General features: G+C 64.8%; 6 protein-coding genes and 2 non-coding genes across 19 annotated transcripts in view; 7 read left to right on the top strand and 1 right to left on the bottom strand.

Annotated features, from left to right (window-relative positions):
• The first annotated feature begins 5,501 nt into the window (after positions 1-5,501).
• On the top strand, positions 5,502-10,239 carry CIRBP (cold inducible RNA binding protein). Of its 6 annotated transcripts, none has more exons than XM_075444255.1 (8): positions 5,502-5,609; positions 6,270-6,378; positions 6,469-6,575; positions 6,964-7,102; positions 7,195-7,279; positions 7,409-7,473; positions 9,802-9,905; positions 10,079-10,239. In XM_075444255.1, the coding sequence occupies exons 2-7, from the start codon at positions 6,276-6,278 to the stop codon at positions 9,804-9,806; spliced, it is 504 nt and encodes a 167-aa protein (XP_075300370.1). In that variant the 5' UTR covers positions 5,502-5,609; positions 6,270-6,275; the 3' UTR covers positions 9,807-9,905; positions 10,079-10,239. The 6 variants fall into 6 exon arrangements, with proteins under 6 accessions (XP_075300370.1, XP_075300369.1, XP_075300368.1 ...); XM_075444254.1 differs by having other exon boundaries at positions 7,406-7,473; XM_075444253.1 differs by lacking the exons at positions 9,802-9,905; positions 10,079-10,239 and adding an exon at positions 7,897-9,127.
• Positions 10,240-14,102: 3,863 nt separating this feature from the next.
• On the top strand, positions 14,103-19,745 carry FAM174C (family with sequence similarity 174 member C). Of its 3 annotated transcripts, none has more exons than XM_075444375.1 (3): positions 14,103-14,373; positions 15,069-15,185; positions 15,773-19,745. In XM_075444375.1, exons 1-3 carry the CDS (start codon positions 14,114-14,116, stop codon positions 15,774-15,776), a joined length of 381 nt encoding a protein of 126 aa, XP_075300490.1. In that variant the 5' UTR covers positions 14,103-14,113; the 3' UTR covers positions 15,777-19,745. The 3 variants fall into 3 exon arrangements, with proteins under 3 accessions (XP_075300490.1, XP_075300488.1, XP_075300489.1); XM_075444373.1 differs by having other exon boundaries at positions 15,024-15,185; XM_075444374.1 differs by lacking the exon at positions 15,773-19,745 and having other exon boundaries at positions 15,024-15,189.
• Positions 19,746-40,892: 21,147 nt separating this feature from the next.
• EFNA2 (ephrin A2) lies at positions 40,893-87,002 on the top strand. The gene is given in 5 exon segments (XM_075444074.1): positions 40,893-40,934; positions 40,937-41,148; positions 82,758-83,047; positions 85,666-85,731; positions 86,853-87,002. Coding segments are annotated over 5 exon segments (732 nt in total). The 3' UTR covers positions 86,975-87,002.
• Positions 87,003-106,059: 19,057 nt separating this feature from the next.
• Positions 106,060-118,293, top strand: LOC104332557 (calcium/calmodulin-dependent protein kinase type IV). Of its 3 annotated transcripts, none has more exons than XM_075444365.1 (12): positions 106,060-106,600; positions 107,075-107,202; positions 110,401-110,479; positions 110,743-110,805; positions 113,171-113,253; positions 113,410-113,482; positions 114,316-114,406; positions 114,508-114,582; positions 114,803-114,878; positions 115,030-115,156; positions 115,284-115,436; positions 116,743-118,293. In XM_075444365.1, the coding sequence occupies exons 2-12, from the start codon at positions 107,105-107,107 to the stop codon at positions 116,875-116,877; spliced, it is 1,053 nt and encodes a 350-aa protein (XP_075300480.1). In that variant the 5' UTR covers positions 106,060-106,600; positions 107,075-107,104; the 3' UTR covers positions 116,878-118,293. The 3 variants fall into 3 exon arrangements, with proteins under 3 accessions (XP_075300480.1, XP_075300479.1, XP_075300478.1); XM_075444364.1 differs by having other exon boundaries at positions 115,865-116,832; XM_075444363.1 differs by lacking the exons at positions 106,060-106,600; positions 107,075-107,202 and having other exon boundaries at positions 110,261-110,479; positions 115,865-116,832.
• A 791-nt stretch (positions 118,294-119,084) lies between these two features.
• Positions 119,085-129,610, top strand: PWWP3A (PWWP domain containing 3A, DNA repair factor). Of its 3 annotated transcripts, none has more exons than XM_075444164.1 (15): positions 119,085-119,175; positions 119,973-120,068; positions 120,328-120,419; positions 120,795-120,865; positions 121,288-122,313; positions 122,918-123,037; positions 123,433-123,503; positions 123,995-124,071; positions 124,567-124,627; positions 125,128-125,203; positions 125,332-125,382; positions 125,829-126,259; positions 127,738-127,826; positions 128,070-128,170; positions 128,264-129,610. In XM_075444164.1, exons 2-14 carry the CDS (start codon positions 120,012-120,014, stop codon positions 128,146-128,148), a joined length of 2,301 nt encoding a protein of 766 aa, XP_075300279.1. In that variant the 5' UTR covers positions 119,085-119,175; positions 119,973-120,011; the 3' UTR covers positions 128,149-128,170; positions 128,264-129,610. The 3 variants fall into 3 exon arrangements, with proteins under 3 accessions (XP_075300279.1, XP_075300277.1, XP_075300278.1); XM_075444163.1 differs by adding an exon at positions 119,450-119,492 and having other exon boundaries at positions 119,102-119,175; positions 128,070-129,610; XM_075444162.1 differs by having other exon boundaries at positions 128,070-129,610.
• Positions 129,611-129,898: 288 nt separating this feature from the next.
• Positions 129,899-129,971, bottom strand: TRNAF-GAA (transfer RNA phenylalanine (anticodon GAA)). Its single transcript has one exon. It is a non-coding gene; the product is annotated as a tRNA-Phe (tRNA).
• A 190-nt stretch (positions 129,972-130,161) lies between these two features.
• On the top strand, positions 130,162-130,235 carry TRNAN-GUU (transfer RNA asparagine (anticodon GUU)). The gene has a single exon. It is a non-coding gene; the product is annotated as a tRNA-Asn (tRNA).
• A 129-nt stretch (positions 130,236-130,364) lies between these two features.
• The window catches only part of NDUFS7 (NADH:ubiquinone oxidoreductase core subunit S7), a 4,045-nt gene continuing 1,134 nt past the window's right edge, over positions 130,365-133,275 (top strand). The window contains exons 1-6 of the mRNA XM_075444283.1: positions 130,365-130,448; positions 130,933-130,969; positions 131,244-131,312; positions 131,700-131,817; positions 132,516-132,695; positions 132,780-132,826. Coding sequence (XP_075300398.1) covers positions 130,433-130,448; positions 130,933-130,969; positions 131,244-131,312; positions 131,700-131,817; positions 132,516-132,695; positions 132,780-132,826 — 467 coding nt within the window. The 5' untranslated portion in view covers positions 130,365-130,432. The remainder of the gene's footprint in view (positions 130,449-130,932; positions 130,970-131,243; positions 131,313-131,699; positions 131,818-132,515; positions 132,696-132,779; positions 132,827-133,275) is intronic.

Genomic DNA, 133,275 nt, shown 5'->3' with positions numbered 1-133,275 from the left:
GCGTCCCCTCCCCGCAGGCAGCAGCACCGTGCCGGGCTCTGTCCCACGGCTGGGTTTTCGTGGTCCAGGGGTGCTGCCTGCTGGGTGCTGGTCCTTGCCTGGGATGGGTCTCCCGGCCCTGCTGCCCCGAGCTGGCCGGGGTCCGGCGTGCGTCCCTCCCTCCTCCCGGGACACCCGGACACCCCAGCGCAGCGGCAACGGGCTCTGCCCGCCGGGAGACCTTTCTGCAGGAGCTGCCCGGGGCTGGGCGCTCCGAGCTGGGCGCGTTCCGCCCTGGCAGCTCGTGCAGGCCTATCCCCGTCGCCCCTCGCCGTGGGCTCTGCCCTCCCCGCCGCCGGCGACCACCGCTCCCCGACCGCGTGCGGGCACCCGCGTGACGCTGCTCCGCGACGGGGCGAGACCGCTCCGCACGCAGCTCCGTGTTCGTTCTCCGCCGGTGTAAGCGACAGCGATGGCGGGCGAGGAGCCGGGGGACAGCGGCCCTTCCCTGCACGGCGGTGGGAAGCCGGCGGGAGGATGCACAAGATGGAGACACAGCCGGGCAGGGCGGAGGCTGAGCTCTCGCCGGGGCGGATGGGGAAGCGAACTCAACTCCTAACGCTCGGCTCTGGGCATCGCCCACGCTGCTGCGACCCTCCCGGCAGGACGTGCCCACCCGGCTGTCGCGCAGATTTCCGCACGCCGCGCTGCGGCGCCGATCCCTCCGCTCGCCGTGGCTTTGTCCTGCAGCTCGGCAGCTCCTGCTCGCAGCAGCTCGCGGAGGAAAACGCGGCGGCCGCGCTTCGTGCCATGGCAACGGCATGATTGCGTCAGGGCCTTTTTTTTTTTTCCGAACTGCAAAGCTGGATAAGCAGCTCCCTCCGGGAGAGCAGTGAGAGAGAAGGGAATATTTTTTTTCCGGTGGGCTTTGGGAACCCAGACCCAGCTCGGTGCTTCACGCCTTGCTCCGGGGCCCGAGGCTGGCGACGAGACCACGCGTGGTCACGCAGGGCGGGCTCGCCAGGGACGGAAAGGGTCGGGAGGGACCCTCCTGTGCCGGAGGCGGCTCTGCGTGCTTTGCCGGCCGTGCCAGGCTGCGCCTTGCAGCGTGGGCTGACCTTGCCGGGAGAGCGGGACGCCGCAGAGCTCTGGCGAGGGACGCGGTGGGCGCCCGCGGGAGCCCGGCTGCAGCCCAGCCTCGTGGTCCCTCTTCCCCCGCAACCCCAGCAAAAGCAAAGCGAGAGGCGGCGGCTCCTCGCCGGCGCGGTTCGTGCCGGGGGGCTCGGCGGGAAGGGTGGTCCCGGGTGCTTCGCTTTGGCTCGGGGGGAGGGACGCGGTGCCGGGGTCCGGAGCGAACGCGGGCTGCGTGGCAGCGTCCGCTCGGTGGATCTGCTGGGGGAGCAGCCCACGAGGTGGCCAGGCCCTGGGGTGCCCGTCCGTCCCTGCCCGCTGCCCCATGATCCGACCCACCCCGCTCTTCCTCCGTCCCTCCCTGGAGCTCCTCTCCCTCGCCCGAGGCGCGGAGCTGCTCTGGGGTTTGGAAGCCTCATCGGAGCGGAGCCCGGGGCGGGTGGCTCTGCCCTGCCCTCGGCTCCCTGCTCGGTCTCCCCAGCAGCGGCCGGGGCTGCCGAGCGGGTCGGGACTGGGCTGCCGCGGGGCTCTGGGCGGACGCCAAGCCGCCATGCGCGGTGCAGAGGGCCGTGAGCGCAGGGGGCTGGAGAAGGGTCCCCACCGACGCGGGCAGCGAGCGCTGCTCAGTGGGGATGCCCCAGAGCCCCGCAGTGCTGCGGGAAGGGCTGCTCGGCGCGGGGTGCACCCGGGGCAAAGCCCCCTCGGCGGTGAGAGCTGGCACAGCTCCGGGAGCCGCGACGGAGGCGCGGGCAGGAGGGCAGGCGTTCAGCGCATCTCGTCGTACCGGTGCTCCCCGAACGTGTTTCGACGTGGCACTGACCGCTGACGTGCTGCTGGAAGGGGGACCCTCTCCGAAATGACGGTTTTCATTTCTGTGACGTTTGGCACCATCCTCTCTATCATGGGGAGTTTTAAAAAACGGGTGAGAGAAGCGTCTGCCAGGCGCGGGGCTGCCTGATCCTGCAGCTCCCTGAGATCCCTCCAGCCTCGTGTGATTTACGATACAACGACGACCGCACACGGCAGCCGACGTACGAAGCCACGGCTCTGCCCTGAGGAGCGTGCGGTTCGCGCCGGCTGTCTGCGGCCCCTGCCAAAGCGCCGCTGCTTTCACCGCATTCGGTCCCCGCAGGCGCGGCCCCTGCTCACCGCCAGCTGCAGGTGACTGAAAATGGGCTTTGGCCAGGGAAAACAGACGCTGGCGCTCGGCTCCGGACCTCACACCGGGGTATGTGGGCGCCCGGCCCACCGAGAGGAACGGGTGACGTTAACTCTGCTCTCTGCTGGGCGCCGCGTGCTTTGGGACCCTCGGGCAGGGGCTCTGGCGGTGCCGGCCGCTGCCGCCGGACGGCTTGCTCTGGGGACATCAATCACACACGTTATGTTCCATGGCTCAATTAACCGCCCTAACAACCAGCGAAATCTGCCGGGCCAGGTACCTGCCGCGCTGCTCCCCAGCACCGGTCAGCCCTGCGGCTCGCGCCGAGATGCCCCGTGCCGAGTCGGTGCCAGAGCCCTCGGGCAGGGCCGGGGGAACGGGGCGGCTGCGGCTGCTGCCTGCAGGCTGAAGAGACGGGCGCTGCGCCCGACGCCCGGGCCCAGGCCGGGACGAACCAGCAGATCTGGAGCACTGAAACCTCCCGGGAGCGGCGGAAGTGGGACGGGAGCGGCGGCAGCCCGGGCGATCTCGATTCGGCCCGGCTCTCGCCTTGTTTCCCAGGGTGACTCCGTCGGTGCGCAGCGAGAGGCATCGACACGCAGCCAGGGGAGACCGAAATCACACTTTTGGGGACAAATCCGGGCACTGGCTGTCACAGGAGCTGCGCTGCTCCCGCAAGCCTTGCATCCCGCCGGGACCGCAACCCCCTCAGGCAGCAGAGCAAGGTCAGCAGTGCTATTTGCGCAACGCCCGCCCTGCGCCGGCTTTGCACGAGGGAAAGGAGGGACTAAGAAAAGCGGAGTTTGTCCCCGAAGGTTTGCAGCAGCGATGCCTCGGGAACGGGCCGGCGGCGCGGGACTGCTCCTCCGCTCCGGCACCGCGGGGCAGCCGGCCGACCTTGCTGCCGCTCGAGCCGCTCGGAAAATGGCTCCGTGCGTCAAGGTCACTTGATCCGCCCTCATCACGGGCCAGAAACGCGCACGTTAACGTGGCTCTAATTTAATCAAAACACCGGGGACGTGAGCTCAGGGCTGCGCTCGGTTTTCCCCCCTCGAAGGGCAGATATCGATCTGCAGTCTGTCACGGCAGCCGAGCCTCCTCCCTCGGCCGGGCCACGACCGGTGCACTGCGGGACCACGCAGCCCCACGCAAAATTAGGTAGAATTAAAAAATAACCCAGGCTTATTCAGTAATTCAAACCCAGAGTTTAGTATTAAAATACCCTCCTCAAATCAGGAATTATTTTTTTCATTTGCATAAAATATTGTACTACTTTATCCTACCGTTCCGTTTTTATTCATCCTGTTTTGAATTATTGCTTGAACGCTGAACCTTTTCTTCTCCTTTTACTGCAAGCATATCGGATACCTTAACTACCAGTAGCTTGTACGCATAATGGATGCTGTTATTATTCTGGTTATTCAGTGTTGTTAATTTGCTCTCGGGACTGGAAAGTTAACTAGCTTTGCTCATAGTTTTGCCAGTAAGAAAATATTAGTGCTAGATGGGTGCCTCCTCGATACGGAGCTTTTTACGTGCTCTGGCAGCGCGAGGCTGCAGCGTGCCGGCCCCGCGGCCCCCAGCGCGCGGCCGAACCGCCGTGCGGTAGCACAGAGCCCGCCGAGCGCGTGCCGCCGGAGAGCCGCGCTGGGGGAACGCGACACCGCTTCCTGCGTGCACAACAGCTGCGGTGCGGGCAGAGGGCAATCCCGAGCCTCCTCTGTGTCTCATAATTACCATACATGCTCGTGTAGAAAACAACCCTTTTCCTGCAGATCCCAAAAGGTGTCACAGCAAATCGGGGAGGAAAAGCCCGATTTCCTCACTCTGCGAGGCAGAGAACCGGCGCTCGCTGCTTTTGCAGAACAATAGCGGGCAGAAGGCTTCCTTGCATGGCACTGCGGTTTCTTTTCACTGCTGCGGCGCTCGGTTTGGAAGCCAGTCGCGTTCTCTGGGAACGAGCAGCCCTGATTGCAGTAACTCCTGTGTCACCATTCCCTGCCCTGCTCGGGGCACGGCGGGCTGCAGGCCGGAGGGACAGAGAGGGAATGACCGCGTCCCTGCACAGCGTGGGCTCCCCTCCGCGGCGGGGGGACCCCCAGGGACCCCTCCTCGCCCTGGCTGCCTCCAGCCCTCGTTGTGCCGCCGTTTGCCTCCTGCGCGTCTCCTCCTCTCGGGCGTTTGGAATCCTGTTCTACAGTTCCTAGACGGAACGGTAGTTGCTGTGGGGGAAACTGGGAAACTTCAAGGCTTTTTAACCAGCGTAGTCCCTCGCAGAGGCACGCGTCCATCTCTGCCAAAGAGTTTTCTCCTTCAGTGAGGACGTTTTTAATGCTGAAGACATTCTCACCTCAGAAAAACCCCACAGCGGGCTTTTAGTTTCAGTGGAAAATGGGCTGAGCAAGCTCCTTTCGTTACTATTTTTCACACAACCCTTCACGCTTTGGCCCCGGGGCCGCTCTCTCCGTGCCTTGGGCCGGGCTCTCCCTCAGGCCTCGGGCCCGGCACCGGGGCCCCAGCGCCGGCGGCTGCCTGAGCCTGGGGCGGCCTCCCCGGGAGGCTCCACCGGCAGCGGGTTCGCGGGGCGCCGGGGGGTGACGCAGACGCGCCCCCGGGCCTGGCAGGGCCGAGGGGACCTACGGCCACATCACGGAGCCGCGCTCCGGTAGCGAGCGCCGGGGCCCGGGCAGGCGCGGGGACAGGCCGCCCCTCACCGTCTCCCTCAGAGCGGAGGCGGTGAGGTCCTGAGGGGCGGGGAGGCGGCACCGGGGGGCGGGGGGGCGCACGGCGGGAGGAACGGGGCGGCCGCGGCCGGCAGCGCTCGCTGCCCAAGATGGCGGCGGCCCCCCCCGGCGGCGCCTTTGTCTGCAGTCGCCGCCGCATTGCCGAGAACGGCGCGAAACTGGGGCAGCGCGGCCACGCCCCCAGGGAGGGCGGGGCGGGGGCGGCCGCCGACCAATCAGCTGCCTCCACTTCGTTTCCTCTCACAGGGGCTCTCCCGGCCAACGGTCTCCGCGCTCCCGGCCAATCCGCGCCGCCCTCGGCGTCCCGCCCCACGCGGGAGGAGCGGGAACGCCGCGGTTTTGTGTTCGCTCCCTCCTCCCCCCGCCCCCCGGCGGGGCTCATGAATATTAATAAAATCCAGCCCAATCAGGCGGGGCGGCGGCGGCAGCGCTTTGGTGGCGTCAGTGGCTCCGCCTCGCAGAGGGATTAATCTGCATATTCATGAGATGGGTGGGACACAGCGCGGGCGTTTATAAGGCGCCGCCCCGCCAGCCTTAGCGTACATCGCGCCGAAGCTTTGAAGTGCTGTGTGGATCCCCGCACCTCCAGGGCACCGGTAAGGCGCCCGCCGCGCTGGGCGGGCTGGGCCGGGGAGGCTCCGAGCGTCAGAGCTCAAGGAAATGTGTCCTAGGAGCCGCGGGGCTTGCTGCCTGCGGGAATCTGGAGCGGGGCGCCTGTGCCGTGGCACGGGTCCCCGCCGTGGCTGCGGGGAGCCCGGCGGAGCTGTCCCGGCCGGCTGCCGTGAGGGGGAAGGGGCTGGGGGACGGCTGAAGTGCGCTCTCGGAAACAAAATGGCGACGGGCCTCGACCGTGCAAAATGGCGGCGCGCGGGAGGCGGCGCGCTGGAGTGCGCCTGCGCCAAGGGGGCGGGCCGTGAGGGAGGGGCGGGGGTGGTGCCCCCGGCGGGGGTCGGGGCGCGCATGCGCGCTATGTCCCTGGAGGGGGGGGGAGGGTTCCGGCGGGCCGACCCCGCTGTGCCCGGCGCGGCTCGCGGCTGCGGCCTCCATCCCGGCGGCGGCTCCGCTTCCCGGGGGAAGGCGCCAGGCCGGAGGCGGCCTGGAGCGCGCTCCGGTGCCACAGAGCGCTGCGTCACGGCGGTTGGCGGGTTCCCGCCGTGTGCGGACGGGGTGGCCGGTGGTGGTGTAGCCGGTGTAATTTCTCGGGCGCCATGGGGGTGTTTTTTGAGGTGCTGACTTGGGGTACGTTGACTCTGCAGGGCAGAATGGCCTCAGATGAGGGAAAGCTCTTTGTCGGTGGCCTGAGTTTTGACACCAACGAGCAGTCGTTGGAACAAGTCTTCTCAAAATACGGACAGATTTCTGAAGGTAAGATCGCAGTGCCGAGCTGCGGTGAGTTCCACGAATGTGTTAGGTTCCCCAGGTACCAATGCTTGTTTTTTTTCCTCCTTTTTATAGTTGTTGTGGTGAAAGACAGAGAGACTCAGAGATCCAGAGGTTTTGGCTTTGTTACTTTTGAAAACATAGATGATGCGAAAGATGCGATGATGGCCATGAATGGAAAGGTAAGGAGGCTTTGGAGTAAGCTTCTTTATTTTCCTAAAATGTAATAAGAGAAGTTTGAAAGATGCGTTTCTGTTCAGCGCCATGTAGAGCAACAGATGAATACTGCTGTGTTAAAGCAATGAAATTATGCAATGAATATAAATTGCTAAAGTTCCATGACTTAATCTGTGTGACTGAGAAGTAGTGATACTTTATAGGAATGTCGGTACATACTGTTTGAACATCAGGTTGCTCGTGCAGTTTGCTTAGCTGCGACAGTAAATAAACTTTGTAAGAGCTAGTAAGTTCTGGTGCTGCTTAGCTGACAGTGAAGGTGTGTAACTCGTTGTGTGTATGCTTTGCCATTTAAAAGTTCACATCTCAAGGTGGTTTATCTTTTTCTGTTAGTCTGTAGACGGACGTCAGATCAGAGTTGATCAGGCTGGAAAATCATCAGAGAACAGATCTCGTGGATACAGAGGGGGGGCTTCAGGGGGCAGAGGCTTTTTCCGTGGCGGCAGAGGTCGGGGCCGTGGCTTCTCGAGAGGTGAGTGTGCATGACTGACCTGCGGTGCCTGAAGCGGCGATGGCGTTTGTCAGAACACTTGAAAAACCCCCACAATCCTGTGTCTGTTCAAGGAGGTGGAGACAGAGGCTACGGCGGAAGCAGATTTGATTCCAGAAGTGGAGGATATAATGGCTCCAGAGACTACTATAATAGCAGGTAAAGTCATCGTGGCCGCTGGCGGGTTGTTGGCGGGCTCGTGAAGCCCACTGCCTGTTGGACAGAAGTGTTAAGAGGCTCCAGGAGCAGTTGAGCAAATACAAAGCTTGTGAATGTTTCTCACAGCAGGAGTCAAGGTGGCTATGGCGACAGGTCTTCAGGAGGATCCTACAGAGACAGCTATGACAGTTACGGTAAGTCCTGGTTCAAACGGGAGTGATGAGTACGTATGCTGTAGGAACTCTCTAAACCTTCTGACCTTGCGCTCGAGTCTGGAAGTACTGTAAGGCTCGGTTGGACCGTACCGCTATTCTGTTCTTGCCCGTAAGAACCAATCTGTCAGGCTTTGGACGTGGTTGTGCCGTTTAAATTTCTAATTTGTAATGCATGTGTAGGAGTTGCTTGGATCTAAGGCAAAGCAAGTTTTTAAAATACGTTCCTCGAGCTTGAGACTAAGACAAAACTCGGATGCCCTAACAAACTTTAATCAAGGGTGGGGGAGTTCTCTTACGGTGTAGCGAACTAGCACTAGCTTCTGAAATAATGCAAGGGAGTAAAATGCTGGAACTTGTCTATGCTTCAGTGCCTTTACAATTGTGCCTGCTTCTTGTCCTCAGCTACACACAACGAGTAAAAATCCTTCCTGACTCAAGATCGTCCTTCCAATGGCTGTATTTATAAAGATTTTTGGAGCTTCGCTGAAATCGTTATTGTGTAGTACATCTACTTGTATTTTCACTTTTGTAGTATTATCAGTTCTAATCTTGTCAAACACAGCCTGACAGCTTCTGATATAAGATGGTCTAATTAGACTTTTCTTTAAGAAAGCTCTGCTTTTGAGTGTTTTTAATCTTTTTTGAAAGCACTTCAGATTTTATTTTGTCCTTCATGATGAGCCAAGGTGTTTTTTTTAAAGTTGGGGCCCCAATTCAGTTTCTTTTGAGATAGAAAGGACCTTGAATTCAATGTTCACTGGAAGCTGAACAAGCTGTGGACTTTTTTTTTTTAAGTGCATTACCTTCGTCTTTTGTAACATTCCTTTAGTGTAGCAAGGTAGGAATGCAGCCTGGGTACAAATTGGAAGGCAAACCACCTTGATATATCTAAAGAGAAACTCGCTTGTATGTTCAACCTGCATAACGGTATTTTTACTGTTGTAATGATGTAAATTACCCAGAAATAGACTTGCAAACTTACCATAAAAGAGGTTCTTGAAAATGTTTATTTATATTGTCCTTTTTTACTGGAAGAAATATGCATATTCCATTGATATTGTATTTGAAGTGGTAAAGGATTCTTGTATACAGTTTTCTTTGGCTTTACGAAGCCTATTAAAAGACCGTCTGAAATGAACTCTGCTCCTGACATTTACATTTCATTGCACAACACAATCCTGGAAGATGAAGAACAGTCTGAGTGATAGAGGATGCCAGAGAAGACCAGTGATAGTGTAAGAGCAAGCCAGATTTACTGACCAGTTGCTAGAATTTAATCTGAATTGGTCTTGGCATGCGAACTCGTCAACATACTTTCACATAAGAATAGTCAGACTTGCCTAGAGGCAGAGGACGGAGAGTGTACACCTTAGGATGTGCTGCTACTCAAAGCCGAAGTCCAGGGAATGCTAGTGGTAGGTAGGATAATTGATGTTTTCTTAAAACACTGAAATAGCCTACACTGAGAAGCTGTAGTGAAGAGTCAGTCCTTTAGTAACTGGACTAGTTAGTAGCTTGACAAGTGTTCAATGGTAGGTAAATTGCCGTAACTAGCTAGCTTTGTCATTGCCTTACAAGTTCTAAGAATTCTTTGCTAGCATATGGAAACTGCAGTGTCCTTGGAGAAAAGAAGTGTTGTGCCTCCAACAGAAACCTCTGAGACGAAAGCTGCTCTCTTGGCTAGTTCATATGTGGAAATAGTCCTGTAATTCGAGGTAACTCCTTTTGCTCATGTCCGCATCCTTCCTCTTGTTGAGAGCTCATTTGAAAGTCTAATGTACCTGTGAAATATTCCTTTGACAATTTTGGTCAACTGATGGAAAAATTTTAACCCATGCCGTATGCAACCTTTGGCTTGTGGCACAACTTGAGTTCCACAGATCAGAGTTGGGCATGCAGTCGTGTCTTGCTAGTAGGTATGGAAGCAAGATGGGAAATGAATTCCCTGACTTGATATGTGTTCATCTATTGAGAATCTTCCTAGACTTCATTAAGTTGCTCACTTTAATTGTAGCTTTCTTTGCCATCCTACTTGTTGCCATTAACTTTTTCCCATAGCCCACACTTCCTAAGCAGCCATGTCAAAGTGGTTAACTCTCTGCTTAGGGATCAAATGATACATTGCCTGGCGTGTCAAAGGCGTCAGCCGGCCCTGGAACAGTTTTCCCAGACTGTGCTTCTGTGGTGTGATGGGTTCAGCGAATGGCTTGTGAAACCCTCGTATATGACGTGACCTGTGTTGGGGAGGTGGGTGGCGATGGAAAGGCTCCCTTTGATATTTGTGTTAATGCATCTCTGCTTTGGCAGGCTGAAGAGGAGATGGGCGCTCGCCAGGGAAGCTGAGCGGGGATTCCGAGGAAGGAGAGCGTTTGTTCGAGGAAGCAGGACCAAGGCATGAGGTTGCCAACCAGGTAAGGGCTCTGTTCGGTCTGCTCCTCACCGCCGGGTTTTCCCGAGCCAGAGGGTTTGGCCATCTGGTTGACGGCGTTGTTCTGTCAGTGCCAAAGTCTGACCAGTGGTTTCTAGGTGAAAATCTACATAGACTTTCTCTGCTTTTAAATTCACTGTCTTATTTTTATTTCAGCAATGAAATGCCTCAGAGAAGACCCAGAAGGACAAACAGCCGCTGACTGGAGTGGTGGAGGTGGAGAGCTCTGGGCAGTGTTGTAACCGATTTTTATATAGGTCAATTGATCAAGGAAACAATTAAGCTAGAATAAAGTACTGGAATGTGGACAATACAAACCTGTGTAGTACTTTTGCGGGGAAAAGTAAGAATACTCAATGGAGGCCAAGGCATGCAACAGAAATGTTACCTGGTGTACAGCCGAGTTAAAAGTAGAAAATGAACTAATGCTGTTCTGGCTGGGGAGGTGGACAGAGAGGGTGACCTGTATTTAAGGGCAAGTTTGAGGAAGAGATTTAATTGTCATTGTAACCTGGAATTAAGTGGCCTCATTACATTAAGTTTGTGTGTCTGCAAAACTTGGGTAGTGAAGCAGCTGCCTCTGAAGGGAGCTGTGGGATGAGCAGTTACAGAAACAAGGAGTCAGTGCTGGCACAGGACGGGAGCTGCTGCTGCCAGGTGAGATGGTGACAAATGCAACAGTCTCGTTTGCATTTAAATGCTAAAGCCTTTCAGCTTAAAAAATTATTTATTTCTGTACACATTAGTGTTGCTAAAACTGTTCTGCTGATGAAGGCTGGGGTGTGATGGTTCTGCTGCTCACAGAAGTGGCTGCAGGCTGCAGAGCTTCACATGCTGCGATCCCCAGCTGGGGCATGGGGCGCCTGGCCTGCAGCCGATGACTTCTGTGGTCAAGTACTTGGCTCAAGGTAGAGTTGCCCCAGGTGTCCCATCTCACTGAGGTGGTTATTTGTAACTCAAAGGCAAAATTTACAGTTTGGGTTCTAGGATCACTTGTGTTAAAAATGACTTTTGTCTAATTTGGGTATTAGGAGATTAACTTTGCTTTTTTTTTTTTTTGTCCTGGAATTTTCTAGTAGAGCAGCTTCCTCAGGTGAAAGCTGTTAGGTGCTGGGGGGTGAGAAGTGGAGCAAGACAGGTGTTGAAGCAGTACTGAGCTGTACTGTGATCAGGCTTCAGCAGGCTTTGGAAAGGCTGGTAAGAGATCTCTGGTAGGGAGTAACTGGTTTCACTGGTCTGATTCAGGCCAGGAAGGTGCCCTGTACAGGTGGGGCAGAGAATGAGCTGCCCAGGTGAGTGAGTAAGAAAGTGCAGTCTGAACAACTGGTCATTCTTCAAAACTTGGAGAACATTGACCAGTGACTGATGGGGAGCTGTGGAGTCGAACCAGCCCTGCTGGGGGGTGTGGGTGGGAAATGCAGCCTGAGGTGATGGGGGAAGGTCTCCAGCTGCAGAGATTCCTTTGTGGAACAGAATGGCTAATAAAAGCCCTAATGAGCAGATGTTGCCTTTTATTTGCAATGTCTGTGGTATTCTGCAGAGACTATTCTGTGCAGGATGGTTAAAACACCTGGGTTGTGGTGCTTAATTAAGGCTCTTGATTGCTGTTCTGTGAAGGGCTGTGATTTTTGTTGCCCTAACTTGCATCCAGGTGGATCCCAAACCTGTGGCTCGTTGGGCCTGACCCCTGGGGCTCGGAGTGCTGGTGCTGTAAAGAGGGGGTGGTGGGGTTTGAATCGCTCTGTGGAGGGGTGGAGAAGGCGTGGAGTGAGTGGATCCAAGTTTCCTTGCAGGAAGTTTGCACTCTGGTACTGGTGAAATATTTAACTTTGGTCCATTAACCCTTACCTGCTCTCCAGTAAACTGTAAAGGTACTGGGAGAATTTTGAGCCTTGTGTTAGCTGGAGTTACACCATAGGGATCAAACTTTGTGACCCTAACTCAGTTGGATTGGGGTTTTCTCCTGCCCACTTTCAAGTCCCATCTTTAAAACGGACCATCAAAAAGTTGAACTGGCCAAACTGCCCTTTTCTTCCTCTTCTGTACATGTGGATAAAAGTTAAGAGTGTTCTACCCAGCCCCTGTCTCATTCGCCTGGAGCGAAGTCAGGTGAGTGCTGGTCTGAGTTCCTCCAGCTGGTCCTTGACCCCAGCTTGTGTGCGCCACGGATCGTAAGAACCTGCGCAGTTCTGCGACACAACGCACTAAAACGGTAAAAGTCTGTGCCATCCAGGCTGTCCCCTTTGATCTGTCACACCTGTGTCCTGCTGCGCTGTGCTGTGGAGTGCCAGCAGCTTTGATGACGTGGGGTGCCGCTGCCCGGACCGACGGCTGGCGTGGGGCTCTGAAACGGGCGCTGCCGTCCCGAGACCCGCTGGGACCGTGTGCCTTGGCTCGGACAGGGTTGATGCATGTGCCCGATGCTGGTGAAAAATGAGCTCTCGTTCTCGCCTCGATCCTCCAAGTGCGGCAGCTCAGTAACGGGGAGGATTGACACTGCCGGAGGGGCTGAGCCCGGGGGATGCATTCCTGGCAGTTCTGACCAGAATGGGGCAGGAGACTGCGGTGTGGTTTGTGAAGGCACCGAGAGGGTTTCTGATGGTCTCCGTGACTCCTGCCCACCCTTTTTGCGTTAAAAGAACACACTAGATTGCTTTATCCTGCTTTTTTTCTTCCTTTAACTGATACTGCTCTGGCTTTTGGTTATGCTGTGCCGCACTTGAAGGGCAGTCTTTTAAAGCAGTGTATTACACAAAACAGTCTGCTCGTGCAGCCCAAGTGCCTTGGAAGAACCGACGTGGGTACTGTGCCCAGTAACGACTGCTCCAGCGTGGCTGAAGGGCAGGGCTGGCTGCGTGCTCCCCAGTCCACGCTGCAGAGCCTGGTCGCTGAGGAAGGCTGCGGTGCTTTGCCAACCTGCCGAGGCGTCGCTGCTGCTCCCGTGCTCTGCTGCAGAGCAGGCTTTCCAGAGCATGGTGGAGGCCTGGTGCTTAGCTGGTAATAACAAGCTAAATTAATGGGTAAAGGCAGCTTTAAAAACTTGTGCTCCTCCTTAGCAGTGTTTCTTGCTGAGGAGTCCCAGGCACAAAAGAATTTGGCAAGGCAGCGAGCAGGGGGCTTGCTCACCAGCCCCGAGGGCTCGCTGTGAGGAGCCAGGGCCGTTTCCCCCAGCGAGGAGCCCAGAAGAGCCCTGGGGGCACTCGTGCCTGCCGAGGGGGAATGGTTACCAAGCTTCCTGCCTGAAAACTACTTGTTCTTTTTTTAACCTTTCTCAAATTATCGAAGTGAACAGGGTTTAAAAAAAGAAACCAGCTGACACACTTCTGGGGGCTGTAGCTGGCAATTCCCCAGGGAGGGCTGTGCATGTTCATGGCGGATGATATTAAATACAAGGGTGGGAGAGAGTGAGAAACCTTTGCTGGTAAAAATGCAGTCGGGTGATGTTTGAATGAATTCAAACTGTAAATACAAAGCGTTATCTGAAAGACCTTCCTAAATAGATGCTTAAATGCAGGCAGAAATAATTAATAGGTGCCAAGATGGAGGCCTTGCTGGAGGTGCTGTTACCCTGGCATTGCTAATGACGGCGCTGCCTTCGTGATACGTTGCTGGGACGAGCCGAGGGCCCCGCTCGCTGCGGGGGCTGGATGCAGAGCCCGCTGCAGCCCGGGGGGAGGCCCCATTTCCCCGAACCCCCTTTTCTGGGTGCCCGGGCAGCTCGGGGCCTGCCTCGGGGGAGAAGCCGGCCCGGGCAGCGGAGCTGTGCTGCGGCCTGGCCGGGGGACGGAGCTCCTGGGGAGAACCCAGCCGGGGGTCAGACACGCTCGGAGTGCTCGGGTGTGGAGCAGCGCTCACCGCTGGCTGGGAGAGCGCCGTCACGGCGGGGGAATGGCGGCCCTGAGGGGAAAATGGCGGCCCTGAGGGAGGGCCTCTTGCTGTGAAGGGGGAGCGGCGGCCCTGAGCGGGGAATGGCGGCCCTGAGGAGGGGATGGCGGCCGCGGGGCGGGAGGGATGGCAGCCCGGAGGGGAAAACCGCGGCCCAGCGGCGGTTCGGGGCGGCCCGGAACGCCGCTGCCCCGGAACCCCGGGTGCGGCTCCGCCGGGCCCGGCCGGTGCCTGCACCGCGAGGCACCGTCCCGCCGCCTTCCTGCGCCCGCCCCGCCGCTCCGCTCCGCGCTGCCCGGCCCGGCCATGCTGCGGCCGCGGCCCCTCTGCCTGCTCCTGCTGCTCCTGCACCTCGGCCGCGCCGCCTCCCCCGCGCCCACCGCCGCCGCCCCGCTCAACGCCACGGAGCCGGGCAACGCGACGAGGCCGGGCCCGTCGGCAGCGGGGCGACCGCCGGGCTCGGGGCTGCTGCCGGGCTCGGGGCTGCCGGTGCTGAGGCGGGCAGTGTACGTGCTCAGCGCCCTCTCCTTGCTGGCCGCGCTCTATTTCCTCCTGCGGGCCTTCCGGTGAGTGCGGGCCGGCCCGGGGCCCCCCGGGGCCCCCCCAGCCCGGGCCTGGGGCTGTGCCCCCACCTGCCCCGGTCCCTCTCCCGCCCCCCCCCGGGCCTGGGGCCGTGCCCCCGCCTGCCCCGGTCCCTCTCCCGCCCCCCCCCCGGGCCTGGGGCCGTGCCCCCGCCTGCCCCGGTCCCTCTCCCGCCCCCCCCCCGGGCCTGGGGCCGTGCCCCCGCCTGCCCCGGTCCCCCCTCCTGCTCCCCCAGGGCCTGGGGCCGTGCCCTCGCCTGCCCCAGTCCCCCCTCCTGCCCCCCCCCGGGCCTGGGGCTGTGCCCTCACCTGCCTGGTCCCCCCTCCTGCCCCCCCCGGGCCTGGGGCCGTGCCCTCGCCTGCCCCGGTCCCCCCCAGGGCCCTGGGGTTGTGCCCCGTTTGCCTTAGACGACCCCCCACCCCCCCTGCCAGTCCGGAGTTGTGCTCCCTGTGCATCCCTCCGGCAGCCTGTGCGAAATGCTGCTGTAAACTCACACCACTGTTAATTAGCGAAGGTAATTAGCAGCACTAAAGCATCCCCCGGTCCCGCTGGTTTTGCCCTTTGGCTCCTGAAGGCCCGGTCTGGGTGCGGACGTGTCGCGTGTCAGCGCGCTCACCCTGCGCCTGTCCCTCAGCCCTAGGTCGGAGGGGCCCCGAAACGAGCGCAGAACTCATTCCAGGGTGAAGAAGCCTCAGCGGAAGAAGTACGGCCTTCTGTCGAGCTACGACGAGCACGTGGAGATGGCCTCGCTCGACAGCGACGAGGACACGGTGTTTGAAACGAGGAACCTGCGGCGGTGAGCGGGCGTGCTGCGTGTGCCTCCTTTCCTTGCGAGGGGCCGAGAGGCTCCTTCTCTAAAGACAGGGGAGCTTGGGCATGGATCCTATGACCAGATCTGCATAAATTAAATTTTCTTATGGTCTCTGCGCTGGCACGCAGACTTGATCTCGCCTTGCTTTATTTTTCTGACCAGGCGCACTGGCGCTGGGACGTACCCCGGTTTGTGTGGAGCCCCGCTTTGAGCCTGGGGTTTGGCAGGCCCGTAGGAGGGGGAGCCGGGCCCTGCGCCCGCTCTGAGCCTCCCTGCGTCAGGCAGGAAAACAACAACTCCTGGTTTTTTCAGTTTAGGGATTGCACCCAAGTCCCGTCGCAGCTAAAACTCGTGGTCCCGCTGGGGCGTCCGTCCCCGCTTGCCCAGCGCCGTGCTTCCACGGCGGGGGTCAGCGAGGGTGGTTCCTGTGGCGGATGTTGCCGTACCGCTGCGGAGGAGCGTTCCCTCGGCGCGGCTGGCCGGCCTCTCGCCTCGCCGGCTGTTGCGAGGCCGGCAGCGATCTCTCGCGTTGTACCTGCTCGCTCTGACGCTGGGTGTCTTTTTTTCTCCAGGTGATTTGGGACCGGTGGCACCAGCTGCACAGACTGACCGAGGGGATGCAAGTCCGGTGGAATCGCCTTACCAGTCCTCAAGTTTTACTTTTTATAATTGCTTATAATGACTATTAATTAACAGTACAAACGCTTCCATAGCTGGGGCAGGGGAAAGGGGACCAAACCTGTTTTCTTCGTGCACATTTGTGGGGAAAGGTGGAGCTGCGAGCTCACTGGTGCTGCGCTGGGCGCTGTTGGCCGCTGAGGGAAGCGCGGCTCCCGGAGGAGCGCTCGGCGTTGGAAACCGCGCTGGCCCCAAGCGCTGCAGCTGTGCCTGCTGGCCCGGCGGCATTTTACAGGTGCCATATCCCTCTCTGCTGGCTGCGGCGGGCAGCCTGAAGTACCAGGCAAGTGGATTCCTTCTGCAGGCTGGTCCTCTTCCTTTCGTGCCGGCTCTGTCATCGGCTCTGGTCTGGTGGGAGCTGGGAGAGCTCTGGGTGTCTGTTACCACTAGCGGTGGGCGTGGGTGCTGTCGTGGTAGCTCAGACAGAGAACAGGTTTGGGAGTGAGTTCGGTGCGTTGCTTTTCTTGTAGTGGCCGGGTTAGCAGGAGTCCTGCTTGGCAATGCAGGTCATGACACGGGTTTACAGAGCAAGGACGTGTTTACAGATGAAAGGTGCCGCTCGGCCCGAGGGAGCGTTGCTCCGGGAGAGCCGTCAGTGGTGTAGGCTGGGGGGCTGCGGGTGCTGCGGCGGTTCTGCCCAGCGCCGGTGGTGTGTTCACCGGAGGAGCCGTGACATCTGCCAAGCTGCTGGGTTTTGAGCCGCTGGCTCTGCCTGAGGTCACCTGAGGAACAGCCAGAGCACTGCGGTTCGAGCCGGAGAACCGTAACCGCTGGTGCGACGAGCGACCTGTCTCTGAGTGTCTGATGGCTGGAAAAAGAGGACCCAAACCCTGTGATTCTTGGACCGAGACCGCCCTGGCTCCGAAAGAATCTCTTTGTGAAGGGTACTGGAGTTTCGCTCCGTTTGCTGGTGGTACTCAAGCCGTGTCCCACTGTCAGCCCAGCGATCTGGGATGTCTCTGTGCAACGCCGTGTGTTGACATTTGGGTTTTGATTGTGTAGGACCAGATGTGAAGGTGTTAGAAGGTCATTGTTGGGTGGATCTGCTGCTAAAATGGTGAAAACTGCTTGCAAAGTGCTCCAGTTCGTGGCGCCTTGAAGCCTTGAAGGGAAGGCCCTGCCTTGAAGACTATGGGCGGTGCAGACCTGCACGCTGAAGTCCCCCTTCCACCCGAAGTTGGTAGTGCCTTCGTTAGGGGAGCCTGGGGGAGCCGCCCTGCAGGCCGGGGAGCTCCCTGCTTGGCCTTACCTGCAAGATGAAGATTGTGAACGTCTTTGGAGGAGCGGCTCCTGTCTGTTGGTTAGCGAATCCTCTGGAGACAGGGGGACAAAACTGACGCTTCACAAAAAGAGCGGGGCAGAAGGATACCCTTATCGAACAGCAAGGGCAAGTGGTTTCGCTGCGTGTCACCCACCTGGGAGCTCGGGGTCTCGCTGCTGCTCCGACTCCCTCGTGGGGCAGCTGGTGTGGTCCTGGTGCTCGCCCATGCCGGGGGCAGCGAATCTCGGTGCAGAGCGGGTGAGGTTTCCTGGAGAAACGTCACCCCAGGTGCTGGCAGCTCTGTCTTGCACACAGGCAAAAGATTTTTAAACATATATATATTTTTAGTAACGCTGTCATGTGAACACAGCACTTGTATGTGCCCTAATTTCGTATCATTTGTATCCTTTCATGCCTCTTTCAGGTGCTTTCTGCTTGTTTAGCTGATGCGGAGATGAAAGCGCTCGCTGCGTTCCTCGGCGAGGATGGCAGCAATGGCTACATCTGGCCGTTGCTGCCCCTTGGGTGAGCAGCGAGCTGGTTCGTTTGATTCCTGGTAGCGTATCTTCCTTGATCCTGCGCAGGCTGGCAGCTCTGTCCACATGCTGGCAGCTTGCTCTGCCTCTGCAGCTCCCTCTGCAAAGTTGTTTCTTGCCTCGTGCCAAAGCCGGGTGAGCCTGGCTGTGTTCCAGTCCGCTGACGTGCGCTGGCTCGGCGCTGTGACCGACACCTTCGCTGGCCTTTCTGTGTCCGAGTGATTAACTTGATCACTCTTTAGGCTCTGCTCTTCGTTGGACAGATGTGGTTCGTGATTTTGAAGCTTCCTTGCCCTGCAGGAGTGGATGATTTTTTTAACGCTGACAATTGAATGATTTTGATCAGAAAGGGGACCTCAAGCTGTAGGTCCTGCCATGAAAATAATTTGGATAGAATTTGATTTTGCTGTAATGGGTATTTAGAATTTGAGGAGGGAGAGATGTGGCAGGGTACAGCCAGAGCACATAACGAGGTCCCTGTCCTGGTACTGTGTAGGGAAACGGTAGTGGAGTCGAAGGCCTAGGAGGTGTAGCTGTGGACCAGTGTCTGTGCACCGCGTGCGTGCTTTCAGGGTCCTTCTGCTGGCTGGGGCGCGTTTCGTCGTGTGGAGAATGAAAACACGATTGTGGGGCTGTGGCGTAGCGTTGTTGTCGCTGTTGTTCCGATCCTGTTTTGGCTCGAGACAGGTCTGAGCTGCAGTCGGTGACCCTGTGTGGCTGTTCCCATTTCCCCGCACCGCGCCGCGTGCCTTGGAAGCAGCCGGCAGCCTGGGTTTGCCCCGTGCGGGCCAAGACGTTCCATTCCGTTCTGAATCGGTGTTCAAGGCGTTTTCGGAGAGGGGCTGATTACAGACCGGGGACTCCTTCCAGGACAGATCTGTCGCTCGGCGCAGCTGTTGCTGATCTCCGCTTCTCCTGGAGAATAAATGGGAGCTCTGGCAGCAGCTTCCCCTCAGCGACCGACGGCACAGAGCACGCGGGGCAGGCAGCGCGAGGCCAGGGCGTCCGCGGGAGGGGAGATCCCGCCGACAGCCGGGGCTGTAGCAGCCTTGCGGTAGGTTTCCGTCAGAAGGGAGCAGTTCGGTGGTTACGTCTGTTCCAGTTTCCGTTCCTTCGTGTGTATTTGATCCCTGTGTTGGCAGCCTGGTAGGTCTCTCTCCAGCGGTTAGAACTCCAAGTAGTTTTTCGGGATAGATTGGAATACACGGATGCAAACAGCCACACCTGCGCTCTGAGCGTGTGCGGCGGCTCCGGCCGGGGAGCTGCACGGCTGCAGCCGTGCCGGGCGGTGCTGGCACGAGTCCGCGCCGCTGCTCAGAGCAGCGTGTGTCTGTCCCTGCGCTGGCCGATGCCTCACCGGCCACCGCTGCACTTTTCTTTCTCCGGAGCGAGTCAGGGTGCTGCTGGGAGGCTCTCCGGGCTCCGGCTGCCCTTCACCGCCAGCCTGTGTGGGGCTCCTGCCGATCTCTGCCGAGAGGCTGTCAGAGCTGGGGCGCGGCGTGAGGAGGAGTGCGCAGCTCCCCACGACGCTGCGTGGTCGCCGGCCTGCGTGTGTCACGAGCGGCTGCTGCGGAGTTCGCCTGGAGCCGTCGCTGTTGGTGAAGCCAAAGCCTAATCGTGAAAGTTTACATAACGGCCTCCCTGACCTGCTTGGAGGGCTGTGTGGAATCCTCTGCGGCTGGCACGGGACCGCGAGGCCGATCTGGGCCGTCTGCTGGGGTGGAGGGGATTGACCGGGAGCAGTACGAGCGTCCGCGCTCCGTTGTTAGCAGCGGGCGTCTGCTCTGTCTCGTGTGTACGCGTGAGCGGGACGGGGACTGCGGAGTGAAGGTGCTGGGAGATGGCCCTGTGCTCTGAGCCGACGGCCAAGAAGTCAATAAAGCAGCACTGGAGTGCACCGTGTCGCCTGCGCTCGCAAGTGCAGGAGCTCGTCTTTCACCCTCCTGCTTGATTTGTTGACTTATTTTTAAATAGCAACCAGTCCTGCATCGATTGATTTGTTTTACTCCCGTTTACAGCGTCCCCCCTCCGTTGTATCGTGAAGCAAATGAAATAAAGCATTCCGTTTCACCCCGTTCCTCCGTGGCAGCGTGCTTGGCGCCGGTGCTCGGGGTTGTTCGGCGGGGCCGGCTGGCTGCCGCGCCGCGGGGACGGGGCCTGCACGGGGCCCTTGTGGGCTCAGCTGCCCCTGCTGAGCGTTGCCTTGCTCCCTGCCCGCGCTGCCAGCCCTTCGGGGTGTCACAGCCACGCCTCGCTGCCTCGCGCTCGCCTGCACTGATCGGCCCAGGGTTGGCTTCAGTTTTCTAAATTTTCCTCCCTTTCCTTTCTCCCTGTTCTTACGTCAATCCCTGGTCTAGGACAGAATCACAGAGTGGTAGGGGTTGGAAGGGACCTCTGTGGGTCATCTAGCCCATCTAGATCCAACTAGGCCATCTAGAAGACCAAGCAAAATCCCTGCGAGGGTGATCCCACCCTGCTGGGGTGCCAGGGAGGAGGGGCTGTCCCCCCCCCCCGGCTGGGGATGTCCTGGCCCCGCAGCGCACAGAATCAAAGCCTGAACAAAACCCAGGGCGTTCCCCGGTCCCGACATCCGCCTCCCGTCCGTGTCGCGAGGGAGGGTGGCTGGGCAGGCTGCGGTGGCGGGGGTCGGTGGCCGGGCCGGCTGCGGTGGCGGGGGTCGGTGGCTCCGCAGAGACGAGACGCCGAGTCCCCCGTGCCCGCTCTGCCGCCCTGCGCCGTGTCCTGCGTGCGGGAGGCTGCGCGCTCGTCCTGCGGCGTGGCCCCGCTCGGAGGCTCTCGCTCGCTCCGTGGTTTAACCCCGGTGCGCGGAGAGGGCAGGCCGGGAGCTGGCAGGGATCCCTGTAGATGGCACTCGCAGACCAGACAAGGGGCTGGTGGGCACGGCTGGCACCCGCTGAGGCTGGAGACGGATCCCGGGCAGAGCATCCCCGCACAGCGTCCCCGCAGCCGCCTGGGAGGAGGTGGACGTGCCCGCGCAGCGCTGCGGGGAGCTGCGGGTTTCGGGGCTGCTCTTGGGGAAGTGCTTTGCCTGGAGAAGGTTCCTCCCAGCTGCGGGTGATGCTCTCGCCCCCGGCTTCGCCTCGGCGGGTTGAACCCGGCCCTGTCAGCACTTGTTTGCAAAGGCTTTTATGGTTTGAAGATACCCTAGTGCGGCTGAATCGAGGGAGGGAAAGGCTTGTCTGTGCAGAGCACAGAGTTGGCTCGGGCCGGGCCAAGGCTTGGCTGAACCCCAGCAGGGCTCGAGCCTGGCCCAGAGTCTGCTCCCTTCCCCTTGAAGTCGCGTTTCCCAGCCCGCGTGCCCCCGGTGAGCGCGGCACGGCGTTGCACAGACACGTGAAAACCCAGCCCTGCCGCAGCAGCACCCGTCGGGCTGCACCTGGCTTTCCCCGGGGAGCGTGCCCCGCAAAATTAACCGCAGTGCTTAACGAGCTGATGGAGAGTGCCCGCCGCGGCAGCAGCACGGGCGGGAGAGCGTCGTGTCGGTGCGCGATGCGGGAGCTGCGAGGGGCTGGAAGCCGAGCGCTCGCTCATTTTCAGGCTCAGGGGGCTGGTAGCCCCAATTAGCACTAACGGCCGTGGCCTGTGCCTGCTGCGTGAGCTGCAGCTGTGTTGCCCTCCACACCCTTTTCCTGGCCCCTGCTCTGTCCCACAAGCTGGAGCTGCCACCTCTGCAGAGCAGAGGCTCTCGCTGAGGTCCCGGCCGGGGAGAAGCTCGGGCTGGCGCTGGCTGGGGTTCCAGTCACAGACGCACACTGGCAGCGTGGATCTGCTCTGAATTTATTTCAACTCAAGTGCTCTCGATGCTTTGGATGCAAATTGCCTTCCTTGAAACGGGACCTGCGGCCGTTTGCCGGGTGCTGGTAAGCTCTTCTGCTTTCACTCGCCGGCGTGCTGCCGCGGCGAGGCACCTCGCTGCCGTGCTCCGTGGGTGCGGCGTGACGGCCGCGGCGGGTTCCGGGCGGGAATCACCTCTCGGCTCTCTGCTGGCGGAGACCAGCGCTTTCCCTGCACTCAGACCTGGTTTTTAAGGAGAGTTCGTATAGAAATTTGGGGGTTTTGGGGTGTGTGTGGACAGCAGTCCGCAAGTTTTCCCGTCGCTGTGTGGGAGAAGGGACGGCCCAAGTTCCTCCGGTCGCCTGGGGAGGGAACGAGAGAGAAGCCGAGCATTTCGCTATGGGTAAAGCACGTTTCGTCTGTGGGTCTCGGAGTTCTACGTCACGGGAGTCGGTTCCTGCAGCACCGCGAAGCCGCTCGGCTGTGGCGGATGACGTTGTCGGCGAGCGCAGGTCCCCATCCCCGGGTGAGGGACCGCCCAGCGCACCCCGTTACAGGCACCGGGCTCTCGGTCCCCTTCCACGCGGCGTTCTGGGCCAGGCGGTGCGTTCTGCTGCTCGCCGTTCACCTGCGTCCCGCCGGCCACCCGCAATTTGATTGTGTAAAATGGGGAGAAATGAGGAATCTGCGTCACAGCGGGCTTGCGAGCAGCGCTTGAACCCAGCGCCGGGGCTGGGGCTGCCCGGCACGGTGCCCAGCAGCGAGAGGCAGCCCTGGATGAGCGAGGAGAAGAGGGTGGTCGCGGTCCGATGGCGCAAGCGTTTTGCTGCGTTGATTGCTCGCGCGCTGGCCGAGTGGCTCCAGGGATTCGGGGCGACCGTGCCTCGGGCGCGCGGCCTCCGTGCGCGCGCGGCTCTGCTGCGGCGTTCCCGAAGGCGCTGGCAGCATCGCTCCGGCCCCGGGGCTCTTTGCAGCCAACCTCCGGGGTCGTCTTCCTCGCCGAACGCTGCAGACAAGATGGCAGGCTCTGTCCTGCCGCGCTCCGGGGTGTGGGAGCGGCTCTGCGCGCGCGTCGCGCTGTTTGGCGAGGAAGGCAGGCGAAACCCTGCCGCAGAGCCTCCTCTGATGTCTCTGCTGTTCCCCTCAACAAAGCCCCTCCACACAACTAGCTGGGTTCTGTATGAAAAATTAGCTTTACTTAGCTGGCTTTTTGTCTAAATCCTTCTTCTGATCTGTGTTTTTTCCCCTGATGTGACGGAAAGGTGAAGGGAAGCGGCACTTCAGCCGCGAGAGCCGTTCCTTCAGAAACGTTGGTTGTTTTTGTTTTAAAAAATTTTCAAGGGGGCTTTGCAGGGGAGAATGGAGAAGAGTTTTCTTTTTAGGTTACGCTGGGGAATAGAAGTATAAAGGAAAGAAATGATCATAACTGTACTGGCAACAGAACAATATTTTTTTTCGAGTACCAGAGCTAATTGGAGAAGGAATTCACACAACAATTTTTGCAATCTAAGGATGAGTAAACATTAAAGGGGAGGCTGCGCTTGCGGCGCATGCTGATGGGCGGCCGCACGCCTGGAAGGGAGAAGATGTCCCTAAAATTAAATTGGAGCTGAACAACTCGGATGTTGCACTTTGGTGTTTGCTGCTTTACGTTGCCCGATCCACGGCGGCAGCTGCCGCCGACGTCCGAGGGCACCTGATGGGAGGAAGGAACCTCCCTGCGCCCACGAGCTGAGCTTGCTGGAGAACGGGGACGTCGTGCCCGCTTCGGTGGCAGCGCTTCCCCGGGCGGTGGGATCGCGGCGGCTCTGTCTGGAGCTTGTTTGCTTCAGCAGGGTTCGGAGAGCCCCGCGCCCAAGCAGAGCTGCTTGCAGCCAATTACCAGCAGTTTTAATTAACATCAGTTTGTGGGATGTAGGCAAACGGGGGCCGACGTGTTGGAGCACGTCACCCGATGGCCGGCGGCTGCGGGGGCTGAGAGGTTCGGGTCGTCGCTCCCAGCGCTGGCGAGCGGAGCTGAGCCGGCACCGACCCTGCGTGTGAGCGCACGCTCGCCTCGCTGGTGCCTCCGCACCCCCTCGCCTGCCGGAACCTTCTCCTGGTTTCGGGGTGTTTCCGGGCTGGCCGTGCTTCCGGAGCTGGGCGCAGCCCGCAGCGGCGGTCGCTGTCGGCGCGCGGGGATCCTCTTGCTCCCCGCAGTCGGAGCAGCGCTCCCGTCTGCCGGTCAATAAGAGCCCGGCCCGGGGAGCGCTGGGAGTCGCGGGTTTTGCGGCTGGCGGAGACCGTGGCGTTCGCTGTGCTCGGCCTCCCGCAGAGCGCCGGTGGTTCGTGCGTTTGTGTGTGCGGGGAGACTGGAAGGGTTCTCGTGGAAGGGACGCCAGCCTTCGTCTGAGACGGCGGGGTGACGGAGCGCGGGCTGCGTCCCTGGTGCGCCGCTGGTGTGGCCTGGTGGCGAATTACTCTCGCTCTTTTAAAGAACAAAAAAAACCCTCACGTACTTCAAATAACGGTTTGGTCGTTCGCCCTGAGCTGGGTGCACGCTCCCCTCTCTCTGATGGGGGGGTGGAAATACGGCGGCTGGCAGTGAAAACCCCGATGGGCACCAACGCCGTGAGCGAGCCGTGGGGGTTTCGGGGCGGGGGGCCCACGGAGCTGCTTTACCCCGAGCCCCGGGCAGGGCTGTGGGGTGGCTTTGTCCCAGCACTGCCTCGCAGCGGGGCTGCTCCGCGGACGTCCCGGCGGAGGGCGGCTCTTCCAGCGAACGCAGCTTCGCACTCAGCCCGGGGCGTTCCTGCCAGTGCCCAGCGTGGTCCTTGGAGCCGGCCGCCCGCCTCGACGCCTTCGAGCTCTCCGCAAAGCTGTCCCCGCCGTCCCCTGCCCGCAGCTGCTGTCGCCCCGCTCCGGAGCACCCGCGCTCCCCGGGAAGGCTGCGCGGTCGTCGTTTGCTCCTTCCGCCTTTGCGTGCGTCACATCCAAACCCTGCTCCTCGCTGCGCAGCGGGTCGGAGCCGGAACCCCGGGGCCAGCCGAGGACATCCCCGGGCGGCAGCTCCCTGGGGGGAGGCTCGGGGGGGACGACAGGGGGTCTGCTGGGGAGCCTCGCCGTGTGACGGGGGTCTCGGAGGAGACGAGCAGAGCTCCGGCGGTGCGGCGGGCGTTGTGTGCGGCCGCAGGCACAGCGGGGCCTGGCCACGCGTTGGTTCCAATTCTCTGCTCCCAGGGCGTATTCTGATCTCTTTTTTGTGCCGCTGTTATTTTAATCTGCTTTTCTCTCACATCTGACTCCCTCTTGCTAAAGAGGGCAGAGACGTGTTAGGTTTCTGCCCTTTGTGATATAAAGCAAAGGCTCGAGATGCTGCTTTTTTCTTTCAGCAGTGGAGGGTTTTATCCGCGCTGTAACTTTAGCTTCTCCACAGTCATCGTTTTGGCTTCTCGACTGGCGTGGGTGAGCGCGCTGAGGAGGTTTCTGTGTTCGTTAGAGGAAGGGAGGCCTGCGTGTCCTTAACGAAGGTTCCCGTTCCTCTCGCACATGCGCGTGCAGGTACGAGCTGGTGGCTCAGGCCAGTTCAGAAAGTGGTGTTTGAACCCAGATAACTTTCTTCCTCCATCTGAAGCCGGCAGGAACGTCCCTGTTGCCCGCTCAGACTTTGGGCCGCGGTGTTCGCTACGCACCGCTCCGGGGGAGGACCTGTTCCCGGGAGCACGCGAGGCCCCCGCCAGCAGCCCGGTTCTGCTGGGACCGTGCAGACGCAGCCGGAGATGGCCCTTTCCCTCCAAAGCGTCTTTTCCACGTAGACAGTAACGTGTGGGGACCCTTTTTTAAACGAAGGAAGGATTCAGGCACAGCGAGGACTGATGTGCCAAAGGGCGTCCAGGGAAGCGCTGGCAGATCAGAACACCGGAGCGAGATCCTCGGGTCTCAGCCCGCGTCTGCCCCGCCACCATTTGTCTTCCCTGCTCTTTGGCTGCCGGCAGCATCGTACGGGGTAACCAGGACTCGGATTTCCATCTCTTAAAAGCAGCAATTTGAGGAGCGATCCCGGGGAGCGCAGCTGCCGGCTGCTCCTCGCCCACCTCCCTTCCCCTCCTGTCCGCAGGTCGCTGCCGCGCAGCTGAAGACGTTTTTCTCCCCCTTTCTCCATCCGCACGCGCTCCTTTTAGAGGCTCTTTGCTCTCCTCGCTTTCCCACAGCTCAGAGCCGTTCTCCCAGCTTCAAAAGGTTTACTAATTACCCTAATGAGGTCAGGAGAGACCAAACGCTTCTGTGACTTAAAGCAGGGGTGGGAGGGGGGAAGCATCTCGGCTGGTGCCTACGCGGAGGCGTCTGCGGGAAGGTAGCGTCCCTACCCCTGCTCCTTCTCCCCCACCTTCCCGTCTCCAGCAGAAAAAAGATGTGGACAGAAGGTCTCCAATGTATCAAACAGCTTTTAAAAAGAAATTCCTTTTGCCTGTCAAAAGAACAAACAGATACACCAAAAACTGTCAGAATTAGTGTTGGAGTAATTGCAGCAGCTCTCCAAGGTTAATGCTCCATTAGCGAACAGCTCTCATGCAGCTAAAAGCCAGGACGAGACAGGTTGTCAAAGGCTTGCTGGAGATTAAAGAGCTGCGCTCCCCGCCGAAACTCTCCGGTGGATGTTGGTGGGAAGGGGAGGGAGGGGGGGGGTCGGGGGGATGGAGGTAGCGCCAGCCGTGGTCGTGCTGCCGGGGCAGGAGCCCGACCCGGAGCGGGAGGAATGGTTTCCAGACCTCGGCGAGGTCCCTGCTCCCTGCTCTCTGGGTTTGCAGCGTCCGCTCTCATTCAGACACAAACCCTGTGGCCTGCTCAGGCCAAGCTTCGAAGCGTGTCCCGAGGGCAGCGCCAGCCCGGACACAGCGCGGGGCGGGAGCCAGCCCGGGTGGTCCCGGCTGGGGACACGCTGGGGGGCAGCGGGGCTGGGGGGGAGCGGGGCTGGGGGGGAGCAGGGCAGTGGGGCTGGGGGGCAGTGGGGCTGGGGGGGAGCAGGGCGGGGGGCTGGGGGGCAGCGGGGCTGGGGGGGAGCAGGGCGGGGGGCTGGGGGGCAGCGGGGCTGGGGGGGAGCTGGGCGGGGGGCTGGGGGGCAGCGGGGCTGAGGGGGAGCAGGACAGGGGGCAGTGGGGCTGGGGGGCAGCAGGGCTGGGGGGGAGCGGGGCTGAGGGGGAGCAGGATGGGGGGCAGCGGAGCTGGGGGGCAGCGGGGCTGGGGAGCAGGGCTGGGGGCAGCGGGGCTCGGGGGGAGCAGGATGGGGGGCAGCGGAGCTGGGGGGCAGCGGGGCGGGGGGCTGGGGTGCTGGGGGGTGCCGGAAGCCCTGGCAGTTCAGGAATTGGCTCAGCCGGGTGTCGCTGGGCTCGGCGGGGTTCGCAGCGAGCGGGGCAGCGCTTTTCAGTGGAACTGGGGCCCGACTGCATCGCCCGGGCCGGTGCGAGGCTCGTTTAAACAGAGCTGACCTTGGTGTTCCGTTTGTGCAAGACGGGCAAACCGCGGGGACGTCGGGCGAGGCAGCCCCCTCCGTGCCCCGCACACCGCGCTGCCCGGGGAGGCGAGGGCGCGACGGCCGCCGCGGCAGCTCCTGCGCCGGGGGACGCGGGGTTCGGCGTCTCCCCGCGAGGCGGTGACCTTTCCCGGTGCCTGTGGAGCCGAGCTCGGGGTTTTCCTGCCCGTGAAGCAGAGCTTTGCCTGGGAGCGGCTCGCGCATGGCGAGGGCGCGTGTGGAGCGCCGAGGGAGGCGGTTCGGCCGGCGCAGCCGCGCTGAGCACCAGCCCCGGCCATTTCCATCGCAGCTGCCCTGCGTGTAAGCAAATTCCCGCTCCCAGCAGCCAGCGGCTCCCGCTGCCGCGCTCGATCTGACCGCGGACGGGGCTGGCGCGGCCGCGCTCTGTGTCACGGCCGTCGCTGCCATGGAGCCGTCATGGCGGTGTTATGATAGCGCCCGAGATCCCTGCCAGGAGCAGCGCTTTGTCACGCTGGATGCTCTGCGCGCAGATGCCGAGCGCCGGTCCCCACGCCGCGCTGCGGCCGCCTGGGCTGGAAAGGCTGAGGAGAGAATGGAAAAGGGGAGGAAAAAAATAAAGGGGCGTGAGGCTGAGCCTCGCCGAAGGGGCTGGCGGGGGAGCTGGGTGGTCCGGCAGCACCCGGGCCCGGCCGGGGCGATGGCTTTCTCCTGCCGGAGCCTCGGCCGTGGAGGAGACGCAGCCCCGAGCAGCCCCATGTCCCCTTGTCTGCACCCCCCAACGCGGGAGCGGGGTCCCCAGCCCGGGGGGCAGCTGCGCCGCGGCCGGCCCCGCGTGGCCACGGGCCGCTTGCCGACAGGGAGCAGCGGGAGGCGAGTTCTGAGCGGCTTGCGAGGGGCCGGCGTGAGAGGCCTCTTGGAAAGAGCAGCCGTGAGCGGGGGAGACGAGCAATGCCCTAATTGCAGAATTAAACCTTTCCTGTTCTGTTCTTTTCCCATCCTGATACAATTTGTAATGATTAGACCCGGGGTGCGGCGCAACCAGACGACGCAAGTCATCTGTACAAGAGCAAAACAGGGCTCCTGCACAGACCCTGTCTCTTTATTAAGTTGATTTGCATTCATAATCTTCATTTGCCGTTATTATTTTTCCCCCTTGTGCTTAGTGAGCTGTATTAGCATAAAGTCCCTTTTTTCTTGTTTTCTGTTCATGCTCAAGGTCAGAGACTTAGCGAGACACCGACGAAAACAATCTCTTCCTCACCCTCTTTTAATTCTTTGCAGAAACATGTCCTGGGGATTTTAACATAACAATTGCTGGAAGAGGAGGGGGGAGCCCTGCCCAGAGCCCCTCTGTGCGGGGAAGGGGGGCTGCCCAGAGCAGAGCCGCAGGTCCCGGAGCAGCGGGCACGGGGGAAGCCCAGCACCCGTCCCGCCGCCTTTCTCTTCCGCGGGAGAGCTGGCCGGGTGACGGCCGGACCGCGATGCGGGGGCTGCCGGGGGCTGCGGGGACAGCCCAGCCCCCAGCACCCCGGCTGCACCCCGCTCTGGGGGGGGGAGCAGGGCTCCAGGGTCCGTCTCAGAGCTTGGGAGCGGACAGAGGTTCTTGGGAGGGGACGGACGTTACCAGTGGGAGACCCAGGTCCTCTTGGTTCTGCCATGTCAGTTCGCCCCGTGAAGCCAGACCCCCCGCTTCCTCGCCCCCCACTTCCTCGCCCCCCTCTTCCTCGCCCCCCGCTTCCTCACCCTCGGAGCCAGGAGCATCGGTCCCAGGCTGAGTTCTTGGGACAAGGAGGACAGCGGAGGCAAAGGCTCTGGTTTCACCATGGTTGGAAGGTTAAATGAGGAGGGGAAAAAATCTTCCGCCGCTCACCTGGGGCAGCCGCTCTCGCTGGCCCTGGGGCAGCCGGGCACCGGCCGCTTTTCGGGCTGGTTTCCAGCTCCTGCGCTGGTCTGATGCTGTGTTCGGAGCCTGGCCCGTGGGACGGGACGGAGGGGGACCCGTGCTCTGCCCCGCACGAGCCGGGTCCTTCTGCACCCTTCATCAGACGCCGAAGCGTCGGTGGAACCGGGCATGGAGGGACCAAGGGGTTGGCGGTTGCTGTCGATGCCGGTGGGGACGGAGAGCGAGGCGCAGCTCGAGCTGTGCTGATTTTAACCTGGATAAACCCGTGTGAATCCCGGGTCTCGGGCGAGCCCGGGGAGGGAGGCCGCTTCCCGGGAAGGCTGGCGCGGGGCTGGGTCGTGGCAGACGGCGGCTGCTGCTGCTCCTGGCCCAGCGCTCGGCCGGGAGCGGGGAGGGATCGGCTCCGGAGCCGCGAAGCACCCGACGGCCGGGCTGGGAAGGCTGGCGAGAGCTGAGCTATGGCTGTTGTCTGGCGCTGCGAGCGGGTTTGCTGTGCGCAGAAAGATGTCTGACTTTACAGAATTGGTGGCTTGCTTTTTTTCCCGAGGATGCTTCAGGGCTTTCAGCGCTCGGAAGCAACGTGAGTGTTTTCGTGCCCCTTTAATGCTTCACTAAACAGCTGGAGATGCTGCTGCTTAATGCCCCGGTAACGCACAGGATGCTCTAGAGCGGAAAGAGCAGACGAGGGAAAGGAGGGCGATGGAAAAGGAGAAGAAAAGAGCCTGCGAGGAGAGACAGACCCAGGGAGAAGTCATCTTCTCCCTTTCTCTCTCCGCACACGCCCAGTCCTCGCTGCTGCGAAGGCATCTGGGTGCTGAGGGTCCCCGCCGGCTCCTGCTGCTCCTCCGGCCCTTGCCGGGCTCTGTCCCGCAGCCGGGCGCAGGTTGCAGGGGGGGAAGGTGGTCCCAGGGCTGCTGGAGCGCGGCACGGGCCCTGGCTCTGCTTTGGGCCCTGGGAGGGGACGCTGGGGGGGTCGCCAGCCTTCTCTGACCTCCGTCTCGGTCTCTGGTGCGCGCGGTGGGGCCGGCACCCGTCTGGTGGGAGCCTCACCGCCCGCGCTCTGCGTCCCGGCTCACTGTCCCCGCCGTGCGTGGGTTCCCCGAACAGACGCTAAACCAAGGCAGAGGACAAGGGCAGGGGGAAAGAGAGAGACTGAAAGTTTCAACCCGACAAGGCAAAGTTTGGGTCTCCTGCCGCCCGGCGCTGAGGGGAGTCGCGGGCTCGCCGGTTGTTAATTCAAGTCATTAAATTTCCTGCACTCTGTGTATCGCTCCCCGGCACCGCTTGCCCTGCCCGTTTGATCTGTAAGTACCAAAAGTACCGCCTCGGGCTGCGACATCGGCATCCTCGGTCGCCATAGGAACGGGAGTCGGGGCTCCCCCGCGCCCCGCTCCCCCGGGGCCCAGCTCCGGGGGCTGCGCTCTAATGAGCCTCTGAAGTCGGGTTTATCAAGGCCGGGCGACACGGCCCCCAAGGCCGGCGCGCGGCGCGGCGGGCTGCTGCCAGCCTGAAAGGGAGAGTTTCTGTCTGAGCCAGGAAGCACAAAGGCAGAGGTTATTGGTGTCAAAGAACTTGCAGATTGGGAGGCTAAACTGCTATTACATTTTTCCTAGCGGAGGGGAGTTCAAAACAGGGAGGAGGGAAGGGGAGAGCTGCGGCGGGGAAGGCGCAGGCTTGGAGCCGGGGCCGGTTATTGCCAGGATGGGAGGAAGAGGAGGAAGATGATGGAGACGTCTGCAGTGGGGAGGGCGGGGGGCTGAGGCGCAGGGCGTGACTCCGTGCTCTGCCCCTGAGGTGTGGTAGGACCCCGGCTGCTGGCAGGGACGGGCTGCAGCCCTCGGCTTCCCACCTGTAAAACGGGGACGTCAGTCGGTGCGGCCCCCCAGAACCCCCCTTCGGCGCTGCCTCGGCTGAAAACTCCCCGTGGGGAACTGACCCATCTGTCTCTGGGGGGGTTTCCCAGGGATACCCCACGCAAGGGCCCGTATCCAAACAAGTCTTTATCCAACTCCCATCGAGCGCCTTCCCCAGCTGGCTCTGGTCGGAGGGGACTTTCAGGGGACCCAGCAAACCCCACGACAGCTTTCCTGGGCCCGCAGAGCGGGAAGGGAGATGCCAAGGTGAGGAGTGACTGAGCCGGGAGCAGGGCCGTGTCCCTACTCTGCCGCCCCGGCTCTGTGGGGCAGAACGTGGGGGTCTGGTCCCGCTGGACCCCCCAGACCAGAGCCCCGGGGCTGTGCGTGCGGTGCGGCTCACCGTGGGTCTGGTCGCTCGAGCCCCGGGGTGTGAGGGCGTGCGGCCGGCACCCGACGGGTGCTTTTGGAGAGCGATGCGGTGGGCAGCGTGCAGGCGGCTGGCTGGGCTGCGGGACGTCCCGGTGCAGCCCGGGGTCTCCTCTGGAGATGCCTCTTGTGCTCAGGACGCGGGCGATGTCGGTGCCCGTGTGGGAGGGGATCGCCCGCACCGGAGCAGCTCGGAGCTGCGTGAGGGCAGAACAGCCCGGCTCTGGCTGCCGTGTGCCGGCGTCGTCCCCGCTCGGGGCTGGGGAGAGCAGTGGGGGACAATGACCTTCCCTGAAAACTGGGTATTTGAGGCACAGCCTCTGGGCACAGCTCCCTGCACGGACCTCCACGGCCCTGCCCGTGGTGGCCCCGGGCATGGCTGCGGCAGCCACGCTACCCGGTGTCCGCAGCGGCGGGTGGCACGTCCCTCCGGGGCATCGAGCCGCCCCGGCGACTCTGGAGCCGCCACAGCAGCTCTGTCCCGGGGCACGCCGCGTCCGAAGGCAGCTCCGTCCCGGGGCACGCCGCGTCCGAAGGCAGCTCCGTCCCGGGGCACGCCGCGTCCGAAGGCAGCTCCGTCCCGGGGCACGCCGCGTCCGAAGGCAGCTCCGTCCCGGGGACATGGCCCCAGGGCCACCGCTCGGCCCCGCTCCCGGGCGGGATGTGCCGGAGCTGCCTGCCTCCCCGCCGCAGCACCCGCTCCTGCTAATTGCTGACAGTTATTTACTGTAAAGACAGGAGCACACGCACCACCAGCTCTGACAACTCGTGTCAAAACCCCGCAAGAAACTGTATCTTCACGTCTTTATTTATTTCCCTGCTTTTTCCTAAACAGATCTATTTCCTCTCCCCGTCCGGCTGCGGCGTTCCCGCCGGCGGGCGCGCGGTGCCGTGGGGGTCCCCTGCCCCGAACCCGTCGCGGCTGCTGCGGGGGGAGCTGCCCCCTGCCCCCCCGCCGCGGTCCATGCCTGGCTGGGCGCTGACGGACGGGCGCAGACCCGCGCACGGCGCATCCCGCCGCCCGCCTGCCTGTTTATCCGCTGCCTCGCAGCCCCTCGATGTTCGAACATAATTGGTTCTGCTCGGAGCGGCGAACACCGATGTGCGACGCATCGCTGAGCCCTAAACGGCACCTACACGCAATTAAAGTAATTGGGCGCCTACCTAGCTCTGATTTCAACCCCCTCTGTCGCTTTTCTCTCTTCATCTGCTTTCTCTTCGTCTTTTGTTCCGTCTCGGCAGCCCCTGGCGTGCCTGCCCGCCCGGCTCCTCCCGAGCCCGGTCTCCGGCTGGCGCGGCGATGCCCCATGGCCGCACCGCTCGCCTCGGCCTCGGCACCGGTGCGGACGGGGTTCTCCAGCGCGGGAGAGAGATGAGATTCCAGCCCAGGCCCATGAATATAATGAAGGCCCCAGGGACAGTACCAGCTCCTTGGTTAAAAATGATGCTGTTATATTTAGACAAGGTAACTAGAGGCCCCTCCGGACAGCGAGGAGCACAATTTTTTGTTTAATGATTCCATAATCTGATATAATATCGGGCCTGTAAGACATAATGAAGACCTGGGGGAGTTTACATCTTTGCAGCATTAAAGGGCCTCTGCTCGGGGACACAGGCAGGTGGAGGTTTGAACTTTGATGCAGTCAAACATGTTTTTCTCTGGATTTGTTTGACATGATGGAGAGGGAACCCAGCCGCCGCGGGGAGACGGGAAAATGGCTGCGAACGCAGGAGCGCTTCGACCCAGCCCAGGCAGCTGGGTCGCCTGCACCGAGGGTGGGTGCTGGGAGAGCCTGGGGTCCCGTCCGGGCTCTGCGGACGTGGTCGCGGTGGGCGTCGGGCGGCAGCGATGGCTCCGGAGCCGGACGGCCGAGCCCCGCTGCAGGGCAGAGCGAGGGGAAAGGTGCAGCCTCGTCGGGAGAGTGAGGATGCTCCTACCGCGGGGCAGCGCGGGTTTTGGCAGACACCTGAGGTGGAGTTTGAAGTGGTTTGGGAACTTGCAGCCCTGCCCGGGCGTTGCCGTGCCTGCGCTGCTGCTGGCGGATCGCCCTGGGAGCGGCGTCGCCGGTGCCGGAGGTGCCGCGGCTGGGCAGAGCCGCGCTGACCTCCTGAAGGCTCGGCACGGCGGGGCGACGGTTCGCCCGGCTACAGCCCACCGCTGCCCCGGGGGAAGCCCGGGCCGACCCCTCGCAGCCCTCCGGTGAGCGGTGATCTCGCACCGAGCCCGGGAGCGCACGCCGGGGGCTGATGGGACCCCCGGGAGCGCACGCTGGGGCTGATGGGACCCCCGGGAGCGCACACCGGGGCTGATGGGACCCCCGGGATAGCACGTTGGGGCTGATGGGACCTCTGGGATAGCACGCTGGGGCTGACGGGACCGAAACTGCGGGGAACGTGCCTGCAGCAGAGCCTGCACCCTGCTGTCTGAGCTGGGCGATGGCGGGGCGAGGGGGGCTTGGTGGCTGCCAGCCCACGGGGGTGACGTTTGCCCTAAAGGCACAGCGACGCTGAGCATCTCCGGGACTGGCACCCCCAGTAAATCCCTCCTGCGTCCATCCTGGAGCAGATCCTCATCCGGAGGGCTCGTCCCCCATCCCAAGGGACCGGAGGCGATGCCTGGGCGGGTGCCGTTGTGTCTGGGTGAGGAGGAAGGCGCCGGTGCGGGGCTGGGTGCGCTGGGGCCTTCCCCGGTGTGTGCACGTCTGGGTTCCAGCGCCGGGAGATAACCTCATCCCAGTTAGGCTTGGCGAGCGCTGGCGGAGTCCTCCCCTGGGAGCCGGCGCGCGGCGGGGGGTGGTCTGCAATGAATTCCGATCATTCCAGCACAAAGGGAGCTTCCAGGAGCGCTCGCCACAGAAAATATGAGGGTCGCTGCCCTATCGTCCCTCGGAGACGTCCGTCGCAGCTCAGTGATTCCCGGGTGCCAACAGGCAGGCAGCCCCGCGCGGGCAGAGCCGGCCTCGCCTTCCCCGGCGCGGTTCTTCCCGGAAAATGCCTTTTCAGCCAATGCGCGGGGTTTGACGCCCTGCTCGGGGCGGCGTTCGCCCGCGTTACCCGCACGAAGCGGGGTGCAGCCCGGCACGGGGCGTTGCTCTGCGGCGCCGGGTCCCGTTGCGCCCCGGTTTGTGATTCACCCGCGGCGCAGCCGCTCCTCGGGGGTCCCGGCGGGGACGTGGGGACCCTGCAGCGACGCTGCCGCGAGCGGGGGACGCCACGGCCTCGCACCGCGCCGGAGGGCAGCTCGGCCGGGAGCCGGGGGACGAGGCTGCCGTCGTGCCGGGCTCCGGCTGCGTGGTGGGAGCGTGGCGGCACGGGGCAGCCCTGCAAACCCAGGGTGCTGGTTTGGGGGGGGGGAAGGAGAGCCTGGGGACTCACCCGGGGGTCCCTGTGACGGGGGGACCCTAGGAGCTGTGTCCCCCGCCGGGGCCCCGTCCTGCTCCCTGCTCTCCCTCCCCTCTCACCTTTATTTATTTAATTCGTTTTTCCTCTGTGGAAGAACGCGGCGATGAAACCTGCGGGCGTTCGCACGGCTCCGTGGCTCGGCCGCGGTGCTGCGCCTCGGGAGCTGCCAATCCGTCTCCGTCAAGCTGTCAGCGCCGGCGCGGGCGGCTGGGCTGGGGCCACGCTGCAATTCAAAGTGGATTAACTCTTCGGGCTGCCCCCCCCCCCATTCCACTTGGGTGGGTTCAGGCCGAACAGAAAACGCTTTTCCCCTGCGCCTTCCATATTCAGCAGCTCCCGAAGTGCAGTCGGGCACCCGTGGGGCGGCTCTGCCCGCCGGGACGGCAGCGGGGGCTGCGTGGTGGGCTGGGTGCCACGGGGCCGCGGTGCTGGGGGGGCTCGGGACGTGCTGCGGGGTGATGGTTGCCCACCGCACTGCACTGGCAGCCTCGTGAACGCGGGGCCGTCCCTCGCCGTGGGGGACCCCGAGGGCTGGGCCCCTCCGTGCTGAGCCCGTGCCCACCCTGGGGAGCGGCCAGGTGCCCGGAGCCATCGTCCTGTGCCCCAACCGGGGCAGCTCGACCCGACGGGACGGGCGTCTCCGGGCACGGCCGAGCGTCGCCCACTCCGGAGCAGCTCCGGCGCGGCTCCCACCGCCTGTCGGGATCGCTCCTGGGCTGGGGGGCTCGAGGGAGGCTGCCCCACCGCAGGCAGCCCGACGGGCGGGGGTGAAGCAGGCAGCGAGCTTTGGCATTGCCGACCCAGCTCCCTCCAACCCGGGGCCACAGCAGAGCCCAGCGTCGCGGCGCTCGGCTCCGTCCGCCCCGGGAGACGGAGCCGCCATCGCGGGCAGCTCGCCGCAGCAGCCGTCGCCCTCTCCGCGCGGCCGCCCGCCCGCTGCCAGCCGTCGCCCGCTGGTGCCCGCGGCCGGAGCTCGGCCGTTGGCACGGGCACGGCTCGGGGCAGCGGAGAGGCCCAAGCAGTAACGCGCTCGTGGCTCTTCGTCACTTTGGGGTTTCTGAGCTTTGGGCCGGTTTATGGGGTTGTTTCGTCACCCCCTGCCGCGTCCTCCCCGTCCCCTGCGCCGCCTGCCCAGGACCAGCTGTAAATTCGCCCCTAATTTCTCACGTGTCGTTACTTAAACAGCAACCGGGCTGCCCAGCCCCCCACCCGCCCCCGCCCTGACCTCGCAGGTTTGGTGGTCGGTGATGGCGGACGCCGAGGGGGCATCGGCACGACCCTGCTGCCACCGTGCCATGCCATGCCATGCTGCGCCGTGCCATGCTGCGCCGTGCTTGCCATGCTGTGCCATGCCATGCTGTGCTGTGCCATGCCATGCTGCGCCGTGCCATGCTGTACCATGCTGCGCCGTGCTGTGCCATGCCATGCTGCGCTGTACTGTGCCATGCCGTGCCATGCCATGCTGTGCTATGCCGTGCCATGCTGTACCATGCTGTGCCATGCCGTGCCGTGCCATGCTGTGCCGTGCTGCGCTGTACCATTCTGCGCCGTGCTGTGCCGTGCCATGCCGCGCCGTGCTGTGCCATGCCGTGCCGTGCCGTGCAGCCGGGCCCCACTGCCAGCCGGGATCCCCCCGCGCTCGGGCCCTGCGTCCGCGCCAGGGCTGTGCTGGGGCTGGGGGAGCTGCCAGGACGCGCCTGGGCCCCTTTTTTTCCTGCTGCAGCGAAAACACAGCCAGGCCTGGGGAGGAGGCGGCCGGCTCCCCGCGCCCGCTCCTCCCGGGCGGTTCTGCTGCCGCTCTCCACCTTCTAAGTGGGAAGTTTTTTCCTTCGGTAGCAAATATTTTCCATAATTTCTAGGCTGATACAATTAAAATTAAAGAAGACGGGTGTGAATTATACCTCCCTGCAGCCAGCCTCGCCCCCCTCGAGTAGCTGGGGGCTGGAAATAGGAGGATTTGCAGTAATTAAGGCAAATAGTTGTTTTTGTTTGGTAAGAAAAGCAACCCGGTGCTGTTCGAAAGAAGGCAAGAAAACCCACAGAAAACGCTTTCCTTCCAATTCCCAAGAAGGGGGAGGAAAAAGTCGTTACACACGAAGCTGGCGCTGGGCTCCGCGCCGGGCAGACGCGCAGGAACCGAACCGGGAGCGGGGTGGGAAGTGACCGCCCGGGGGGAGCGGGGCGGCGGGGGGCGGCCGGGCCCCTTCCTCCGGCTCTCCCCGTTTCCCAGGGAGTTGGATCTGTGACCTCCCGCAGCTCCGGTGGGGCATGGACTGGGCTCAACTGGGCTGAACTGGGCTGGGTTGAGCTGGGCTGGGCTGCACTGGGGTGAGCTGGGCTGCACTGGGGTGAGCTGGGCTGCACTGGGTTGAGCTGGGCTGCGCTGGGTTGAGCTGGGCTGCGCTGGGTTGAGCTGGGCTGCGCTGGGTTGAGCTGGGCTGCGCTGGGTTGAGCTGGGCTGCGCTGGGTTGAGCTGGGCTGTGCTGGGTTGAGCTGGGCTGTGCTGGGGTGAGCTGGGCTGTGCTGGGTTGAGCTGGGCTGCACTGGGTTGAGCTGGGCTGCACTGGGTTGAGCTGGGCTGCACTGGGTTGAGCTGGGCTGCACTGGGGGTGAGCTGGGCTGCGCTGGGTTGAGCTGGGCTGCACTGGGGTGAGCTGGGCTGCACTGGGGGTGGGCTGGGCTGTACTGGGAGGGGCTGGGCTGCACTGGGTTGAGCTGTACTGGGCTGGGCTACGCTGGGCTGAGCTGGGCTGCGCTGGGAGGGGCTGGGCTGTACTGGGGTGAGCTGTACTGGGCTGGGCTGTACTGGGCTGGGCTGGGCTTGCTGCCCGCATGCGAAGCAGCAGCCTCCCGCACGACGCCCGCGCGGGCAGCGAAAAGCCGTGCTCGGCGCTGTTCTCCGGAGCAGGGACCTGGAACCGTCTCACGTGCCCGGCAGCTCCGGCGCGATCAGCCGGGCCGGGGAAGGGCAGCGGCTCCCCCCGCGAGCCCGCCTGGGGGGCTCGGGCAGGGCGGGGGGCAGCGGGGGGCAGCGGGGGCTTTAGCCGCTTGTGACTTCACTGTTTGGGCTGAATTTCTTGGTCAAGGCTTCTTTTCATGGAATTGCACCCGGATTTGTTTTGCTGTTTCCATGTACGAGGCTTGGGAAAAGGACTTTTTAAAAAAATTGTGTTAAAATATTCCGGCGACCTCTCTTGGAACAGCCCCGGTGCCTGGGAGCGGGGCCGCGGAGCCTGGCACGGAGCGGCGGCAGCGCCCGCCGAGAGCCCGCACCCCACCAGGGCTGGGCAGTCTGGGGGGGCTCAGCGAGGAGCCGAGAGGCTGCGGGGTGCCCCGGCCGCGGGGTGCCCGGGGGGCTGCGGGGTGCCCGGGGGGCTGCAGGGTGCCTGGGGGGCTGCAGGGTGCCTGGGGGGCTGCGGGGTGCCTGGGGGGGTGTGGGGTGCCTGGAGGGCTGCGGGATGATGCCCCAGCCGGGGGCTGCGGGGTGCCTGGGGGGCTGCGGGATGATGCCCTGGCCGGGGGCTGCAGGGTGCCCGGGGGGCTGCAGGGTGCCCGGGGGGCCGCGCCTGGGGAGCCGGCGTCCCCGGCATCCCCGGCATCCCTGCTGCTGGCGCTCCGGGGGTTCGGCAGCCGCAGTCAGGCTGGAGAGCCGAGCCCTGGGGCCTGGGAGCGCCGGGAGAGCCCCGCGCCGAGCGTCCCTCGCGCTCCCGGCGCGGGGAGGGCATCGCCCGTCCCCACTCCAGAGCTGGGAGCTGTCGAGGCTGGAGGGGACGGAAATCCGGCTCCGCTCCTTGATGCCACCGCCTGAGCACCCGGGGGGACTCCCGGACCTTTGGATCTTCCCTGGCATTTGGGGGTCTCCTGCCCCAGCCCCCGCCCCGCAGCGCAGGGTTCGGTGTTCGGGACTGGGCACCGGTTCCCCAGCAGCTCCCGCCCTGGTCTGCCCGGGGGCGGTGGGTGCTTTGCCCCCGCTGGTGGTCCCGCCCGTGGTGGGCGCCTCGCCGGTACCCCCAGGAGCACCGTCCCCCGGGTCGGAGCTGCGGAGCGCGCGGGGGTCCGGCAGGGCGGTCGGGGAGCTGAGCCGGGGGGCTCCTGCGCGGCTGCCTCTGGTTTCTGGGGGCGGCTGAAGCCCCCCGGGCTCGCCGTGAGGGGACCAAACGCGGCCGCGGCCTGGGCGAAGCCCACCGTGGGTGCCCACCGCTGCCCGCCAGAGCCGCCCCGGAAAGCTGCTTCCAGCGTGCGTGAGCCGCGTTCGCCATCGCCGCGGGGTGCTCCGGCCTCGGGGGCTCCAGACCCCGAAACGTCCCCGGTGCGGGGGGCTCCGCTCCGGTTTGTGCCCCGGGGAGGTCCCCGGAGGGGCTCAGTCAGGGGTCCCCGCGCCGCCCGCAGCCGCGTGCTGGGGAGCGATGGCCGCCGGCCCCGTCGGCGCGCGCGGAGGCTTTCGGTGGCGCGGCGTGAGAAATGCCACCGCGTGCAGGTGCCGGGCGGGGGGGCAGCTTGGCGAGCGCGGTGCCCTGACCGGGGGGGGGGGATCGGCCGTCGGCGGCCTGGCGGAGAGACGTGGCGACGGGACCTGGCGGCGGAGCCCGTGACCTTGGTGGCCGAGGATGAGGAGCCGGCTGAGCGGGGGACGCGCTGGCAGCGTCATCCGAGCGCGGTTCTGCCGCGATTTGCTTTGCTGCTTGGCGGGGGGGGGGGGGGTGTGGACCCCCACGGCTCGTGGAGATTTTCGAAACAGATTTGCTAAATAATTCAGGCCGATGATCCATATTTGATTTACAGGGGGGGGGGGTCGGGCCCGCTCCCCCCTGCGAGGGCCGACGGGCTCAGCCGGGGAGCGCGACCGCGGGCGGCGCGCGCGGGGTCTGCGGAAGCGCCTCGGCTGCTCGCTGCCGTTGGTTCCGACGGGCGCCTTGTCGGCACCGGGAGCGCGGGGGGCTGCGTCGGGGCTCCGAGGGGCTCGGGGGACCCCCTGGGACCCCTCCGTGGCCTGGACATGGGGAGGGACACGTCCCCGCCCCGGAGGGTGCAGCGCCCGCGCGCCCTGCTGCAGCAACTGCGGTTCCTGCGTCGCGCTGGGGGGGTCCGGGAGCGGAGCAGGCCCTGCCCGGCGACCCCCAGCCCCTGGGATGGGGGTCCTCGCCCCGGGACGTGGCCTCCCACCGGGAATCGCTCCCGGGAAGCCCCGGCAGATGGCGGCGCGAGGGCGCGGGGGGCTCTGCCGCCGGTGCCGTGTTCCGAGAGCGCGGAGGAAAGCGACGCCTCAATGCGACCGATTTGTTTTATCGCTGGATCGGGGGCGAAAAATGTCTGTGCTGGGGGGGGGTGGTGTCCGTCGGTCCGTCTGCTCTGGCCCTGCCCTCGGCCCAAGCCCCGGCTGCCCCTCCCCAACGCCCCCCCCCTTCTGCGCCCCCCCAAAGCAGCCCCCTCCCTGAGCCGTGCGCTCCCTCGAGCACCCCCAAACCTCCCGCGCTGGACCCTGCAATGCAGAACCCCCCCCCCCCCACAAAAGCCCCCCTGGTCCTGCCGGTGTGACCCCCCCTTCCCAAAGCCCCCCCCCCGTTCCTGCTGCTGTGAACCCCCCCACGCCTTTGCAACGGGACCCCCGGCCCTGCCGGAGTGACCCCCACCCCCCCAAAGGCCCCACCCCCTTCCAAATCCCCCCCGGTCCTGCCGGTGTGACCCCCCCTCCCTTCCCGAGGCCCCCCCGGTCCTATCGGTGTGACCCCCCCGCCGGTGTCCCACCCTCTGCAGGCCCCCCCCGTACCCCCCCGCAGAGGCGGGGCCGCGGAGCGAAGCGGCGCGCGCGGGGGCCCCGCCCCGGGCCCGGGCCCGGCGCGCGCGGAGGCCGCCGGTGGCAACAATGTGGCAGCGGCGGCGGCGCGGGGCGGGGCGTGGCCGCGCGGGGCGGGGAGGGGCGTGGCCGCGTGGGGCGGGGCGGGGCGTCGCGGGGCGGGGCGCCGCGGGGCGGGGCGGGGCGCGCGGCGGCGGGCGCAGCATGGCGCGGCGGCACTGAGGGAGCGGCGGCCTCCCCGGCCCGGCCTTTGTCTCTCCGCTGTCCCCGGAGCGGAGGAGCCCGCTGCGGCGGGCCCGGGGCCGAGCCCGCACCCGTCCCGGTCCCGCGGGTTTGCGGGGACAGCGCCGGGAGCTCGGTTACCGGGCGGCGGCGGCGGCGGAGGAGGCGGCTGCGCCGCGGGGTTCGGAGGAACTTGGCCGAAGTTCGGCGGCGGGAGGTTCCCGGTGCCGGGGGGTCGCGGGAGCCGGGCCGGTCCCCGCCGCCCGGGCGCGGGATGCGGCTGCCCCGGCTCCGCCGCGCCGCGGCCGCCCCCGGTTTCCCCCGCTGACGGCGCCCGGGGCCGCGGGCGATGGTGAGGGCTGGCCGCCCGCCCGCCGCCCCCCGCCGCCCGCCCGCCGCCCCCGGCCGGCCCCAGGGCCCCGCCGCCCGCCCCCCCGCCGCCCCGTGAAGCGGCCGGAGCCGCGGCCGCGCCCGCCCGGGACGATGCCGCGCTGGGAGGCGGCCGCGCTGCTCGCCGCGCTCCTCGGCGTCTGCGTCTGGACCGACGAGAGCGGGAAGGTGATCTCGGACCGCTACGCCGTGTACTGGAACTGGAGCAACCCCAGGTGAGCGGCGGGGGGGGGCGGCGACCCCCGGGACCTCCCCCGCAGCCCCCCGCCGCGCCCGGTGACAGCCGCCCGGCCGCCGCTCCAGCCCCGCTTGGCTGCGGTGGACGGCGCGGGCGGTCCCGGGGATCGGCGCGGTGCGGGCGGGGCCTCCCCGCCGCGGTTGCCCCCTCCGTGTCGTGTCCCCCCCCCCCCCGGTAAAGTTCTCCCGGGGCGCCGGGCGAGCCGTCCCGGGGGGCTGCGGCGGTCCCGGGGGGGGGGGGAGGGGAGCGGAGCCGTGGGGCTGCGGCTCGGCCCCCCCGCGCCCAACTTCGGCGAAGTTGGAGGCTCCGCTCCCCGGCCGGTCGCGATAGCCCACGACAGGCGCCCGGTGCCGCCGCGGGGCTGCTCGGAGCACCGGTTTGAGGGTGAAACGGTAAAAAGGGCTGGGGGGGGCCGGGCTGCGGGGGGGCCTGCCCAGCCCCGGGGAGGGGGGTACCGGGAGCGGGGGGGCTGCCCAGCCCGGGGGGGGCACCGGGAGCGGGGGGGGCACCGGGAGCTGAGAGGGGGGCACCGGGAGCGGGGGGCAGCCCGGCCGCCGCAGCTGCCCGTGGGTCCCCTCCCGAGCAGGCGGCGCGGTCGGTGTCGTTTCCCTGGGCCGGCTTTGGAGTCTGATTTATTCTTTAAAATTTTTTATTTTTTTCCCCCGAAGCCTCCTTTTTTTTTTTTTTGCTTTTTTTCCGGTGAGAGTTTTCGTTTCTCGCTGCATTTCTTTGTTCGTAATTTTGAGGAGCGAAAAACTGTTGGCGAGTTTGAGGTGAGCATGAATTCTGCTCCTGGCGCAGGTGGCCGGGACCACCAGGACCCCCCCACTGCGTCCTTCCCCTCGGGTGCCGCCTGCGGGGGTCCGACCCGGCCCGTTTGCGGGGCCTCTTCTGAACGACCACGGAGTTACCAAACCCGCCACCAAACCCGCGCTCTTCCCCGCCGCCGATGGAAGTTTGGCTGCCCGCGGCAGGGTGCCGAGCCGTGGGGCGCAGCTGGGGTGGGTGCCATGGTGGGCGCTGCTGTGGTGGGTGCCGCTGCGGTGGGCGCCTTCGTGTCGGGGCTGGGGGAGCCAGGGGTTCCTTTGTCCCCCACGGTCCCTGCGGGGCGAGGGGCTCTGCAGCCGGGCCTGGCCTCGTCCCCTGCCGGCGCTGGGGCTGTGCCGGAGCGGGGGCTGCCGGCGCGAGGCGGCTGCACTGGCAGAGGATTTTCCCCCCTTGCGGTGGGCGAGCTGGGGGGGGGCCCTGGGCCGCCTGCCCCTCTCCCGGCCGCGGCGGGCAGCAGCCCGGTGACACCGTCGCAGCCGATGGAAGTTCCTGGCTGCGTCGCGGCGGGTGGCTGCAGGCACCCAGCGCTGGGGGGATGCGTGCGGGACCGAGGACCCTCGGCAGCCGGCCGGCCACCGCGTCTCGCGCCGGGGGGTCCGGCCGGGTGCCGTCACCCGCAGCCCTGCCCCTCGCACTGCCCCGAAATCGGGGCGAGCCCGTCCCTTTGTGCGCGGCGCTGCCGTCGCCCGCCCGCCGTGCATATGGATTTTATTATCTCTCGCACATTTTTGTGGGGATTGTAAGAGGCAGGGAATTATTTTTTTTTTTTTTTCTTGCCCGTTGCAAAGTTTTTGGTTACAGTTCCCGGTCCCCCCCAGGTCCCGCACTTTGGGCTCTGTTCTTTTGTTCTGCCGAACGCCCAACACGTGTAGGCCCCCCCCAGTCAGACTCCGGCGTCGAGGGCGGCGGAGACGAGGGCGGCATCGCTGAGCGGTCGGGGCCGCGGCTGAGACTGGCACCCAGGGGTTCCGACGGCGGTGCCGATAGCCAGAAGCAGTCCCCGGTCCTTGGGTGGTGGGCGTCCCGGGAGCCAGCCCCGGGCCTGGCATCGGTGGTGGCTTGGGGTGAACCCTGTGAACCGCCCATGTCCCCATCGCCCCCTGGGATGCACCGGGATTGGCACCGCGGAGAAGGCAGCGGGGAATTTCTCCTCGAAAATAGCTGGTGGTTTATAATTATATATATATATATATATATGTACATATGTAAAATCTGACGTTGACAGGGAAAATATTTTTTGGGGGGGGAAATGAGACGGGGCCGGGGGCAGAGCAGACGGGGGCTGGCGGGGTTCGCAGGCACGTCCGCAGCGCCGGGCTCCGGGAGGTGACCCACATTTCCCCACCGCGGGAGCGCCCGCCTCGCCGTCGGCCGGTGTGCCGCCCGCTCCCGCTGCGCGCTCAGCTCTCGGAATTCAAGGCAATTTCTTAGGGGTCGCAAATATAGGGGTTGTCGTGGAGTTTTTCTGCTTTTTTCCATTTTGAACCCGGCGGTGTCTTTATTCTGGCCGTCTCTGGAGTTACTGGAGGACTGTCTCATCCTGAAAAATGGAAAACAGCGTATACCTGCTTTTTCTGGTCACTTGTTGTCCTGCTTTATTTCCCCCTATCATCTCATTTAATAAAAGGGAAATCAAAAGGGATTTAAAAAATAAAGGGGGGGGGGGAAACGCGCCGTTAAAATGCCCGGTGCTCGTTTGAACTCACAGACCTGATCTGGCGCTAAATATTTTTCCTCAGCTTTACCTTGCGATCTGTATTTTATAAAAGACAGTAATAAATCTCACGGTCGATATGATTTGCCCAGATTAGAATAATTCTATATTTCACAGTTGGGTCTGAATCAGGAAGAAGCGCTGCCTTGGGACGCTGCAGCCTGCCCGTTCGGTGTCTCGCCGTGGGGTCGCAGGTTGTGGGGTTTTTGAAATGGTTTTGTAGGCGTGCGCCCGGGAGAGGCTGCGGGGTTTTGCTGGCCGTGACGCCCGCGCTGTCCTGGGAGCAGCCGAGGGAGGAAGAGGGGTCTCGGCGTACCCACGCGCTCCTTCGCCGCCCGCCCGTAACCGCGGCTTTCCGCGCTGCGGCGCGTGCGGCCGCGCTGACGCCGTTCCAGCTCCCCGGCTGCGGGATGCGTCGGCCGCGGGTGCGGGCGCTGTGTCCGGGCCAGGCGCTGGCGGACGGGACCACGGGCGCAGGAGCTTCGCCGGGTCCGGCCGGGGCAGGGCTCTGCCCTCCGCGGGGTCTCGGGGGGCCGTGCGATCTCGCTCTTTCCCAGCCGGCGTGGCCGTGGCGCGGGAGCCGCTCGCCCGTGGGGTTCTTGGGCGGATTTGCAGCCTTGGGACCCGGCTGTCCCGGAGCATCCGCCGGCGGGACGGCATCGCCCGGGCGGGTCGGGGTCTCCGGCTTCGGCCCCCCACGCTCGCGCAGCCCCCGTGCTGCAGCGGGGTTCCGGAGAAACGTCTCGGCTGCGTTTCGGTGCAGCGCGCGGCGAAAAAGCGGGGGTCTGGGCAACCTCGACGCTACAGGGAAAGGGGTCTGCAGGACGGGGTGGCCTGGCCTTGGGGGGTCCCCGGGACCCCCACCCGCAGCCTCGGGGCTGGGAACCTCGCGGCGGCCGAGGACGGGTGGAGGGTTTCGGATTCGTTTTCGTTGCCCGCTCTGCCCGCGGCCGTGCGATGGGCAGGCTGTCGCAGTCCCCGAGTGGCGGGGTTCCTGCCGCCCATCCCGCGGGCGCTGCCGGGCGGTTCGGGCTCTGCCGGGAGGGAGCTGGGCGAGGCGTTGGGCATTTCCCTCTCTCTGGTCACGGTACAGACACAAATGCTGTAAACGGTCTGGATTTTACCCGTGGCCTATATTTAACTGAGAAGTCATCTCTCTGCCTTCAGAGGCTTATTTTCTGATGATTTTTTATTTCTATTTTTTGGGTCTGTGAGCAGGGCTGGGATTTCTGTGCTGCTCCTCTGCGCTCCCCAGTCCCGGGATCGGGAAGCCCGAGGGGTGGTTTCTCTGGGGGGGGTTCTGTGGTGGCCGGCGGGAGCCCGGCTGACGCTCGGGGACAGCGGTGACAGCAGAGCAGGACTTTCGGGGGGGCCCTGTTGTGCACCCGCTCCTTCGGGACCGCGCCGCGGGGATGGCGGAGCTGGGGCGAAGGGGGCACATCTGGGGGGGGTCTGCAGAGTGCTCCCCGGCTTGTCGGCTGCTGTGCCCCGTCTCCCAGAGCCGCAGCCCCGGTGCCCGCCGGTGCTGTGTCCGGGAGCTCGGCGCGTGCGGCCGGGGCCGTGCCCCGTTAGCTGCCCGGGCACAGCTGCCCGCCCGGGGGTCGCCAGGGGCTGCGGCTGGGCGACGGCAGCCGGCGTGTGCCGGCTCTCCTTCCAGGGAGCGAAGATGCCACACGTTTGTTTTTTCCGGGGGAATTTGGTGCTGGAGGGGGGTGGCCGAGTGGGAGGGCTCGGCTCGGGGGGAGCGTGGAGCTGGACGTGCCCCCCGATACCGCTGTGCGGGGTGGGTTTGGTGCCAGCCCTGCCACGGGGCCGGTTCCCAAAGCCTCTGAGTCCTGGCTGCGTCCGGGGCCGACGGCGCGGGGACCTTCGGGGTCGGCTCTGACCCTGGCTCCGCTCCCCTTCCCCGCTCCCATGGGAGTCGCGCCGGGGTCTGCACCGGCCTCTGCAACAGACCCCCCCCCGTTCCCCCCTCGGAGCGGCTTTAATGGGAATTTTAACTCTGGCACTTGGGTGGTTCTCTGTCACCGGCGGGCCGAGTCCCCTCACCGGGTGCCGGGGTGCTTGGGGTGCTGGGAGCGGTGCCGGGGTGCTTGGGGTGCCGGCGCTCGGCCCCGTCCTGCGCAATCACTGCTCTTTCACTATTTGTCTGTTCGGTTTTCCCTTTGTGCCGAGACCCCTCGCCGCCCTGCCCACCCCTCTTTTCCAGCCCGTTAAGCCGCGTTAGCGATTCTTCGCCAGCCCGGGTCTGCGGCGAGCGCGGTTAATGGAGAGCAGACACAAACAGGTCCGGCGTCTCTGACAAGATTTTCTCTCTCTGCCCGCCGCTGTCTCTCCGCCTGTCCCTTTCCGGGGACCGCAATTACATTCCCTGCTGGTTGCACATTTGGTATCCAAATGCCGGCCACGCGCCGCATCCTAATGCGGGGACGGGCTGGGGCGCGCGGTGCTGCCGGCGGGTCCCGGCGTGGGGGGGCACGGAGGGGCTGGCAGGGGGATGCCTTGCGCTCGCCGCCGGCACGCTTGGAGAGTCCTCTGTCATCCGTGTGTGTGTGTGTGTGTGCACATACACGCACTCTACACGCACACGTAAGTGCCACAGGTGCCCAGAGCCACCCCCAGCGCCGGCGTGCCCGCGGCCGGCCCGGTGTGACACGCGGGTGTCGTGCCTGCCTGTGGGCACGGGCTATAAATAGCTCTGGGTTTACATGGCACCGAGCACGGATCTCGGCGGCCGGGCCGGGTCGCGCCCCGCCGTCCGTCCGTCCGTCTCGCTGCGCCCACGCGTGCGTCCCGCGTGCCGTGTCCGGCCGTGTCCGTGCCGCAGGCGTCCGGCGGGGCCCGTCTCGCGGGCTGGCTGTCAGGTTGCCGCCGTTGTTCTCTAAAGAGCTCCCTCGTATCCTCTGTGAGCACCTGGGTTCTTTTGTGCTCGGTGTTCGTCGCGATCGCAGAGGCCTCGTCGTGAGCAGAGATGTTTTTCCCCAGTCGGGGCAGAGATCTCGCCCTGCTGCGCTGGATTTATCGGGATTTACAGCAGCGAGCGGACCCCGGCGTTGCCACCCGCAGCCCCGCAGAGGGGTTTAAACGCCTCTTCCCCTGGGCCGTGCCCCGCCGGAGCCCGCCGCGCTCCGGCCCGAGGTCCGGCCGCTTCCCCGTGCGCCGCGCGTCCGCACAAGACCCCGGACGACCCCGGTGTCGGCTCCGAGCGCAGGGGTGAGCGGCGCTCCCAGCAGCGCCGGCACCGGGCTCCGCAGCCCGAGACGCGCCGGCGCGAGCCGGGGTCACCGCTGACCCCGCGCTCTGTGCCGGGTGACCCGGGGAGGCGGCTCTGAAGCCGGGGGCACCCCAGAACCGGGGCTGGGGCTCCCCTGGCGTGTCAGGGTGCCTGTGTGGGCGCAGGCTCTTTGCCCTTCTCCCTCTCAGCCCAGAGCAGCCCGCCCAGCCTGGCCGCCAGGACTGGGGTCCCCGCTGCCGTCCCCACCGCGCTGGTGGGAGCTGCGTGGGCTGGCAGCACCCGTGGGGCCGTTCGGGCTCGTCCAGCCCGTGCGAGGCACCGGGGCGGTTTTTCCCCCCAGCAGAAACGTGCCTGGGTGCAGCTGGGATGGGATGGGGCGGTGGGAGCGGGGCGGCCGGCGGGAGCCCGTTTGGCCGGTGCCGTGCCGTGCCACGCCGTGCCACCGTCCGGGCAGCGTGCTCCGGCCCCCCGCCATCCCAGCCCCAGCTTGTTCCTGGGCGGGCAGAGGGTCGTTATTTATTTATTTCTCCTCCCTCCTCTCCCCCTTTGCTTGTTGATGCTGCTGTGGCTGGGCTGCTAAATAGCTTCCCATTGTTCGCGAGCTAATTACCTCTTAATGAGGCTCCTTACTCAAAAGCCAAGCGAGAGTGGAGGCTGCGGGGTGGGCTGGGTGGCAGGCGAAGGCTGGGTGATGCCAGGGTGAGGGTCACCGGACCCCCCTGGGTGGGTTTGGCTCTGCGTGGTGGTGGGTGACGGCAGGGCTGGGGTCACCGGACCCCCCCGGGTGGGTTTGGCTCTGCGTGGTGGTGGGTGACGGCAGGGCTGGGGTCACCTCTCCCCCAGCCCAGTCTGCGGGGGGGGGTGCCTGGCCCTGGGGACGCCTCCTCCCTTTCGGCGATGGGTGCTTAAACTGGGGCTTCTCTGAGCTTGTCCCTGGGTGGGACAAATCCTGCTCCGCTTCGCCGGTCTCCTGCTGGCCTCATCCTGTCTCTGGGCAAGGGGCTGGGCGAGCCCTCGCCTGCCAGGGTCCGGGGGCTCGGCCGGAGGGAGCTGGGCGGCCGATGGGGGGTCCTTGGCCCCCCAGGGCGAGGGGCAGAAGTTTGGTCTTCGCTGGCCAGACCCCAGCTCTGCCCCGGGGGTCGGGTGGGTCCCCTGGGCCGGCACCGTGGGCGCGGGGCTGTGGCGGCTCGTGCGGCTCCGCCGTGTGCCGAATGGCGACGCCGCAGGCGCAATGAGGGGGGGGACACACACAAAAAGGGGTCCTTCTCCAAAGGGATGGGGAAAGCACCCGCCTCCGCCCTGCGCGGCCGCCCGCTCCGCTCGGCTTTGTCCCCCCGCCCGGGGTGGGGGTGGGTGGGAGGGTCCCAACCTTCCGAGGGGGACGAGGCTGTCAAAGCCACAACGGTGGGGAAAAACAAGACAAAGGGGGAAAATGTGCTTCCCAGAAGGACACCGGGGACGGGGAACGCCCCCCGCTTACCGGGCGCCCTTGGGGAGCCCCCGGGGCTGCGAGGGGGCCGAGCCCGTCAGAGGGGGCCGAGCCCCTCGGAGCCGATGGAGGTGCAAAGGCACGCGAGGTGCTGGACTGGGGCCCCAGCCCGCGCTGCTGGGAGCTCTGGGGTCGCCCCCCCATCCTGCCCAGCCCTCTCGGGCTCCCAGCTGGGCTGGGGCCGTCCCCGGGCAGCGGGCTGGGGGTGGCAGGGGACACCGGTGGGTCTCACCCACACAGCACCTTGCTGGGCTGGGCAGCCGGCGCTGGCCGGGGGTCCGGGGCAGAGGGGGTTCGGGGTGAGGCTGGGGCTCCCCAGCTCCTGCGCCATCCGAGAATGCCCCGTCCTGCCCGTGGCTCGCTGCCCCGGGAGGCTGGGGACCCTCATCGGTCCCGGCCGCGGCTGGGACGTGGCACAGCGTGGCTATCGGCGTCTCGCGGCCTCCGGTGAAGCCGATCGGCGCTGGGGCTGGCGAGACCCCCGGCGCCGCTCCCAGCCCTGCTCGGCCCCTTGACATTTCCTCCGGGTCAGGAGCGGAGCGAGAGGGGTGCGGGCAGAAACGAGATTTTGTGGTTGTTTTTTTTTTTTCCTTCTTCCTCCTTTTATTTTTTTCCCTTCTTGCCGTGTTTGCTTTCCGAGACCCTTCCTGCGAGAGCAGCGAGCGACGCGGCCGCTGGGCGAGGGGCCGGAGCTGAGCCACGTCCTGGTGGGGTCCCGAGGCCGCGGTGGGGTCCGGCGGCCGCAGTGGGGTCCCGAGGCCGCGGTGGGGTCCCGCGGGAGGCAGCCCTGGGCTCCCTTGCCACGTGAGCTCTCCCGGCCCCGCCGATCTGCTGCTTTTCGTGGCGTTTCTCCCCCCGTCCTGCCCCTGCCTTTGGGGGTTCTCCCCCCTCCCCCTGCGTGCTCAGCCGCCGCGGGGGGCTCGGGGCTGCCCAGGCAGAGGGGGTCCCACCCGGCGCACCCCAGCCGGGGTTACCGGGCTCCGCAGTTTAAATCCAGCCCTCGGCACTTTTCGTTGGAATACGGGAACGCGCTTTCCTTCCAGCTCCTTCCCCACGCCGCCCTGAGGTCCCCCCAAGAATTAAACTCTGAATTTCGAATCTTTTGCACAAAACGTGAATCTCTGCTGGCGCCGCGCCCGGGGCCGCCAGTTTTGGGGAGAAGGCGAATGAACGGCGCGGGGTTGGGGACGGGGAGGACGCGCTGGGTCCCCGGCCGGGCTGTCCCCGCCATGGACGCGACGCGCGCGGCGCTCGCCCGGGTTTCGGTGGAAATATTCGCTGTTTCCCCCCGTGCGTCCGCCACCGAGTTCTGGAGGGGTTTTTTTTTTTCTGCAGAAGAGGGGAAATCATTTGTATCGGTTTATTTTTCCTGGAACGTTAAGCAGAGAGCAGAACTCTCCCGTGTGCTGGGAAACAGATAAAGTGTTTAGACAGCAAATACAAATATTTCTGAGCGCTCAGCCTGGCTGCAGGTATTTCTGCCTGTCGTCCAGCAGGATTTCTCACTGTGGCTTCTAGTGGGTTTTTATTTAGACTGGCTTGGTTTATTTTTTTTTTTTTAATTTTTAAAAAGCCCTATTTATATTTGCAGTCAAATAAAATCAGCCAAGCCTGACCCTGTAGAGAACTCGAAAAATCCCAATTCTTCCTTTTCCAATCCCATTTCCACTGAGGAAGAAAAGCCCCTGAACCTCGCGCCCCGCGCAAAATCCAGCCGCGACGGGATTGTTCCGGCGCCTGAGCTGCCTGCGGTGCCGGGCACCGAGCCGGGACGCGGGGCTGGGGGGGTGCTGGGGGCCCCGGGCGCTCCCGTGGGGTTTGGGGGGCACGGGGCGAGGGTGGGGATCGGCCCCTTGTACTGCGGCACTGACTGTGCGGGGCAGCCAAAAAGGGGGGTTTTTGTTCTGCTTTTTTTTGTTATTTTTTTTTTTTTAATTTTAATGGAGGTGACGCTGCTCCCCGCGGCGCCCAGCCCCCATCCCAGCCCCGCGGGTGCCGTTGCCGCCCCGTGCCGGGTGCCGGAGCAGCCCGAGCGGCTGCCAGGAGCTGGGGAAGCTCGTTCCCAGCCAGCTCCATAATCCCAATTATTATCTGGTTTCTTGATCAGGGTTGCTTATTAAACTTGGCACCGCTGGCTTTGCCGTTCCGGCCGCCTGCCTCGGCAGAGGGATTTATCTCCTGCCGACGCGGGAAGGAAATTGAGTGGAAAAACGCGGGGCAGAGCCCCCCGGGACGGGGGTACCCGCGCTCGGCAGCGATGGGCGATGCCGCTCCGGCCCCGAGCGGCTCCCGGGCGCGGGAGCGACGCTGCCGCGTGCGTCCCCCACCCCGCGTGCCCGCTGAGGGCCGGGTCGCTGCAGCGGGCGTCTGTGCCGCGGCCGTCTGTCCGTCCGCCCCGCTGCGGGGTGCTGGGGGCTGCCAGGGCTGCGCGTTCTGGGACGGGCGCTTTTGTTTCCGCGGTGTTTGGGAAGGGTCGGGGTTTTTTGACGGAGCACAGAAATATTTGCTGAACAGCGGTGATTTTCCCCTTGCCCTGAAATTACCGGGGCCCTTTCCCAGCCTTCTCCCCGTTTTGCCCCAGGAATGGCAGCGTTTTGCCCTCCAGCCCGAACTCCCCGGCTCCCCGTCACACGGGCGTTCTTCGGGGCGTTGCCGCCCTGCAGATTTGGGGTTATTTTTGTCAAGACGATTTGCCAGACCCCGCAGCGGGGCTGGGCCGCCGGCCCCGAGGAAGGCGACTTTCGCCAACCTCGGAAAAATCCTCGGCGCAGCCGGGCGAGCGGGGCGGAGGCGGGAGAGGCGCTGCCCGAGAAGATGCTCTCCCGAAGGGTTTTCCTCCTGGTGTTTGGTACCTGGGTGCTCACCAAAATTCTCCATTGCTCTGCTGGGAAACCGGGAGCCGGGCGGCTGAGGGTCCCCGGACCCAGCCGGGTGCTGAGCGCTGGGACGTCAAATCCTGACGGAGCCTCGTGGGGGGCTGCGGTCGGCCCCTCGCTGCCTTCCCGGGGTCGCCCAACGCGGGGCCGTCTGCCTTCCCGGCGGGCGTCTCCATGGATCATCGGCCTGGGTTGGTTTGTCCCCAGGGTGGGCTGGGGGCTGCGTGGGGAGGGGGCTCCGTGCCTGGGGAGCAGCCTGGGCGGGGGGGGCGGTGGTCCCGGGGTCCCTCGAGGGGCCGCGTGCCCTGTGTGGAGGAATTCCCTGGAGGGGAATCGCCCCCTCGCCCCTCCCCACAGCTTCATCCTTTGGTTTGCGTCCCAGCTCCTCTTCCTCGTGCCCTGCCACCATTTTCCTTCTTTTCACACAATGGCGCAAAGCCCGTGGCTGCGTCTGCTCCTCCCCGCGGTGTCCGTTTGTCCGGCCGCTCTCCTGCCGGCGGGCCAGCTCCCCGCGCCCGGGCTCCCCGTCCTGGGCTGGGACCGGCCCCTCGCCCGGCGGGGTCCCGGGGGGCGCAGGGCGGTTTGGCCGCGGTCACCCAGGGGTGGGGGAGCTGGCGATGCCGGCTGGGTCCTGGCACCGCGGTTGCACCTCGGGGTTCCCCGCTCCAACAAGACCCCCATGGCCGGGGCGGCCGGTGGGGACGGGGAGGGCTCCAAAACCCTGGGCTGGGGGAAGCTGTTGTTACCCTGAGCCCTGGCCGGTCCTCATCGCCGGGGCAGCCTCGTGCCTCAGGGCCCGGTGTCCGTCCTGGCGATCCTCCGGACCCTGTCCGTGGGTGTCCCGAGCCCCTTCGTGCGGGTGGGCAGGGGGACATGCTGCCCGCTGCCAGACTCGGCACGGAGCCGTGGCCGTGCCACGCCGTGCCGCGTCCCCGGGGCCGGGGGATGCTGCCCCGCTGCCGCCGTGCTGTGGTTGTACGACCGCTGTCGGGTACGGCACCGGCTCCGGCTGCGGACGCCGGTCAAACGGTGCTCCCGGTTTGGTTCCCAACAGAGAATCCAAACCCCTGCCCAAACAGAACTGGCTTTTGGCCCCCAGCCCTGTCCAGGGTCACCCCGGTGGGATCGCCTTGGGCTCGTGGTTTGGCTGGGGCTGGGTCCTGCGAAACGCCGGGCTCGCCCCGCGCCGTGGCCCTGGCGTCGCTGCCCGGCCCCGCGGGGCGAAGGAAAGGCTCCGAGGGGGCTGGGGAGCGGGGATCGCTGCTGCGGCCGAGCGCTCGGGGCTGGCGTGCCCGGCGTCCATGGCCTCGCACCGGGGCCGGGCTTCCGACGTTCCCTGCCTGCATCTGTGTCCGTGCCGGCTCTCGGGGTCGGTGGGGTGCAGCCACCCACCCGCCGCCCTCCGGCCGGCCCCGGGCCGGGCTCATCACCGCCGTCGGCCGCAGTTGTCCATTTTCCGGCCCGGCTGCATCCGCGGCTCACGCTGGCGTCGGGCACCGGCGGGGCCCGGTGTGGGTGCAAGGCAGCAGGAATCTGGGCTCCGGAGAAGATTTCAAAATTGATTAATAATAATAGATCGTAATGTTGTCTTTTCCAATAGAAAGCCTCTGGGTGAGGCGGAGGGATGCTCTCGTCGTTAAGCCCGCGAGCTGGGTGGGAATTCTGGACCCGGTCTCCCGCTCGTTACGCGGAGACGAACGGCTTCCCCCGCCCGGCCTCAGTTTCTCCGCTCGCAAGGTGAGGGTCGCTGCCGGGGCTGGGTGAAGCAGCTGATACTTGCGGAGAGCACGGAGAGCTGGGGAAGGGCATCGCCCTCCCGGCGCCGCGTCCCGCGGCACAGCCGGTCCCCCTGCTCCCTCCCAGAGCTGGGGGTCTCGGCCGGCGGCCGGAGCCTTCCCCTGGCAGCGCGCGGTGCCGCTGGCGTGGGCGGCAAAGCCCCTCCGGTCTGCGCCCGCAGCGCGGGGGCACGGGGAGGGCTGGTTTGGGGTCCTGGCGGGGACGCGGTGGCTCGGAGCCGCGGTTGGCTCCTGCGCGCGTCCCACGGCCGCGTGCGTTTGGCAGCGCCGGAGCCCAGCTTCGTGATGGCATCCCGCGGAGGTGGCCCTTCGCCGGGGGGTCCCCGCTGCCCCCCGGGTGGGGCGAAACGAGGGTGCCGTCCCCTGCGGGAGGGGAGCCCCAATGGGTGGGATTTGGGGTTTTTTTCTTAAACATGGTAATATTGGTTTCGCCGTACAACTGGCCGGCCGCGGGCTGCCTCGTGGCGGGAGGATTTACGGGCGCAGGCACGCGGCAGCGCGAGGAGCGCGGCTCCTGGGGACCGACCTGGCTTCATGTTTTTATAATGACGGCGTGGCGGCCGCGGCCGCGTCGAGGGGAGAGGTCTCAGCGGCTGTAAATCCTGCCCGGGGCTGGGGGGGGTCGGTCCCTGGGGGGGGTTGGTCCCTGGCGGGACGGTGCGAGGTCCGGCACGCGTCCGCGGTGCCGCTCGGGGCTTGCTCCGTGCTGGAAGGGGTTGCAGTGCCGGCACAGCGGCGGGCCGGGCCCCGAACCATGGGCTGCTGGTGTAAATCAGCAGTGGAACTGGGGGGGCCCAGCCCCCCGCTGAGCCAGGAAGTGGGGTTCTGGAGCCGGGGCTGGGTGGGTGCAGGTCCGGCAGCCCTGCCGAGCTGCTCCCAAGGGATGGAGCCGATGGGTGCCGTGGGCCAGCTCGGGCTTGGACCCGCTGTCTGGCGCCGGAGGGGCTGCATCCTGCTGCGGTGCCGGGGCAGCGTCGGCACCCCAAAGCCCAGCCCCCACCGCGGGGCAAAATGGGCGCCTTCGCCTGCTGAACTCTGCCTTCCCGCAGCGGCCGGGAGCCAGGAGCGGGGGCTCTGCCCGTCGGGCTCCGTCACCGCGGGCTGGCGGCGGCCGAGGGCGGCTGTGCCGCGGCGTGGGGACGCTCGGGGACCGCAGCCGGGCGAGAGCCGGCGCTGGCAGCCGGTGCCACCCGAGGGGCTTGGCCGTGACCCTCGAAGGCTGCTCTGAACCCAGGAGGGTCTCGCCTTTGGTGTCGCGCTGGGGACGTGGGAAGGCCGTTAGCTAACGAAGGCGGCTCTGACGGCGAGGGCGCTGGGGGGGTGATGGGGTGCTCGGCCCTGGAAGGGCTGGGGGCCGCTGCCGGGGCTCCCCCCGCTCCCCGGGGCAGCTCCCGCGGGATTTTCCCTGCGCCAGCGCTGCCCGCAGCAGCACAAACGAACCAAGTAATTGGCGACACGGACATATTTTGTGCTTATTAAGCAGTGGGAAACGGCGGGTGGGGAAAGCGGCGTTTTCCAGCGCGGGCAGGGGCTGCCGGCGACCGAAACCCCACCGAGCTCCGGCGGGGAAGCGGGGACGGCGACCGCTGGCTGCGAGCCGGGGCGGGGGCCGGGGGCACGGACACACGGCGGTGCTGGGGGGCTGGCGCTGGGAAGTGGGGCCGGGTCCCGGAGCCCCGTGTTGGCTGGGGGCGAGAGCAAAGCCGGGGAGCGGGGGGGTTCACGGCTGCCGTGCGGGGGCTGGGGCTGTCACCGCGCCTTTCCTCCTAACGACCTCAGTCCCACGGGTTAAATCTGGAAACGGCGAATCTCGGCGGCTGCCTTTGAGCCATGGGTCCCCAGGAGAGGCATCGCGTGAGCCCGGGGCGGCTCCGCGTCCCCTCCCGGTCCCCCACGCTCCCAGTGCAGCAGGGGAGAGCGGTGAAGCCGGGGGGGCCATGCCTGGGGTGGGGACCCCCTGGGTGCCCTCATCCCTGCGAAGGTGGGTGGCCTGGCGACGGCGGCTCCGTCGCACCCCGACACGGAGCCGCGGGCTGGCGATGGCCCCCGCAGCGTCTGCTGCCGCGCTCAGACCCGCGCCCGTGCCCCCGGCGCGGTGGGGCCGAGGTTTGGGGTCCGTCCCCCGGCGCGGCGCGGGGAGCGCCCGGCGGTGCCGCAGGCGGGGGGAGCTTTATGGCTGTGGTTAAAGTGACTTTATGATATTGTGTCTGGACAATTGCCGGCTATTACCTGGATCGATGCCGCGGGATCGAGACACCGGCGGAGCACCCAGCCGCGGCCTCTCGTCGCTTCCAGACCGCGCAGGGTCCTTCGTGCCTGCGATGAAGCCCCTCGGCCGTTCCTATTTTCGCCCTCTGCCCCGGGCTCGGGCAGGTTCTGCCCCGGGGCTCCGTGCTGGGGGCTCTGCCCGCCGGCGGGGACGTGGCAGGTCCCGGCTCGAGCGCGGTGCCGTCGCCCCGTCGCCTGCCGCGCCATCTCGCACTGGTGGCCCTGGGTGGGGAGCGGGGTGCTGGGACCCGGCTCGGGGCGGCGGGGGGGCTTCGGGGCGCCGCGTGGTGCCCAGCACTGCCAGGTCCTGCCCTGCTCGGGAGGGGAGGAGGGGGCGTGCGGGGCAGATTTCGGGGTCCCCTTCGCGCCTTCACCCGGCTCGCGGTGACCTTGGGTGAGTCACGTCACCTCCGCGCGCTTCGTTCTCTGCAGCTGTAAAACGAGGCCAACGATACCTTTCCCACCTCGCAGAGGGGTTGGGAGGCTTAATTAGTTAATGTTCGTGAAGTGCTTTGAGGATTAATTAATATTGTGACTCTAATTTTTTACGATGGTAAAACGCTGCTTAAATATCTCCGCGCCGGTGCCTTCCTCCGTGAGCCCATGAAGCAAACCTGCCCGGGGACACCGCTGTCCCCGCGGGAGCCCGGCGGGCACCGTCTCCCCAGTGCTGAACTGGGAGGCCACTGGTGTCAGGAGGAGAACGGGGCGAGCGCGAGGCCCCGGGGTCAGCACCGTCTGCGGTGGCTGTCCCGCAGCTTGGGGTGCAGCCCTGCACCCCAGCTCCCCGGCGCGTCTGCCTGGGCCTGATCCTTCTCCTTTGCCAGGCGTTCCGGGCTGGAAGCCGTGCGTAGGTTGGGGTTGTGCCAACGTCCCCTCCCCATGACGCTGCGCGTCCCTGCCCAGCCTGCTCGGGCACCTCTGGCATCCCTCATCCCCTCGGGCTCCACCTGCCCGGGTGCTCGCTCCCCACCCACGCCGTGGGAACCCGCTCCCAGCGAACCCCCACCCCGGCTCCCAGCCCCTCCAGCGTCTCGGGGGGGAGCGGGGCTGCGGGGACCGGCGGGAGGGTGGCCCGGTCCCGGGGGTGCTGTGCGGGTGCGAGCCGAAGCGCTGGGCACGCGTCCTGGGCGCGCCCGTGAAGACTGCGAGCACACGGGGCTGGGAAGCTGCTGGCGGGCGCGGGGGGGCCGCTGCTGGCGTCCGGGTTCCCGCACGCCGTCAGCCATCCGCCGCGGGGACGGAGCTGCTGGGGACGGCGACGGCGCGGGGGTCCCGCCAGGGACGGCGACAGCGCGGGGGTCCCGCCACGGCCGTCCCCGGGGAGCACGCTGGGACGTCGGCTGTGACACCCAGGGCGAGCTCGGCTCCGGGCGGGGGGGTGTCGGGCAGCTCTGGGCTGGTGGGAGGTTTCCTGGGTGGGAGCAGCCAAGGCAAGAGCCGAGGGGGTTCCCCAGCTCCTGGCCCCCCGAGGGAGCCCACCGGCAGCGCGGGCGCGAGGCGGGGGCTTGCTGCTGCGCTGGGCACGGGCGATGCCCAAGAGGGACTGGCGGGAGGACGGCGTGGCCCCGGGCAGGACGGGCTGCGATGGAGCCCCGGGGCTGGACGGTTGGTGATGGTGGGAGCATCCCCAGTTGCAGACTGGGAGCTGTGGTGGAGCGGTGAGGAGGAGGAGGGAGGACTGCGGCGAAGCCGCCATCCCGCTGCCTGGCACTGCTGAACGGAGCCGGAGGAGGTGGGAGAGGACGAGCCGGGAGGCTCCGGCGCTGGCCGATGGCTCCTGTCCCTGTTGTCACCAAGCGCGGCTGGGGCCGTGCGGAGGAGGGGCACGCGCTGGCTCCCGCGCCCCGCGTCGCCGAGGGCGTCCGGGGGTCTGCGGCAGGACAGACCGACGGCAGCGTCCCCGCTGCCCGGACCCTGCTCCCTGCCGTTAATGACACCGCGGCAATCAAACTGGAACCAACGCAACGGTAAAACCAACTCGCTGTCCCCCGGCCCCGCTGTGTCCCGCGGGCTCGGAGGGGTTCGGAGACCCCCCGGGAGGGAGACGCGGCCGGCAGACGGGCGCGGGGCGCCGAGGGGTGGCCCTGGGCTCGGCACCCACGCTTCCAGCCCTGCCCATCTCCCTGCCTGCTGCGAGGTGTGAACCGCCCCAGTGCTCTCCAGTTGAGAGACTGGTTTGCCAACTCTCGGGTTTTAAATAATATAAATGACATGAATTTTTTATTTTTCTTCTTTCTGGAGTTGTTTGATCCCCAGGGGCTGGTTTTCAGGCTGTTCTCCGTAACGTGACGAGCAGCAATGCGTGCTTTTAACGGCAGCTGAGGTTCTCGCGCCGTTGCAGGGCTTGGACGCCGCGATGGGCTTTAAATCCCGTGCGAGGGGCTGAACGCGGGCGCTGGCTCCGCAGGCGGCTCTCTGGGGTTTTCTGGTGGTTTTCCTCCCTCTGCTCCCCTGTCCCCGTGCGGGACAGGGCACCCTCCCCAGGGCAGGGTGTCACTGGGGGTGGGACAGGGCCCCGTGGGTCGGGGGGTCCTTCAGGGAACCCCTTGGGCATGGGTTTGGCCGCGAGCTGCGCCCGCCATTGCCTGGAGCCGCCTGCCAGCCCCTTCCCAACCCGCTGGGAGCTGGGTGTCGGGGCTGGGGGCTCCCTGCCAGCCCCTTCCCCACCCGCTGGGAGCTGGGCGTCGGGGCTGGGGGCTCCCCGCCAGCCCCTTCCCAACCCGCTGAGAGCTGGGCGTCGGGGCTGGGGGCTCCCCGCCAGCCCCTTCCCCACCCGCTGGGAGCTGGGCGTCGGGGCTGGGGGCTCCCTGCCAGCCCCTTCCCGACCCGCTGGGAGCTGGGCGTCGGGGCTGGGGGCTCCCTGCCAGCCCCTTCCCCACCCGCTGGGAGCTGGGCATTGGGGCTGGGGGCTCCCCGCCAGCCCCTTCCCGACCCGCTGGGAGCTGGGCATTGGGGCTGGGGGCTCCCTGCCAGCCCCTTCCCCACCCGCTGGGAGCTGGGTGTCAGGGCTGGGGGCTCCCCGCCAGCCCCTTCCCCACCCGCTGGGAGCTGGGTGTCGGGGCTGGGGGCTCCCCGCCAGCCCCTTCCCAACCCGCTGGGAGCTGGGCGTCGGGGCTGGGGGCTCCTGGCCGGAGCTTTGTGGGGGGTTTGGCTTTGGTACCGTGTGCCTGGTATGGTGGGCACCCAGCCTGGTGGGCACCCAGCCCGACGGGCACCCGGCCCCGCTTCAGGGCAGGGCAGAGGGTGCTGGTGTGGCCGCCTCGCAGGCACCCTCCCGCCCCTGGGCTGACGCCGGGTCCGCAGAGGGGGCCGGGGGGGCTCGGCTCCAGCAGAGCAGCTCTGCAGCGGCTTCACCCCGGCCCCCGGGCAGCCGTCGGTGGGCTCCTGCCCCTTCGGTGAGCCCGCGCTGCCCGTCGCCCGCTGCGTGGGAGCAGACGGAGGTGGAGGGGTCGGTGCGCGGGAGACCGGGATGGGTTGGCGACGGAGGCGCGCGGGCTGAGCGCGGCAGCCGGCCGGGCGCCCGTGTGCCAGCCCGGCCGCAGGACCGGGACGCGCAGCCGGAGCGCGGCGACGCCGCGGTCCCGTCGCTGCGGGTCCCGAAACCCCGAGTGCGGGAGCGCGGTGGCAGAGCTGGCGTTGCCGCGCCCGTGCCCTGCCGAGCTGCCCCGTCCCTCTGCCCGGGAGGGGTCAACCCCAGCCGCGGCACCGTGCTGGGGGGCTCGCCTGCGCGCCCGGCCCCACCGAAGCCGTCGTGGCGCGGTGGAAGGGGCTGCCGCGCGCTTTCCGGATGGGGGGAGCTGGTTTCCGGCTGCGGGGGGAAACATCTGGATCCAATCGCTGCCGCGTGTGCCGCCGGGAGCCGCTGCGCTGCCGAGGGACCCGCCGCGTCCCCATCGCGGGTCCCCGTCCCCGCCGGAGGTCCCCTCGGCCAGGCGGCATCGCTCGGCGCTGCCCATCCCCAGCGTCCTGGCCCCGCGTCGCAGGCCGCGGCGGGGGGACCGCTGCCCGCTCGTGCCTTTTGTCAGCCGCTCAAAAATTGACCTTGACGCGCGCTGGCGGAGCCCTGCGGCGAGTCGCGCCGGAGGTGTCGGACTGCGGCGCCGCGCGGCGCTACCTGAGCGGCATCAGCAAGGGGCACGCGGCGGGCTCGCCGCGCCCCGGCTCAATAATTGATGCGTTTTGCTCAGCTCCCCCTTCCGTGAAAGGAAACCCAAGTGAGCGAGGACGGCGGCTCCGGCGGGGAGGGGACGGGGCTGGGGTGCCACGCGCGATGCTCGGGGACGGCGGCGTGGGCCGAGGGTGCTGTGCAGCGCGGGGGTCGGGGCAGCCCCCTCGGCTCTGCCCAGCGCCGTCGCCCGCGCGGCTCTGCCGCTCTTTTGGGGAATCCCTGCGGAAGCCCTGGGAGCCGGCGATCCGGCGGGAGCACCCAGCGTCCCCGCACGCAGCGTCCTTGCACGCAGCGTCCCCGCACCCAGCGTCCCCGCACCCAGCGCCCTCGCACCCAGCGCCCTCGCACCCAGCGCCCTCGCACCCAGCGCCCTCGCACCCAGCGTCCTCGCACGCAGCGTCCCCGCACCCAGCGTCCCCGCACCCAGCGTCCCCGCACCCAGCGTCCCCGCACCCAGCGTTTCCGCACCCAGCGTCCCCGCACCCAGCGTCCCCGCACCCAGCGTCCCCGCACCCAGCGTCCCCGCACCCAGCGTCTCTGCACCCAGCGTCCCCGCACCCAGCGTCCCCGCACCCAGCGTCGCCCGTTCCCCCGCCAGCGTCTGCTCCAGAGCCCGGCGCAGCCCCCGTGACCTCGCCTGCGCTCGCCGGGGATCCCCGTCGCCCTCGGCCACCCGGCACCCCACGGGGGGGGACGCCAGCCCCGGCTGCCCCCCGGCTCGGTCACCCCGTGCCCGGCAGAGCTGCCGTGCCTTGGGGTGACCCCCCCCCCCCCCGCCTCCTCTGCTCTCCCCTCTCGCAGCGGGGAAGGGGAAGGGGAGCGCTTGGCACCTTGTGCCTGGCAGCAATTAAAAAGCTCTTTCGGCGGAGGCGAGAGCGCTCGCGCACCTCTGTGAGCTGCGAGCGGGGGGAAGAAAGCGGAGGCGGCCTTTGAAGGGGGGGATGGAGGTCTCTCCGCTGGGACCCCTCCGGGCTTTCAAAGCCACTGTGATTTCTTTATTTTTAAATAGCCAAATTAAAGTGGCTCCCGCATCCTTCCCTCCCCGGCAGCGCATGGCGCGGCGAGCACGTGGCCCGCGCCGGCTGGGGGGGGACGCGGGCACGGCCGGTCCCAGGCTGGGCACCGGGCTGGGTGCTCTGGGCTTGGGGGGGGGTGCGACCACCCCAAAACCCACTGCGGGACCCCTCGGGATGGGGCAGAGCCTCCCACCCTCCCCGGGCCCGCGAGGCCCATCGGCGGGAGGCAGAGGGTGCCGGGGGCGCGGGGGGGTCCTGGCAGAGCCGGGGCAGGGGCACGCCGGGCAGCCCCCCCCCTCACCCCAGCCCGCCGCCCCTTGAACTCGAGCAGCCGAGCGGATGAGTGGGTTTCTTCAAAGGGCCCCCCCCAGCCCTCGCCGCCCCCTCCCCGCGGCGGGGGGTGAAAAGGCGGCCGAACAAAGCACAGGAAGGGTCTGCGGTGGTCTCGGCGCAGAGCTCAATGTCGGGGCGCTCAATGGAAGAGGGGCTGCCGGCGCGCCGCCGCTTTCATCCCCGCGGCCGCGGTGGGGCGAGGGGCCGAGAGCTGCCTCCTCGCGCCCCCCAGCTTCTTTTTTCTTTCTTTTTTTTTTTTTATATAGTCTCAGATTTATTTTTCCACAGTATAATTCTGAAAGACAGCGGCGTATGAATTATTCATTGACCCCTAACTGCCTTTGCATACAATCCTGGCCGGGGGAGAGCGCCCGTGTCGAATGCGTTTGTGTGCGGAGCTGGGCCGAAGTGAATTGAAATCAATTTTGAAGGTTTGGGTGGGGGGCGTTGGGTGAGCTGGGGGCTGCCGGGGGCTGGAGCACGCGGGGAGGGCGAGCGGGACGGGGCCGGAAAGTTTCTGCTGGGAAGTCGCTCCCTTTGCAGAGCTGCCGAGGAGCCGTGGGCGCTGCTGGGGTCCCCGGGGACAGGGCGCGGGCGCTGCTGGGGTCCCTGGGGGGGTCCAGGTCTCGTGTGTGTCCGGGGGGGCTCTGGGGCCGGAGGTGGGGTCCCGGCTTCGTCCGTCGCTGCCCGCGGGCGGGCACCCGTCGCGCTGCGCGGGCATTGGTGGAGGGTTGGCGCGGGGCAGCGCGGGGCACGCGGCCCCTGAGCAAAGAGAGGGGAGAAAAATAAAAATCAGCCTTTTTTTCTGACTTTCTTCTGTGCTGAGGCGCTCCTGTAGCCTGAGTTGAAGTGAGAAGGGGGGGGATCCCCCAAAGCGCGGGGTGGCCTTGGGGGGCAGAGCGGCTGCTGCCGCCCCGGTCGCGCCCTCTGCCCCCGCAGCCCCCCGGCCCCGCGCCCCTGCCCGGTGCCAGCGCCGGCCCTGGCACGGCGCTGCCCGGAGCTCGGTGCCCGGAGCTCGGCCGCGGCTCCCCAGACCCGCCGAGGGGGGACGGGGTGGGGGGGCACCCCGGGCACGGCGTTAATCTGATTATCTCGGAGTGAATGGACAAAGCGAAAAGGCTGAAACCCGGGTGAAAGGAGCAGGGAGGGGCAGGGGGGCATCGAGCCCTGAGAAGTGGCGACCCCGGCCGCTCTCGCCAAATTCGGTCAAATTTAGCCGGGGGAGCACGAGGGGAAGGAGTAAGGGGGGGGGAAGAGCTGGGCCAGGGAAGAAGCGTGGTGCTGCTGGCCCTGTGACCTCCCCCGGGCTGGTGAAGGCGACCGCTGGCCCCCCAGCACGGGGGCTCGCCCCCTCCCCGGGGTCCCCGCTCCCCTCCGGCCTCGCACGGGGGTGGAGGTGCCGGGGAGGAGCCCCCCTTGCAGCCTCCTGCACCCCACGGTCACCCCACACCTTGGAAGGGGCGAGGGGCTTCCCCGTGCCCCCCACCCAGGGTTGGGTGCGGGGGAGCTCCTGGTGCCGGGGTGCTGGTGTCGGCCCCTTGCCCGGCGAGGCGGTGACACCCGCCGTGTCGCCGGTCACCGAGAACCGATGGCTGCCGGTCCCCGGCACAGCCCGCGGCACTCGCCGGGGACGCACCCGGGGCTGGTCCTGGGGGCGGATGGAGCCGCAGCGGGCGAATGCGGCGAAGCGCGGTGCCGTGCGGCTGCTCCTGCGCAGGGGTGCCGCGGGCTGGCAGAGCCGGCGCTGGCCGTGCCAGCTGCCAGCAGCAGCAGCGGCACCAGCACGTCCTTGTGCAGGAGGAGCCTGGCGGCTGCTGGGGGGAGGCCTGGGGAGACAGGGGACCGGGTCAGCTTGGGGAGATGGGGGACCCGCTCGGCTTGGGGAGATGGAGACCGGGTCGGCTTGGGGAGATGGGGGACCCGCTCGGCTTGGGGAGATGGGGGACCCGCTCGGCTTGGGGTGATGGGGGACCCGCTCGGCTTGGGGTGATGGGGGACCCGCTTGGCTTGGGGAGACGGGGACCCGCTCGGCTTGGGGAGATGGGGACCGGGTCGGCTTGGGGAGATGGGGGACCCGCTCGGCTTGGGGAGATGGGGACCCGCTCGGCTTGGGGAGATGGGGACCGGGTCGGCTTGGGGAGATGGGGGACCCGCTCGGCTTGGGGTGATGGGGGACCCGCTCGGCTTGGGGAGATGGGGACCGGGTCGGCTTGGGGAGATGGGGGACCCGCTCGGCTTGGGGTGATGGGGGACCCGCTTGGCTTGGGGAGACGGGGACCCTCTCAGCTTGGGGAGATGGGGACCCGCTCGGCTTGGGGAGATGGGGACCCGCTCGGCTTGGGGAGATGGGGACCGGGTCGGCTTGGGGAGATGGGGGACCCGCTCGGCTTGGGGTGATGGGGGACCCGCTCGGCTTGGGGAGATGGGGACCGGGTCGGCTTGGGGAGATGGGGGACCCGCTCGGCTTGGGGTGATGGGGGACCCGCTTGGCTTGGGGAGACGGGGACCCTCTCAGCTTGGGGAGATGGGGACCCGCTTGGCTTGGGGAGATGGGGACCCGCTTGGCTTGGGGAGATGGGGACCCGCTTGGCTTGGGGAGACGGGGACCCTCTCAGCTTGGGGAGATGGGGACCCGCTCGGCTTGGGGAGATGGGGACCCGCTCGGCTTGGGGAGATGGGGACCCTCTCAGCTTGGGGAGATGGGGACCCACTCGGCTTGGGGAGACGGGGACCGGGTCGGCTTGGGGAGATGGGGACCCGCTTGGCTTGGGGAGATGGGGACCGGGTCGGCTTGGGGAGATGGGGACCGGGTCGGCTTGGGGAGATGGGGGACCCGCTCGGCTTGGGGAGATGGAGACCGGGTCGGCGTGGCCGGGAGGGTCACCCCAGCCCCAGGCACCGTCGCTGGCTTCGCCTGCGGTGCCTCGGGGCTGGACCAAGCGGGAGGAAAGCCCGCCCGGGGGTCTGCTCCCCCCGGTCCCCTCGGCGGGGGTGGCCGCCCGCCCCTCCATCCTCTGCTCCGTGGGATCGATCGGGGCCGGGTCGATGGGCGCTTCCCCGCGGGCCCGGGCGGTGCTGCCCGGCTGGGCTTTGCGCAGAGCCTTGAGCGGGTTCCAGCATCGATCTCCCGGCGAGGAGCAGAGCCTCGTCACGGATCAATTAGGCCACTCATTAGCCGTGCCCCAGCGCGAAGCGTGAGTCTCGGTGGCAATCTGGGAGGGGACTGGGGAGAGATGCCAGGCTGGGCGGAGGAGGTGCCCCCCTGGGACCACCGCTGCTGCCCCCCTGGGACCACCGCTGCTGCCCCCCTGGGACCACCGCTGCTGCCCCGAGGCGCCGGGCAGGGTCACCCCGCTGCGGCTGGGGCAGCTCCCCGGTCACCGCTGTCCGGTGGCAGCAGGGCCATCCCGCCAGCTCGCCGGCCCCGTGATGCGTTGGGAGCTGCCAAGCACCCGCATCTCACCCTGAGCGCGCACAGACCCCACCGTGCCTCAGTTTCCCGGATGAGCAGCTGGGATGAAGGCTCTGTCCGGCGGGACTGAGGGGCTGGCGGTGGTCCCGGGGGCGGTGAGAGCCTTGGGGCAGCCCCATGGCAGGGCTGGCCCTGGCCGCGTGGCAGCAGCGTCCTCCTGACCGGGGACATTTGTCTGTGAAGCACTTTGGAGGCCGTTGGCGTGGCCGGAGCCGTCGCGAGCAGCGGGAAGGGGCCGGGGAGGAGCGTGGCTGGAGGCGTCGCGCGGCTGTGCCGGGAGCTGACAAGTGACACGCGGCGATCGCCGGCGCCCGGGCGCGTGCCCATCCCGGTTGTGGGAGGCCCCGTGGGGACCGGCATGCGGAGGAGCGGGACGCTGGCGAAGCCGTTGTCCTGCTGCGGGGCAGCAGGCGAGGCCGAGCGGCACGGCCGAGGCCACCCAGGCGGCGAGGCAGGGGCTGGACGGGACCCCCGGCTCGGCCCCGCGGATGGGGGAGTGCGCGGAGCCCCGACTGCGGGCGCCCGGGAGCGTGGGGACGCGGGGAGGTGATGCCCGGGGGCTTTGTGGCAGGGGCAGGACCGATGTCACCGCTCAGGGCTGGCGTTTTGACGCCTGTGAAGGGCTCGCGGGTGCTTGCTGTCCGTGCGGGGACACGTCCGGCAGCGCTGCCCGCGGTTCCTCTGCGACGCGGTGGCCGGGCCCCCGAGGGCACAGCGCAGCTCACCGGGCAGGGGCTCGGGGACCGGAGGGGGCCGGGGGTTGTCTGGACTGAGACCCTCTGCCCCCGGCGTCCCCCAGCCTCCTCCTGGGGCCATTTCTGCCCCCGGCTCGTGGGTCCGTGCCCGGCCCTCGCGGGCAGCAGAGGACGGAGGAGCGGCACGGCGCAGCGCATGGCACCCGCCCGTCGCGCCGGTGCCCTGCCATCCTCCCACCGAACCGCAGCCGGCGAGCGGAGCCGAGCCCAGCGAGCCCTCGGCCGAGGGCAGGGATGACCTGGAGCGGGTTCCGCCCGCGGCAGCCGCCTCTGCCCGCCAGCTGCGGCGTCCAAGAAACAGAAAATAAGGAAGGTTTCAAAAAAACAAAAAAGAGAAGCGTTCCCCGCTTACATCTGGTGAAGTGACAGATCTGCCAGGCAGGTGATCATTCTGCGGACGGACGTGCTGAGCACGGATGCCGACGGGATTAAAGGGAAGGGGAAGGGGGGGGCTCACCCTGCTAAACCAACACCCGATAGAGGAGCCGCCAGCCGCAGGAGGAAACTGCCTGCGCTGCCAAGGTCGCCAGCGGCCGGTGCGGCTGCTGCTGCCTGGGGAAGGGGCAGCGCCCGGCCAGCCGGCGGGCAGAGAGCCCCCCGCGCCCGGGCACCCGGCCCCACCGCAGCCCCGCGCCCGCTGCGCCCGTACCCGGCATGCCCTCGGCCGCCTGGCTGCTTTCCAGGCACGTCCCGGGCATCCCCGTGGGATGGCGCAGAAAATTAACAGCAGTTCAGATCTGAGGAACTTTATGACACGTGTATGATAGGACTGAACCAGGGCGTAATTGAATGACGGATGAGCTTCCAAGAGCCACATTTCCAGGGAGTAATGAAAAATAGAAGTGCTATTGACTAAAGGAGCTTTCGGCGGCCGGGCGGCGCGGCGCGGGATGAGCGGGCTGCCGGCGGGGGGAACGCATCAATACGGCAAGTAATAGCTCAGTTATTATAACTCTGGAAATGTCACTCAGGCCTAACCAGAGAACACTGGCTATTAACTAGCCTTAAACAGAAAGCACCGGCGGGGAGGCCGGCCTGGGAGCTCCCGACAATTATTTTACTTCTTTTCACGGCTCCGTTGCTTCTTCCGTTGCAGGGGACCGGCCCGAGCGCGCGTCCCCGCTGCCGGCAGCCCCGGGGGTCCCCGCGCCGCAGCGCCGAGCCGGGCTGGGGCAGGGTCCCCGCTGCACCCCAGGTTCCGTCCCTGCCTGCTGCTGCCTGTGCCTCGCAGGGCTGCGGGCAGCGGGGTGCTGGCCCTGCGCTCGCCACGCGCAGCCGGGAGCCTCGTGCACACATCCCCTCCCTGTGTGCGCATCGCTCCCTGCGCCTGCATCCCTGTCTGCGTCCCTGCCCGCGTCCACATCCCTCCCCACATCCCTCCCCGCATCCACATCCCTCCCCACATCCCTCCCCACATCCACATCCCTCCCCACAGCCCCATCCCTCCCCGCATCCCTCCCCTCATCCCTCCTCACATCCCTCCCCACATCCCCATCCCTCCCCACATCCCTCCCCTCATCCCTCCTCACATCCCTCCCCACATCCCCATCCCTCCCCACATCCCTCCCCTCATCCCTCCCCACATCCACATCCCTCCCCACATCCCTCCCCACATCCCTCCCCGCATCCACATCCCTCCCCACATCCCTCCCCACATCCCCATCCCTCCCCACATCCCTCCCCACATCCCTCCCCGCATCCCCATCCCTCCCCACATCCCTCCCCGCATCCCTCCCCCCATCCACCACCCTCCCGGGCGGCAGAGCTGCGGTCCGGGCTTGCCGCTCGGCGGTGGGGGGCCCCATGCAGACCCCCGCGGTGTAGTGGGAGCCCGTGGGAGAGCGTCGAGTGAGCCGCAACGGGTTTTCTGCGTTAGCGCGGCCCCGCCATCCAGTCACCGGCTCCTCGGCGCGGGGCGCGCGGGGGCCACGGTCGCACTCGCTCTGCCCCGCGCACTCGGCCTGCGCCGACCCGCGGGCCCCTTCCTTCTCGCTGACGGGGCCGCCTGGTTTCGGGGTGCCCATGGGGGGGCTGGCGGGGTGCAGGGCGGTTCCAAAGCTCGGGTCCCCCAGCGTCCCCCTGCCCCAGCCCGCCATGGGGGACGTGGGGGGTCCCGGGGTGGGGAGGGGCACGGCGGGGCGGGGGAGAGGAGCGCGGGGAGCCGCTAGGCGCTTTGCGAGGCCGAGTTCATCGTTAGCAGGGAAATAATTAATTGTTGGGCAGACAGAAGGCATCGCTCGGCCCCCCCGGGGACCCCGTCAAGGGGAGCTGTCAGGGGCTGCCGTGAGAAATCACGGCTCCGCCGCCGTCACCGGCAGGGCTGGGGGCAGGAGGCCGGCGTTGGCCTTTGGGCTGGGGGTCACCGGGGGTCTGGCTCCCGCCCGGCGTCCCCCGGGTTGCTGGGGCGGCACGGGGCAGGCGGGCGCCAGGGGACGAGCAGGCAGGTCCCTGCCCCGTGCGTGGCCGTGCCCGCTGCGTCCGTCCTTCGAGCCGCGTCCCGCTGTCCACCTGCCAGCAGCCGCCTGTCCCCGCCGCGGCGGCCCGTGGCGCGGCGGCCGGCCGAGTTCCACCTCGCCGGCGTTTTCGCCGTGATGGCGGGGCCGGTGCTCTCGCCGGCTCCTGCCGATCAAATTACCGCAGCCGCGCTCGCCGGCGAACACGCTCAGAAATCGCTCCCGCCGCTCGCGCCAGATTCCCTGCGAAGGGACGTGCGGCAAGGTCACGGAGTCACCCGCGCGCCCCGCTGTCCCCGGCCCTGCCACCGCCGGGGACCGGGACGCTGCCGGAGAGTGACGTGCCCCACGGCTGCGGTAACGTGGCAGTACGTGTCCATCCGTCCATCCGTGTCTGTCCACGCTGGGTTGTGTGTCTGAAGCAGCAGGGGGTGGGAAGGGTCTCCTGCTCTGCGGCTGAGCGCGATGGTCCAGCCCTGGGATGGGGAAACTGAGGCACGGGGGCAGCGGCTGTGCCGGCGTCGCGGCAGGTCTGTGCCAAGTCCTTGTCGTGGCTCCAGGGTGAGACCGAGAGCAGCTCCCGTGGCTCCGGGGAGCGCCGGGGCAGGGAGGTGACGGCAGACGGGACGGGAGGTTGGCACGGTGCCGCTGCCCGTGCCGTGGGGCCAAGCGCCGACGGCCGCGGCGCTGGGGACTCTGCAGGCCGGGGCTCTGCCCGCAGCGTGCCAGGGCCGGCCGTAACGAGCGTCGGGGCTCGGCAGTGCTAACGAGGCCAGCGCCGGGGGCTGTTTCCCCCATCCCGCTGCGGGAGACCCCCACACAGGCGCCTTGATCTGGCTGTCCCGGCAGGCTGCGGCGCGGAGCCGGCGTGGGCGGTGGGGGGCCCGGCTGCCGCCGGCAGATAACCCCCAGCGGCTCCCGTCCCGTGCCCGTTATCAGCGCCCGCCCGTGTCGCCAGACGTGTTAATTAGGGCACTCAGCGTGAGCAGGCGGAGCACGTATGAGCACGCGTGGCCTCGCGCGCGGGCGGGTACGTGTCTGGCGTCCGGCTGGGAGCGGCGTGTCGGGCGCGACGGCTGCGGGAGCGCCAGCGGACGTGAGCCGGGCGTGCGACAGGGTCCACAGGCGTGCGTCCGCGCCGGGCTGCGTGTGCGCGGCACAGCGGGCGCACGCGTGCTGGGTGGGGTGTGCGTGGGCGCACGCGTGCCGGACCGTGGCAGGCTGTGACGGGGGGAGCGTGGGCGGCCTCTGTCCCCCCCGGCTCCCCGCCGGGGCCCGGTGTCCCCGTCACCTTGGCTGTCAGCCGCCACCGGGAACACCGCAGCCATCTGGCCGCCCGCTTCGCCCAGCGCCGCTCGCCCCGCTCCCTCCCTGCGGGACCCTCCGTCCCCTCGGCCGGCTCCCCGCCGGGACCGGGGGGCTTTGGGCCCCCGGTGAGCCCCCAGCCCCGGCGTTGCCGTGCCCGTGCCGCCGTGCTGTCCGGGCACAGCGCGGCGAGGCCGCGGGGCTGCCGGCTCTAACGCAATTACCGTTACGCTTCCCAGCCACCGTCTCTCCGACGATGAATTTCTGATCTGATTAAATTTGCGCGGAGCCCGGCTGCGCGTACGGCCGTCTGCCGCCATGCCCGGAGCCGGGCGGGCGCGGGCGCTCCCCGGGGAGGCCGAGGGGCAGCCGCGGCCAGAGAACCCCCCCCGGTACCGTCCCGCTGCGGAGAAGTGGAGCGGGCACCGCTTCACCCCGAGGGCTGGCAGCGAGCGATGTGGTGGCACCGGTGATTTGGGGGGTCCGTGTGCCCCGTGAGCCGCTCGGGCAGCGATGCCCGGTGGTCCCGGTGGTGCCGCCGGCCGCGCCGGGGTGCGAGGGCAGCGGTTTGCCCACGCGATGCCGAGCGGGGAGGACGGGGCCGGTGCTGGGCTGGGGGGACGGCGGGCTCTGGGGGTGCCATGGGCTGGCACAGGGGGGCACGGGGCAGCGTGGGGGTCCCGGGGGGTGGCCCAGCACGGCGCAGCGAGGGCCGTCAGGGCTGCCCCCCCCTCCGTCTCGCCCCCCGGGGTCTCTGGGGCTGCGGGGGGGGTTCTGTGCCGCCGCGCTCCGTTACGGCGTTTAACCTGCAGCCCCCCTTCCATGCCGGGGTGCCCGGCCCCGCAGCGGCCGCTTTTATGTGCAAATGAGGGGGGGTCGTTTTTAATCTGCGGCAGAGGATGTGCCGCGTGTGCAGAACAGAGGCCCGGGGACTCTGGAGAGGGCACTGCCGCGCTGGCAGGAGATGTTAGGAAAGATCTAACATTTCTGATCTCTGTTTCGCCAGAGGCACCGCGAGCGGGCGGCAGCGGCTGGGGAGGGGGCTCGGGGTGCGGGGGGGGGCCGCTTGGTGCTGCTGCCCGGGGCTCAGGGGGGCTCCAGCCCGGGGGCAGCGCTGCCGGACAGCCCGGGCAGGCTGCGGGGAGGTGGCAGCACCGCAGGGTTGGGGACCTCGGGGTCCCCGTGCCGGGGCAAGAGGCCACCGAGCCCTCTCAGGCGTCCCCAGCCCCACGGCCATGGGGCAGGGGCTGCCCTTGCCTTGGGTTGGTGACGCTCCCCGAGGTTCGGGAGCATCCGGCAGCCGCGGGCTGGCCAAAACCTGGCGGTGAGGCCAAAACCTGGTGGTGAAGCCAAGAGCTGGTGGTGAAGCCAAAACCTGGCAGCCCAGCACTGCCTGCAGCGGCAGCCCCGGGGCGAGGGGCTTCGTCCCCTCCGGAGCTCCCGGGCGGGGGTCCCGCTCCCCTTCGGCAGCACCTCGGGGGGACAGGTCTGGGTGGGATCAGCTGTCCCCGCGTCCCTCCCCACGCCGCTGCCATGCTCGCCAGGCACCGGCAAAGGGCAAGACTCCTCCTGCCAGGTGACGTGGAAAGATGAGCGAGATCCCAAGGCCTGCCGGGTGGGAACGCGCTAATTCGGGATGGTCCGTTACTGGCGGTCGCAGTGCTGGGCGGACGAGCGTCCGTGCTCCCGAGGGGCGAGTGGTGTGACACGCAGCGGCTGCTGCGCTTCCAGGGAGCTTTGGTTGGGGGGGCGAGGGTGGAGCACCCCAAAAAGGGGCCGCCGCTGCGGGGGCCGGCGTTGCCTGGCGGGGGAGCGGGTTCGTCCCCCAGGATGGGCTCCAGCACACGGAGCACGGAGTATGAGGGTGCCAAAAATACGTATTTCCACTTGACACCTCTGCTTTTTTCTGGGCAAGTGGCTGACCTCGTGAGTCCGAGGACGAAACCTGCCTGGTCCGTGCCCGCGGCGCAGCGTGCGGGATCGGCTCGCTCGCGCGGTGCGTGGCCGTGGCTGTGGCGGAGCAGCCGGCTCCCGCCTGAGCCGTGCCAGCAGCACGCCATTAAGGCTCTGCCTCGCCAGCTCCGGCCCGGTCCCCACCACGCGCGGTGCCGCGGGCTCCGGCGTCCCTGCTCGCGGGGAGGGCTCTCGGGAGGCAGAAACCGAATCCGCAGCCGGTTCCCCAGCCTGGAGCCTGGCGCGGGGCTGGCGAGGCGAAGCAGCCCTGGCTCTTGCCTGAAAAGCTGCTCAGTTTTTGAACTCCTTTGCTTTTTTCTTTTTTCTCCTTGAAAATACTTGAAAGGCCGCGTTGCTCCCCCTCCGCTTTTCCGAGCAGCTCCCCCTCGGTCTTCCCCCCAGCCCTGTCGCGCCGTGGTCCCCGCGCAGCGCAGGGACGGGAGCGATGCCCAGGTTGGGCTTTGCCGCTGCGTTGTGCAACTTTGCAAAAAGTTGGGGGTGGGGAGAATAAACTTGGGCCTGGAGGTGTCAGGAGCAGATTCGCCTCGGGGTGCCCTCGGGGGTGGCCCCGCGGCGGGGTACCAGCCCCAGCCCGGTGCCGGCTGCCCGCGGGTGCCGGCAGGGAGCGATTCGGACACGAGCGCCCGCGAGCAGAGTCGCTCCGTCCGAGTGACTCGGTCGCTTGCCCGGCGCACCCGGAGCCGAGCGGTGCTGGGACGCGCCTGGCACCGCGTGGGCTCCGCCGCGGGGCCGCTCGCCGCAGCTGGTGGGAGGCGGGGGCGGCGGTGGCTGCGTTTTCGGCACCGGTTTGGTGGGAAGCGTCTCCAGCGTGGCCGGGCAGCGGCTGCGGGACGTGACACCGGCTCTTTGCCGCCGAGCGCCGCGGGTTCGGCAGGCTGGCACTTGCATTTAAACAAATTTTGTTTTCTTCTCTGTCATAAAGCCTCCCCTTAGCCCGGGGGGGTGGGGGTTGCGGCTCCTTTCCGAGATGGTGAACAGGCTGAAATAACCGCTGCGGGTGTGCCCATTCATCTCCGCGTCTCTCTCGTCGTGCATCCCATCGCAGCCCACTCTGTCACCCCGTCCTGTAATATCTCGGCATCTCCCTAAAGCAAAAGATGACAATAAAGTGTAAATGGGGAGTGTTGGCTCTGGAGCATAATGATGGCAATTTAGATGCCAGCCGTAATTTCCCCGCCGCCGTTGCCCCAGGTAACAGGAGCCGTTGTCTCCAGTGGGAACGCGGCCGAGCTGGGACGAGGTTACCTCCGCTCTCCCACGTCTGATGGCCGCCATGGGATTTTCTGTCATTTACATTAAAAGAAATGAAAGGGAAATATCGTTAAGTGAAGGAGAGAGCCTCAGGAGGGCCGGGCGGAACCAGCCGGCGGGGCTGCGGCTCCCCAGCCCCGGCTGGGCCAGCGCCAGTCCGTGACCGGCAACGTCGCCGGTGCCGGCTCGCGGGGTGCCGGGGCTGGGGAGCGCTCACCGGTCGGCGAGCGTCGGTGCTGCGCAGGCGTTTGCATCCGTTACCCCCCGCGCCCTGCCCAGGCCGCCTGCGAGGCCGCGTGTGCCGGCTCGTCCCCGCGCCGCGTGCTCCGGCTCGCCGTAACCGCGTGGTGCCGGCGGCCTTTGCGACACCCCCGGAAAGTTGGGAAAAAGCCGGTTTTGGAAGGAGTTTGGGGTTGGCAGCAGAGCTGGCCCTGCGCCGCGGGCACGGTGCCCGCCGGGGAACCGCCTGTGCTGTGGAACCGCTGCCCGGTGCCGCCAAGCAGCGGTGCCCGGCGCGGAGTCTCGCTGCCCACGGCTGCCGGTGGTGTGAGGAGGAAGAAAATAACAGCGAGACCCGGTTCTCCGGGTGCTCCCCCCCGGGGTGCGCAGCCTTTGGGTGCTGCGCGGGCAAACGCGCCGATGCTGAGGCCGCGAGCGATTTGCCGATGCCGGGCTGCGTGGACGCGGCCGGGGGTGACTCACGGAGGCTGGTGCCAGAGCCAAGCCGGGGCACGCCGGCCCGGCCCTGGTGACTAAGGAGGTGAGCGTGTCGGGAGGGGCTGGCGGCGGCGTGCTGGGGCAGGCAGGGTCGGGCACCCCTGCCCGCTGCCCCGTGCCGGCTGCTGCCGGGGAGGACGGGTGCCGAGGGGCTCGGTGGGCTGCCGGGGGACCTTGGGCTCACGCCATGCTGGGCCGGTCACGCGTCCCATCACCGCCGGCACGGCAGCGCTCGGCACGGCTCGGTCTCTCTGGTTCAGGTGATGGGGACAGGCAGTGCTGCTGCCCCTGTCCCCATCCCTGTCCCTGTCCCTGACCCACAGAATCACAGCATGGTGGGGGTTGGCAGGGCCCTCTGGGGTCCCCCAGCCCAGCCCCCTGCCCAAGCAGGGTCACCCAGAGCAGGGGGCACAGCACCGCGGCCAGGCGGGGCTGGAATATCTCCAGAGAAGGAGACTCCACAGCCTCCCTGGGCAGCCTGGGCCAGGGCTCCGTCACCCTCAGAGGGAAGAAGTTCTTCCTCGGGTTCAGCTGGAGCTTCCTCTGCTCCAGTTTGTGCCCGGTGCCCCTTGTCCTGTCACTGGGCACCACTGGAAAGAGTCTGGCCCCATCCTCCTGACCCCCACCCTGCAGATATTTATGGGCATTTCGAAGGTCCCCTCTCAGCCTTCTCTTCTCCAGGCTGAACAAGCCCAGCTCCCTCAGCCTCTCCTCGTAGCAGAGATGCTCCAGTCCCCTCACCATCCTTTTAGCCCTGTCCCCGTCTCTGTAGACCCCATCCCTGTCCCCGTCCCTGACCCCATCCCTGACCCCATCCCTGACCCCATCCCTGTCCCCATCCCTGTCCCCGTCCCTGTCCCCATCTCTATCCCCATCCCTGTCCCCATCCCTGTCCCCGTCCCTGACCCCATCCCTGTCCCCGTCCCTGTCCCCATCCCTGTCCCTGTCCCTGTCCCCGCTGTGCGGCTGCCGGCCGCGGCTGCGCCGGGGCTGTCACACGGCGTTAAGCCCAAACGAAGCTCCCGTCCGCGGGCGCCGTCACCGTCGCTCCAGATAACTGTAATCGAGCTGCTGAATATGTAGCTGGGCTCGGCGTTTGGTCGTTGAGATAAATATTGATATTAAAGCTGTCAGGGCTGGCGAAGTGACGCTGACGCCCGCTCCGCCGGCGTCTCGCCGCCCGACCCCAGCTCTGCGCGGCCCCGGGGCTCGCCCCGTCCCGCTGCTCCCCGGAGCGGGGGGCATTTCCCGGTGCGTGGTCAGGGCGGGGGGCTCGCCGCCGCCGGCCGCAGCAAAGGGACGACGCCGGGCTCTCGGCCTGCGGGCTGGCGCAGCACCCGCCGGGACGGCACCCGCAGTCCCCAGCCGCTGCGGTGCCCGCGTCCCTCGCCCCGCGCTGGGGCTCGGGGAAATGGGGGCTTAGGGAAATCGGGGGTCTCTGGGTGGGGGGGCGGCCGGTGGGCCTGGGGCTCAGACAGCAGGGACATTCAGACGTAGGTGTAATTCCACCGCCACGGTCGCTGCCGGGGTTCCCGTGGTGCCGCCTTTCCCGCTCTGCCGGGCACGCGGCTCGCGTCGGGGCGTGCGGCGAGGTGGGGCCGGGCGCGCAGAGCGCAGCGCGGGCGCTCCCATCCCCGGGGAAAAGAGAAGAAAAAGGGAAAACCACAGCGGGCGTGCCTCAACCCCCGCTCGCCGGGGCCGGGGACCCCTCGTGCCCGCCGCCCCGCGCCGCTGCCCGTCCCTCCGCCCGCCGCGCCGCGCTCCCGCTCGCTCGCTCTTTATTTTTTTAATTAGCTGATTCGCTGCCTGGCACCGGAGTGCGTTTCCAACCACCGCACTCAGGAAACCTCATTAACACAGATCAAAAGGAGCTTTTAATGATTTATAAAGGTGCAGCAGTTTGGAGAAATTAAATAATTTAGGTGGTGTGTGTACGGCGGGTCCCTCAGGACCGCGTTACAGGCGTACCGCGAGCCGCCGCGCGTCCCCGCTCTGCCCCGCCGCCGCGGCGCTGGGGACACCGCCGGGACCGGGGCTCGTCACCGCCTCCGTGGCGCGGGGCCGGGGCGGCTGCTGCCGGAACCCGGAGCGTCGCCTCATCCCTGCGAGCGCCGGGTGGGATGCGGGGGTCCCCCGGCACAGCCCGGCAGAGGCGTGGGAGGCGGTGGGTGCTGGTGGCACTGGGGTGGCCGCGCTCGCTCCCTGGGCAGGTAAAGCGTTTTACCAACATGGTTAAAATAAACCTTGGCACCGGCAGGGCGATGGGATGAGGCGGGGGGGACACCGGACCCCCCCTGGGTCAAACCAGATGGACCCAGACGTCCGGGTGCATCCGACTCCGGCTCCGTCCCCTCCCGGACCCCGCAAGCGGCTTTTGCTCCGGGCGCCGCGGCCGCTCTGGAGCGGGGAAGGTGGATCTGCCTCAGGTCCCTGTGACCGACGCGTGGCCAAAACCCCCGGATGGCCCCATCCGGCGCCCGGCGCTGCGCTCGGCATCCGGCGGGACCGCGGTGCCGCCTGGCCCAGGAGAAGGAGAAGCAGACGGGATGGGACAGAGAGCCCAGTGCAGGGCTGCGAGGATGAGGAGGGGCCTGGAGCATCTCTGCTACGAGGAGAGGCTGAGGGAGCTGGGCTTGTTCAGCCTGGAGAAGAGAAGGCTGAGAGGGGACCTTCGAAATGCCCATAAATATCTGCAGGGTGGGGGTCAGAAGGATGGGGCCAGACTCTGTTCAGTGGTGCCCAGCGACAGGACAAGGGGCAATGGGCACAAACTGGAGCAAAGGAAGCTCCAGCTGAACCCGAGGAAGAACTTCTTCCCTCTGAGGGTGCCGGAGCCCTGGCCCAGGCTGCCCAGAGGGGCTGTGGAGTCTCCTTCTCTGGAGATATTCCAGCCCCGCCTGGCCGCGGTGCTGTGCCCCCTGCTCTGGGTGACCCTGCTTGGGCAGGGGGCTGGGCTGGGGGACCCCAGAGGGCCCTGCCAACCCCCACCATGCTGTGACTCTGGGATTCTGTGGCTTCAGTGCTCCCGGTGTGAAGTCCGTCACCGGCTGCGGACGTGCCAGGAACCAGCCGAGCACCGGGATTCATGCAGAGCGGAGCCGTGCCGCTGCCGCGGGGGCCATTGGCCGCCCCCCCTGCCAAGGGGCCGCATCGTGCCTGTCCTGGCTGGGGTCCCGCGGCGGGGGCCGGCGGGGGGCTGGCGTTGGCCGTGCCGCAGCTGCGTTTTCATCCGGTTGCGTTGAAAAGCCAGCGAGAGGGCGGCGGGCGAGGTGGGGGGCTGGTGTCGGGGGGGGGCTGCTGTGTTTTATTTTGCTCCGTAATAGGCTTATTACTGCCGATCACGCTGCGACGATTTGAATGGAGGAGATTGCCGGAGATGAAAGCGTACGGGAGGTTTTAAGCATCTCAGCGCCTGGCCCCGCGAGGACGGGTGCCCTTGGGGCTGGGGGGACCCCCACGCCCGGGACCCCGGCGCCGGCAGCACCCTGCCCCAAGCCCCCTCCTCACCTCGCTGCCCCCGCCAGCCCCCGCCAGCCCCTCGCTCCTTCGGCGGTTCCAAACCTCCTAATTTCCAGCCTCAATTTATTCATGACCAGTTTATACCCATTTGTTTATGTGCCAACACCGTTCTTCAGCTTAAATAGCTCTTTTCCATCTATAATATCCCCCCCCCCGCCCCGTATTTCAGCGAGCGCAATCATATCTCTTTTCAAGCTGTTCAGGAAAGAAAAATCTGAATTCTTTAACCCTTGGGACACTGGCTGGCCTGGCGGGGTGCAGCGAGACCAAGACACAAATCCGCTTTGTTCCCGCGCTGGGTCGCCTTTGGGGGCTTTGGGGGGACGCTGCTGCTTCCCGGAGGGGAAACCGAGGCACCGGCCGCGGCGGGGGGCACCGGGACCAGGGTCGGGGTCCCGCGGGCTGGGGGAGCTGCAGGCATTGGGGTGCGGGTGGGGTTTGCTGCTCCCGGTTGGCTCTGCGGCGGGGGCCGGGGTCTCGGGGCGGGGGTGCCTCCGGCGCGTGGGTTTGCAGGACGGGCGCTCGGGGGGGTTTTCCCCGCAGACATCCGAGAGGTGAACGCTCTGGAAGCCAGCGGGCTCCCGGCGTGGAGGTGCTGGACGCGGTGCGGGGGCACGGGGGGGGTTCGGGTGCCGCTGTGGCGCGGGAGCGGGGGAGGGCGGCGGAGCTGCGCCACGAGCTCCCATGTTTTGTTCCAGGCGGTTTCACTCCGACGCCTTCCCGCTCGCGCCGGGCGCGTGTCGGCGCTGGGGAAGTCACCAGTTAAACCCAACCCGAGGTGGAGCGGGTGGCGGGTCCCGGTGCCGGGACCCCAGGGTGCCGGAGGGTGCTCGGTGCTGCCGGCGGCGGGAGCCGGGGTTGTCCCGGGTGTGCGGGCGAGGCCGTGGGCTGTCCCCGGGGGTTCCCTCCCCGCGTGGGGGGCCGCCGAGCAGCCTGTCCCCTGCCTGCCGGCCCGGCTGTCAGGCAGCGCTAACAGTAACGAATGCCCCTAATGAAGCACCCAATTAGCCAGGATCCCAGCCTTAATGGCAGCTGACAGAGCTGAAAGCTGCGCGTGGTCAATTGTCGAGCGTGACGTCCCGCCGGGGCGAGGCGGGCGCCCGCGCCATCCGTCTCTGTCAGGGAGAAACGCAGCTCCCGGGTAAGCGGTTAACCCCTTGGGCGGTGGGCGAGCTCCGTGCCCGCTGGCGGGGCACCGGTGGCGGCGGCGGGCTGCGGCCTTGGCCCCGGTGATGGCATGGGCCCCATCCCATGGCATCAGCCCCATCCCATGGCATCATTCCTGGTGACGGCATCAGCCCCGTCCCATGGCATCAGCCCCATCCCATGGCATCATTCCTGGTGATGGCATCATCCCTATCCCATGGCATCAGCCCCAGTGATGGCATCAGCCCCATCCCGTGGCATCAGCCCCGTCCCATGGCATCATTCCTGGTGATGGCATCATCCCTATCCCATGGCATCACCCCCAGCAACAGCATCAGCCCCAGTGATGGCATCAGCCTCATCCCATGGCATCAGCCCCGTCCCATGGCGTCGTCCCCATCCTGTAGCATCATCCCCGGTGACGGCATCAGCCCCGGCAGTGGCATCAGCCCCGTCCCATGGCGTGTGTTGCCCTGGCCGTGTGCAGCTTGCGGAGCTGCGGCGCGGGGGGTGCTGCTGTTGGCGCCCGCTCGCCCGCGATGAGCCCCGGGGTGCAGCCCTGCGCTGGCGCATCCTCCGGAGCACGCCCCTGGGTGCCGTTTCCCCGGGCGCTGACACAGGCGCTGCCAAGGGGTCGGTGATTCCCCCACGGCTGCGGGACAGCGAATTGCGCAGCTGCCACCGCAGCCCCCCAGGACCGCAGCCGGGGACCCCTGCGCTGGCTCCGTGGCCGGGGGGACGTGGGGTCCCGGCTGCCGCGGGGCTGGGGCTGTCCAGGCGGAGCGACAGAAACCCCGATCTGCTGGGAGCTGAGCTCTGGCTCGGCTGGGCAGCGGTGTCCATCGGCGTTCCTGGTGTGCCGAAGGGGGGGTCTCCTCTCGCTTGCTGCCGTCCCCGGTGGAGCCGGCGCTTTGCCCCGTCCGTGCCCGGAGCCGGGCTCCGCGGGGCTCGGGGACTTGGGGCTCTCTGTCCCACTCACCCCAGGCCGGCACCCGCGGGGAAGGGGAAGCGCCAGGACGTGGGCGCAGGTCCACGGGCTCTGCCGGCGTGCGCCGGCCCAAGCGGTGCCTGCCCTGCGGGGAGAGAGGTGTGCCGGGCTGGAGCACAGCGTGCCGGGCACGACGCGGTGTGTGCCACAGCAGAGCGGGACGTGCCACCCCGGAGCTGTGAGCCGGGCACGATGCGGCGTGTGCCACCCCGGAGCTGTGAGCCGGGCACGATGCGGCGTGTGCCACCCCGGAGCAGGACGTGCCACCCCGGAGCTCTGTGCTGGGCACGACGCGGTGCGTGCCACAGCAGAGCGGGACGTGCCACCCCGGAGCTGTGAGCCGGGCACGACGCGGTGCGTGCCACAGCGGAGCGGGATGTGCCACCCCGGAGCTGTGAGCCGGGCACGACGCAGCGTGTGCCATCCCTGAGCTGTGTGCCAGGCACGACGCGGTGCGTGCCACAGCGGAGCGGGACGTGCCATCCCGGAGCTGTGAGCTGGGCACGACATGGTGTGTGCCACCCCGGAGCAGGACATGCCACCCCGGAGCTGTGTGCCGGGCACGACGCGGCATGTGCCACCCCGGAGCTGTGAGCCGGGCATGACACGGTGTGTGCCACCCCAGAGCGGCACATGCCATCCCGGAGCTGTGTGCCAGGCACAACACAGTGCGTGCCACCCCGGAGCTGTGAGCCGGGCACGACGCGGCGTGTGCCACCCCGGAGCTGTGAGCCGGGCACGACGCGGCGTGTGCCACCCTGGGCCTGTGAGCCGGGCGCGGGGCTCTGCCCGGGCGCCTGCGGCAGCTCCCGGCTCTGGTTCGCGGCGCTGCGGCTCGTGCCGGCATGCCGCTGCTCTCCGGGAGCGCGCCGGAGCCGGGGAGCCGGAGAGGGGCTGCTGGCACCCGCTCGGCCCGGCCGCTCGCCCTTCGCTGCGCGGCGGAAAGGCGCGGTTCGTTGTTTCTGTCCTGAAGCAGGCGAGTTAGCGAGGTGCCTCGCTCAGCCAGTCCAAACCCCTCTCGTTTTAATTAGCGCGGCCTGGCAGCCCTGCTGCGGGCGTGCGCGGCGCGGGGTTTTAAAACGCGGTTGACATTTCGCGAACCGAACGACTTAAACGATCACAAATTAACAGGCGGCTCCGTGCGAGCCTCCGCCGCGCCTCGGCCGGCAAATTCGGTTATCGGAGCGCGGCCGGCGCCGGCGCCTCTGCCCACGTGCTCGGCTGCTCCGTGCCACGCTGCGCCCGGTGCCTGCCGTGCTGCCGGCTGGGGCTCGGCTCTGCGCACACCCGTACGTATGGGTGCTCCATGCCGGATCCGTCCCCCTCCCCGCTGGAGTGGGCTGCGGGCGGTTGCTGCCGGAGGGACGGGGCTCGGCGCGAGCGCTGCGGCTCCCCGTTCCAGGGGCGCATCCCAGTAACCCCCGGACGCGGCTGGCGGGGCCGTTATCGGCCCGATGGTGCCGGGGAGGTTTGAAGCCAAACCCTGCCAGGACGCGGCGGTGGCGGCTCCGGTCGCAGCTCCGGACGCCCGGTGCCAGGGATGGGACGGGACCACAGCGGCTCCGTGAGCTGCCGGCCCTGCGCCGGACGCTGTGCCTGACCATGGGGTGCCCTGTGGCACAGTGCCAGGGACCCCCGTCCCCGCGTCCCCGGGGGGCCTCCGAATGAGCCCCTTCCCTGCGGCGAGCGGCTCTTCGGGCCCCCGGGTCGCCGCGTTCCGCAGCGCTGCCGGGAGGGAATATTTGATCAGGCAGAAATGGAATATTTATAGGAGGGGGTGAATCAGCAGGGGGAAGCGGAGACATTAATAAAGATTTGCCGGCAAGGAAAAGCCGGGACAGAGCCGAGACAAAGTCACCCGGTGCCGGGGGACACGCAGCCCCCGGGGTGGCAGCCCCGGCCCCTGCCCGCTCGCCGGATGCGGGGTGCAGCGGCCCCGGGGCCCCGGCACTGGAGGGGGTGTGGGGGGGTCTGGGCGATGGCGGGGACGCCTGGTCCAGCCCTGGCCTGGGCTCCGGCACAGCGTCCCCCGGGGCCAATTAACGCCTTGTGGCATCCCTGGCCCCGGTGAGGGGTCTGCGGGGAGGGGGACAGGGATGGGGACGGGGACAGGGCGCTGGCTGGAGCCCCCACCCCACACCCACCCCTCCAAAGCCAGTTCTTAGCCTGAAACCCGACGGTGTGATACTGGGAGCACTGGGCTGGGCGGGGAGGTGGGCTCACGCCTGGTGGGGACGGGGACGCCGAGGGGCATCAGGGGGGTGCCGGGGCGCGGGGGTCTCTCCCACGCTCGGTGGGGCTGGGGGTGCCCAGGACCCACGCGGGCTGGGGTGCCCCGTGCCGGGGCTCCCCGCGGCTCCCCAGCACCCGCTGCCCACCGCAGCCCAGGGTGACCCCTCCCCGCAGCCCCCGCCAGCGCCCGTCTCCGTCTGCGCCATTTATCACAGCTAATCAGCTTTAATTCAGCAATTTGTCAGTCTGGAGAAGGCCCTTGGATTTAGTTGATTTTTTTTTTCAGAAAATATAATTATTATTATTATTCCCCTGATAAGCATAGGCCCTCCCGTTACAATCGCCTTTGCTTGGGCTTTAATAACAATCATTAAAATAAATAATTTTTTAAAAGACGGAGAGAAGAGGCGAGGGGGGCGTTTGGGGTTTTTTTTATTGTTTTGTGCGCGTTTGAAAATTGTTTCCCAGTAAATCCTGGCCCTTTGTATTAATTTTACATTTTACAATGTTACCTTGCCAGGGGCAGGGTTGGCACAGCTGACTCGGGAAAGGAGAGCGAAGGAGAGAGAGAAAAACCCTGCTCCTTAATTAGCGCCTTTCCCTGTGTGATCAGAGTGCTTATGAAGCAGGTAATGAGCAGGACGGGGGCCGGCCGCCGCCAGGCTGCTCCGGCGAGGCTGGGGGGCCACCCCCCCCCGGCTGCGGTCCCCCCTTCCCTTTTTGGGGTGCGGGGTCCCTTCTGGGTCTCCCTCCTCTGATGCTGCGCTGCCTTCCCCGCCGGCGCTCGGCCGCCCCGGGGATGTGGGGATGTGGGGATGTGGGGATGTGGGGATGCAGGGATCACGGGGATGTGGGGATGTGAGGATGCAGGATGCAGGGATGCAGGGATGCGGGGATGCAGGATGCAGGGATGTGGGGATGCAGGGATGTGGGGATGCAGGATGCGGGGGTGTGGGGATGCAGGGACGCAGGGATCACAGGGATGCAGGATGCGGGGATGCAGGGATGCAGGGATCACAGGGATGCAGGGATGTGAGGATGCAGGGATGTGAGGATGCAGGGATGCGGGGATGCAGGATGCGGGGATGCGGGGATGCAGGGATGCGGGGATGCAGGGATCACAGGGATGCGGGGATGCAGGGATGCGGGGATGCAGGATGCAGGGATGTGGGGATGCAGGGATGCGCGCTCGGGCAGTCCTGTGTGATGAGTTTGAGCCAGCCTCAGCCCTGCTCGCAGCCGCTGGGGGCTCGGGCGGGCGCGGGGGGTGTCGGGGAGCGCCGAGACGCTGCCTTGGGGTGGCCGGGGGGGCTGTGGCCACCGTCCCCATCCCACCCAGGGCCCGCTGGCCCCTCCGGCCACCGACCGCCCCGGGACCGAGCCGCAGGGATGCGTGTGGGGCTGCGCCTCGGGGTCCGGCAGCGCTGGCCCCGGAGCCGTGGGGCGTCCCCGGTCGCGGCGAGGCGGGGGGCTTTCTGCTGGCGGGAGAGCGCGTGCGGGAGCCTCAGGTTAATTAGCGACGCAAACGCGCTGGACATGGCGGGGGAAGCCGAGCTGCCAGGCTGGCTCCTGGGGAGCCGGCGGGTTTGGTGTCGGCAGCGCCGGGGGTCTGCAACGTCCCCCCACGGGTTGCGGTTCGGGGACGGGGGGGTCGCAGGGTTCGCCCCGAGGAGCCAGAGGGGGTGGCTGCCGGGTGGGAGCTGCCGGGGTGCCGCGGCGTTCCCAACACCGCTAATCCCTGAATCTCTGAGGTAATCAGTGCCAGAGAGGCAGATCACACCGGGATTGCGGCGCCCGGCCGCAGCGGTGCCCGCGCGCCCACCGCGGCGCCCGGCATCATGATTTCCCGGCGGTGCCGAACAAAGAGGCTCGGGGCGAAGCTTGTCGGTTACTGGGGGTGCCGGGGTGGGCCAGGGTGCCGGGGAGGGGTGGTGGGGCTGAGCTGGGCTGGGTGCGGTGCTGGGTCGCGGGCAAACAAGGCTCCGGCGTGCGCGGGGCCGGCGGGATGCGGTGAAACGTGGCCCCGCCGACGCCGGCCTCTCCCGCAGGTTTCACCACGGGGACTACACGGTGGAGGTGAGCATCAACGACTACCTGGACATCTACTGCCCGCACTACGAGGAGCCGCTGCCCGAGCAGATGGAGCGCTACGTCCTCTACATGGTCAACTACGAGGGGCACGCGTCCTGCGACCACCGGCAGAGGGGCTTCAAGCGCTGGGAGTGCAACCGGCCCGACTCCCCCAACGGGCCCCTCAAGTTTTCCGAGAAGTTCCAGCTCTTCACCCCCTTCTCGCTGGGTTTCGAGTTCAGACCTGGCCACGAGTACTACTACATCTGTGAGCGGGGGCCGCCGCGGGGGGGGCGGGGAGGGGGCGCGCAGGGGCCCGGGGACGTCCCCAGCACCGCCCCGCGGTGCGCGCCGGACCCGGGCGCTGAGCCACGGGTTCGCGTCGGTGACCCAGAGCACCGCGAAGCCCCCAGACCCAGCCGTGCCCTCGTGCTGGTGGCCCCGGCGTCTGGCTCCAGGCGGAGACCCCGGCCGGCGCGTGCTCGGCGCCGGAAGCCTTCGCCGGGGCTGGGCCACAGCCGTGGGCGTGGGGCGGGCGCGGGAGGGACCAGGACTTCCCGGGGACCGCGGGGTGACGGGGACGGGGGTCTCATCCCGGTGGGACCACGGCTGGGCACTGGTGAGGGTGCTGCAGCAGAGCAGTGGTGCAGCCCTGCCAGCCCCGGGCCGTGGCCCTGTGTGTTCCCACGCGCTCCCGTGTGTTCCCATGTTCTCCCATGTGTTCCCATGTTCTCCCACACGCTCCCATGTTCTCCCACACGCTCCCATGTTCTCCCACGCGTTCCCGTGTGTTCCCATGTTCTCCCACACGCTCCTGTGTGTTCCCATGTTCTCCCACACGCTCCCATGTGTTCCCATGTTCTCCCACACTCTCCCATGTTCTCCCACACCCTCCCACATTCTCCCACACACTCCTGTGTGTTCCCACGTTCTCCCACATGCTCCCATGTTCTCCCACGCGCTCCCATGTGTTCCCATGTTCTCCCACACCCTCCCACGTTCTCCCACACCCTCCCACGTTCTCCCACACGCTCTCATGTTCTCCCACACGCTCCCGTGTGTTCCCACGTTCTCCCACACGCTCCCATGTTCACCCACACCCTCCCGTGTTCCCCCACGCGCTCCCGTGTGTCCCCGTGCTCTCCCTTGCCCGACGGATGCAGCCCGAGCTGGCTGACCCCCGCTGGGGGAAAGCTTCCGGGCGGGGGCCTGGGCGCTGGCCGCAGGATCGGGTCCCCGGGGGGGGGAGCAGATCAGCCCCCTCGCTGAATTTCCGGCGCCGGGCGCGGGGGCCGGGACCCAGGAGGGCACGAGGAGCCGGGCGGCCGGCGCGGGAGCCGTGGAAGCACCGGCGGACGGGCTCGGTCGGGCGCTGGGCGACCGGCGACCGAGGGAGGGGGGAGGAAAAAAGCGAAGCCGCGACCCCCGCGCCCTCGAGGGCGTCGCGGGGGGACAGGGACGGCTCTCTGCGCAGCGCGCTGCTCTTCCGTGTTATTTCTCCCCCTTTTTTCCTAAAGCATCTGTTTTCAGCCCACTTAATTTCTTCCTTTTATCTATATTAAATTACCATTTTTTCCGCCTCTCCCTCTCCCCCTGTAAAATGTCACTCGCGAAATAACCGCGTCTACAACTCTCTCTTCCCCCCCCCTTGTTGTATTTTATTTTTTTTTTTTTTATTTTTAATGTCGTTAGGGAGAGATTACACAGAAGTAAATGGTGAAGCTGATCATTGCTAAAGCGGTTAGAATTCCTGTCAGGCGGAACATTAGAAATTACGCCTGGTGGAGGAGCCGCGTTTAGCAGACATGAAAGAAAAGAAATTACCTCCTCCTCGAGCTCGCAAATTGGAACGCCATTAACCTCGGCGGCGCGGGGCCGAGCCCGCGCTCCCCGCGCCGGGTCAAGGGCAGCGGCTGGCCCCGGGCACGGAGCCGGCGGCCGAGCGGCTGCGGGATGCCCGCGTGGCGTGGCGGGGCCTGGCGTGGCGGGCACGGCTCGTCCCAGCTCCCCGCCGCGTCCCCGCGTGCGGTGTCGCGCCGGGGAGAAGAGGGAAGGAGAGGGGTGAAATAAACCATGGCCGAGGCCCCGCAGCCGCGCTGGCGTCTGGCCGGGGCGGCCGTGCCCGCGGACGCGTCGCCCGGCGCGGTGGGAGCCGCGGTGCCGCCGGCGCCTGCTGACCGCGGCACAGGGGCTGGGTGGGCGCGACGGGCGAGGGGTCCGGGGGTGCGCGGCCGCGGTGCCCGGGCAGGGCTGGCTGCCGGCGCTCCCGCCAACCCGTCGCCGTTCCCTTCCCCCAGCTGAAACGAAACTTCGCTGCAAACGATGCTCCTTCCCCTGCTTTAATTAAAAAAAAAAGAAAATTAAATTCCTTTAAGAACATATATAGAAAAATCAGATTTCCTCGTATTGAGAGGGGACGCTCACCAAGATAATTATCGCAATTACTCCCTCCCGGTGAGGACGATCGTCATCCCGCACCGTCGTCCTCCGCGTGCCGGCGCAGGGACGCTCCGGCTGGACTGGGACCACCGAGGACCCCTTACTGGGCTCTGCTGGGACGGGGCCTCCCCCGTGGGCTCTGCTGGGGGGCGGCTCGGGTGCTCCCCGCCTCCTCCAGGCTCCCCGCGGGCTGCAGCCCCCGGCTCGAGGGGTCCTCCCAGCATGGCTGGGTGCTGGGCCCCCCGGTTTCCCAGTACCCCCGGGGGCTCTGTGCCTGGTGCCCCCCCCCAGGCTGCCAAGGTGGTCCCGGGGGGGCCGCGGGTCACCAGGAGCTGGGCCCCGGGGGGGCTGTGCTGACCGCGGGCTGGGGTGATGGGGGCAGTGGGGGGGTCCCGTGGCGGGGCTGAGCTGCTGCCCCCCTAACCCCCCCCCTCTGCCTCCCCGCAGCCGCGTCCCCCCTGAAGCTGGTGGACAGCCCCTGCCTGAAGCTGAAGGTTTACGTTCGGCCGACGAGTGAGTGAGCGGGGGGTGGCGGGGGGCACGGGGGGGGGACCCCAGGGTGGCCCCCCGGTGGGGACGGGGTCGGCGGGCGCATCGCCTGAGGGGTGGGCGTTTGCCGCTGGATTTCCAGATTGGGGCGGGGGAGGGGGAATAATAAACCCTGCACAGTGGCTACTTTTTGGAATCAAATAACTCAGCCATTTAAAAAAACAAATTAATAATTTTCTTCTCCTGTTAACGTGTAATTAGCAAATGGCAGCAGCTCTCCCCGGGGAAGGGCTGAGTGCCTGCGAAATGTCACCGTGTGAAAGGATGTCTTTCTCTTTTTTTATTTGCATGGCTTTAAAATAAAACCCAATATAATGAAACCATCTGTAAAAAATCATTCTGTTTTGTTCAGGACTAGGGCGTAATGGGGGGAAAAAATCTCTCCTGATATTATTTTTTAGTATTTTAATAACGTGGGGATTTTATAACCCTGGCAGGGCTGCCTCGACGCGGCGAGGGGCGAGGGGCTGTGCCCGGGGGCTGCGGGGGCTCCCCCAGGGCTGTCCCGGGCCGGGCACCCGCCACCGGCTCTGGCCCCAGGATGGGTCCTCAAAACCTTCTGGGCTGGAAGCGCCCAGCACAGGGGACCCCGGTCGCGGGTGGCCCCACGCAGGGACCCTCCCGGAGCGGGGGGACGAGGGGACCGGGTGCGTGGGGGGATGGAGCAGCCCCGGACAGGACCAGGCGCTGCTTTTCCTTAAATTTGTAAAAATCCTGAATCTGGTGACAAAGCCGAGCGAGCCGAGCCTGGGGAGCGTGTGAGCAGCCCGGGCCATCACCGAGCTGTCCCCGCTGCCGCCGGTCGGGGTTTGGCCCCGGGACCACCGGGCCGTTGGCGAGCGGGTGCCCCTGCCCTTCGCAGTCCGTGTCGGGGTGGCAGCGGCACCTTCGGGGACGCCGGGAGTCCCTGAGTCCTTTGCTTTTTTAAAAACCCCGTTAATCTTGAGATGGTGCCGGGGTTTGGGGGGGGTTGGTACCCGGCTCCTCGCCGCGGGGGATGCTGCTGCCAAGCGTCACCCGGAGCGCGGCGTCCCGCACGGCTCTGCCGCCGGCTCACGCCTCCCTCTCTTCCTCCCCTTCCGCAGACGATTCCCTCTACGAGTCCCCGGAGCCCATCTTCACCAGCAACAACTCCTGCTGCAGCCTCAGGGTCCCGCACGCCGCGCTCGTGGTGGTCCCGGTCGTCTGGACGCTCCTGGCCTCGTAGCGCCCGCAGCGACGTCGCCGGGGAGCGGCTCGGCGCGGGAGGAGCAGCCTGGGGACGGACCCTGGGCACCCCGCGTCGCCTTCGGTGCTGCCGGCGAGGCGCTCGCCTGGCTCCTGCTGCCACGGAAGTCCCCGACCTCGCGCGGGCGCGCGTGCCCGAGCACCGCGCCGAAGGGCTGCCCCGCGGGACGGATCCTGGCCGCGCGCGCCGAGAGCTCCCGTCCCTGCGCCGCGGCTCGCCGGGCTCCGGCCCTCCCCGTCGGATGGCGATTTTTACATTTCTAGACCAAATATCGAGTCCTCGTTTGGTGGTTGGGGTTCTCTTTTTTTTTTTTTAAAGAAAAAAAGATTTTTATTTTTATTTGTCGGGCTGTTTCAGTCCGGGCTTCCCCGTGTCAGACTGACCCGCGCGGGGCCGGGCGCAGCCCCGTCCCCCGGAGCCCCTCGCCGCGGGCAGAGCCGGGACGCCGGGAGAGACGGACGCCAGCGATGGTGCCGACGGCTCCGTTGCCGCAGACTCCTTCCCGGGCCGGCCGTCGCTCCGGCTGCAGGACGTCGCCGGGCCGGCCCCACCGCGCTTCCCCTGCCACCCCCACGGCACAGGGGGCCCGGACGGACGCGAGCCCCCGCTGAGCGCCCGGTGGGGTCACCCTGTCCCCGGGGGCAGCTCCGTGAGCAGCAAAGCAAACTGGACTCAGCCGAGGGGAGCACTGGGGATGGCCGGCACTGGGAGGACTGGGGATGGCTGGCTGGCACTGGGAGCACTGAGGAGGGCCAGTGCCAAGAGCACCAGGAATGGCTGGCCGGCACTGGGAGCACTGGGGATGGCCGGCACTGGGAGCACTGGGAGTGGCTGGCCGGCACGGGGAGCACCACTGGGCGCTGGGAGCCGGCGGGCCGGGCTCGCCCAGCGGCTGGGATCGCTCCGAGGGCGTTTGGCCGGAGCCGGGGCTGGAGCCCGCGCCGCGGCAGGGCGACCGAGCCGGGGCAGGGTGACCGAGCCGGGGCAGGGTGACCGAGCCGGGGTAGGGCGACCGAGCTGGGGCAGGGCGACCGAGCCGGGGCAGGGTGACCGAGCCAGGGCAGGGCGACCGACCCGGGCCAGGGTGACTGAGCCGGGCCAGGGCGACCGAGCCGGGGCAGGGCGACCGAGCCGGGGCAGGGTGACCGAGCCGGCCCGGCGCTGCCCGCCGGATGTGTTTTCCTCCTCTGCAGCCTTCTGCTCCTCAGCGCATCCCCCCGCTGCCTTGGGGGTCCGAGACCCCCCCCGGGGGGGGGCCAGCGGCCGCGTGCGGGACCATCGCGGCACTGCCCGTGGTCGCCCCTTCATCCCCCCGGGCACCGAGGCCGGGCTTGGGGGCTTTTTCCTTTGCATTAAGAAGCAAAACCCACCCAGAGCCCCGACCTGAGGCTGGCCCAGGGGTGGCAGGTCCCCAGGGAGGGTCCCCCCGGAGCCCGACCCCCCCTCGCCTTAAATCTGGGGCTGTCCCACCTGGGGGGGTCTGTGCTTGTCCCGCAGAGCCCCCCGTGCCCGGGGGGTCGATGGTCCCAGGGACGAGGGCGGTGGGCTCAGCCAAAGCCCCTCCTGTGGGCACCCCCCTCCAGAGCCCTCCCGCAGCGGGGGGCCGCGGGGGCTCCGGCCCTGTACATACAGCGCTGTACTGTGAGCGGTTTTTTTTATGTATTGTTGAGAATGGATTTTATGGAAGGGTTTATTTTATTTTTATTTTATTTTTATTTTTTAGACTAGGAAGCTGAAATCTCGCAATAAGCTCATCGCGATCATCCAAGAAAGAGAAAAAAAAAAAAAGGAAAAAAAACCCCAGAACAATAAAAAAACCCAATCGCATTCCCCGCCGTCCCCTCCCCGTCCCCGTGTGTCCAGACCAGGTCGTGGTTCTCGAAGGCGAGCGAAGGCATCGCGCTCACCCCGGGATGAGGGAGGGAGGGAGGGAGGGGGGCCCCCCCCAGCCGGGCGCTGAGCACCCCCCGGGCTCCGGCGAGGGGCCGGCAGCACCCGCCCGGAGCGGTTACACCAAAACCTGGCCTTCGGTCTGTGCTTTATATATATATAGATTATATCTATAAATATCTATATTGTGTACAGCGACTGGGGGGGAGTGGAGGAGCGCAGGCGGCTGGCGGGGGCCGGCAGCCGGGCGGGGGGTGAGGGCTGGGGGTGCTTCGCCGTGGCCGGGCTGTCCCGCGGCGGGCGCGGGTGCTGCGTGTTGGTCTCCGTTCCGCCTAGCTTCGTCCCTCGACGCGCCGCTTTCGTCCTCGACGTCGTGTGATGGTAACCGGGTCACCGCCCCATTTGGATTCTGTATTTTTTTATAATAAAATAAAAATAAATGTCGTGTGAGGGCCCTTGCTTGTGAGAAATGACTTTCCCTGCCGACGCCGCGGCGCTTCGGGCCGAGCCGTGCCGCGTCCCGGGGGGGTCTGGACGCTGTGGGCAGCGGCAGCGCCGGCTGGGGCGAGCTGGGGGGGTCAGCGCCGGCACCGGGGGGGTCAGCGCCGGCACCGGGGGGGGGTCGTGCTCGGCTCCCTCCCCGCTCCCCGTGCAGCCCAGTCCCCCGGTGCCACGGGGCTGTGAGGCCAGACCGCTCTGCTGGGTGGTGTGTTAATTACGGGGAGGATTTAATTACCGTGTTAATGAATAATAATGGATATTAAATTAATTAATATGCAATTGTTGATAGTACTTAACTATTGGAGGGGATGCAGCCGGGCAGATGGGCGCTCGGGGCCGGGATGCTCGGGCACGTCCCCGGGCTCGCCTGCCCCTGCCTCAGTTTCCCCCATGCTGGGACGGCATCGGGCCACCGACGGGTGACATCCGGGGGGCCACCCAGGCGGGGACAGGCCGGTGGCAGCACGAGCACCCTTTGCTGTGGCACCTCCCGCCCCTCCAAAGAGCAGACCCTGGGAGGGGCATCCCCCCCCCCTCTTTTCCTGCAGCACTGAAGAACATTTTTGTGCTGCCCGTGCCCCTTCGCAGCGTCTGGTCCGTCTTTCGGCGTCGTTAGCAGAACAGGAACAATCCGCTGTTAATTAATTCAGGCTCCTACAGCTGATCCGAGGCTCTGAAGTTTGCCACAGGAGGGTGAAAGACCCATTTTGGTTTTTAATAAGGGCCATCTGGTGCCGGGGGAGGGGGCGATTCCCGCGCCGGTGGCTGGGCGCGGGCTGGGGCGGTGGACGGTGCCGGGGAAGGGACCTGGCAGGGGCCTGACCGAAAAAACGGCGACTTTTTTAGACCCGCTGAGTAGGTTTTTTTGAGGCCTGACTCATGATTTTTTTGACATGGGGGGGGCTGGAAATACGGAGTTAAAAATAGCAAACTGGCAGGCGCAAGGCTGAGACGGATCATCGTTAGCGATTAATTAATGGAGCCCTGGGTTTTTAAGGCCTGGGAGGGCTCAGTTTCCTGTGGAGCTGTTGGGGTGTGGAGGGGGGGGCTGGTGGAGGGGGCTGGTGGAGCCCCAGCTGCGTCTCACCGGGGCCAGCCCAGCTCCGGGCGCTGCCAGCGATCGCCCGCCAGCGCACGGGTGGTTGGGGCCGGCTCATTAACGCAGCCGATAATTGGGGCTGAAGCAGCCACCGCGGAGTCGAGCCCGGGGTCGAGGGAAGCCCGAGGTCCCGGTGCCGCGTCCCGGGTCGTCCCGTCACCCAGCGCCGCTGCTCGCCCACCGTCCCGTCACAGCCCCGGTGTCACCGCGCGGCTCCCTGCCCGGCTGGGGGGCTGCGGCGGTGCTGGGAGGGTGGGGACCCCCATCGCAGTCGGGCTGGGGGACGCCGGGAAGGGGTTTCCCATCTCTCTCCTCCTTGGAAGCGTCCGGCACCGCTGGGAAGCGAAGAGTCCCTCCGCGCGCTGACCCGGAGGAGTGAGACGCGTCGCCAGGCTCTGCCGTAAGCGTGGCGGCGGGTGCGGAGGGGGGGGAAGGAAACGGCCCCCAGCCCCGGGGGGGTCCCTGACCCCCGGCAGGAGCTTCCCCCAGCCCCAGGACCCCCAAACACCCTGAGTCCCAGCTGCTGTTGGGACTCCACGGGGAGCAAGGGGGGATCTGGGCCCCCCCGGGCAGCAGCTGGAGCCAGGGAGCCAAAGGGTGGGGTGGGACGGGGGGGTCCCTAGGAGCCCCTTGCCCCGGGGGGCCATCAGGCTGGGGGCCCACCGAGACGATGGCACTGTGGGGGGTGTCACCGATGTCTGGCGGTGCCTGGAATGGGGTTTTACGGGCCCGAGTCTCCCCCAGCACTGGTTTTATGCCAGGGTGCCCCGGCCGGTGGGTGCTGGCAGCTCCGTGACGCCGGTGGTCGGGGTGCGAGCGCTGGTGGAGATCCGGCTTCGCCTCCCGGCGTGGTGCTGAGGGCTGGGTTACGCCGGGGCACGGCTGCGCCCGTCGACCGGGACCCCAGGGCTGGGCACGGGCGCCGGGGCCGTGCCCCCCTCCGGGTGTGAAGGTGTAGGGTGGGATGAGGGTGGCTCGTGGACCTCAGTGTTCCCCGTGTACCGTGATTCCCGGGGTGAAGGGGAGCTCTTCCAGCACAGCCCTGCTCCAGCACACCCTCTCCCTCCTCATCCTCTTCCTCCCAGTCTCTCCGAGCTGCTGGCCCCGTGTCCGGCGCAGAGGCGGTGGTGGGACCCCCATCTGCAGCCCCGGGGGGACAAAGCTGGTGTCTACACAGGATGGCTGCTGGGTGCTGGTGGCCACGGCCACCACTGGGTCACCCCAGCTGCCCCGTGAAGAGTCCCTCTGGGAAGGGACAGACCTGCGGCTGCGACCCTGCGGCATCCCCCGTTGGAGCTCCCAGTGCGGAGGCACCGGGGCTGGCCCTGGGCTGCTCGGGGGTCCGGAGCCCGCGCGGTGCCAGCGGCCCGGCCACGGCGTGCGGCTCTGCTCGGAGCTGGCACGCCGCAACTCTCTCGGTTTCAGCGGTGATGGTTTTTTCTTTTAATCCCACGCAGGCGGCGGGCACGGCGTGCTCCACTGGCCCGGGGAAAATCCTGCCTGGCGCGGGGCTGGGGCTGCAGGCGGCACCGGGGCCTGATCCGCGGCTTGGTCCAGGGGCTGTAGCCGCCAGCTGCAGTGATATCGTCCGGGTTCGTGTGGGATATCGTCCAGGTTTACACCTCGGTGGGGCTCAGGATCCGGCCAGCAGCTCGCCAGATCCACTCGTGCCTCTCTGCCCTCCCTCCTCTTGTCCTTGCTCCAGATCCAGAAGCCACAGAATCACAGCATCCCAGCATGGTGGGGGTTGGCAGGGACCTCTGGGGTCCCCCAGCCCAACCCCCTGCCCAAGCAGGGTCACCCAGAGCAGGGGGCACAGCACCGCGGCCAGGCGGGGCTGGAATATCTCCAGAGAAGGAGACTCCACAGCCTCCCTGGGCAGCCTGGGCCAGGGTTCCGTCACCCTCAGAGGGAAGAAGTTCTTCCTCGGGTTCAGCTGGAGCTTCCTCTGCTCCAGTTTGTGCCCGGTGCCCCTTGTCCTGGCGCTGGGCACCACTGATGCAGGAGAACGCAGCTGGAGGAGGGATGCTCAGCTGGGCAGGTCTGGTCCGTGCTGTGCGTGGTTTTCCCAGTTTGCTCGGCGGAGGTGCCACCCCGGAGCCCGCTCCGGCGCAGATCCCCCCGGCTCCTCCGGCAGTGCCGGGCAGCCCAGGCGCCATGTGCCGAGGGAACCCCGCACCGCAAGGACCGGCTGAGCCGAGCTCTCCCCGGGGCTGCTCCGGCAGAGCAGGGCGCTTGGAGCACCCTTTCCACCGAGGCTGCTGGATTCCCCGACCTGCCCGGTGCCCTGACCCCGCTCCAGCCAGCCCACCCACCGCAAAGCGGCCCCCCTGCCCACCCCGTGCTGGGGGCTGCCCCACGGCCCCTCCCCAGCGCCTGGCTTCAGTTTGCTCTGTTTCAATGGATTCCCAGAGGCCGGGCGTCCGCCCCACGTCCCCGCGCCTTCGCGTGTGGGTGCTGCGGAGCTCGGGCTCCTGGATGCGCCCGCTCGCAGGGTGCTGCCGCTGTTCGCCCGGTGCCGTCGGGCTCGCGCTGCCGCTGCGGTTCCCCGGCAGAGACCCGGCTGCAGCGGGGCTGGGGGGCTCATCCCTGTCCCCCTCCATGCAGGGGACTGCAGCACCCAGCGCTCACCATGGCCTCGCTGGCACCTCCTGGGCTCTGTCGCGTCTCTCCGGCAGCCCCCGGCGCGGGCTCCTGCGCTGTTTCGGCACGGCTCCGGTAAGAGCGTGCATCTGTCACCGCGAGGTGATGGGATGGTGGGGGGAAAGTGGCGATAAAGCGGCGCAGGGGACCCCGTCCCTGTCACCGGTTTGCTCCCAGCCGGCTGTCTCCTCTGCGCCTGCTTCCCTCCCGCCCCGTCTCCTGAAGGCCGTGAGCGATGCGGCCGGAGACGCTCCCGCGACACGCTGCGGCTGCTGAGCACCGGGAAAATACCGCATCGGGGGAACGATTCATGACAACCGCGCGGAGCGGAGCGGGGCGTTTGCTGCGCCGCGGCAGGGACGCGTCCCGTGCGGTGAGGGGTGCGGGGTCCCCGCCTGGCGCCGGCACCGCAGCTCCCGGCTGCTGGGGATGCGGGGCCATGCCCGGAGCCCCCGCGCTGTCCCTCTGCGGCCATCGATTTCCGCGCCGTCAGCCAGCCGGGTGTGTAATTGCGCACAGCGATGGCGGCCTCCTTCACGTCCCATGCGGCGGGGCCCCGCGCGCAGGAAATGAAACTTTTCAGGCCACTGGACATTGGTTTTCTTCAGCTGTGAATTCCCCGGCCCCGGGGAGGGGGCATGGATGGCCTCGGAGGGAGGAGAGTCCAGCGGAGGGCTGTGAGGATGAGGAGGGGACTGGAGCATCTCTCCTGCGAGGAGAGGCTGAGGGAGCTGGGCTTGTTCAGCCTGGAGAAGAGAAGGCTGCGAGGGGACCTTAGAAATGCCTCTAAATATCTGCAGGATGGGGGTCAGGAGGATGGGGCCAGACTCTTTCCAGTGGTGCCCAGTGACAGGACAAGGGGCAATGGCACAAACTGGAGCAGAGGAAGCTCCAGCTGAACCCGAGGAAGAACTTCTTCCCGCTGAGGGTGACGGAGCCCTGGCCCAGGCTGCCCAGGGAGGCTGTGGAGTCTCCTTCTCTGGAGATATTCCAGCCCCGCCTGGCCGCGGTGCTGTGCCCCCTGCTCTGGGTGACCCTGCTTGGGCAGGGGGTTGGGCTGGGGGACCCCAGAGGGCCCTGCCAACCCCGAACATACTGGGATTCTGTGGGCGATGGAGGGGTGGGCTGGGGGCTGCTGCGGCCCCCCACTCCTGGGAGCCCCAGTAGGAAGCGACGGGTGGTCAGCGCATCTCGCCCCCACCCAGGGCACCTTCCCAGCCCCTGAGCCTCCACCCTGAGCCCAGCTCGGCCGGGGGGAGAGGCGAAGCCGGCCCCGAGCCCTGCCAGCCCGGGGAGCGATTCCTGCCCCAGGCACCGAGCGAGCAGCCGTTCCCCTCGGCATTATGTTCGGCCCGATGGCTCCAGCATGATCCTCCTGAATGTCGCACAGCGTGTACACGGCGTCTTATGTAAAATACATGCCCCTGGGTGAGCCTTTTAATAGCAATGGCTCCTGCCCGGGGGGCGGGGGGGCCGCTCGCCGCCACGGCCGTGCCAAGAAATGATTGAAAAGTTGGGGCTCGCCGTAGGAAACACCCTGCTGGGGGGAACAACGTGTTTTCATTCCCCTGCCAGGTAACAAATGGAAAGAATTGCGATGAATGCTAATGGGGCAGGGAGCGGGATGCGGCGGAGGCTGCCGGGGCTGGGGTGAGCGGGGCTGGGGGGGTCCGGCCCTGGCAAAGCGGGCGCTGCCGGGGGACCCCAGTTCTGGAGGCTGGAGCAGCTCAGGCGCGGGACAGCCCCGGCGCGGGTCGGTGGGCTCTGCGGGGAGGATGCTCTGCGACACTGTACCAAAATTGCTTCTTTTTGTCACAAACCAGAGCTGGGGGAAAGTGCCAGCCCCCGGCGCTGCCCTGGGTGGGAGCTCCCAGCCCCAGGGACCCCATCCCGGCTGTCACCGTCCCCCGGCTGCGGCCGGGTCACTGGTGAAGGGCTGGGCCGGGCTGAGCTGTTTGTGGATGCAGCCGGTCTGGGAAGCGGGAGGGTAAACACGGATGAATAGCCTTCCTCCACTCCAGTAAATATTTTATATCACACACCAAGAAAAGACACTCCTATTTAAATGATTTATAAAGGAAGATCATGTAGAGGTTTCTATAAAATATGTAGGGCTCCTAATCCCGACATCATCAAGCCAAGAGGACTGAAATCATATATTACCTTTTCCGCAGCCTGGCCGGCTGCGGGGATACAGCTGACAAATCAAAGTGTGTTCACAGCTCGGGGGCTCCTCGGGGAGAGGTAAATCACGGCGGGGCGGGAGGGGGGAAGGAAGCCGGAAATGAAGGGGCCAACGCCGTCCATCGCGGCGGGGCGGGGGACGCTGGGTGCGGGGGTCCCGGTGTCCCCTCCGCAGCGGGACCGGGAGCTGCCGTCCGGGATGGGTTTTCCATGGGCACCAGCATGGTCAGGATCAGGCCCGCAGCGATACGGCCCTGGGGGGCCGGCGGCCGCCCCTCCACGCTGCCTCTTGGCGCTCCCATCGCCCCTTCCCCGCACCCTTTTGGGTCCGTTTATTGAGTTTTTCGCCCGCACCGCGCCGGCGAGGGCCGTGGGCAGCCGGCGGCGGTTCGGCGAGCGAAGCAGGAGCCGCCGTCCGGTGGGACCCCGGCCGCCGCGTTATTAAGGGATTAGCGAGTTGTCTCGGCGCTCAATTGTAGATAAGTGCCGCAGTTTGTATTATCTTTTCACGCTGCACCGCGAAGGATGACAAAGAGACAACATGGGTGTCATGGCCTTCAGCATATCATTACGGGTAATTTGTCTTGCGGGGAGGGGGGCGAAGGGAGAGGGGGAAGGAGAGGAGGCGAGGGAGGAGAGGGAAGCGCAGCCCGGGAGGAGAGAGGGGATTAAAAACTAAGGAGAGGAGATTAGGAGTGAAATGCGAACCGTATTCAGAGCCAGCCAGGCAGGGAAAAGCAAATCGCCGAGGAGGGGACGGCTGCGCCGCGGGGGCTCAGCCCGGCAGCGGGGGCCGAGCCGGTAGGAGAAACACCAGGGCAGGGACTGGGGGGGCTTTGGAGACCCCCCCCTTCTTCTCCTGCGCAGGAGAGCCCCGAATCCATCTCCAGCCTCGATCATATGCATTAATCTATAATAACAAGCAGCCATCCAGCCGGTGTCACAGGCAATACGACGCACAGCGGAGGACTCGAGTGAATCCATTTCCCCCTTGCATGACTCAGTAACCATCGCCATCAGCCCGGGGGGCTCCTGGGGGGCTGCGGGTGTAGCGGGGGGGGCCGGGGCAAGGTGGCAGCCCCCTGATGCGACCTGCTCGCTGGAGCACCCTGCTCCTCGATGCACCCTGCTCCTGATGGGCTTTGCAGCCCCCCCCAGCCCCACTCGCCCCATCCTCACAGCCGGCACCGCATGGCAGGGTCTGCACCCCCCTCGCTGGGCAGCAAAGCGTAAAAGAAAGAGCAAAGCAAGAGCAAAAGGTAGCAGCAACCCAACAAAGCCCCCCCAGGCCTGGGAAAGCGGGGGCTGAGCCGGAGGTGGTTCGCTCTACCGGTCAATCAATCAATTGGGAACCACGGCGCGGGTATCGATCGGGGCAGATGGCCGGTCAGCGACCGGGTCTGGGGGCTGCGCGGCCGGGGACAGTGGAATGGGACCCCCGATGCCAGGGAGAGGTGCCGACCCGCTCTGCAGGAGGAGAAGCCCCGTGCCCACAGCTCCCCCCCCAGCCACCCCCTCGGCCCCTGCCCGTGGAGCCCAGGGCGGCCGAAGCCCCGTGGCGGGGGGTGCTGCCCTGGGGGCTGCAGCGATGCCGGGGCGAGGGGCACCCCAGTCCCACCCCCCCCTTCCCCAGCCTCTTCCTCTGCTGGGGACGGGGCTGGGGACGGGGCATCACCCCGCACCCCTCCCTCCCCTCCGCTTCTGATAATCCTATTTTTGAACCAGGGGATTAGGATCAATACTTCACTCCTAATGCTGCGGTAACGCAGCGTCGCACCGCCAGCGCCAGTTCCCTGCTGAAGCACTTAAGGCAGTTTAAACCCATTTGTGCCGGGGAGTGCCGTGAATCCACAACGAGCTCCAAGCGCGGCAGAGCGGCTCGCTGGGTGCCGAACCCGGCCCTGGGCGGCCGTGGGGACGGTGGCCCTGGGGACCCGGGGGGCTCCCGGACCCCCAAAGGGCAGGGATTGCGTGCAGCGGGGCTGCCGCTGTGTCCCCGCAGCTGGGCGGGAGCTGCGAGGGACGTGCAGGCAGCGCCAGCCCACGCTGCCAGCCCACGCTGCCGGTCCGGGCGCTGCTGCTGGGCCTGCTCCGGGCAGCTGAGCCACCGCGCAAGCGTCCCTCCAGCAAGTGTCCCTCCAGCAAGTGTCCCTCCAGCAAGCGTCACTCGTGCAAGCATCCCTTGTGCAAGAATCCCTTGTGCAAGCATCCCTTGAGCAAGCACGCCTGGTGCAGGCATCCCTCGTGCACTGGAGCCCTTGCGCAAGCAGTCGTGGCCCCCCGGGTTTTGGGCGACCCCGGCTCTGCCCCACGCGCGCGCCCGAGCAGCCCCTCGCCGGCCGGGGGCACCCGGCCATCTTTCCCTCGGAATCGGCTGAGGGCTTTGGAGGCGAACTCCCAGGGAACAGAAACACAAATATTTCCATCCAGTGCTATAATTATGAATTAGAGCAAAGCTCTGTCTTTATTAGGTGCTAATAGAGATAAAGGGGGTTTGAAATGCAAGGCACAGCCGTATAAATGCTAATTCACCCGGAGACCGTCCTCTCCCCCGCCGCAGAGCGCCCAGCTTTCCCGGCAGCTTCTCTCCGAAAACCAAACCCGGCCGAGCGAGCTCCGCGCAGCCCCGTAATTCGGTTTGTTCGGCAACGCGGCCGGGCCGCCCGCGCCAGCGCAGCCCCAGCGAACCCCACCTTGGGGCGCGGGGCAGGGGCTGCCCGGGGGGGCCGGCGAGGGGCTGCCGGGGACCCTACGGCGTGCGGACGGTGCGCGGGGAGCGAGCCAGGCGCTGTAGCACGTCCACATGCACCTGCACACGCGTGGCAGCACGGACACGTGGCAGTGTGCACACACATGCAGACACGCGTGTTGCAGCACATGTGAGCACGCACAGGGGCGTCGCTGGGACCCCCACCCAGACGCGCTGCCCTTCCCCGAGGTGCCGAGGCGGGAGCGGGGTGGGTCGCAGCTCCGGGGTCCGTCCCGCTGCAGGGAACGGCTCGGCCTCCCCTCGCCCGCCTGCGGACCCCAACCCGGCCACGGAGCCCCTCGCCCGGAGCCCCTCGGTGGCCGGGGGTGATGGGGAACGGGCAGCGCCCCGAGCCCAGCCCCTGCCTCCCGCCCGTCCGTCCGGGCTTTTCGGGTGGGTTCTTCGGGAAAGGAGCGGCACGGGTGCTAACGGGGGGAGGGGGTCTCACTGGCACCCCTCCTGCCTTCCGCAGCCGCCGGATCGAGCCCGCTCCCCTCGCTCCCGGCTGCTCCTCCGCCCACCGGGCACACGAAGCCCGTTACGGCAGCCCCGGCGTTACCGGGTGCCCCGTCCCTCTCCCCCTCACCCCAAAAACGTATTTTTCCATTTTCTCCCGCATCGATTTTCAATCAGGTGCAGAGAAACGAGACGATCGCGCCCGCGCCAGCCTGGCTCCCGGCCGAGGAGCCGGCCCAGCCCTGCGGCCAGCGGCTCTCCGCGGCCGGGGGGTGCGGGACCGGGGGGGGCTTCGCAGGGGCTGCTTCCCCCATTTGTAGGCATCCTCAGCCTCTCCCTTCCCACTCCCCAGGCACGGGGGGTGCGAGGCTGCGACACCCCCCACCCCCCCACCCCCCCCACCTGGGGAGTTTCGCTGGGGTGGGGGACGCTGGGGGTCTCTCACCGGGCCGGTGCTGCCGCAGCCCCTCGTTTCCCCGGCCACGCTCGACCCGGTTCTCGGCATCGCTGAGCTCCCCGGCGGGGGTGGAGGGGGCTCAGGGCAGCAGCTGGGGGGGCTTGGGGGGGCTGGCAGGATGGGCCAGATCCTGTACCAGCACAGGTCTCCCCCCGCCAGCGGTGCTGGCTGCGCTGGGTTACGCCAGCGAGGATCCGGTCCTCTGCGCTCGGAGTAGTTTTCAATTAAAACAAAAATATCCCGTAATAACCCACAGAGGGGTTTTTATTTCCTTCCCTTTCTTTTTTTTTTTAATAAATCTATTCTGAGGAGCTTAGAGCTGTGTGTGACACCGGCGAGGGACGATTTGGGGATTAGGGCTCAGCACCGTCCTGGTGTGACGAGCAAAGAAAAGAAAACCCTGCCGGGGCCGGGAAGGGGACGCAGGAGGGGTCACCGCGGCGGCCACGGCCACGGAAGCAGCGGGGAGACCCCGGCGCAGGCAAAGGGGGGTCCTGGAGCGGACCCCCGCGGCCGCCCCCGCTCCTGCCGCGCTCCCCAGCTGCTCCCCGCCCGCCCGCGTCCGGTTTAGCATAAAAGTCATTTCGGTTTGGGCCCCCCGGCTGCGGTCCCTCATTTCCCGGCGCTGATAACGGTCCTGAGCATCAGGGCGAGCGGGGCGGCTGGGGAGCGACGGCGGCGCGGGGTGCGCAGCGTTTAACCCCCCCGCCAAGGATAATTGCCTTGTTTACCATTTCCCTGACCCCAAAAAGACAACGCAATCGTGCGCGAAACCGAGAGATTTGAGCCACACGAATGAAACGCAGCCGGGGAGCCGTGCGGCGGGGACCGACGGAGCCACCGCGCGCGCGGGGACGGTGCGGGGGCTGCCCGGGGCCGGGTGCTCGGGCTGGCGTTTCGGGGACCGATTCTGAATTTTCCTCAAAACCACCCCATGGGGCTGGGCCCGGGCTGCGGAGCTGCTTTGGGTGAAAACCCCACGGTCCGAGCAAAACCCGCTCTGGGGGAGCGCGGCCGCGGCCCCGGGCAGGCTCCGGCTGCGGGGTACCCGGTCCATCCCCGGGACGGCTCGGCCCCCGCGCAGCCCCCGCTCGTCCTCTTGCTTTAACGCACCACCTCTATTTATTCTGCTCCTGTAACTGTAAAATTGATTTTCTTGCACCAAGACGCTCGTCTTTCACCGCTGGACGCACCCAGACGCTCCGGCGTAAGACACCGGCGATTCCTAATTAGTTTCCTTTGTACCCCCCAGCTCCCCGAGCGGGGACGTGGAGCCGGGACGGGGACCCCCAAAAAGGAGCGGGATCCAGAGGTGACAAAAGCGCTTTTTATTCTTGATATGATTATTAATAACACACGCCGTTCACCTAACGAGGGAGGGCAGGGAAGCGGCAGCGGGCGCGGGGGGAGCAGCCCCCCGGCTGCAGGGCTGGAGCAGCCTCCCCGATGCCCGCGGTCGGCTCCGAGCAGCCCCCCGCTGCCGGGCCCCCTCCCCACAGACCCCCACCCGCACCCGACCCAGCCCGGCTCTGCCGGCGGCCGCCCCGGCGTGGCGTGACGGTGGGCTGCCGGGCCCTGCCCGGCCCCTCGCGGGCAGCAGCCGGGGGTGCGAAGGTGTCGGGACCCCCTCGAAGGCGATCGGCCGACGCACCTGGGTGCCACCAGCCAAGGGCTAATTGAAAGAGCCAGGCTGCCCATCACACCCCCTGCTAACGAGCCCGGGGTTATTAAAGCCTTAATGGCTGCTTTGCCACCTGCCCACACACCTGCAGACCTGGGGGGGTCCTGCTGCTGCCCCGTGCCCCCAAGGGGCTGCACCGAAGCCCCCCAAGCCTTGGCCCACGCTCCCGGGTGTGCAGGTGAGCAGCCAGTGCCGCGTGTCCTGCACCGGAGGCCTGGACGGAGGTCTGTGCCGTCACTCCGGGGGGTGCCAGCTGCTCCCTGAGCAGGGCAGGCCTGGTGTGGGACCCCCAGGACCCTCAGCCCCCCGTGCACCCGCTGCCGTTCCCCCTGCACCTTCCTCGAAACCTGTGGGCAGCGGCAGAGCCGGCGGGAGCCCCGAGCATCGCTGGGGCCAGGCAGGGCTGGGGGTCCCTGGGAGCGCGGCGAGGTCAGAGGGGGGGGCATTGCGGCTGCTGGGAGGGAGCAAAGCCCCTCCGCTCCCCCTGGCAGCGTGGGAGCATGTGGGAGCACACGCATGTGGGAGCAGACATGCCTGAGCACACGTGTGTGGGAGCACACACGCGTGAGCACACCAGCACGCAGCTGCGCGCGCGCCCGAACGAGCCGCCCCAAAAAAAGTTACCGAGGGGGGAAAAAAAAAAAGGGAAAAAAGCGGAGGAAAGTCCGGCGGCCTTTTGCCTTGTCAGTTCTCCGTCGGCTGTCACTCAGCCGCCGAATTCTCCTTCAAGTTGTCATAGCAAGGCTGGCGGGGATTATGCCGCGGCTCTGTCCAGAACTGATTCATGTGGAACGCGTGCTTGACGAGCGGAACCGCTGGTGTGAGCGGGAGCCGCTGAGACCCCCTATTTTCCCACCTTCCTCACACAATCTGGTATTGTTTGGCCGCAGCCTTAGTGATCCCTGCGCCGGGGCTGTGACTGACACAGCTTTGAGGCTCTAAGGGGTATTTTGAATTTCTAAAACCTCTCAGGAAGTCCCCGGGGTGCCTTCTGCCATTGTCTTGTTTCTCCTTTCGCCTTTTTCCCTTTCCACCCCGAACCCCTCCCGCCTCCCCACCGCCTCCTCCCCCTGTTTTTCCCCTTCCTCCCCCTAATTCCAGGCCCTGCAATCCCTAACACAACCCGGTTTTTTTCTTTCCCCCTGTATTTGCGCTCTGACTCTCTCTGGAGCTGCTCAGCCAGTTCACAAACATGATTTAAAAATAAAGAAAAAAAAAATAAAAAGAGAAAACTAAATAAAGCTCTAAAAGTTCCCAAATCCTTGATCCAGCATGAAGAAGAAGGGCTTTACTTGTTTGCTTTTAATCAGCTGACACAAACCCCGGGATGTGTCGAAAAATAAGAAGAAAAATAAATCTTTCACCGAATCCATCGCGCACGTCTGGCTGCCTGCTCCGCTCCGGAGCCGTGCGGAGGGACGGTCCCGCAGCGTCTGCCCCAGGAGTTTCCGTCCCAGCGAAGCGTTTTCCCGGGAGCCCCCAAAGGGGTGCAGAGCCCCCGGCAAAGGCCCGGGCTGTCCCGGCTCTGCTACCCCCACGCCGAGCCTTCGCCGGCCGGGACCCCCGAGCCAGCAGCGCCCCGTCCCCCCCAGCCCCCGGGCTCGGCACTACGTAACCATTTCCCATTTCCAGTCTTAATCTTATAAGGAGGATGGAGAATGACCAGCGTAAATACATGGGTGCCACTGGGAGCAGAAACCGCTCTTTAATCTCAGATATGAAAACAATTCCCTGCTCCGCTCGCTGGCAATCAGCAAGCGCTATCAGTGCCGCGCGCTCCCCGGGAACAGGAGAGCTTATAAATATGAATTAGTGCAGAGAAAATCTACTCTCTTACCTAAAGCTAAATGTTATCTGGGTCCCTTTCCAGCAGCGGCTGACATTTCCAGAGTGCTTTTAGTCACATCTGCGGGAAGACAACTCATTTCTTGTTTTCCAGAAAAAAAAAAAAATACAGGCGAGAAGGAGGAAGCGGAGGAGCGGGAGGAGGACGAGCGGCCGCGCGGGGAGACGCTGCCTTTGTGTGAAGAGGGAAGCGCTGGATGCCCGGGCCCGCTCCCGGAGACTGGAGATGCCGGGTGGGCTCCCAGCACCCAGCGCTCCCCAGGGAGCGGTCGGGGCGGCCGGACCCCGAGGCAGCGGCACAGCGTGCTCCCGCCCGAGCGAGGCCTCGAGGCGTGGGTGCTCGTGGCTGGGGTGTCGGGCAGCCCCGGGGTGGGGGTCCGAGCGCTGCCACCCGCCTGCCCTGGGGGGAGATGGGGAGCAGCAGGGTCTGGCCCCAGGGTGGGAGCCGGTGCCCGAGGCAGAGCTGGGAGCATCCCCCGGGACGCCCGGAACAGGGGGGCTCAGCACCCATGGCCCTCTGCAAGGGTGGGCTGTGGTGCCCTGGCAGAGCTGGGGAAACTGAGGCACGGCATGGGAACACTCCTCCGACCCCAGCCGAGGGGGGTCCCTTCGAGGGGAGGGGATAGAAGGAGGAAGGTGATGGGTGGGGGGGTCCTGGGCATCAGCAGCAGCAGCTCCCAGGCTGGCTCTGCTCCGGCAGCACCCCGGCCGGCCGCACCGCTCCCTGCCTCTCCCGCCCTCCAGCTCTGGGTGCACGAGGGACCCCCGCACGCTGCCGCTGCACCCCAGCGGGCCCCGCACCTCCACCAACGATGGGGACGGATGCGGCCCCGCAGCGGGGACCCAGTCCCGTCCCCCTCCCCACCGCCGCCCCTGCTCCCCGCGCCCCCGGCCTCTCCGCCCGCGTGCCTGCGAGGGCCGCGGCCGCCGGGGTCTCTGATGGGACGCTGCAGCCATCTTGGAGGTTTTTAACGAGCGGTTCCTGGCAGGAATGCTAAACATGGCGAGGCAGACAGCCCCGTCTCGCTGCCGGGCGGCGCGCGGCTGTGTCCTTGTCTGGCGCAGGTGAGCTCTGACCTCGTTTGCTTCGCGCCATTCAATTAACGAGGCACACGGCGCGGGGGGGGGATGCCGGGGGGAGGTTAACCGTATGTATTAATTTCCATTTTATGTTCCAAACAATTGAGCATCGCGCGGCGGCGGCCGGCCCCGCTCGCCGCAGGGTTCCCAGCCGCCGCTCTGCCCGGGCTGCGCTTTGCCAGGGACCCCCAGCCTGGCGCCGGAGGCTTGGGGGGCTTGGGGGGTACTTGGGGGTCCCCGCTTCAGCTTCGCCTTCCCGCCCTCCGCCCGGCGCCGTGCCCCGCGCAGCCGCTCCACCGCACGCTGGTTGGTGCCCCTCCATCTTGCGCTTCGTCCGGAGCCTCGACGGCTGCGCCGTGAGGCAGAAACACTTCGGAAAAGGGCGAGAGAGAGAGAGAAATGTTTCCCGGGCTGTTGAAAAAAGCGACTTCAGGCACCTGAATTTATGCTGCTCTAGAATGGATTTTATTCCAGCGTGATGAGAGAACAAAATAATGAATTCCTCTCCCGCAGACAAAAGGCCAGAGGCTTTCCTCCTCGGGAGGACGGGCCGGTTCCCGGGCAGCTCGCCCGGTGCCAGGGCCGGACCCCCACGGAGCAGCCCAGCCCCTTCCCACAGGCTGGGGCCGGGTCCGCTCCCCGTGAAGGCGTCCCGGCCGGGGATGGGGGGCTGCAGAGGGCAGCCCCCTCCCCCGGGGCTGGGGGGGGTGGTGAGGGGTCCATGGCTGCCCGGCCGCCGTCGCAGCCCCGTCCCCGTGTCCCGCTGCCCAGGTTGGCTCCAGCCCCGCAGCCCACCCAGTGCCCACCCGTGGGTGGCAGGGTGGGTGTCAGCAGGCACCGCGGGTGGGGTTGCAGCCCCCTCGCCGAGAGGCGAAGTACCGGGTTTGCAAAGGGAAGGGGCTGCCTCTGCTCTGCGGACGCAGCCCCAACGCAGCCCCCCACTCTTCTGGGGCTGGCCACGAACAGGGGGGTTTCACTTGTTCTAGATGAAGCGATAAATATTAATTATGCAAACCAGCCTCTCCCAGCCCACCCTGATCTCCACAACGTGGCGGGCAGAAACGGAGGCAGAGTCGATTTATTCACTTCGCAGGTCGCTCCCTCCACGAGCAGCCAGGCTGGATCAAGCAGGGCTGAGCCTGCCTCCCTCTGATGTGACAAAATATTCTAATAAATACTTGGGAAGCCCATTGCGAGGAGGAGGTTTCGTGTCGGCAAGGCCTTTCATGGGGGTCTCCTGACCAAGCCACGGCGGGGGGGCCCATGCAGCGTCCCCGAGGCCCCACCACCCGTCCATCCCACGCGGAGGTCGCTGCCTCACGGGACGCTTCCCCGTGTCCAATTTTAATTAGCAAAACACAAAACTCAGCTGCTGGCTCGCAGCCCTGCGGAGGAGGGCTCGGAGCGGAGCAAGGGCAGCCCCGGACCCCGGCCGCTGCTGGCAGGAGGGGGAGTGGAGCTGGACCCCCTGCGCTGGGTGTCAGAGCTGGAGCTGCCGGCGCGGTGTGACCGGGGGCCGGGGGCTCGGCCGGGGGCTGTTTGCGTCCCTCGCACGCGGAGGAGAAACCTCCCGCTCGCGTCCCTTTGCTGCGGGAAACACAAAACCCGTGGGGCTCCCTGACAGCAGAGACGGACCCAGCTCGGGGGCCAACTGCACCCGTCCCTGTCCCCATTCCCATCCCATCCCTGGCCCCACCCCAGCCCCAGTCCTACCCCCCATTCCCATCCCATCCCATAACCAGCCCCTGTCCTACCCCATTGCCGGTCGCATCCCAGCCCCAGTCCCACCCCAGCCCTATCCCCATTCCTGTCCCTGGCCCCATCCCAACCCCAGTCCCACCACAGCCCTATCCCCATTCCCAAGGCATCCCAGCCCCAATCCCCCCCCATCCCATCCCCGGCCCCATCCCCCTATTTCCATTCCCATCCTGTTCCTGGCCCCAACCCATCCCCATCCCCATCCCCAGTCCCAGTCCCAGTCCCACCCCATCCCACCCCACCCCACCCCACCCAGACCCCACCCCCCTTCCCCCTCCCATCCCCTCAACCCAACCCCGCCCCGCCCCGCCCCCACCCCGGCCCCATTTCCCCCCCGCCCCCCCCCGCTCCCATCCGGTGGGCGATGGCGTCACCGTGCGGCCGCGCCCGGCAGCGCCCCGGGACCCCCGGGACCCCCGGGGGAGGGGAGGTGGGGGGCACACGCCGGGCCGGTCTGTGGGCGCTCCCCCGGTGGGAGCGGGACCCGGCCCCCGGGGTGGGTGCCGGGCTGCGGGCGCTCCCCGGGGTGCGGGACAGAATCCGGCCCTCGGCACCCGAGGGGGGGTCTCTGGGGAGCGGGGTCCCCCCGCCTGGCCCCGCCGCGGGGCCGCGCCGGGCTCCGGGTGGTGCGGGGCGGCTGCAGCGCGGGGGGGGGCCCAGGGGCGGCGGAGCCCGGGGGTGGCGGGGGGTGGCGGGGAGCGGTGCAGTGGCGGCGGCGGGCCGGGAGGGGGCACGGCCGAGCAGCCGGGACCGCGGCGCCGGGGCTGCCTGGGAGGGTCCCCGCGCATCGCAGCCCCGGCCCCGCATCGCTGCCTTCCCGCATCCCTCCAGCCTGCATCCCTCCAGCCTCCATCCCTGCATCCCTCCATCCCGCATCCCGCATCCCCCATCCCTGCATCCCTCCATCCTGCAGCCTGCATCCTTCCATCCCTCCATCCCTGCATCCTTCCATCCCTGCACCCCTCCACCCTCCATCCCCGCATCCCTCCCTCCCCGCACCCCAGCGCTGCTCCGCACCCCGCAAAGCACCGCCGAGGAGCTGAGCTTTGACCCCCCCCTCCCAGTGGGGAGCAGCGGGGGGGCCCTGCCCGCCGGCCGGCAGCACGGGCCCGGGGGGCTGCAGCCGGGCGCAGCGGCAGCAGCGAGGCGGACAGGGGGTGCGGGACCTCCGGCGCCCACCCGCAGCACGGCCGCCCCGCACCGGGGATGAGGCAGCGGCGGGGGGGCCACGGCTCCGGCGCCCCGCGAGCCCGCAGCTAACGGTACGTACCGGGTCCCCGGAGCCCACCCGGGAGCGAAGGGGGCTGCAGAGAGCGAGGGGCTGGCGGGACCCCCGGGGGGGGGCTGTGCTTGGTGTCAGGGGAGGGGGTGACTGCAGGAATCGGGGTGCAAACACCCCAACGTGTGGGTCCATGGGGCACAGCCTGGGCTGTGGCGCGGGGTCCGGCCTGCTGGACCGAGGCAGCTCCAGAAGGATGGGGATGGGGTGGGAAAAGGGGGGGAAAAGGGGGGAATGGGGGGGCCTGGTGTGAAAAGCTGGGGGGGGGACACAGGACATAGGCGGGGGGGTTTTATGTCCAGAAAGGCAGCGTACGTGCGTGGTGGGAAGGAGATTTGCGGCTGCGACTTCCTCGCGCTCGATAATCCCGAGCACTGCTTTTTGCTGGGCCATCTGGGCGGGCGCGGGGGCAGCGGGGGGGGGGGCACGGCGATGTCTGAGGCTCCTCTCCCCGCAGCTGGCGGGAGCTCGCCGCCCCCGGCCCGCCATGCCCTCCTCCAAGACCGGCAGCGAGTACTGGATCGATGGGTCCCACCGCGCGACGGCCCTGGAAGATTTCTACGTCGTGGGTCCCGAGCTGGGACGGTACCGGCTGCCGGGGGGGTCGGGTGGGGGCTGGGGGGGGTGGGAGACCTCCTCGCGTGGGAGCGTGTCCTGATCAGGGCAGGGACTGGGCTGGTGGGGAGAGGGAGGGGTGGAAAAGGGGGATGGATGGGGGGGGAATGGGGGGAGACCCTCTCCTCAGGTGTCAGCTGGGGCTGGGGATCTGTCGCGACGCTGCAGCGGTGGCTTCGGGAGCGCTCGCCGCAGGTTCACGGGACGGGAGCGTGGAGCCGCACGTTTCCCACCCCGCGGTGGGGAGGTGGGCGATGACCCTGGCGCGGCGTGGGGCCGGGGGGGTCATGTCCCAGCGCTGCCAGGAGACCTGCCCAAAGGCAGCACCCGTCTCTGCTGCCCCGGCGGGTTTGCCCTCGCCGCTGCCACACACCGCTCCGGCACGGCCATCCCTGCGGCAGCTCGGCCTCTCCCAGCCCTCGCAGGGCCCCTCGGGACGCAGCGTCCGCAGCAGCCCCGGGCCGGTGCCGCGTGCCCATGGGCCAGGAGGCTGCCGGTGCCCCGACGCATCCCGGAGATGCCCGGGCCCAGCTCCCACGTCCCGTGGGGCAGAGTGGCAGCGCTGGCACCGAGCAGCTCCGTGCCGGGAGCGCTCCCAACCAGAGGGCGGGTGACAACGGGCAGCGGCGTCCCCGTGCCCCAGGGCAGGGGGGTCCAGGGGGTGCCGGGATCGTGCATGTGGAGAGTCCCGTCTGAGGGGGCTCCGGGCTGCGCGGCAGAGCAGAGGCAGTGCCGCCCCAAGCCCTGGCTCCAGAGCAGAGCTTTTTGGAGGTGGGGGGCCAGGCTGGGCCAGCCCAGCTGTGTGCGAGGTTTCCATCGGCAGAGGAGGCTTCGAGCCTGAAAAACAGCAGCTTTGGTGAAAGGAGGTGTTTAAAGCTTCCTATCGAGGTGTGGCCAGCCCGGGGCTCGGCAGCACGCAGCGCTGCACAGATGGGTGTAGGACAGAGGGACAGGCTCTGAGGACACCTTTCAACCTCCGTCCATCCCTCCATCCATCCCTCCATCCGTCCACCCACCCGGTTTCAGCACCCAGGTTTAAGTCAGGCTGCTCTCTGCCTCCCGCAGCCACCCGCTCTGGCTGCGTCAGGCGCCCGGTGTGACCCGGGGCAGTGGGACCCTGCTCGCTGTGCCTGGGGTCTCTCCGCCATGGTGGGCTGCAGCCCCCGCGCCGCCGTGCCAGGCTGCGAGGTGGGATCCTGCTCCGGCCGTAGCAGCTGCGGGGAGCAGGGGGTGGGTGAGGGGGCTCAGGGTGGCCGTCCCACCGGCCGTGCTGCCATGCCAAGCGGGGAGGCCCCAGCCTGACGCGCCCCGGGGGGACTCGCAGCAGCCTGGGGGCCGCTCTCGACCCTCGCAGCGTGGCCGGGGGCTGCAGCATCCAGCCGGGGCCCCGGCTCGGCCGCGGGTTCACCCCGTCCCCCCCACGGGCTGGCACTCGGCAGGCTGCGCGTGCCCCCGCCGCCGGCCCAGGCTCTCTCGGCGAATCCCGTTGTTCGACATTTTCCAGTTCATCTGTAAAGCAAATGCAATTATCTCCTGTCGCAGTCAAGGTTGATTGCGGATATTTATCTGAGGCCTTAAGCAGCAGCGAGCGGTGGCTGCTGGGGCCGGCGGGGCGAGGGGCTGCGGTGTAGCGAATGCCGGCGCGAATCCAGACGCTGCCGTAATTGGGAAGGCGTGAGGGGCAGCCGATGTCACACCGTGGGCACAGCAGGCTGCGCCGCGGCCGAGGAGCAGCGCCAGCACCTCCTGAACGCCGAGCCGAGGGCTTCGAAACCATCCTGTTAGCAGCGGGAATCAGGCTGCAAATTGTCCGTGCGGGAAAAAATCTGACGGGAGGGCGAGAGCCACCGAGTCCGGGCTGGGAGTCAGTCGTGAAGAGAGGGCGGAGGGACGAGGAGCAGCGGCTGCCGGGTCCTGCCCCTGTGCCCAGGCCGGCTGGGAAACTGGGAGAATATTTCTCCCGCCGGAACCGCGTGACTGTTGTGCAGCAGCGATGCCATTTTGGGTTCAGATCGAAGCCTTCTGCCCATTTTCCTTTGCTGGCGAAGAGGAGGGTGACGGCCGCCTCTCCCCTCCAAGCCTGAGCAATTGGCTTCCAAATTGCTTTTTATTTGCAGAATAAAATTTCTTAGAAAATGTTGAGCAAAAAAGGAAGAAAGCGTTTTGAAAATGGCCAAGGTCTAGAATTGCCGGGTTCTGCTCGCCCCGCAGCATCCCCAGGCCCTGTGGTACCCGGCTCTGCCGTTGCCATGGGAACGCGATTCCCAGGTTGAGCCGGATGAGTTGCGAAATCCGCTCTCATTCTGAAAGCAAATCTCTCTCCCAGGAGAGCAGCCCAGGGCGCGCCGGCGGTGCCGGGGTGTTCAGCGCGCGGGGCTGCAGCAGAGGGCCGCTTGCAGCCGCGCTGTGGGTCGGTCCTGGTCTCGGGGGGAGATTTTGGTGCAAAGAACGGCCCCTGGGCGCGCGGGGCTGGCCTTGCCGGGGCCGAGGGCGATGCCGTGCGCCGCAAGGCAGAGCCTGAACTCGGTCCCAGAGGACAGTGAAGCCAAAGAGCAATAAAATGTGGTCGATTACTCGGGGGCAAGAATTAATCCGCTCCAAGGAGCCGGCAGCGAAGAAGAAATTGCAAACGAGCCCCGTGATGGCCTGCAGCAGCGGGTTGATTTCACCGTCCAGTGGTTGGAAAACGTTGTTAACCAGACCTGAAACTCAGGGGCAGCTGAGGGCACCGCTGGGGGTTTAACGGGAACCAGCCCTCTTGTGACTCGGAGCGGTTTAACCTGGCAGGGAGGTTCTGTGGCTGCGTGGGATCACCCCGTGTGCTGTGGCCTTGCTGGGGACACGGCCAGGGTGGGGACCCTCACAGCGTCCCTGCAGTCCCCGCTGAGCTCGTCCTCACGGCCACAACCGGGGAGAAGGAGGCTCCGTCCTGTCGTGAAAGCCGCTTAAGGATTTAAACCTCCTGTAGGACTCGGTTTTAATTAAAATGGCTTTACCCAGGAAAGCTGGAAATGATGCGGGGAGGGGGATGCGCAGGGGGCAGATGCACGCTGAGCTCCCAGGGTCTGGTGCTGGCAAAGGTCAGGGTGGGGGGCACGGGGTGAGTGGGCCCCCCGGCTCCGTCCCGGACGCATCCAGGCCACCTCACGCTCCTCTGCCCTCCCGCAGGGGAGCCACCTCAGTGGTCTACAGCTGCGAGGAGAAGGGCACGGGCACCCCGTATGCCGCCAAGATACTGAAGAAGACGGTGAGTGTCGGTGGGTGGGGGGCTGTGGGTGGGGAGGGGGGAGCTCTGCTCTGCTCCCAAGGCGCCTTGGCACCAGTGGGGCACCGGGACAGGAGCAGGGCTGTTGGTTGGGCATCGCTTCTGCGGTCTGGGGCCCCCAGTGCTGGGGTTTAGGCTTGTGGGGGGGGTACTGGGTGCAAGAGAGAGGTCTCTGCACGGTGAGGGGCCATACTTGGACCCGGCAGCAGAGGTAACACCACTTCCACGCGGTCTCTGCTTTCCAGATCGACAAAAAGATCGTGAGGACGGAGATCGGGGTCCTGCTGCGGCTCTCGCACCCCAATATCGTGAGTATGACCCCACGGGAAACCCCGCCTGCGCCCCGAGTCCCCTCCCTGCCTTGCGGATGGGCTCGGGGTGCCCGGTCCCTGCTGTGGCACAGTGACTCCCCGCTTGCTGCCGCAGGGAACGCCCGGTCCTTGCAGTGTCTTTGAGCTTCCCAGCTCCGACACTGAGGGCCATGGCCCCCCCGTGCTCCCCGCCACCCCCTGGCCTCGGATTTCCATTTGGTAAGCAATTTCCATCGAGGAGATCAAATGAATAGCACAGAAAATTGCCCGTCTGTAATGAATCCTGCAAGGGGAGATAAAAGGCGAGGAGGGGGCCGCGGGTGCTGGGCGCCGTGTCCCGGCGCGCCCGGCCGCCGTTTCTCGTGCTCAGCGCTCGGGGGATAACGGAAGCTCGGCTGGAACGATTTGCAACGCCCGGGAGCGGATCTAATCACCGCCGGCGTCAGCAGAGCCGGGGCCGCTGTGTCGGCTGCTCTGCAATGGCAGGGGCTCGGGGGCTCCGCGCCCCCCATCCCTCCACCTGCCCCAAAGGCTTATTCCCGGCTGCTTCGCTCCGCCGGCAAATTGCAAAAGCGTCTCGGAGAGGACCCGAGTTACAGGAACAGCACAAAAAGCCACGCGGCAGCTGCTGCTGCCGCCACGGCGCTGGGGGCTTGCTCTGAGACAGACCCTGCTGCAAGGGATTTCGTGGCCGGGACATCGCCGAGGCAGTGCCAGAACACCGCCAGGACAGCACCGGGACACCGCCGGGACGCTGCCAGGACACCATCGGGACACCGCCGGGACACGGCCTCGCCGCTGGCTGCTGCTGCCCAAGCGTTTTTCGCAGCTGCCCGTTTTGTTGCAGTACGGCTCAAGCCCCCGGCACGGCTGCTTCCAGCCCCCGTCCTTGGAGCAGTGAGGCTGCGCTCGCGGGAGCAGCCCCGGCGGGGATGTCCTGCCCACCCGCCGCCGTCCCAAAGCCTGAAGCGAAGAGACGAGGCCAAGAGAAGCCCAAAGCATCCTAAAACCTGGAATGATGGGGTCAAACAGGCTGGAGCCAGGGCGTCCCCAAGCCCCTGGGCCAGCTCGGCGTGCGCCTGCCTTGGGCGCTGGGGTGTCCCAGCATTTTGGGGCAATCGGGCGCTTCTGCCTTTCCCACGAAGATGCTTCCCCTGTCCCGGGATGGTCGGGCAGGCGCAGGGACAACCGCCGGGATGCGGCTCACCCGCTCGGAGCAGCCCGGGAGGACGCTCGGCTGATATCGGCCACAGATGGGGAGAGGCTCCTCTGAAGCGTTCTCAGAAATGCAACAGAAAATTCAGCTTCTGCCCTTCCTCCTCCTCTGCTCTCCAGCAGCGGCGCCGCGGAGACGCAGAGCAGGAGCCAGCCGGACAGTTTTAATGTTTAAATTGCTGAGTTTTCGGTAGGGTTCTGCTCACTCCCAAGTTCAAGTGATTTTTGAAGAAGAGCTGCTCTGTTTCATTATTTACGCTGGTGCCGTCTACGTGCCCGCTATCGTTCAGCACCAACCTCAAGAGCAGATGATAATAGGATTGTAAACTTTTGAAGTTAATAAGAAAATTATAGTGCTTCCGTGTATTATTATAATGCAATAAGCTGCCACATAGTGTCTCTCGCCCTGCGGGGTATCACGGCTTGTCACCCAGCCTGTGAAGGTAATGATTAAAGCCCCATGAAATTCGCAGTGTCACAAAAGTCTTAAGAAGCATGAAATTCTCTGTTTTCCATTAAAAAAAAAAAAAAAATTGCATTTTGACGTATTTTTAAGAGAGACCTGTTAATTCCAGATTTGCTGCAGTGCCACAAAGGTCTCGTGCAGACAAGCTCACCTCGCGTGGGAGCTAAAAAAAAAAAGAATCAGGAGAAACCCGCTGTTTCTTCAGAGCCTCTCCCGCAGCGCGGTGGCCCAAGGGACGGTTCCCAAGCGCCCGCAGGGTCCCAGGCCCCGGTCCCGGAGACGGCTTTGGCCACTCTGGGGCTCCGTGCGTCTCCTGCATCCCCGGAGGGCAGATGCGCAGGGTCCGGGGGTTGCTCCCGTGCCATGGGGCAGGGTGCTGGTGCCCGAGGTGCCAGCGCGGCCGACGAAGCTGCCAAATAAAAAAGCTTCCAGCTAACGAGCCTGAAGAGATGAAGGGGATAAAAGCGCTGCGTGCCCATCTCTTCCCATTCCCAGCATCATCTTTAATGCATGATTAAGTGCTCAGGGCTGTTGCAAACAGTTAAAAAAACTCCCATTCAAACAAATAAACAGGCAAGGAGGGAAATGTGCCGGCTGCCCTGGTGCACCCCTTACACCCGGCGGTCGCTGCTCCTCCCGGCACGGCCAGCCCATCCGCACCCCGCCTGTCGCCCCTTTCAGATCAAGCTGAAGGAGATCTTCGAGACACCCTCCGAGATCGCGCTGGTCCTGGAGCTGGTGACGGGAGGAGAGCTCTTCGACAGGTACGCCCGGCCCCGCCATCCCCCTCCGGGCTCCTAACGAGGGGGACGAATCTCAGCTCAGCGGCGGGGGGAGGATGAGGATGGAGGGGGCTGATGCACACCATGGTTAGGGGACGGAGGGTGAGGGGGGTCCACACTGACCCCATGTGCCTGCAGGATCGTGGAGAGGGGTTTCTACAGCGAGCGGGACGCAGCCCACGTCGTCAAGCAGATCCTGGAAGCCGTTTCGGTAACGTGTCCCCGGCGCGTTCCCTCCCCGAGGCCCTGGGGACGGCCCGGCGAGGAGATCCCTGCGGGTTCAGGGGTGTCGCTGCGGGGGCTGCACCCTCCCAGATACCCCTGGGGAGCAGCGTCGGGAGCTGCACCATCCCAAATATCCCTGGGGAGAGGGGTTGGGAGCTGCACCATCCCAAATATCCCTGGGGAGAGGGGTTGGGAGCTGCACCATCCCAAATATCCCTGGGGAGAGGCACTGGGAGCTGCACCATCCCAAATATCCCCGAGGAGCAGTGTCAGGAGCTGCACCATCCCAAATATCCCCGGGGAGAGGGGTTGGGAGCTGCACCATCCCAAATATCCCTGGGGAGAGGGGTTGGGAGCTGCACCATCCCAAATATCCCTGGGGAGAAGCATTGGGAGCTGCACCATCCTTTAAATATCCCTGAGGACAGGTGCTTGCCTGCTCGCCCTCGGCCCTCCGAAAGCGTTGCTGGTGGAGGTGCCTCTTCTGGTCCACGTCTGGGGGGGATGAAGCAGAGGAGGGAGGAAGGTCAGCACTGCTCTGCATCACAGGTCGGCTGGAGATGGGGTTTCTATGGCAACGGGAGGGTTTAAAAGTGGAAACTCGTAACGGAAAACGTCCTTCCCGTGCCCCCGCGGCCATGCCAGCAGCTCTGGCACCGCAGGTGTTGGTGTTTCCAAAGGAACAGTCGGGCGAGTTGGTCCCGTGTTTGTGCCGGGTCCCGGATCGCTGCCGCCTCCTCCCAAATTCTGCCCGAGGCAGACGGGGCCTCCCTGCCCCTTCCCTTCCCGCCCGCATCCCCACTGTCGCTCTCTCTGTAGTATCTGCATGAAAACGGAGTCGTCCACCGCGACCTGAAGCCGGAGAACCTGCTCTACGCAGACCTGTCCCCCGATGCTCCCCTTAAAATCGGTGGGTTTGCCGGGGGGCCCCCCGGGGGGGTCTGCAGCATGAGGGGGCTGAATGGTGCCTCCCCCTGATGGCAGCACCACTCCCCTCTGTGTCCCTCCAAGGTGACTTCGGGCTCTCCAAGATCGTGGATGAGCAGGACACCATGAAAACCGTCTGCGGGACGCCGGGGTACTGCGGTGAGCGGGAGGGCAGAGCTGGGGCGGGAGGGAGACCCGGGGCGGCTGCTCCCTGCCTGAGGCCGTGCACAGCTCAGTGCAGGGATGGCCGGCGGCTGCACCCGGCTCGGGAGATGCTGCCGGTGCCCAGGAGGTGTTTCCCCTGCCGTGAGGTTCCCACCGTGGCTGCGCTGCCGGGCGCTCCCCACACCCGTGCGTTAACCCCAAACTCTGCTTCCAGCCCCCGAAGTCCTCCACGGGTGCCCGTACGGCCCCGAAGTGGATATGTGGTCCGTGGGCGTCATCACCTACATCCTGTGAGTAACGCTGCCGGGGCCACGGGGGGTGGAACCGTGGTGGCCAGATGCTTTGCTCCCCACAGCCCACCGTGAGCAGCCGGCAAACGCCGGCATGGCTGCACCGCGGTGCCGGGCAGCGGTGTGTAGCTCCTCTCTCCCGTCCCCGCAGGCTCTGTGGCTTCGAGCCCTTCTTCGACCCGCGAGGGGACCAGTACATGTACAGCCGCATCCTCACCTGCGACTACGAGTTCGTGTCCCCGTGGTGGGACGAGGTTTCCCTCAATGCCAAGGACTTGGTGAGTGAGCCAGGGCTGGGGCTCAGGGCTGCTGAGCAGGAAGCCTTCAGATCAACGCCTCCAAAGGTAACAAAGCCAGGGGCACTCGACAAACGAAGCCTTTTTGTGGGTCTGAAATTGATTACAGGTCAGAAAATTGATTGTCTTGGACCCCCAGAAGAGACTGACGGTCTACCAGGCTCTGGAGCATCCCTGGGTCACCGGGAAAGCTGCGAAATTTGCTCATATGGACAGCACTCAGAAGAAACTGCAGGAATTCAATGCCAGGCGGAAACTGAAGGTAAGGTGAGAAAGCCCTGTTAACCCCTGGGGGTGGCTCGTCTTCATGTCCCCTCACGCAAACGGCAGGGGCCACCGAGAGCTGCTGTCGCTGAGTTTTAGGGATCCCCTGCCCCGGGCAGATAAATGTTGAGTGACACGTGGCCGGCCGGGGGGCTGGCGCGGGAAGGGGGGTGAAGGATGACGGAGCGGCTCCTTGTGCAGCTGCGTCCCCGGGGAGCAGCAGCTGGGCTGCCCGCGGAGGCAGCTGCTGCCGGGAAAAGCCCTGCCCCAGGTGAGGGGCTGCGCTTCCCAGCTCAGCGCTCAGCGCTGAAGGAGCGGGCACCATCTCCCTTCCGCACGCTCCGGGGGCTCGAGCGCCTTGGGAATGGCGTGGAAAGGGCGATACGCGTACTAATAACCGCTCACGCCGCTGCGCCTTCGCAACAGGCTGCCATGAAAGCCGTGGTGGCTTCCAGCCGCTTGGGCAACCACGGGCACCACGACTGCTCCCGCAGCGGGCGCAGCCAGGGGGGTCCCCGGGACGCCTGCCTGCCCCAGGGGACGGGGACCGCCGGCCCCGAGGCCACCGCCACCGAGGACCGTGACGCTTTCCGGAGCGACTGCCCCGCCGTGTCCAAGGTTCCTGTGAACGGCGCCGGCTGCAAGAGCTAACGTGCTCGGCGCTGCCGCCGGCTCGCCACAGCTTCGACAAGCAATATCCCACTGACCCTTGGATGCTGGCATGGGGAGAGGCGGGGGAAGCCGGGGGGACGGGAGCGCCCCGCTGCAGGCGCGTGTCGGGAGCCCGTGGTCTGTCGTGTGGAGCATCCATGTTTAGTGTCCTGTTGCCAGTGCAGTCGTACCTGGTCGCTGTGAGTGTGTGTCTGTACGGACCCGGCGGAGGAAACACGGCTGGTGACTCGGTCTTCCAACAAATTAACAGTTTTGGCCACTGTGGCATGTAAAGATCCCAAGTGGCTTAAAAACGAGGAGCAAACAGCAGAAGAAGGATTTCTTTCATCTTCCCTGCAAAGGCAGTAAGTTGTCTTTCCGACGGAGTTTTGTAATTTCCTGTAAATAGTCCGTACGGGTTGATTGGCTTTGGGGAGAGGGTGCGTCTGGATTATCCTGACCAGTGACGTCACAGCCCCAGTCGCTATTACCAGGCCCAGCCGCAGGCTTGCGGCTGTTTTAGACAAGGTTTGTAGGAGCCTTCAACCCAGCCGTTTGATCCTACCCGGAGAAAAAGTGTTTGCCAGTGGTTCCTTTCGTATCTCTAGACGGTAGACGACCTCTGCTTGATTTGTGCTTTGGTTCCACTCCAGCTTCCTCAGTTCCCACGTTCAGTCTCGCCATGGATACGTGACGGTGGCAGGATCGTCACGAAGAACAAGGCAACTCTTTCCACGGCGCGTTGTAAGACTTTGAAACACGTAACGGTGCTGTTGTTTCCCGAGTGAGGACAATGAGTTTATACGTATTTTGTTTTTTTAAGGCTAACGAAATCAGCTGACAAATTTCTTGACATTTTTTAGGCAGTTATTTACCAAGCCACAGGATAAGCATTTGCAGATTTTAATACAGAACAAGTAATCGGACAGGAAAAGCCATATCCCGCGTGGGGGATTACGGAAAGCCGGGCGGCTGCTCCGCGGCCACAGCTGGTGTGAGCCAGCGCAGGTCTGCTACCCCGAGGCCGTGACCGCGCACCCCTCGCGCCTGCGCCATACGCGTACACCAGTGTGTTCGGGCAAAAAGTCTCCGCTGGAGAAGAACAGAATTCGTACCCGAGGTTGATTTCTCCAGGATGGGGAGAGAGGACCCAGCAGCTGATAAAGGAGGGGCTGCAAATAAAAATTCAAACCTTGCTGAAGCTGACAGGTGCCGCTGCAGACGCCGGGCTCGGCACAGAGGGTGGGTCCGCGGGTCAGAGCTGTCATCGGAGCGGCAGGACGGCAAACGTAGCACAGCGGCTTCCAGATTTATTTACAGCACAGGCAGACTCATGAAGGCTAGGTGTACGGGCTGATCCGTACCGTACGAGACTCACTGATGTTTAGGGTGTTTGCAAAGACAAATACAGAGGAGAGAGCAGATGTTTGAGAGGGGTTTTTAATTGGGAAAATATTAGATCTTAACCAGAAATGCGCTCTTTATTTAACTAACGGTCGTACCTTCAACGGGGAGGCAGAAGCACAGCAAGGTGTCACTTCAGAGAAATGCTGATAGCATGGGAGAACGCTTCGGCAAGGGGAAAATGATTTCTTTTGCTTTGCGTTCTGCAGGCGGGGCAGTTGTTTCCTCTCTTTTTTTTTAATATAGAGGGCTGAACCTTGCCGTGTGCTGAACTCTGGTCTTTATCCTGTGCTGAGGGTGATCCTTCAGACTCCCTGATGTGTCCCCACTTACTCCAGCAGGGCCAGAACTCCAACCTTGGGTCTTAAAAGGACTCTGTCCTTTGACATGAGACGCTTGCTTCAGCGCCCCGCAGGAGCAGGCCAGAGCGCTGAGAGCCTGTGAAGCAGGGGCCGATGCTGGGAAACGCTGAGTAGCGTTGCCCTGCCCGAAGGACGGGACATGAGGTATCAGTTAGATAACGGCGAGTAGCAGCGTGTCTTCAGCGATGGCGGGCACGGGCGGGAAATCTGTCAACAAAAAAGGGAGTTTGCCTCCTCCGATACGCCAGCAAAGCGTTCTCCCACAGATAGCAGCACTTAATGGTAGGAAACACCGGGGCTCGAGCTGGCAGGAGACGCCGCTTGGGTCTGTGCGCGGTTTCCAGAACGTGTTTTAGTAACTCCGGTATGGTGGTGACGTTTCCGGTACCGCAGGTATTTATAACGAAGCGTAGACAGCTAATAAAGCATCGAACATCGTTAACGTGGCGCCGTCTGTGCTGTTCGTCCCAGGACACAAGGGCTGGAAACCGACAGGGCCGGACAGCAGCTTGCTGAAGGCCTTTTTTTTTCTTTTTTCTGATTTTTTTAACCCATTTCCACGGGGCAGTTCCCCCCCGGGCTGAGCACAGCCCCCGCTCGCCCCATCTGTCCGTCCGTCCGACTCCCAGGGCCGTGGCCATCGGTCCCAGCACCACCAGCCCTCTCCGCGCGCTCGGCCTAGGCCTCGAGGCCCGCCAGCCTGGAGCGGGGCCCGCGTCACCCGCGCCCGCGAAGGGATTCAGCCCCAAAACCCCAAATCCCTTGGGATTAGCCCAAAAAAAGGCAAATCCCTTGTGACGTCGAACGGACTAAGAGTCCTCGCGGGGCTGGGGCGGGGCCTGCGGGGCGGGGCGGGGCCTGCCAGGCCGCGGGGCCTCTCCGGGTGGGAGGCCCGGGCTGGGGGCGGGGGTGCCGCACTCTGACGTCACGGTGCAGCTCTCCGAAGTGACAACGTCACCACGGCGGCGCCGTAGACACGCAGGGGAAGCGCGTGTGTCCCCACCCCTGACGTCACCGCCTCGGCGGGAGGCGGAAGTCACGCCAGCGCCAAGGTCGCTCCGCAGGAGGGCGGGGCGTTCCCGAACCCGCCAATAGACGGAACAGTGGGGGGCGGAGCGATCGGACGAGCGAGCGCTCGGATTGGCTGAAGCGCAGTGTATTTCAGCGGCGGGAGGTAGGCGTCCTCCGCGCGAGCACTGTTCGCTCATTGGCTGCCGTGTTGCCGGGAGAGGGCGGCGCATGCGCAGACCGGCCCGTGGCGGGCGGCCTGATATGGAGGGAGGTGGCGCAGCGCTGCCGTCCGCGCTGGGCTCGCGCACGGTAACTCCGCCCCACCCCGGGCCCTGAGGGGAGCGCGGGGGCCTCGCACCGGGGCTGGGCAGGGAGGAGCGGGCGGCCCGGCCCGTCCCCTCAGCGCGGTGGGATCCCGTGGCCCAGCGCGGCGGGCTCGCTTGCCCCGGGTCGCAGCCGTTTACCTCGCGGCGGGGCGGGGGAAGCAGCGGCGGGAGCCCGGGGGAGCCCAGGCCGGGGTGGGGGGGGGGGTTGGAGCCGCGCCGCGGGGTAACCGCCGCTGCTCGGTGTCGTTCGGCCGCAGGACCGCGTCCCGGCGTGCCGGGGGAGGCGAAGCCTTCGGCCCTGTGAGTACCGGGAGCTCTCGGTGCGCGTAGCGGGTGTTCCCGGAGCCTCGCAGGTCTGGAATGAAGGTGTGAGGGCTCTGCGGCTGGCTGGCTCAGCTGGTGGCTGCAGCCTGCCCGTAACACCCCTCACGGCGCGGGGCAGCGGCCGAGAAGCGGCCTCCCGCGGCAGGCGCCGGCCCTGGGGAGCTGCGGAGCATGCAGGCCCACAGTGGCGTTTTTTAATTTAATTTTGACAGTGTTTTCTACACTGGCGCGGTCAGCGAGATCTTCGGTGCTGCACAGCTATAGAAAGATACGCTATTGGAGCTTGATTTTGGAGCGTGCGCGCAAAGTAATCTTAGTCCAGTGATCTCAAAGATAAAGTGATACGTAGCTGTAACAATATGTGCTCTGCTTAAGTCCTATTTTTCTTTTTTTAAAAAGGGGGAAGACAAAACCGGACCAAGTGTTGGGTAACTCTTTTATTCCCTTTTTCTTCAGAGCACACTGGAACTTTCCTGTTCTACGTGAAACACAGTCATGACAGATCAAGAGTATGTTCTTTGCACATGGAAGAAGCGTTTATGGCCGGCAAAGGTAAAGCAGACGTACAGATGAGGAAAGGTTTGTGGCTGTAACTTAAAAATGAATGAAACAGAGTAGTAAGATCTGAGTAAACACGTATATACTTCAAACAAGAGCTAATCTGTAGAGGTCCTAGTGCTGCAACCAGGTACCATGGAATATCAGTGCATTCTGTGCCGTTCGTATTAAAAATGTTGTGATGTCAGATCCGTTCTGTAGTCCGACAGGCTTGGTCAAGGATTTTAAATGCATCTTTTACCCTTTAAAATAGGTTTTGTGCAAAGCTGGAGCGGCTGGGGAAACATCTGTTACTAAATCAGAGGAGGCTGCTTTTAAAGTTGAAATACTTGGCTTGAAAGAACAGTTAAGTATCCTTGTTACTGTCATATGTTTACACTCTTACACGTTAAAAAAACAGCCATCCCTTTATCCAAGGATACCCGTGAAATGAGGTCGTTGAATTACAGAAGGATTAGGTGACTAACCCAAACCCATTGCAGTGTCAGAGCTGGCCATATAGTTGTCTTGTGGAACATCCGTAAACAACATCCTGTTAGCTCAGGCATTCTTCATGTGGGGGTTATTTTCCGTAACTTCTGCTAACAAGTGTGGGTTTGGGGGGGGAAGAAATACTGCAAGTTTATTGCCTGATGAAAGCAGCGTTGTGCTGTTAGTAATGTTCAACGCTGGACCGTTTTCAGTCAGCTTTGTTGTATTTGTTGATTCTGTGATTTTCAGGGTGAGTGTGACCTGTGCAGATGCGGTACCGCTGACGGAAGAACGTATTTTAAACATCGCCTCCAACTTGGGTGAGGATACATCAAAACATTTGCTGCTTTGTGTGTGTGCTGCATGTGAAATCCACAAAGACTCAACCTGGGGGACAGTAGTTACATATCTCACTCATGCATTTAATGAGGGCTTTTTTTCACTTCTCTTCCCCTCTTTCCATTCCATCCATAAAGTCTGACGATGGGCTAAACGTTATCACAGCTACTTTTGCTCTTCCCTTGGGTACTGTATTAGAAGGAACGGTGAAGAAGCTTGTGTGTAATTGGATCAAAATAAGGCGTTGGAAGCTGGCACTTATTGTGCCTCTGTGTGTCTGTATGTTAAGAATCATGGATGATTTAAGTGTTCAGTTGCGTCTTAAAATATATACTATAAATAAAACATCTTATTTCTTGTATACAAAGAAAGCTTATTGCATTTATTGCATGTTCTTCATCAGATCAAAGCAATAATTCGAGTGAGGCTGTGGAAGAATTGAAATATCGCCGTTCTCTTAAAATTGCCCTGGATATTTTGAATCAAAATGTCTCACCCAGACAAGTACCACCTTCAGCAGAAGGCCCAAATACTCAGTTATCGCAGGAGAACAATGCAGGATCTCTCTCACCCACCCCCTTACGTAGATGTCGCTCGCGCTCTCATTTTAAAGAGAAGTTGGAAGCTGAGGCTTCCAAGAAGAAAAGAGAACGAAAAAATAATCCCAGCCTGAAGACTGATACAAAAAAGCAAAGGCGGAAAGGTGCTTCCATTTTGGAGGAGAGTGCTAAAACACCTGAAAGTGGAACAAACCCTCCCACACGTAGTACTGGGGACTTGCATGATGCATTGAACTCGGATAATCAAAACTGTAAAATACCAGAATCAAAATCACTGCGAAGACAGAAAAAAATTAAGCTGAGATCGTTGACAAAGTCCAAACCAGGAAATAAAGTCTCCCTTAAGCCCAAGGAGGAAAAAAGTAAACAAAGAAGGAAAAACCCAAGAGGTGCTGGATCACCTGTGTCGTGTAGGAAGGATCTCCCTGAGGATCAAGCGCAGCCCCTTGCTGGGGAGGGGTCTCCGCTGTCACCCCCCTGCAAGTCTGGCGCAGCGGTGCCTGACAGAAGGGCAAACGCCAGAAGGCAGCCAAGAAGGGCGTCACTGGATTCCGCCTGTAAAAATGCCTCAGATGACTTGGAAAATAGCATCAGCAGCGAGAGTGAAAGCCTAGCAAAGCAGCTGGGTGGAAGAAGGAGGCCAGGGAGCTTGAAACGGATTAATGGGGAACAAGAGAGTGCAACTGCGTCCTCCTGCAGAAAGAGGAAATGCAAGAATTACTCTGAATCTTCATCTGGGCCTTCTAACCATGGGACGCTTTCCGATAGCTTCCCCTTTGAGCAGAAAGAGGAGGAAAATAAGAATGCTTCACACGTGGTTATGAGTAATGTGAAGCAGTTTCAGCTGCCTGACTTTGAGGAAGATGAAGGTGGGCATATCGCTTGGGGAAGGGAAAACCTCATCCCGTTTGATTGTTGAGCGCTGTTACTCATCTTGGAATGTTGCATGGCTTTTGTGAATGGGGTTCCTAAATTGCTGGTTTTAATTTTGTTTTAAGATTTGGAGAAGCACAAAATGCAGTCACTTTAATACTGGCTAATAACCTAGTGTCGCATGTAAGCTGTCTGGAGCTGTTTAGGGTTTTGCACTGAAAAACTGCACTTGGCAGTAATTCTCATCCTTCACCAGACAACTTGCCAACATCCCACCTGGTTTTTGTCTTTACTGCTGTCGAGCTGCTATGTCGGTCGGTCAGCATTGAGATGATGCTGTGATGTAAAGGAACAGGCTGGTTATGGAGCCCTGAAACCAGCCTGGTCTTGTTCCTTTCCCTTTTTCGTCTTCTATTCAGATTATTAAGCCTTTACCTAGGCAGAGAGTTGAGAGCGTGTGTGGTGTGACAGACCCTCGTGTGGCGGTGACCCAGCTGCTGTGGGGTCGCTTACGCAGTTGCGTTTCCCCTGGTCTGAAGCTGATGCTTCATTAATCCCTGCCCCATGCTCACGAGCACTGGTGCTTGCTGCTGTTGGCAGGACTGGAGTCGCCTGACCTGTCTTCAAACACAGTTTCCTCGGAGAGTCTCTCTCGCCTCTTGGCTCTGGTAGATGAAGAGGAGGAGGATGAAGAGCTTCCTAGTGTTTTATCGCATCAAGGTAAGACATCAGTGCACCTGTATGAGACATCCTTGCCCAAGACTGGTGTGCTCTTTTAGGGTGTGCGTGCTTCTAGGCTGCTGACAAGCTGTGGTAACGAAACCGAACCGTGCTAGGCAGTGAATCAGCTTTGTTCAAGCTTGGAATAAATCGCATTTTGTGGATGCCCCAGAAAGGCTTTTTGAAACAGAATGAAATGCAAATCCTTGTGAGACTGGGGGAGGGCCTAGGGCTGAAATGTCCGAGCTCCTGTGTTTGGAACCACCTGTGCCGCTTTGAGGGCGGGGGGTTGTCACCTCAGCTGAAACCTGGAAAAGCACTGAAGTGAAACTCTTGCATGGAGGCTGAGGGCAAGCTAAAGGTCTTGTGAAAAATTACTTTATTTTTCATCATAGAACCACAATCAATCGAAGAAGGGATTTTGGTCTGGTGCAGACTGCGAAGGTACCCTTACTGGCCAGCAGTGGTAAGAACAGCTCACTGCCTTCTCAGCGTGACATTGCGAGGGGTCTGGTACAGAGCAGCTGACCGAGTTCTGGAGTGTCTCTTGCCCTTCTTGACTTGTGTAGAGCTGGAAATGTTAAAGATCTTCTGGTAGAAGGGTTCCAAAGATAATAGAAGTAAAGTTACGTATGACAAAAGCATGTAAAGAATCAATGTGGTCGATTCACATATGTTTAAGTTGGAGCAGAGGATTACTACTGAGCCTTTGTATCTTGCGTCGTGAATTAGGGTGGTTGTACCCAACCAACACAGGAAAGAGAACGGGTCCTTGTGCACTGACAAAAATGCTCCGTTGGGGCAACTTGCTATTCTTGCCACTTTAAACTTATTTTTTTGTATGTGTTTATCTTCCTTTAAGTATGGGGTGTGCTGTATAATACTGATGGAAAATGCTCCTGCTTTGTGAGGGTATTAGGATTTCAGGGAGCTAATGAGACTTTATCCTTTCAACAGGTCAAAAACGTGAAGCGGAAACACAAAAAGGCATGTGTGCTGTTAATAGAAGGGAATACAAATGAGAAGAAAAAAGGGTAAGCGTTGCGGGTTCTGATCACGTTCTGAACTTTCAGTTTCTGTTCAGCAGTGTCCTGTACTCTTCCTGGAACAGGGCAGTGACAGTGGCGGTTAAAAGTGAGGTTGATCTCGGAGAGAGGGACTGGGCTGGGTGGGGATGTGCGGGTGTGGGCTGGGTGCTTTGTTGTGCTGCCAGCTGAGACAGGCTGGCATTCAGCTGACGCTTCGGTGAGTGATGAAAAGGGCTGGGCACCCAGCTGGTGGTGTTCACATGGGGTGCCCAAGCTTTCCAGAAACAGAGGCCTGCCTTTAGTTTTGTTTTAAAACCAGGTACTTCTCATTCGTTAAAAGATTCTATAGTTTTAGCTTATTATGAAAACCAAAACCAGCAACACTTGCGGTCCTGAATTCCTTCTGAAATCTGATTTTCGGGAAGGTGTAGAATCAGTGAATAAATAGGTGTGCAGCTTGACTACTGCTTTCCCCTAACTGTGTTTCTTTGTTTCATCAAGTTTCTCGGTATCTCTTAAGAATCTGAAGCACTTTGATTGTGAGGAGAAGCAGGACCTCATCGTGAGTACTACCAGTAACAAGTAACCGCAAGTGTATACAGGCGTGGGGAACAGGGAGGTCGTACGCACAGCGTAACTGACCCTGCGGGAGGAGCGCGGTGCAGCTCCCTGCTCTGGCGTTGTTCGCTCTTCTCTGTTCTCTCTCACGCTACTCAACAAAGCAATTAAACATAATTAGTGCTCCACAAAATGGAGAATAGTATGGGAGTGGGATTCCCCCAACACCTCCTTCTGCCTGGTGGGGCTGCTGCTAAGCGTAGGTGTGCTGGGGAAGGCGGGCAGCCTCTTGCTGTGTTCTCACTTGTGGGTTTTCGACCTACAACAAAGCTGCTCTCGCGCTGCGTCACAAAGTGATGGCAGAAGTTGAATTTCGGGAAAATGCAGAAAACTGCGAGTAAACTCTGGTCTCTTGTCGTTAGCCGTTTCAGTTACCTGGTTAGTGTTCTAGACCTAAAAGCTGCAACAGGCTGTTTAGGACGGTAAAAGGCTGCTCTTTTGTAGGAACGAGCCAAGGAAGATTATCGCCAAGAAATTGAGTGGTGTATTCGATTGATTTCTGACTATCGAATTAGAGTAGGTAAGCAGAGGAGTCGGATGATGTCATCCCTTCTGATTTACATCAGAAAAAAGGTAACACCAAAACTGTCAGCTGTGTTTTGTAGGCACAATTGAACTGATAAATAACCCTGGTTTGGGCTTTTTTAGGTTGTCATTCCTTTACGGGATCCTTCTTGGAATACTTTGCTGCTGATATCAGTAAGTGAATTTATCTTCTGTATTCTTCTCTCAGTCGGTAAATTTAGCTCGAATGTTTATCTGTGTGTGAGTTAGGTGTCAGACCCAGTGCGGGGCGACTCCTGAGATCACTACGCACCTGTATGGTGCTCAAAGGTTTTTCAGTCCCACAACTAAAGTTAAATAAATGTTGATTGTTAAAGACAATCAGATAACTGGTTAGTTCCCATTGTGGAGAGTTCTTTTCAGAGTTCCTGTCGGAGTTTCAACTCCCTAATTTTTTTTTTTTTTCCAAGACAAAACTAAGATTTTGGTGGTGGTGGTTTTATGACACTCTTTGGTAGGGGAGGGAGAAAAACCTCTCATCAAGAAAGTCCCTGGTTTTATATTTGTACATGTAAGTATGTACGCGAGAGCCCCTCGTTTTGTATATTTTAAGTAAGAATGATCATGGCTTTTCTTTTTAGGCTACCCAGTTAGAAAGGAAAGTTATCAAGGTTTAGTCCAAATGACCTTTCCAAACGTGGCAGAGGAAGATCCTGAAGAGCCTTCATCACAAGTGTTGCCTCAGAAGCCCTCCAAGAAACTTCTTCCTGACAGAACGAGAGCCGCTAGAGATAAAGCGAACCAAAAGATAGTGGAGTTTATAGTGAAGACAAAGGGGGCCGAGGAGCATCTTTTGGCAATTTTGAAAAGCAGAAAACAATCCCGGTGGCTGAAGGAGTTCCTGAAGTCAAGTCAGTACGTGACCTGTGTTGAAACATATTTAGAGGATGAAGAACAACTAGACCTTGTAGTAAACTACTTGAAGGAAGTGTATCGTGAAATAGACACTAAGAATCTGCATCAGATCGATGGAGATGGAATAAAATTTATTTCAGATGTCCTTTTGCCTGAAGTAAGTAAACGTGAAATGCTGAGAAAAGTACACGCTGAGGGAAGTAAAGGACACTAGCATTAGGTGATTGGAGTTTATGGGCTTGCCGCATGTCCCCGGGAGCTGGGTGGTGTTTGAGCCAGGCAGGGGTATTGGTGCCGTGAAAAGCCGGAGCTGAAGACTCAGTAGTCGGCAGACTGTGAAGCAGGGGTTCTTCATTACGGCGCCAGGCACACGGGGGATCTCTCCTCCAAACGTGCGCTCCAAGCACCCTGTCCTTTCAGGTTAAATACAATCGCAGTATACATATTCGTTATATTTCTGAGAAATGCTTAGCATATTCATGACTTTTCCAATAACTAATTAGCATGTGTTAATGTCTTTCACACATGTCTGTTAGCGTCCTCGGGTGGTCTTTGGGGGTCTCAAGATGAAGGCTTATACTCCTCGTCACAGTGTCTGCTGGTTGACCTTTGTTTCTGCGCAGACGCAGTTCTAAGATCACGTATCCCGTGGCCTTCCAGGCTGTTTTGCTCCGGTCTTGTTGCCCACTTGGTGCCTCTTTATCTCTGTAGCTTGGTGCTTCTTCCCTCCCAAGGCTGAGCTGTCTGGGGTAGAATTATTGAGGAGCCTCTCCATCTTAGAGCTTTCCTGTCTTCTCAAAACAGCAAGGATCTAGTTTAGTTCAACTACCAGAGAGATTGTAATTAGAAATTTTACATTTATGGGTATTGGTATCATCCTGCCCACTTGAAGCTCGAGGGGTGTGAAACTGTGTGGTTTCTATGTGTCGTGGGCAAAGAATATTAAAACAAGGGCAGGAGGCTCCAAAGCTGTGTTCGTGGGCTGGTCATTGACGAACAAATGTTTGTTACGTGTTGGAGAAAAGAAATAAAACCCCAGCATTAACTGGTACACGCTTCGCGCTGCGGGTGCTGCGGACGTTGGCATGAGTAGGCTGGCGGGGTTTTGGGTGGAAGTGGACCAGGGTGACTCTGAAGGCAGATTTTTAAGCCGTGAGCACAGTAGTGTGATGTTTTTAAAGGCAATCCGACTGCTTTCTGGTGTGTTTTGATTTGTTCTGAAACTCTGCAAAGCTTTGGGTTGGGCTGTGGGTTTTTTTGTTTGGCAGATTATCTCTGGGTTTTCTTGGGTTCTTTGTGTGTTGGGGTGGGTTGGTTGTTCTGACAGTTACACTTTTAGATACTTCTTGCTCTTCCTAGGAGCTTTCCTGGGAGAATGTTAGTAACTTCTGTAGGCAAAATTACTATGGAGAATATCTTAGTGTGATTATAAAAATACTCTCCTGGGAATGAGAAAGAGCAAGTTTGTATTATTTAAGAACTTGAGGTACACAACAAGCAGTTTCATCCAGGTTTCCCAAGTGATTGAGGAACCTTATTCTAAGAATGTGCTCTTCTAATTTTTTTTTTCTTCAGATCACTGTTTGTAACTTAGCTTTTGTTTCACAAGTATAAATGAACTAAGTACTTTTACAGGCCATCATTTATGCGATTTCTGCTGTGGATGAGATAGATTACAAGAAGGCGGAAGAGAAATACATAAAAGGACCATCTGTGAGCAACAGGTATCTCTATTTTTAGTATTCTCTGAATTTTTCTTACTGGCTTACTTTTTATACAGGAAAGGGTTGAGTGTAAGGGCAGGAGAGTTCAGTATTCTCCCTTCTGCAAGGCAGGCTTTCTCACTGCCCCAGCAGCAAATGGATTAAACGTGGGAAACACTCTTGTGGAGTTACTGTAACACACTGCGAGCTGGTTAATATGTTACGATTGTTTTCACTGCAGAGCTTCAATGTGTTTCTTTTCAGGGAGAGAGAAATATTTGATGAAGAAATTCTAGAAAGAAAAAAGTGGAAGGCCGAGCTGGCAGCTGCAGACAGCGTCTGACCAGTGGTACAAACTCTCCCAGGTTGTGCTGGTGCTGAGTGTATATAATGGCGAAGTGCTCATTTGAATAAAATGTGTAATTCTTACTTTTTAAAATCCGTGTCTGTATCTTCAGAAGGTGCAGTCACCGCAGTGCTGTACTGCTGTCAGATACAGTTGTGTCTTCAGTCCTCACTCTTGATTCTGCGTGCTGGAGCTGCGTGCTGCTTCCCTTGGTCTCGCTGTGCTGAACTGCCCCTGGGAGACGACGCGAAGAGCGTAGGAGCGCTGCGGGCAGGCGGCCATTCCCTGCGCTTAGCCTGCGACTTGCAAAGACTGCGAGCGTCTTGCGGAGCTGCTTGATATAACACTAAGTTTTTTATGAAGTATTTTAGCCAAATGTCTGACAAAGGGCGGGCTGTCGTCCTCAGAAAAACATGTTCTGCTGAACTGTGGCCAATGTATTGCCTCGTGACTTTGTTGCTGTGTGTCCGCAGGTTTCCCCTCTGGAAAACTTCCCAGAGCTGACTGCCCTTGCGTTTCCTGTCTCAAAGGGGGGGGAATAAAATTGGTACCTCGTGCTGTGATCCCAACAACACAGGCTGGGGTTGTGTTGATAGGACAACTGTAAACTTCAGTGGAAAAAGAAATCACTGTTTGCTTAAAAAAACAAAAATCATTCAGTCTTCCGCTTAGAAGTGAAACCATTCTGAATGCTGTTTTAATGGTTGTTTTTTAGAAAAAGACAATTACAGGTGTGCCATCTGATTCAGATATCAAATTTAATCATGCGCAGTTCCCTCCCCCAGCTGTTGCTGGGGGTGCAGGGGCTGCAGCTTGCCTTTGCCAGACGCGCAGCGTCAGTGGGAGCTGTAAGGATCAGTATCTTTCTGTATCATAACACGAATGTGATCTACTTGCTTCTGCAACAGGAACCCAAGGCTTGGGCTTAAGGAAGAAGTTTAAATGTAAATTGGGATGCAGATGTGTATTCTGGCTATAGTAATGACCTTAATATATTTTAATTATGCTTTAAATGACTCTATAATTAGTTTCAATATGCCTTTGGAATCCTTATTTGTGTTATCAAAGGGCCTATAATTATAGAGAAATATCTCTTTTGGTTTGATTCAACGTGGACCAGTTCTCGGTTTAAAAATCAAGCTGCCTTCTGCTGCCCAAGGAAGTCGGAGAGTGTGCGATGCATTGGAGCGCTCTGAAATGTTCACATCTCCAAAACCCGCTTTCGGCTCTGGAACCAGGTGCTAGAGGCTGCTCACGGCGCCGTTCGTACCTCGAGACCAAGTCTGCAGCTTTGTGTGAGCTTGACTCAATTAAAGTCGGGTGAAGTGAACCACCAAAGGCTTGTCCCTGCTCCTTTATTCCACTCCCCGGCTCCGAGCCGTGCTCTGTGCTCGTGGTGAGGTTTATTTGTGTATTTCAGCTGAAACCGTGGTGTGTGTCAGGGTTTCATGTTATTAAACAGGAGGAGTACAAGGAAGCAAACTGGCTGGTTTTGGGTGCTGTGCTCTGTTTAAAGCAGGAGCGAGCTGCTCCATGGGGCTGTCCAACGTCCATCGACGCACCGTCCTTCGCGCGGTGTTACAGCCCGTGCTGCTGCCGGTGTTTGTTTCTGGGAGACTAAAATTAGAGTTTGGAGCGTCGGCTGGAGGGGTCGGGGCGCGGGACCCCGGGGGCGGCGGTTTTGGGGGTGAACGCGGAGACGCGGGGGGGGTTCCGCTGCCTGAGGCCCGACAGGAAAAGAAGCGGCTGCCGAAACCCGGGATCGAACCAGGGACCTTTAGATCTTCAGTCTAACGCTCTCCCAGCTGAGCTATTTCGGCTGCGCGGCAACGCTGGGCCCCCCCCTCCGGTGACCCGCGGCGGGGCCGGGCGCCGAGCACCGGGCGGGCGGCGGGGGGGCCCGGCGGGGCGGGATGCGGGACGCGGGGTGCGGGACGTGGGGCGGGGGCCGAGCACCGGCGGGGCCCCGCTGCCCACAGTTGCGGGCGCGGCGATAACGGGATCAGCGCGGTCTCTGTGGCGCAATCGGTTAGCGCGTTCGGCTGTTAACCGAAAGGTTGGTGGTTCGAGCCCACCCAGGGACGACCGTTTGTTTTTCGTACGAGGCCCCGCGACGCCGGGACCCACCCGCCGCTCCCGCGCCTCCTTTTACCGCGGCCCGCGGAACCCCTCCGCGCCGCCCCGCGTTCCCCGCCGGCGCGCTGAGGCGGAGCACCGGGGGCGCGCCGGGCCGCTTAGCGGGTGCACCGCGCCCAGAGGTTGCCTGAAGGGCTGCGGGGAGATGGCGGCGCTGGGCCGTAAGCGGGGACCGGGAAGGGACCGGGGGGAGGCCTCGCCCTCTGCGGAGGGACCGAGCCGAGAGGGAGGCCTGGGGCGACCGGGCCCGACTGGGCTGGGGACCCGGGGGCCAGGAGGGGGAACTGGGTCGGGCTGGAGGCCCTGGGGGGGGGGGACAGGGCCTGGCTGGTGGTCGTGAGGGGGAACGGGGCCGGGCTGGGGGCCTTGGCGGGGGACAGGGCCGGGCTGGGGGCCCTGAGGGAGGGACCGAGCTGGGCTGGAGGCCCTGGGGGGGGGCCGGGTCGGGCTGGGGTCTCCTGGACCCTGAGGCGGGGACAGGGCCGGGCTGGGGGCCCTGAGGGGGGGACTGGGGCCAGGCTGGGGTCTCCTCGGCGATGGCTGCCGGCCGCATGGCTGAGGGCCGCGGGGAGCGGGCGGGGGCCGTGGGGGTCCGTGCTCCCCCCGGGGCCCCACGCTGAGCTCTCCCCTCCTCTCTCCTTGCAGGTCTTCGCCTCCCGCGGCACGGCGCGCTGGCCTGGCGGTGAGGACCGGGCTAGGGGCGCGGGGGGGGGCCCGGGCGCCGGCACCCCGAGCTGGCAGGGGAGCCCCGAGGGAGCGGGGCCGGGGCGGGGGGAGGCCGGGGGGCTTCTCTCCTCCGGCTGGGTTTGGCCCGAGCGCTCGCTTTCTGGGTTCATGGGGCCGCTCTGCTCCCTGCGGGGAGAGCACCGGCGTGCGCTGCGGCGGGGGGCTGCGGGGAGGGCGGGGGGCTGTGCGGCCCTGTCGCCCGGAGGTGCCACCGCTTCACTCTGTCGCAGGCCCGGCGCTGTGACGTCTGCCCACTCTCGGCTGCTCCATCAGACGCCGGCGGCTGACCATGCGGACAGGTAATGCTGGCTCCGCGGGCCGGGGGTCCCGGGTGGGGTGGGGGGAAGCTGTCTCTTTGCCGCAGCTCCGTCTGCGTACGCGTGGCAATCTTCTCCTCGCTTCATTTCTTAAAAGCCGGGGTTACCTGGCAGGCTGCTGTGGGTGAGCCTGCCGGGCTCCTTCCGTGGTTTGGGTGCAGCAAGCGGAGGGGCTCTGCCTGAGCAACAGGATCCCCGGATCTGCCCACCGTGGGGGCAAGACCCCTGCTACAAGCCCAGGCCCCAGCGGTAGCAGAGGGCGTGAGGGTGTCCGTAAGCAGCGTACCACCGAGCCTCGAGGCTGCTGACTGTGTTCTGCAGCTGCACCAGATAACTGGAGGCTGATGCTACTGCACCGTTTGTCTCCAGCTCTGTCCAAGTCCAGCAGAAGAGCTCAGCAGTTGTCCAGAGAAAATCCTACGTCCCCTCTAGCAAGGGCGAGTATATCGTCACCAAACTCGACGACCTGATCAACTGGGCGCGAAGGGTGAGTCGCTGCAGCTGGCGTGCTCGCTGGGGAGAGGTGGCACCAAACGCTCTGAGGTTTGAGCCATCGCCTCCTCGGGATAAAAATAGGTTCAGAATTCTCCGCGGGGAAATAGCCGAGCTTCTTGGCCAGGGGCTGGCATCTGGGGTGCTGTGTCGGAGTGGGAGGGAGACGCTCGGTGTGAGGGGGTGCGGAGCAGCGCACGCTGCCTGGCCGAACAGAGCTGTCCTTCGGCCGCGAGCAGAAGGCATTTTGTGATTTGACGTAGTCCGTGCGGCGAGCGCCTGCTCCGTGCCGTGGAGCAGCCTGCACAGGTGACGCTGCCCTGAGCCCCGTGTGCTCTGGCTTAGCTGAGCTTTGCCTTCTCCCGTCACCGTGCCCCATGCTTCCGCGGCGGCTGGTTTAGCAGCATGAGGCGCAAAGCGGAGAGTCAGCGGCTTTGGGCGCGCTCAGCACCTCTGAGGCTGCAAAGGCGAGGGTCTCTGCAGATCTGTTTCCCTGCAGCCGTGGGTTTTGCCCTGCTGCGTGACGGCCAGCACCGCTTTCATGGCTGAAGCTCTGACTAGACAGGCCGTGAAGGTCCCCTCGTTCCGTTTCCTTTTCTGTCTGATCAGCTCTCGCTCTGCGACTCGCCCGCCCAGGGTCTCGGCTCCGGCTTGCAGCGTTCTTGCCCGTAACCCGCCTCTCCCCTGCTGCAGAGCTCCCTGTGGCCGATGACGTTTGGCCTGGCGTGCTGCGCCGTGGAGATGATGCACATGGCAGCTCCTCGCTACGACATGGACCGCTTTGGGGTGGTCTTCCGAGCGAGTCCCCGGCAAGCTGACGTCATGATTGTGGCCGGCACCCTGACGAACAAAATGGCTCCGGCTCTTCGAAAGGTACGGACTGCGGCGGGCGCCCCGCGCGCGGCTGCACAGGCCGGGCGCCGGTGGGAAGCGGTGTGAAATGCTTCTGCTCCGCAGGTCTACGACCAGATGCCGGAGCCTCGCTACGTGATCTCCATGGGGAGGTGAGTGCTGGGCGGCCCTGTCGCCGTGCCCTGCGCGGGAGAATCGGGTGTCTCCGCTCGGGTGGGGAGGGGAAGGGAGGGGAAGCCATTTCTCACTGGTATTTCCAACGCCTGAAATGTGTAAAGAGGCCTTGTGAGAAGGGAAGCAGAAAGCCTGGCTTTGAGTGGGGCGAGGAGAGCGACGTCTGTCCCGTCGCTGGGAACTGCACAGTCGTCCCAGGGCACGATTTTGGGGTTTCGCAGCTGTCAGAGCCTGGGGACTTCGTTACATCCGGACTCTCAGAATTTGCGTTTAGCCAGCAGCTTTCAAAACGTTTTGGCTGTGCCGCGTGAGCTCTGAGCTCCGTGGAGCCCGACGCGGTGGGACTGACGCCTTGCTTGTCCCCCGGCGCTGCTGCAGCCGAGGGCGGCTGCTTCAGCGGGGCCTGGAGGGGACAGAACGCGTTCTA

This window comes from Opisthocomus hoazin, chromosome 27, assembly GCF_030867145.1.
Source record: "Opisthocomus hoazin isolate bOpiHoa1 chromosome 27, bOpiHoa1.hap1, whole genome shotgun sequence".
NCBI lineage: Eukaryota > Metazoa > Chordata > Aves > Opisthocomiformes > Opisthocomidae > Opisthocomus > Opisthocomus hoazin.
This window is presented reverse-complemented; position numbering and strand designations above follow the sequence as displayed.

Bases quoted from the DNA above. Each gene is read 5' to 3' on its own strand.
- PWWP3A (XM_075444164.1), top strand. From the start codon at position 120,012: ATGACAGATCAAGAGTATGTTCTTTGCACATGGAAGAAGCGTTTATGG. The intron at 126,260-127,737 runs GTAAGTAAACGT...GTACTTTTACAG, and splicing joins CAGATGTCCTTTTGCCTGAA to GCCATCATTTATGCGATTTC. The intron at 127,827-128,069 runs GTATCTCTATTT...GTTTCTTTTCAG, and splicing joins GGACCATCTGTGAGCAACAG to GGAGAGAGAAATATTTGATG.
- CIRBP (XM_075444250.1), top strand. From the start codon at position 6,276: ATGGCCTCAGATGAGGGAAAGCTCTTTGTCGGTGGCCTGAGTTTTGAC. The intron at 6,379-6,468 runs GTAAGATCGCAG...TCCTTTTTATAG, and splicing joins ATACGGACAGATTTCTGAAG to TTGTTGTGGTGAAAGACAGA. The intron at 7,280-7,405 runs GTAAAGTCATCG...TGTTTCTCACAG, and splicing joins AGAGACTACTATAATAGCAG to CAGGAGTCAAGGTGGCTATG.
- LOC104332557 (XM_075444363.1), top strand. From the start codon at position 110,261: ATGCGCAGGGGGCAGATGCACGCTGAGCTCCCAGGGTCTGGTGCTGGC. The intron at 113,483-114,315 runs GTAACGTGTCCC...CTCTCTCTGTAG, and splicing joins AGATCCTGGAAGCCGTTTCG to TATCTGCATGAAAACGGAGT. The intron at 114,583-114,802 runs GTGAGCGGGAGG...CTCTGCTTCCAG, and splicing joins CGGGACGCCGGGGTACTGCG to CCCCCGAAGTCCTCCACGGG.
- FAM174C (XM_075444373.1), top strand. From the start codon at position 14,114: ATGCTGCGGCCGCGGCCCCTCTGCCTGCTCCTGCTGCTCCTGCACCTC. The intron at 14,374-15,023 runs GTGAGTGCGGGC...CCTGTCCCTCAG, and splicing joins TTCCTCCTGCGGGCCTTCCG to CCCTAGGTCGGAGGGGCCCC.